Source organism: Ictalurus punctatus, chromosome 10, assembly GCF_001660625.3.
Source record: "Ictalurus punctatus breed USDA103 chromosome 10, Coco_2.0, whole genome shotgun sequence".
In the NCBI taxonomy this organism is placed as follows: domain Eukaryota; kingdom Metazoa; phylum Chordata; class Actinopteri; order Siluriformes; family Ictaluridae; genus Ictalurus; species Ictalurus punctatus.
The window spans coordinates 3,372,471-3,516,649 of record NC_030425.2 but is presented as its reverse complement, the minus strand read 5'-3'; the positions used below and the strand labels follow the sequence as shown (position 1 = coordinate 3,516,649).

General features: G+C 39.0%; 1 protein-coding gene across 2 annotated transcripts; it reads right to left on the bottom strand.

The window, feature by feature from the left end:
- Positions 1-59,613: 59,613 nt before the first annotated feature.
- Positions 59,614-117,615, bottom strand: LOC108270919 (complement factor H). Of its 2 annotated transcripts, XM_053683165.1 has the most exons (26): positions 117,464-117,615; positions 116,169-116,342; positions 115,905-116,078; positions 113,166-113,357; positions 107,673-107,864; positions 102,647-102,820; positions 102,382-102,555; positions 99,647-99,838; positions 95,391-95,564; positions 95,126-95,299; positions 93,300-93,473; positions 93,035-93,208; positions 91,473-91,667; positions 91,211-91,384; positions 90,945-91,118; positions 89,520-89,702; positions 87,487-87,651; positions 87,242-87,391; positions 86,830-86,976; positions 77,913-78,104; positions 75,783-75,974; positions 73,653-73,844; positions 71,564-71,755; positions 69,473-69,664; positions 67,466-67,657; positions 59,614-60,039 (listed from the first exon to the last, which is right to left on the bottom strand). In XM_053683165.1, coding segments are annotated over exons 1-26 (4,392 nt in total). In that variant the 5' UTR covers positions 117,546-117,615; the 3' UTR covers positions 59,614-60,037. The 2 variants fall into 2 exon arrangements, with proteins under 2 accessions (XP_053539140.1, XP_053539141.1); XM_053683166.1 differs by lacking the exon at positions 67,466-67,657.
- Positions 117,616-144,179: the final 26,564 nt, after the last annotated feature.

Here is a 144,179-nt window from a genome sequence, read left to right as displayed (position 1 = left end):
AATTACAACCTAATAGGTTAAAACCTAATGATAAAGTAATTCAATGGCTTGGGCATGGGTTGTATGCATAAATGTTTTTTTGTATGCACACATTGGAATGTGTAAAAAATTTACTGTTGGAATGCGTCTGCAGAAATTTTGCCGCGTATTATTAGACAAATCATCGACTCCAAATGATGGAAACATTCTCAAACTTTCATTATATCTCATGGAACAAGCCAACATTAAAGTGCAACTTTAGGTTTCTTAATGACTGACTGCACTCTGTTTTGTTACTGTAATGTAAACAAAACATGTTTAACATGGTTTAACTTGTCTAATTCATTCATTCTGAAAAAAAAAAAAAAGCTTTTGGAACAGATCACTACCTGGAGTTGTATATAACTGCCTTTTTCTGTAAGATAAGATAAATAATTTCAGGGGTAGGACTATGATCTCAGTGACTTTGAATGTGGCATGTTTGTATATGCCAGATAGGCTGGTTGGAGGAGTATTTCAGAATCTGCTGATCTCAATGTGTTTTTTTCTCGTAATAGTCTCTAGAGTTTACACATCGTCTGTTGAAGGTTGAGGAACAATGTATGGAGGACAGAAGTGATCAAATATAAATTAACAAATTAAAAATAATAAATTCACTCTCACAATGCAGTGTAGTTGGACTTTAAACTACATGTGTTTTGGAACCATCAGAAACCCTTTTCAAGGCAGAAATTTGAATGACATGGACTGCAGTCATCACTGTTATCTTGAGCATTTTCATCTATTAATAATGATTTCAGACAGTGACTACGTTTACATGGACAGCAGTAATCTAATTATTGACCTTAATCTGAGTAAGATAATAATGTGATTAAGGTGTTTACATGAGTGGCTTTTAGAATACTCATGTCATGTTCCCGTTTTACATGTTTTAGAACATAATTAGATTAACAGCCCGTGTTATTACGTTACCGCACAACGCCGTCCGACGTCCCTCCAGAATTTCACGTATCGACATACAGTTCGTCTTCGCTATGGTACCATATACAGTTTTGGGTGTTTTTATTTATCTTTTTTACAGACGCTTTAAGTGCAGTTAATTATTTGTCATGCTTTACGTGCTAATAGACAGCTGCTTGAAGCGGTGGGTGTGTCCCATAGTTACCGTCTATATAGTAGCCGAGATACATGTATTTTGCCCCACTACAGGCCTATAGTAGGAAAGTATGCGATTTGGGACACAGTCGAACTCCCTTGTTCGCCTTAAAACGTAAAACTGCCGTGTGTGAACGTGTCCTGTCGCAAAATGCAGTGAAAACTCCCACACGACGTTCATAATGTGATTAAGGTGTTTACATGTCACTACTACATGTCCATAATGCAACTAAAACAGGAGTACTCCACCTGTCTTAATTACATTATTGCTTACTTCGATTATGACCTTAATTAGATTAAGGTAAGTAAAAATTGCTGTTTACATGGTAGTTTCTTAATTAAAGTATGGTCTTAATCGGATTAAGAGTGGATTATTGTTGTCCATGTAAACGCAGCTAGTGTAAATGTTTTTTTTTTTGTTTTGTTTTTTTTAAATTGTGTCTTGTCTTGTACTTAGTATACTTCTTTAATGGCCTACTTCGTAAAAATACACACACAAAAAAATAGGTTGCAATCATTTATCATATTGTTTACGGTGATGGTTGACTAACTGACAATTATGGATCTTTGATGCAATGAGGGAAATATATCTTCAGATAGAAAACATTAACCCTGTGATTCCACCCCCCCCACTCCTCCACCACCCCCCAAATTAGGGGTGTTCAGTAGTAGTTTTCAGGTCTTTTTCCAGCATTCTGTGTAATCATTCACTGTGCAAGCTGGAGAAAATATCATTTTTACGTGTCCTCATCACACACAAAATAAAGTGTAGCTAGAAAGTTTGTGAACCCTTTACATTTTTTCTGTATTTCTATCAATTTCACCTGAAATGACAACAAATGACAAAAATATTATAGTTTTACATGTATTTATTGAGCAAAATTATCCAACATTGAAAATCTTTGTTCAGAGAAAGTTTGTTAAGCTTTGCTTTCAGTAACTGGTGTGACCCCTTTGAGTATCAATAACTTCAAATAAACATTTCCAGTAACAGGTGATCACTCCTGCACACTGGGTTGGAGGAATTTTGACCCATTCCTTTTTATATAACTGCTTCAACTTGATGTTGGTGGGCTTCCTTGAAATCTGTTCTTTTTTTTAGGTCCTTCCACATGATTTATATTGGGTTAAGGTTTGGACTTTTAACTTGGCCATTCCAAAATGCTAACTTTCTTCTCCTTTAAACATTTATTTATAGATTTACTTGTGTGTTGTCTTGCTGCATGACCCACTAACAGTTAAGATTTAGTTTACATACAGTTACCCTGACATTCTGCTGTAGAATTTGCGAGTACTATACAGAATTAATTCATCCATCAATAATTGCAAGCTGTCCTAGTCCCAAAGCAGCACAGCAGCCCCAAACCTTGATAATGCCACTTCCATGCTTCACAGCTGGGATGAGGTTCTGATGTTGGAATGCATGGTTTGGTTTTTGAGAAACATATTGCTTTTCATTTAAAACAAAAAGTTCTCTTTTGGATCCATCTGTCCACAAAACATTCTTCCAATATGCTCCTGGCTTATCCATGCTGTCTTGGGCAAACTCCAGATGGGCAGCGGTGTTCTTTTTTTTATTATTATTATTTGGAGAGTAGTGGCTTCCTTCTTACTATCTGCACACTGTTTTCACTTCCCATAATATTATTTGCCACACCCATGAACTGGTTTTTGCTGGCTAGCCATTCCTTGGGAGAGTAACAGTGGTGCTGAATTTCCTCCATTTTTATATCATCTGCCTCTCAGTGGATTAGTAGAGACCAAACTCTTAGCCTGGTGAGCACTGATAACTCTTTTTCTGAGGTTCTCAGGAAACTCCTTTTGACTGAGGCATGGCACACCAAATACAATCACATGTAGCAAATGTATTCTGTAGGAGTTTGTCAGTCTCTCACTATGTTTTGGAGAAATTTTGGCCCACTTCTCTTTACAGCATTGCTTCAGTTAATTGATGTTTGAGGGCATTCATTTATGCATAGCTCTCTTAAGATCCTGCCACAGCATCTCTTTGACTTGGCCATTCCATCACCTTCTTTACATTCAGATGTCAATTAGCTGGTGTGCTTGGGATCGTTGTCCTGTTGCATGACTCAATTTCAGCTCTGCTTAAGCTGCTGGACAGCTGCCTCACATTGTCTCAAGAATATTCTGGTATAAAATGTTGGTTCAATGACAACAATTTTCCCAGGGCCTGTGGCTGCAAAACAAGCCTAAGTCATCAACCCTCCTTCACCATGCTGACAGTTGGTGTGAGGTGTTTGTGGTGAAATTCTGTTTGGTTTTCACAAAAGATGACGCTGTGCATGATAACCAAACATCTCCACCTTTGGTCTGATCAGTCCACAGAATATTTTGTTCTAATGTTGTTCTAGAACTGTTGTAGAATTTTATTTTATTTTTCTCCCCAGATACAATTTTGCAAACCTAATTCATGCTGCCATTCATTTTGAAGAGAGCCCTACTTTTTTGGGGGGGTCTTTTTCTGATTTTGAGGTCATGAACATAAATATTTAATGTGCTTACAGGGGCTTGTATGCCACATGATTCACTCCTGGGAAGATTGGCAACTGTCTTGAAATCACTCCATATGAAAGCAATTATTATAACTGTACAATGGTGAATTTCAAATTGTTTGGATATTGACTTATAACCCTTCCAGGAAAGATGAGAAGCAACAATTGCTTCCGAGGTCATGGTTGGTGTCCTTTCCTCTTGGCAGTTTTTAGACATGCACTGGAGTGCCCGAGAACACCAAACTACCAAAATTTCTGCTTTTATAAAGGTAGTCACACTTCTTGATTAGTTAATCACCTGGTTGCTAATTTTTCTCTTAACACTTATGGAATTAGGAAGGGTGTACTTATTTTTCCCCAACTGGTTTCTGAATGTGGGCTTCATTTATGGGGGGAAAATGACTACATATTGAAATCTGGTGTTTTTTTGTTGTCACCTGAGGTTATTTGTTTGTTTATAGAAGTTGGTTAATTCCACGCAATTGTTATTTATGCCCTGATAAATAAAAACCTACAATTGAAGGAGGGTGTAAGGAACCAGGGTACAAGAGTCATAGGAAACAGCATACAATGAAGTCAAATTCAGGTTATAAAATAAAAATTACTTTACTAGAAATAGAAAATGCCCAGATACTCAGTCTCACTTTGAGTTACTCTTGTTTATGCACATTCCAGGAAATCTGTCTGGTTGGCTCAGGTGGTCCAAGGTAATAGACGTCATGCAGACGTGATTTGTAATCTGTGCAATGGTGCATCTCGGTGTGATTTTTTTCCGTTAGTCCCAAGGAAAAATTAAAATCTTGATTTGAAGTGCACAGAAGGGTCCTGACGCTTCATGCATTACTTTAGTGTTGCTGCAAATAGGGCCCACAAAGTGCACACAAAGACTAATGTTTTCTTTTTCACTAAGGTGTTTCTTCAGAGGGTGTCTCCTTTTTGTCTGTTCACTACGGTATAGGATGAGAGGGAGAGAGTCCGTCCCTTGGGGGCTTTTATACCAGGGGCTCTCAGTGGTGTTACATTTGCCTTTCTCCTTTCTTCCAATAAGAGTCAGGAAGTGGTGGTGCCTACTAGTGGTTAATGGCAGATTAGGAACTTGCACTGATGAGCCACATGAATTTATAGGCTAGGAAGAAATCAGCCCCAACCTAGCTTCTGTGTATTTTTCTTAGCATCATTGATGGTGCCGTTGTGCATGGTCTTCACAGATTAATTATCAATACACAATATGTATTTGACAAGGTATAAAGTTTATTCAGTTAGATAATTTGACAGGGGACTGAAAATTGGTAAGCAATTAATTTGTACTTTGTCACATAAGGTCACATGATTACATCTCCATATCTATTCCAATTCCCAACAACCTCAATCATTCTGGACATTCTAAAACATTGTTTTAAGAATACCTTATCTGATTTACTTGATACTTCCTTTATAGAAGTGACACTGAGATACTATGAATATTTTCTATGTGACAATGAAAATGCATCTACTTTAAAAGACATTAAACCAAACTAACAGTAGTAATTTAAAATGAACTCAAATTGGGGTTACAAACATACCCCTTCAGTTATAGTTTAGTAGTAACCTGATCTACTTTACATGCAAAATGGCAAATGCATTACTCCATCTCTGCACTGTTGACGGTAGGCCACGTTATTCACTGCTCGTTTTCCATACTGGCATGCAAAGGTAATGTGCTCTCCATGCGCTGTGTACATTTTTCTTTTTTGCCCATAATATTGCCTTATGTTGTTGGCATCCATATCTTCTATGGTCACAATGCAGGGTTCTGAAATAGAGTTCAATATGAAACTATATTATTATTTTTTAAATCAATACATCTGAACTATCATTACAATATGTATATGTTGCCTTGCATAAATATTCACACAACTTTTTCCTTATTTTGTTACAATCTGCAGCTCAATTGGACTTAATTGGGATTTGTGGCATGTATTGCACAATGTGTTGGAAACATTACGTTGAGATTCTGGTCCATGATTGCATCACATAATTGTTGTTCGTTTGTCAGCTGCACAGTCATGCTTTGAATTTCTTGTTCTACTACATGGCAAAGGTGTTCAAATCTAATTTTCATTGTTATGGAACCAGTTTTAGAGGATTTGTGTTTTGTGACAACGCACAACTCATGCTGGAAGTAGCCATAATTAGATGGCATAAAGGACTGCAACAATACTGGTCAAAAATGGTCAGCAACAATACTCATATAGGTTGTGGCATTCAAACCATGCTTGGTTTCCTGTGCCAGGAAAACATTCCTCACATTACGCTACCACCAGCAGCCTGAACTGTTAACACAAGGTAGCTTGGGTCCACAAATTTAAGCTGTTGATGCCCTATTCTGACATTACCATCTGCATGTCTCAGTAGAAATCAAGATTCAAGAGACCCACTGTGGCCCGTACGCTTCAAGGTTGATGTGTTGTGTTCTGGGATGCTGTTCTGCTCACCATGGTTCTAAAGTGTGTTTAAGTTACCATAGCCTTAGTGGTAATTCACCAGCTTTTTGCTGGACAAAGTGTTTAAAAAAAAAAAAAACACACAGATGCCTCTATGTTTTTTTTGTTAGTAACTGCAGCTGTTTGGTCCACAAACATCTAACTGTATTGTTAATGTTTTAAGTTTAACAAACAGATATGTCTGTGTTTTGACTGACAAAGCAAATGTATATACAGCATAATTCATTTAAAGGTGAGCACTGCTGTTGTTTAGTTCTAATGCCATGCACAGCTATATTGATTTGACATCACTCTGTAAACTGAGAAGGAACTTGTAGTTGAGAAACTACCTCAAGTTGACGAGTTGAAATTTTAAGATGAGTGGGCGTTTTCTATTGCTTTTACAAATTGGAGTTGCAATGCTGCGGTTCAAAAATACTGGCTGGAACAATCTGTGTAAGTGTCATTTGTAATACAGATGAATCTGATGACTTTTAGGTTGAATACTTTTTTGCAAGGCACTGTATATTCATTTTAAAATTGAAACACATTGTCTAAACAAAAAAAGAATTGCCTATTTATAAGCATAAACAAATATATGTTTAAAAAATAAAATTGATAGGGAAAGAGAATTCAGACATTAAAATAGACAATAGATATAGATATGGCAAAAATATTCTTGTGCAAATTGCACCTGGTATTAATATGAAAGATGTTGACATTGGTTTGAAAGATTTCATGGAAGTAGCAATCATGGTAAAGGTGAAGGAGCTTCCGTAAGTTCTCAGGGACGACATTATTAAACTATTTTACTTTATTTAGCTAGTTTAATGTTCTGGAATGTTCACGAGACTCGTCTTCAGGACCAAGGAGTTTGCACTTTCTGGTTTCTTTTCTTTTTTCTTTCAGTAACATGACATGCACTGTTTTTTTAATGTTCTCATTAACTTCAATAGAGGGGGGAAAAGCAGCTGGTGAGTGATAACAGAAACTCCCCTGTCAGGAAACTTTTACAAAGTGCCTACAATTAAGACTCCTTCAATAAATGTTAAATAAAGGTCTCCTAAAATAAAACTTCACCACATCAACAATTATGTGCTTGTTTTAGGACTAAGTTTAGATTATGTGGCGCTTTTCTCTGTGAACTCATAACATATCAGAATGAGTGTGTTAATGTAAACATTTCTCACAGTTGTAAATATTCAGATCCATACTGTTACAGAAAATTAATCAACACTTTCTGATTTAAGAACTCAATCGAGCAGCTGATTGTAATCAGCACACACTCTATGTTAACAGAATGCCATAGTACATGCTGTTTAAAATTCCAGCACTCCCAAATGTGAATCTCCTTCCTGTGTCCCCGGAGCCATAGCAACATCCCTGTCAGTACAATTGGTTCGATAGTATGCAGGTGGAAAATTCATGGAGCCACAACTAATCATCTCTTAAGTAAGCTGTACTTACTAAAACATTTCACAGATCCGTTCCATGTTCCTTGTGCACAGGTCTTGAAGGGCTGACCATATAGTGACCATATAGTGTAATACTGTTGGCAGCGGTATTCAACTCGTTCTCCATTTATATAGTAGGATTTTTGTAAAGTAGTTAAATCTGCAAATTCAATGTGTGGTGGAGGGCCACAGCCTGTTAACACAAACAAAAATATATATTAAGAACATTACATTTGAAGTATTTTTATTTAATGAATGTTTTTGCATTTGATATTTTGATATTTTGCGTTTGATATTTTGCATTTGATTAAGGGAGACAAAAAAAGCAGGATTTCACCTGAACATGTAGGGTATGGACTACTCCATGTTCCATCTTCTCTGCATGTAATCGATGATTGTCCTGTCATAGTCCAACCAGGGTTGGTACATTCGAAGTTCAAAGAATGTCTAGGTTTAAATGGTGGGGAAACTCCTGGAAATCCATAAACAATTTTTACATTTTGGAGTTCTCCTTCTTTGCAAGTAACCTCTGTGAAACAAGCAAGAGAAAGAAGTTAAAAGAAAATACAATCAGAAAATCATAGGGGCATTTAAATAAAAAAATAAAAAAGCACTTAATGGACCCCGTTTTGACTCGCAGCAATATTGCAGTCCAACCTCTGTTCACTGGGCACACTACCAAATTCTGATAGCATGTCCAGCAAACTTTTCTGATATTTAAGAAATATAACAAACACCCAATAAACTGAATTAAATGTGATAAAATATTAGATTGCTTCTTGATATGGGTAAAACTATCACTGGTAGGTTTTCATGTGAAATCCTTGTTTTATAAATTACAGATTTAGGCATTTGAGTGTTTTTATAAATGAGGGCCCTGTTTCAGAAGTTCAGTAAAGTTACAGTATGTGGCCAAAAGCATGTGGACACCTGACCATCACACCTATATGTGCCCATTCCAAAACCATAGGCATTAACACCGAGTTGCCCAGTCAGAGATCAGTGCTCAAGGCACTTGAGCTCTTCCATGTCAGCCTTGGCAAACCATGTCTTCCATGTCAACCTCGCTTTGTGCACAGGATATTAATCCGACAGCATACAAAGACATTCTACACAACTGTGTGCTTACAACTTTGTGGCAACAGTTTGGGGCTGGTCATAGCAGATGTTCTCAGAGTCTTCTCTAGAGCAATTCATTTTATAAAAATAATTCCAGGTCTTGTTTGCAAAAGCAGGTTTTGCATGTTACTTTGCATATTATATTATTGTGGGAGGACCTACGTTCTTCAAGAGGAATATTTAATATCTTGAACCAAGTCATTAGTGGAGGGAAATATTTTGACTGTACACATCATTTCACAGATAATTGTTAAAAATTTTAGATGTCTTAGATGAAAGCTTAATGTTAACCCTGTCAGATGCCTTGGTAACTTATTGTGATATAATAATACAGTCAGGTCCATAAATGAAAAGCAGTTGAAATGAAATAATGAACATGAGCTCAAAGTGCAGACTTTCAGCTTTAATTTGAGGGTATTTAAATCCAAATTAAATTAGGTCCCCTCATCTTTTGAAGAACTTGGCTTTTGTAACAAACTGGTAATTGGACAAACTAACAATCATCAATGTAACATTGTTTATTCTTTATCCCGTGCAGTCAACTACTGCCTGAAGTCTGGAACACATAGATATCACCACATGCTCAAGTATAATATAGCACTATACACTTCAGAATATAGCACATATTTCATCTTGCTGCTTTTGTCAGCGGTCACATCATCCCTAAATACAAGGGAACCAGCTCCACTGGAAACAATACAAACCCATGCCATAAGATGAGGTTCTATGCTTCAGTTCATGAGCAGTTCCTTCCCTTCTCCATACTTTTCTCGTCCGATAATTCTGGCACAAATCTTTGATCTTTGTCTGATCTGGCCATATGATGTTGTTCAGAAACTGTACAGGCTTTATTATTATTATTATTATTATTATTATTATTATTATTATTATTATTATTATTATTATTTATTTGTTTAGATAATTCTTTGCAAACTTTGAACTGGTCTTCCTGTTTTTTTTTTTAAAGCTGTAGTTTACATCTTCTGGTAAACCGTCTATTTTTTTGTTTCTTATTTTTTTTTACTAAAGTTTTCTCTTGATTGTTGCCTCCCTTCTGGAGTGTGTTATTATTCTGGCCAACTGTTTTGAAGGTTTTTTTTTCTCATCAATCATAGTTTTTTGTTGTTGTTGCTGTTGCCTTCTTGGCATATTGGTTTTCCTGAGCTCACCAGTGTGTACATTCTTTTCAAGAATGTGCCAAGTAGTTGATTTGGCCACACCTAATGTATTTGCAATCTCTTTGATAGGTTTGTTTTGATTTTTCAGCCTAACAATGGCTTGCTTTATGCCAATGACAACTCTTTAGACTTTACCAACTCTAGGCCTTTTATCTGCTTAATTGTAAGTGAGATAATGAGGGAATAGTACACACTTGCCTGTGGAACAAATGAGCAGCCACTTATCCAGTTAATTTTGGTCCCTTAAAATGAATTAACAAGTTCAAATTAAAGCTGAAAGATCTCATATTGATTATTTAATTTTATGTCCTATATGCTGTGATAGACATCTAAAATAATAATAATATAAATGTCCAAATATTTATGGACCTGACTGTTTATATTTTAAAATGGCTATTATTTGCTATGGTATCAATTATTTTTTTGCAATCTAAATGCAGTCACTGTTGTAGTGGATTGTTCCCGGTTGCTTGTGTGCCGGAGCGAGAAGCAGGCTCAGTAACCTGAAGCGCGACAGCACGCACTTCCGGGTTTCTGACATTTATTTCAGTTTGCTGTTTCATGTGTGTTTGTTTTGGTTGCTGTCCTGTCTCCGCCTCTGTATTGTTACTGGTAGTCATCACATTATGTCATCATTGTCATCAGCTGTTCTTGATTCCCTTTTTAATTAGTTTGCATATTTAAAACCTGTGTGTCTTTGTTATAGGCAATGTATTGTTTCTGTGTTTAGCTGTGGTTCCTGGATTTAGATCCTGTTCTTTGTTTCTCATTCTGCTCCTTGCCTAGCCTAGTTTATGTTGGTTGTAGGCTGCCCGACCCTACCTGTTTCTGGATATTGAGATTGCCTCACGTTTTGGATTTGTCTGCCTGACTCTCATTAAAAGCTTTAACTGCGATTGCATTCATCTCCAACCTTTTCACATGACATTGCTACATTGTAAAATAATTGCATGGTAAATTTGATAAGTTACTTGTGTAGAAAGGGGGGTCACTAGTGTGATTTTGTGGAAGCGCTGAAAAATGTAATAAAGTTATCCAAGTGGAGCATAAACACAAAAAATGGAGAAAAGCATAAACACCTAGCAGAAAAGAGTAACCACAAGTAGCAGAAAAGAGTACGACAAGACAATGATTCATATCTCTAGTACATAGAGTTTGATCTGGCTCATCGTATATAGGTTTGTGAAGAAGAAAAAGAAGAGAATTTTTTTAAATAGTATTTTTACCTTTGGACTGTAGTCTGGTTTGTCCAGCTGTGACATTTTCATGCAAAAAAGATTCTTCACTTTGGACCGTCTCATTTTTTCCTTCCCGATCAGTATTTAAGGCTTTCAAAAACAAATTTTAAATGAAAAACAAAAGTTATTTATATACACAAAAGTTAACAAAAAGAACCAACAGAAACACAGAGCAGTTGAGGGTTAAAGGCCTTGCTCAAGGGCCCAGCAATCACTGCTTGGCAGTGCTGGGATTTGAACTCACTACTTTCCAAGCAGTAGCCCAACATCTTAACCACTGAGCTACCACTACCATAGAAAACCACTTGAAAAAGTTATTTTTTTCCCGTAATTTAATTCAAACAGTGTACCTTTCATACAGTGGGGGAAATAAGTACTGAACGCATCAACATTTTTTTCAGTAAATATATTTCCAATGAGGTTAATCACATAAAATTTTCACCAGACATCAGTATTAACTCCAGAAATCTAACTCAAGAAATGTGGAGGTGGAAGCATCATGGTGTGGGGCTGTTTTTCATCGCATGGTACTGGTAGACTTCATATAATTAAAGGAACGATGAATGGAGCCCTTTACCGGGAGATTATTGAGAAGAATCTGCTGCCATCCACCAGAATGATGAAGATGAGACGTGGGTGGAGCTTCCAGCAGGACAACAATCCAAAGCATACAGTAAAGGTAACTCTCAATTGGTTTCAGAGAAAAAAGGTGTTAGAATGGCTCAGTCAATCAGCTGACTCGAATCCAATTGAAAAAGATTTAAAGACAATATGTTTAGAAGAATGCGCCAAAATCACACCTGAATACTGCGGTTGATTAATTTCTTCATACAGGAAGCATCTTGAAGCTGTCATTACAAACAAAGGCTTCTCCACTAAGTATGTAATACATTTCAGTTAGTGTGTTCAATACTTTTTTTCTCTTTCTTACACATGAATTCATTTATGGATTTTAATGTTTGTATTTCTTTATATGTGTGGGTTTCTTGAGTTAATACCAAAGTCTGGTGAAATTGTTTCACATTTCATGTGAATAGCCTCATTGGAAATATATTTACTGAAAAAAATGATGACGCATTCAATATTTATTTCCCCCACTGTATATTCTAGATTTGTTTTGTTTTTATCTTGATGATTACAGCTTAGAGCTCATGTAAATCAAAAATCCAGTATCTCAAAATATTAGAATAAAGAATTTATAATACAGAAATGTGGACCTGAGAAGACTCTAATCAGTTAATTAACTCTAAACACCTGCAAAGGTTTCCTGAGCCTTTAATCTCTCAGTCTCGTTCAGTACACACGCCCACAATCATTTGGAAGATGTAATTAAATGTGAAAAAGTAAAAGTAAATTTTGCATTTAATTTGGAAATCAAGGTCCCAGAGTCTGGAGGAAGAGCGGAGAGGCACAGAATCCAAGCTGCTTGAAGTCCAGTGTGAAGTTTCCACAGTCAGTGATGATTTGGGTTGCCATGTCATCTGCTGGTGTTGGTCCACTGTGTTTTCTCAAGTCGAGAGTCGATGCAGCGTCTACCAGGAGATTTTAGAGCACTTCATGCTTCTAGCTGCTGACAAGATTTATGGCCATGCTGATTTTCTTTTCCTGCAGGACTTGGCACCTGCACACAGTGCCAAAACTACTAGGAACTGGTTTACTGACCATGGTGTTACTGTGCTTGATTGGCCAGCCGACTCGCCTGACCAGAACCCCACTGAGAATCTATGAGAGACACCAGACCCAACAATATAGACGAGCTGAAGTCCGCTATCAGAGCAACGTGGGCTTCCAGAGCAGTGCCACAGGCTGATTGCCTACATGCCACGCTGCACTGATGCAGTAATTTGTGCAAAAGGATTAAAGCTCTTACCAAGTATCGAGTGCATAAATTAACATATTTTTCAGAAGGTCGACATTTCTGTATTATAAATTCTTTATTCTAATATTTTTTTTATTTCCATGAGCTGTAAGCCATAATCATCAAGATGAAAACAAAAAAAGGTATGAAATATTTCACTTTATATATATATATATATATATATATATATATATATATATATATATATATATATATATATATATATATGTTTATATTCATTTATTAAATTCAATGTACTATATTTTTCCGGAGAGCTGCAACAAAGTGGGATAGTCTGTGTTAGTGCGATAGTGCTTCACTGCTGTGTACCAGAACACCTAACATTTAAATAAATTATTTATTTTTCTGACAAAATATATAAATTCTTATTATATACTTTGTCAAGATATTTTTGAAGCTCACATTGTAATTTTAAAATTATTTTTAAATATGAGCACTTATTTATTTTTGCTTTTTGTGGACAGCTGCCACAATAACTATGTACATAAAAGGTCAATATCCTTTTGATTGACCCATCCAGAGGATCAGGAAATTCCAGTATGTGGCCCCATGTGATTTCCGAAAAGAGTTGTTTATTTAGCAAGGGATAAGCAGAGGTAGGTTACAGACATTTGGAAAATTTGTGCTGATTTTGAAGAGGAATACTCTTTGCTATGTTGGATGAATAAAATCTATGGCTACATTTTATTCTCTCTTTTACCAGTACATCAGTGATTCATTCATTAATCAGCATTGACAACACCAACATTAATCTCTACAAAAACAATATTTACAAAAATTTTCCTTATGGTAATGGCATAAATGTTCTCCAGCTATAGCTTAATGCATAAGAGACAGACACTCTTCCATTTGACAATTCAATTCATTGTGTAAATTTATTGTGCCATTTTTTGTAAATTACAGGGAAAAAAAAAATCATTAGACTTTTAACATACTGAGTACAAAGTTCACATAATTCAGCATTGCTTCCTTCTATAAAAACTGGGCCCTGCATATTAGTCTACTGCTGTGGCTCCTGTTGCCCTACTGATCTGCCTGATCCGTCCTGATGGTTTACTTCTGCACTTGTCACTCATTTTCTGATGTTCAGTTTTTGCTGTTCAATTCAATTCAATTATACTTTATTTTTTAAAGCAATTTTAAGAACATTGTCACAAAGCAGTTTCACTGAAATTGCGCTAGGCTTTTAGGGGCACCAGCAGCTTTAGTTTGGTGCATTACGAGAGCCAGAGCACCGAACATAGCAGGTAGTATTAGGGCCTTAGGCAAGCATAGGTTTTCAATGGTAGTGTTTCATGTATGAGCTAATGTCAGTAAGTGCCTTTGTCAGTCAGAGTTTACTAAGAGTAACATTGTAGAAGCGTGTAAATTAGCAAAGGCGATGTAGTAATATGCTCTGGCCTGATCCAAATGTGAAATGCTGATGTAGCTTACAGCAGATTATAGTTGCTGAACTGCTGGATTTCCAAGTGGTGCTCTGAAAACAATGTGGGATTTATGGATACAGTCAGGTCCATAATGTGGTAGGATCAGTGGTTAACCATCCTATTAGCCCTGTTTGGGGTATGGCTTTGGCAGACCAATGAGGTGGGGGCTACCCTATTTTATCGTAATTTTGTCGTTTTATAACGACCCTTATTTTGACAGGTGTATACATGTCCTGGTGATTCTGGGTTCCTTGCTCCCTGGCATTTCTGTTTCCATTCCTCTTTCCATTCAGGTACGTTGAGGTTTTGCTCATGGTGTAATGATGTGAACATCCCAAGGATAATATGCTTATGTACAGTTTTAGGGTGGAGCTGGTGGCATGTGTGTTGTGGCGAGTTGCTGGGGGAGGTCGCTTTCAGTAACAGCGACATTAGCAGGTGGTTGAATGATGGCTGGTATATAGAACCACAGAACCTGTTGTGAGTAACCATACAACTTTGCATCTGGTGTTAATTAGTTGTGCCTGCCTGAACAGGGGGCGTGAATATAATCCTCCCTGGTGGTCGATATATGAGACCACCACTGCGTTATTGGCGAAATATGGCCCGCCAATTCGCTCCAGAGACCGTGAGCTGGACAGCCATCTAAGACCACATCCCAGCCCGTGAGCTGTCATTACCGTCTTGCGATACCGAGACATCCCTAGAGTGTGACCCAAGGCTAAAAACCGGGGACACCTCCAAATTCTCAGAGCACGTAGGCATGACACTGATTACTCTCAGAGGTTTCATCCTCAGACGAAGCCCCCAACTTTTCAACCACCACTGAAACGGTCTCCTGTGCAATAGGCCAAACGGTATGACATTGGCTGCTGCTGCCATAAGCTCCAACAGTCTCTCATAGAGAGATAACATGACAGAGGCTGTTATGACCCAGATACCACTACTGACATACAAGTTTCACTGTATAGACTCTACAGTTAACAGAAAATCATGCCAGAATCTGTAAAGTGTGAAGTGGACAGGCTACAGTGAAGTGTGAAGCGGTTTATGGATATTGCTAAGAATTTTAAGGGATTTTGTTTTTGAAATAACAATTTAATAATTTAAAATATTTTTTGAAAATATACACTTATTTCAAAACTGATGACTGCAACACACTCTAAAAAGTTGGGACAGTTGATTATTTACCATTGTGTAACATCAACTTTTCTTTTAATAATATTTATTAAGTGTTTGGACACTGAAGACACCAGTTGGTTAAGTTTAGAAAGCAGAATTTACCCTCATTCATCCATTATATATTTCTTCAGCTGTTAAACTGTACGGGGCATTCATTGCCTTATTTCACACTTCATAATACTCCAAACATTCTCAATCAGAGACAGGTCAGGACTGCAGGCAGGCCATGCTCCTGTGCAATAGGCCCAATGGTATGACATTGGCTGCTGCTGCCATAAGCTCCAACAGTCTCTTGTAGAGACTGGAGGGGGTGCCAAGATCCAGCTTTATCTTGCTCAATGTTGATAGGATTGATTCTACGCATGTTGGGGATAAAAGCGCCCTCATCATACTAGAATCCTTATAACCCCTAGAAAAGTTGTCCACTGTATTGGAGAAAGCATACTTTTCTGAGGTTCAACCTGAACCCCAAGCTCTTCATGTGGGCAAGAACACCATCTCGATGTTAAACTTCCAGTACCCTGGATCATACTAGAATTAATCAGTCGTCCAGGTAGTTTAGTACACGGATGCCCTGGAGTCACAATGGAGCCAGAATGACATCTGTGCACTTTGTGAAGGTGCGAGGAGATAAAGCTAGACCGAAGGGAAGAACCCAATATTGGTATGCAAACCTCAGGAACTTCCTGTGACTAGGCGATATGTCTATTGTCACAAACCAGTCCTCAAACTGAATCTGTCGAACAATAAGTTCGGGCCTCAGCATCTTGAAACTGTATGTCCGAAGAGTACTGTTCAGATGACGCAGGTCTAAACTTGGCTGCATAATCCTCTATTTTTTTCAGACCAGGAAATAATGGCTGTAAAACTTCCCATTCTCAGATCAGGCCTAGTAGCAGGCCGCAACTATGGCCGCCCAGTTCCCCTGGCTGTCTGAAGGGGTTGGTGGGCTTCCATACTCACCTTCTTTGCTTCCCTCGCACTAGCGCTGAGAACTCAACACAACAGGGAAGGAACTGGCTGAATACTGCCATTTGTCAAGCTCACTCAGCAGGTCTGCTTGGTAGGCCTGCAACACTGCCATTGTCTGCAGTGACCCACAAGCAAGACCCACTACTGCATAGGTCTTGCCCACCAATGCCACGTTGGCCTTACATGGCTTGAATTGCGAAGCCACACCCCCAAATTACCTGCCATCGATGGAGAGATGGAAAGCCTCCTCCATCTTCAGCCTAGTATTGAATTTCATGAGAATTAATATCCCAAATTTTAATCCTCTACACTCTACTCTGTCATACAACTGATAGAGCCTGTAGAATCACTTCCTCTTACCTTCTCAGGGGGCAGAGTCTTCATGGCACTTGGCTAGAGAACCATTGAAGTCCTTTTCCTTACGCTGAAGGAGTTGGTAACAAAGGATTTTACTCTTGGAGTAAGATATACAAATTGTCCTTTATATGGACTTCGGTTTATTATAGAACAAAAGGATTACAATTATCTTAACTCTGACTATAAAGAAAATAAAATAAAGAACAACCAACGACTATGCAGAGTCTGATAATGGTTTTCTTTTAAGAAGAGACATAAAAAATACCCGTAGACCATGCAGGGTCAGATAGTTTTTCTTCCTTCACAAGAAGGAAGAAACGAGTAAGCCTTCACCTGAGGACTGACCATCTACACTTGCCTTTCCTCAGTTTATTTACATCTTTTGCTTGTGGTTTCGGGCGCTAGGGTCTAAGTATTTGCTCAAGACCGCAACGCTTTCTCAAAGGTCTCCGGATGCGGATACGAGCGCTAGCTCTGAAGCTGCATGTAGAAAACAGAAAGCATGCCCTTATTTGGGTTTTTAACAGAGAGACAAAGGTTGGGAGATTGTGGTTTTGAACGCTACCTTTAAACCTGTGTCTTTTAAAGCGCTAGCTGTAAAAACAGGATGTAAAAACTGGATATATGTTTTTACTGGGTTTTCCTCAGACTTAAGCGTTCTATCAATTTTTCCAATTCACCTATTCGTCTATTAAAAACAGAGGGTCTCGGTTGTTATGTACAATCTTGTGCTATTTTCCCATATCTCTGATTTAATTTCCTAGTGCCTTCAGTTCTCCTGTATTTAGCACGCGCTTTTAACATTTCAGCTTCAGCTCTCATTTGATTCAAGACACTCAGTATACTATCACATTCTTTCACTAAATGATCATTTTTCAATATCAGCTTTTAAGTTCTTTTTACATCCAACGTGTCGAGCTGTAAATCTCTCAGGTCTCGCTAGAGGTGCATAATGTCAGGAACAGCTTTCCTAATGGCCCCCGAACCAGAAGACTTTCCAGTCCGTTTTGCTCCCTGTTGCTGGGTACGTTGCTGGGTATCTGTGGACTGGCTTGTCCCCTTTCTTCTTCTTGGACCTCTTTTTCTCCTGACGCGATTGTGTTTCCCCGGGCTGTCAAGGTTGAGGTTCTTTTCATAGTTTTAATCATAACACAGTTTTGATCATTTCCACATAACATCACATAACATCACATAACATAATACATCAACTTGTATTTTACATTAAGCTGGAAATAACGGCAAAGATCCAAATCCTGAGATCCAAATCTCCTACAACACTGGGTAAATAGCCATGCCACTCATTCCCCACGATGGCCAAATAATCTGTCATCATCTAGCCTTAGTAATCACTTCAAGCAGCTCTTTATATGCTGCTCTCAGTTTTTAGCTCATCCTTCTGGCATGTCACCTGATTACGGCAGGCCTATAAATAGGCATGATGTTACACAAGCTTTAGATAATGGTCACGCGCGAGGGCGCTTCCCACAGCGTTCAGCTAATGCAATGTGAAATTCACATCCTTGTTCATCCTCATGATCTGTGCTAAGCGAACTTTCCCTGTTCTCCTCTACCCACTCACAGGCAAGCAGAATCTGTTTCATCACCACCAAGTCTTTTGTGCAAAAAGATAAGACATTTCAATAATAATGTAATTAGTCAAGTGCTGCTCAAACACTTTTATGAAACAGGAAAGGTAATTACATAAACCAACAATACATAAACATTCCCTGTACATGCATGGATTCTCTGTGTTGGGGTGACCTCCATGATGTCTGGCACAGATGGGGTGACCTCCATAACATTTAGCTTGGGTTGGATCATTTGTTTGATGACTGACGGTTGTACTTGACTGTGACAAAAAAAAAAGTGACAAAACAGTATAAAAAAAAATTCCAGTGTGCATTTTTAAAATGTATTACAAATGACCTGCATACTGGGAATGCACATATTGGATATCTCCAAAGTAGAGTTATCATCTCATACCTTGCCAGAGGAAATGCCTGTAGTAATTGATGGCACCACCACCTCCTGATTACAGGCATGTCAGACTGAAAAAAGATGACAATATAAAATAATTAAATTATTACATATGTAATTTGCCAATTTGTAGATTGTCTTATACCATAGGGCAAAAGAGAGAAGGGGAAACGAGCAATACACAAGAATAAAATAAACATTCATCAGATAATTAACCTCTAAGTGTGGTGCTAGGGAATATTAAACATTTGTTGAGCAATCTACATATTGGCAAATTACATATAGTGATTGAATTAAATTGAGTTTGTGAACTCCTTTGGAGGTTTGTTTTTCACATGTTTTAGACATACTTCATTATGTCTTCATCTACGCTACATGTTCACACACACACACACACACACACACACACACACACACACACACACACATACACACACACACACACACACACACACACACACACACACACAAAAAAAAAAAAAAAACTGAACTGCATAAGAAACTTATAATAATTCACACACACCTTCCTGAACTAGAATTCGAACATGATGTTTTACATGATTTTGTACTTCATACAAATGTTATGCACCAATTTACAGTAGGCACAGTGGTATTTCCTGCAGCACACTGTGCATCTCTCAATAGAGAGAAGAGAATCATGTCCTTTTTTTAGACTGATGCTTCTGTACAGGTTAAACACAAACACACAGCATTTACAACATCTATCATATATATATATATATATATATATATATATATATATATATATATATATATATATATATATATATATATATATATATATATATTTATCATAATAAACACACTGCCTACACTTGCTAAAAGTTGCTAGGGCTATTCAAGCACAATGTTTTTGTAAGAGATGGGATAAATTCTAGCTAGCTCATTTAATGCCAATAGTATGAATAGTAGTTATAATAGACAGTGTTAACATGCTAACATAGCATTAAAACTTAAAATGCTTCGCTGAACCACAAATTATGTATATTTAGATGCTCGTTTTTTTTTAAACACATATCTCAAAGTTCAGTTTATCTTTAAAGTTCAGCTTAACATACTGCCGTTATGCTGAGTTGTTCGTGACTGTCTGTCATCTTTCCAAGTGGTACTTCATGTGCTGCAGAGCCAAATGGGTGCAACTAGATGTCCAGCGGGAGCGGGGGAGGGGTGGAGGCTTGATGTCAAACTCCACCCATTTGGCTCTGCAATGAGCACCACTTGTTCCCTGAGAAGGGAACTCCGATGTTGCTTTTAGCATAACACCATGGGAGCACCTCTCGCGCGTGACTGGCATCTGAGGCTTGTGAAAAATCATGCCTATTTATAGGCCTGCCATGATCAGGTGACCTGGCAATTAAGCACGTCGTGTGATATAAGTATAGCACCTGTGAACTGTGCCATCAGCCTTATTATCTTCAGCGAAAGACCGCATGTTGGTTGTTTGTGTAAAGAAAAAAAAAGACGCTTCATTTCCTATCTTTTCTCAAAATCTCAGAACTTTTCTATCCCTTTAAAAAAAAGAGAAAAAAAAAAGTAATGAGCGAGAGAGAAAAATATGAGTGAGAGAATTGAGGAAGTGTGTTATGGCTTACTCCTGTTTCCACTTGGGAATAGTGCACACTTTCTGGGTGAAGTATCTAGGGATGTAGCATGTGATGGCAGCCTCAAGAGAACACACACACAGACAAATAATAGTAATAATTCCTTTCTGACTCTGAGGAGCCAGAAGGATGTGCTAAAAACTGAGAGCAGCATATAAAGTGATTGATGTGATTACTATAGCTGCATGAGCCTTTTTCTCCCTAAGCCGTATTTATAACCCCACGATGTTGGGTTATTTGGCCATTGTGGGGAATGAACGGCATGGCCGTTTAGCTATGCTGAAGGTGGAGGAGGTGCTTGCGAGCTACCTCTCTCCATCGACGGCAGGTAATTAGGGGGGCCAGCTTTGCCATCCAAGCCATCATGTAAGGCCACCGCGGCATTGTTGGGCAAGGCCTACGCTGTAGTAGTCTTGCTTGTGGGTCACTGCAGACAATGACAGTGTTGTAGACCTACCAAGCAGACGTGCTGAGTGAGCTCGACATATGGCGGCATTCAGCCAGTTCCTTCCCTGTTGTGTCGAGTTCACCCGGGCATCCACAAGTGGAAATCGCGGGCAGCACTAGTGTGAGGGAGACACAGAAGGTGAATATGGCAGCCCGCCAACCCCCGCAGACAGCCAGGCTGACAGCCAGACTGATTCGTCCATCCACGGCCCCTCAGGACCGCTCTTTCGATCGGGCCTAGTTGCTGCCTGCAACCGTGGCTGCCCAACCGGTCCTGAGGGGCCATGGAGGGACGAATCAGTTGTCAGCACAGACCAGAGCCCGACGTTAGCGCAGGAAGTAAGATCCCTCTTGGACAAAGGGACCATAGAACATGTACCCTGTTCCATGAGGGAGGGAGGTTTTTACAGCCGTTATTTCCTGGTCCGCAAAAAATAGAAGTATGTGGCCAATTTTAGATCTGCGTCATCTGAACTGTACTCTTCGGACCTACAGGTTCAAGATGCTGATGCCCAAACTTATCGTTCCAGAGATTCGGTTTGAGTACTGGTTTGTGATGATAGATCTAAAAGGTGCATATTTCCACATAGAAATATCGCTAGCTTTATCCTCTCACACCTTCACAAAGTTCATGGATGTCACTCCATTGTGACTCCAGGGCATCTGTGTACTAAACTACCTGGATGACTGGTTAATTCTAGCATGATCCAGGGAACTGGTGGGTCAACATCAAGATGTTGTTCTCGCCCACATGAAGAGCTTGGGGCTCAGGTTGAACCTCAGAAAAGTATGCTTTCCCCAGTGCAGTGGACACCTTTTCTAGGGGTTATAAGGATTCTACTATGATGAGGGTGTTTCTATCCCCAACATGCATAGGGTCAATCCTATCAACACTGAGCAAGATAAAGCTGGAACTTGGGAGACTATTGTAGCTTATGGGCCTATTGCACAGGAGACCGTTCAGTGGTGGCTGACAAGTTGGGGGTTTCGTCCAAGAATGAAACTTCTTAAAGTAGTCAGTGTCACGCGGTGATGCCTACGTGCTCTGAAAATGTGAGTGTCCCCGGTTTCTAGCCTTGGGTCACACTCTAGGGGTGTCTCCTTAGTGCAAGTTGGTAAAGACAGACACCTCCCTCACGGGCTGGAGCATGGTCTTAGACAGTTGTCCAGCTCACGGCCTCTGGAGCTGCCCTCATCTGGAGCGGTATATAAATTGTTTAGAAATGTGGGCCATATTTCTAGCACTGAAATTTCTTCTTCCTCAATTGAGAGGTCACCATGTGTTTACAGACAACACAGCAGTGGTCTCATATATTGACCACCAGGGAGCAGTCCGCGCCCCCTGTTCAGGCAGGCGCAACTAATTCTTCTCTGGGCAGAAGGAAAGTTTGTCAATGAGTGCAATGTACATTCTGGAAATATGGCAGACATACTGTTGAGGCAGAGGCTGAGGCCCAGGAAAGGTTGCTCCACCCACAAGTGGTGGAGTCCATATGGCGAGGTTTGGCCAAGCGGGACTGCATGTGTTCGCCTCCGAGGAGACAACACATGGCCCACTGTGGTTCGCCCTCACTCCTCTTGCACAATTAGGGCTGGACGCCATGGTGCTCATGTGGCTGAGGTCACAACTGTATGCTTTTCACCCACAAGAATTTATTGACACTGTAGCAATGAAGAATAACAAAAGGAAAAGACACAGCACAAAGCACAAAGAAAGGAAAACAAACAAAACTACACAAACAAACTAAATGAAGCTGATAGGCAGCACAACGGACACAAAGCTTGTAAACAAACAGCCTAAGCAAGCCACAAAACAAAACAGCCTGTAAGCAAAAAAAGAAAAAATGGCCATAAGAAAAACAGCAGCAGTGTCACATGTAGCGTCTTTGGCTAGGAATTTGTCTTAGAGAAGATTTGGATGTTCAACTCCCCATGCTTACCTTAACAAAAAGACCCGAGAGTTAAACATTTACCGAGCCCCAATGTGACAAAGGGGAGAGGTGTACTTACAATTGGGTTGAACAAACACCAGACACAAAATTTTACGGTTACTCACAACAGGTGCCGCAGCTCAGTATACCGGCTATCATTCAACCACCTGCTAACTCGGCACAGTGCGGGTTCCAATGGTGGTCCACAGTGGCCCTCCCAGTTCTCCACAAGGGGCTGCCACCCGTACATGACCAGCCCTCCATCAAACTATCCTGCACCGATGGTGTGCATGATACAAAATCAGGAACCCCAAGGACCCCAGAGACTGTGACCCCTTTGTCAACACCTGCCTGCCTACTCTGTGACAGAAAAGGGCCCTGAGAAACAGGAACCTGAGGAACTGGCCCCCAACATAGAAGTCTCTGGTGCCAACATCAGCAGATCAACATCCTCTGATGATACTTCTACTGAAGGCATCTCTTCCTCCAAAACAGGGGGATCTGTGGAGGCTGGAGGTCAGACAGTCCTTCTGGATCTGGTGCTTCAAGGCCGAGCGATGAATGCATCTAACCTCGCCCAAGTCATCCACTGGTGCAATGGTTTATACTATCCCACCCATCTTAGATGCCTACACAACCTGATACATCACTGTGCTCCACAGATCTTGAATTTTATGATGACCTCTAGCACCATACTCACATAAATAAACTAACTGGCCCTCCCCTAGGGGTGCATCACGGATGTGGACATCATGTTGTGCCTTAGAGTGACCAGCAGCAGCTTCCAGTCATTCCCATGCCCACTCAAAAGCAACCTCTAGCCTTGCCTGATGTTCCCTCACCCAATCGTGCACACTACCAATCCCCACCTCCTATACTCGACCCAAAAGAAAGTCCACCGGAAGTCATGGCTCCTGCCCGAACATTAAAAAATATGGAGTTTCACAAGTCACCTGATGAGAGGTAGTATTGTAGCAGAAAAGCACCTATGAGAGGCATAAGGCTCAATCCATCATTCTGGACACAGGTAGGGCATGTAGAAGGTTAGAAGTCTCGCACTACCCCTTACCATCTAGTGGATAATGGTCAGTGCGAGACTTTTCAATGTTATACAGTGCACAAGGCTGCTTGCTGTACAAGGGAGAACTCAAAGTTACAGCCCTAGTCTGCATGGATACGACCAAGGACACTGAACTTATAAAACTATTCCACCACCAAAATGTGGGCCACTGTTTCTGCCTGTTGGTCCAGTGTAGGCACAGCCAAGCCATACTTCATGAAGATGTCTGTCATAACTTGTTCATTCTCTAACCCTGAAAAAGTCGGTTCTAACACAGTGAAGTCTATTGCCAATATTTCATTTGGTTTAAAGGCCAACAGATGGCTCATGAAGATACTATGAAAAGGTTGGGTCTCTTTGGTGGCCTTGCACCATTCACACTCTCGAAACCATTGTGCCACATTGGATGTCAGGCCCGGCCATAACAAAGCTGCCGCACCAACTCAGAATTAATAATTAATAATAATTAATCCTGTAGATAACAATATAGCCATATCAGTTCAGCAGTTAGAATGTTTTCAAGTTCAAGTTCAAGTGACTTTATTGTCATTTCAACCATATTCAGTTGGTACAGTACACAGAGAAATGAAACAACGATCCTCTAGGACCATGGTGCTACATAAAACAACACACTAACCACATAACACAGAACTAAATTAGATCTACAAACATTCTATAAAAAGTGCACATGCAGACGTGTGCTCAAAACACAGGACAGTAGAATAACTATTAAAACAGGACAATAGGCACAGTAAGTGACAGTGTAGCATCGAGCAGTACACAGTTTTAGTGTGGAAGTGTCTGATATAACAGTTAGTGCAAAAGATAGCTGCCAAGGAATAACAATACAGGAAAAAAAGGAAAATATAACTTACTCATGATTCAGGTGGTGAAGATTCTCGTCTCGCAAGGAAAGCCTTAATTTTTAGAGAACCATGAAGAAAGCCAGTTATAAGGGTGGCTGGGTCAAACTGCCCCCCCCCCCCCCCCTATTTAACGATAAGACCAAGGTCCCTCCCGGTTGTTTAGTCGTCTTGCCTATGTCATTTTTTTTACCTAGGGAATTGAGAATCCTGGTTTCTGACTACCTAGGTAAATGAGAATCCTGGTTTTTGACCCCCTAGGTAAATGAGAATCCTGGTTTTTGACCACCTAGGTAACTAGAAACTCTGGGTTTTTGTTTCCTAGGTTGTTGGAAATGCCTGGGTTCTGATTTTATGTGTAAATTAAAACCCCTGGTTTCAATTCTATGGGTAAGTGAAATAGGCCTTTTCTGGAAACCTATGGGTTATCTAGTGTGTAAATACAGTATAAATACTGGAGCTTAAGCTCAGGGTAGGGGGATCACTTCTGAGAATTCTCATCGGTGTGGATCTTGTGTGGTGGAATGGAACAATAAAGCTGGACCCTTGCTTCTTCTCACTCACGGCTGGTGTATTTTTTCTATCTCAGAGGTAGATGTGAGTATTGGCTTCTAAGTTGAATTTTAAATGTTTTTGGGTAATAGGCTAAATTCGAGCCAACATTTGGCACCCCAGATGGGACTGGGCTAAGATCTATATGTCTGGAATCTCTCCCGTGGGACTTCGCTCTCTAAGCAACAGACAGGCCGTATAGGAAAAGGCATTGCAGACGCCTGTTATTTCAAAGCTCTGTTTTAGTGGTCTGTTGTTACGACTGAGAAGCCCCGGGGTGGGAAGAAAGACTAAGTGGGTCTCCAAAAGAACCTTGAGTGAGTGAGAAGAGGTAAGAGAAGTGTAGATTGTAGAAGATTGTACTTATTGTAATTGTATAAGGTTCATAAGACTGTGTAAGGATATGGTATATGTGTTGTGTGAGTGAAAGTCCTGCAATACCGCTGGAGGAAGGGAAAAAAGGTAGAAAAAAGAGTAGAGAAATAGAGAAATACTCCAGGGCTGGGATAGAAAGCAGGTGGAAAATGAGGCCTCAGACCCCAGATGCCGGCTACTAGACTAGACTAGCAGTCTAGTGGCGGCTGCATTGGTGGGGACCCCTAATACCGCTGGAAAAGGATTCGATAAAAGATAGATAGATTAGATTCCAGGGCTGGATAGAGAGGGGAATAAATCCTGGGCCCAGGTCCGGGTCGTGCAATACAGCATGCCCGGTGTATGAATGGAATATGTACTAACAAATGTGTGTGCTTAAAATATATGTGCTTAGAATATGAGTGTGGTGTGAGAGCATGTAAGTTAGTGCTCTGAACAAGAGCTCCATACATTTGACGCTTGATAAGATTTAGGGAAAAAGAAAAAAGGGAAAAAAAAAGGGAGAATAATAATAATTTTTTTTTGAAAAAGTTGTATTTAATTTATGTGACTGTAAGCTTCATACATACGGAGCTGGTGTGAAGGCGTTTTATATTCTGAGACCACAATGGTGTGTATGTAATAACTAAATATGTGTAAGAGAGTGTGTGACACAATGTGTATATGAGTGTGCCGACGTTGTTTATAGAAAGGGGTGAATGTGTGTGTTCCTATCTGTTCTTATCTGCGCAAGCAGGCCTGTCTTCTGTGTGGAAAGGAAAAAAGGAAAAGAAGAAAAATGTGTGTGTGTGTGCACTTCAGATTGAGCTGACTAATATAGAACAGTGTGAGATTTTTGTTTTTAAATTTGTTTTAATGTTTTGAATCTGATATGGACTTTCTGTGAGTCGGGTGTGACTGTGTGTATTATAACTTTATTGGTATCAATAACTGCTGTTTTAAAAACTGGAGGAGCATGCAAGAATTGTAAACAAAAAAAACAAAAAAACATTTATTTAAAAAAAAAAATATTTTAGGCATCTGTCAGACTGCCCATTGGGTGAATAAGAACTTCCAGACCAGTAATATATAACAAAATTGTTGAGAAATCAGGGACTCAGTCCATTGGGACCTTTTCATTTATATTCCATAAATTATGAAGGTGTTGTTCAGTTAAATGACAAATAATAATACAATTTAATTTTTGTTTAATTACCCAAAATTGGGTAATGTTGAATAGGTAAATATTATGTCTAAGAATATTGTAAACATGTAAGAATTGTCTGTTGTGTGAGGCTGTGTGAATTACCTAAAGTTAAACTTAAAACTTATAAGAGTAATTGAATCATTTAACTTAATTAATTAATCATCATAAGTAAATTGAATGTATGTACTCTGAGTGTATGTGAGTCCCTAGGGAGGCTGGCTGGGCCAAGTACGGACGGAAGGGAAAAGCGGGCATAAATCGGTACGAGATAAGCTAAGCAGGCGGGAACAACAGGACAAGGTAGGAGGAAAACATTTGGCTGTGAGGCATAACTTAGTGCATTTAGGGGGTGTGTACGACCGACTCTAAGGGCTGAGAGGTGTGAGACACGACCAGAGTTATGGCTGAATGTAAGAAAAAGATGAGCCCGATAGAGAGGGTGATAGGCGGCAGAGAGAACGAGCAGAGGCGGTGATACGGAAGAAAGAAGAAAGGGAAGCAAGCCTAGGAAAAAAGATAAAAGAAGCCATTCAGGAGGAATTGGCCGAGGCCCCGCCCTCATATAATCCTCAGTATCGCCCTCCAGTGAGACCTGTCGGAAGTGCCCCACCCGCCGGGCTCTACATGATGCAAGACCTGGAAGACAGAGAAGATGAATGGAAGGAAACTGAGGTGGACATACAGGGAATATTCACCGGATACCAAAGAATGAGGCATCGCATGCGGGAGGATGGAGAACGTATCAAAATGGAAGAAGGAGCTGCCGAATACGAGGATAGAACCCCGGTCGAGAGCGAAAGAAGCCCACGGCTGGACCTCCCACAGGTAGGCAACAAGGAGAGGGACAGGGAACTACAGGAGTATATGAAAAACTGGACCCGGACTCCGGGGTGGCCGGAGCACAGGGAGATTCCCCCCAGCACTAGCACCCCGAGGCCAGGGTCACGGCCGATGGTGCACAAGCAAAAAGACAAGGAACTGGAGGAAATACAGGAGCAGGAGGGTCATGGGACCAGGGGCAATCAAGAAGGTCGTCGGAGCGAGAGAGGGCACGAGGGTGGAAACGGAGCACGAGGGGCTCCACATACCAAAGGAGGAGGAAAAAGTGAGCCGAGAGACAATGTGGGGCGGGTGGTCCGTATAGAGGGGGATGTGGTGCTCTCCCCATATGCTGTCGAGGAGGATAAGGAATTGGAGGGCAGGATTCGACGGCTAGAGGACGGGATATCATACGGCGTGGGTAAAATGGATGAATTGAAAAATCTCGCAGGTCAAGCGTTCCAAATGGCGACTGCTGTGAAGAATAAGTATGCGCACAAGCCGCGTTTGGGAGAGTCAAAATCACAGAGGTCGAGAAGAGCACTGAACCAGTCAGCAGGAAAACATGTGAAAAGCCTGAGTAAGGCCTCAAAAGTCCTAATATATCACCAGCAGAAGAAGAAGCAAGTAAGTTCAGACATGGAACTGGACGAACAAGTGGGGACTGAGAGCGAGGGGACTGAAACAGACAACGAAGGAAAAGTTGAACAAGACGTCAGTGAGGAGGAGGACTTGGAGGATTTGAAGCTTAGAGGAGCTAGAACACTACGGAACAGGGAAAGCCTGAGGCCCCCAGTGAGATTCGAACCTGGTGTCACAGCGTGCTTGGCGCATGCCCGCTCCCAGTCGGAGCCCAGCCTTACTCAGATGATGCCCCTCATGGTTAAAGGAAAAGCCCTACATTATGCACCCTGGAGTTTCATGGACCTAACGGGCCTGATCCAACGATTACCCAACATGTGTGAAGGGGGGCAGAAATGGATTACACAGTTTGAGGAAAAAACATCAGGACAGCACCTGGCGATAGGCTATATCAAAGCCATTCTCTGCCAAACAGTGGGCAAGGGACGGGCTGAAGAAATTTTCGATGGGGCAGAACACAGGGATTTGATAGACGACCCCAAGGCTGATGCCATCCCGTTTGGCCTATACCGACAAGAAATATGGGATGCTGTGAGGAGTATGTTTCCGGCTAAGATGGACCCTGGGAAGCTTGAAAATATAAAACTGAAAGACGAAGAAAACGTGATAACCTTCATACAAAAGTTTCAAGATAAATGGAGGGATGAAACGGGTGCCAAATGGGACGATTCAGTGGCAAGTGTGGGACTGTTCAAACTGCTATTGAAGAAGGCTCTCCCTGGGGAGGTACAGAAGAAGTTAGAGGAAGTGGTGGGGCTCAACGCAATGGAATGGGCTTCATTTCTGGCACATGTGACCCATCACGTGGAGCAACACAGGAAGCTGAAAAAAGAAGCTAAAGATGCCACTGAAACCCTAATGAGCCAACTCTATAAAGCACAGCTCGGCGAACTGACCAGGACTAAACAGGAAGAGAAGGAACGGAGGAGGGAGCACATTAAACAAGCAGCAGTGATGGTGCCCCATCCACAAGCGTCAGCCCCAGCACAGGCTGACCCTATGCTGTTGGCCAATGGATACCAGGCCCACCCACAACAGCAAGTCCCACACATATCTACTATGCTGCACCCCGCCCAGATGGATTACATATATCATATGAGGGCCCCCATGCACCCGGGAATGCCACCTGCCTGGGGGAGGGGACGAGGATACGGACGGGGTCGAGTTTTGCCAAGACCAGATATGGCAACTGAAGGGTGTTGGGGATGCGGTGATCCTAGCCACTTCAGGAGAAATTGTCCACGTGTCCCACGACCAACTTGGGGAGATCACGTGGATAGGGCTGAAAGAAGAGGTCAGGTGCTTGGACCGAGAGCGCCGGAGAGCTATGGAATGCCACCTCGGTGTCAACCGCTACCCCCAGTACCCCAAGGTGGCCCCATGTATGGCCCCTATGGGGAGCCGGGACCCAGCCAGAGGTGAGGAGGCCGAGAGAAGCCCGGGGGGGAGCTCATGCAGTCCGTCACCACACTGCATCCAGAACAAGAGCCAACTGTTACAGTGACGATCGGAAACACCTTGCAAGCACCTTTTATGATCGACACTGGAGCTACATATTCAAGTATAGGGAAAGAAGGTTCACAGCTCCCCCTCACCTGTAAGGCTATTCAAACTATGGGCTTCTCAGGAAAAATACAGACCTTACGATTCACCGAGCCTCAAGAACTATCTCTGGATGGTGTGACAATACAAGCACCCCTGTTATATTCGCCAGGAGCGCCTGTTAACTTACTGGGACGTGATGCCCTGTGTAAGTTGGGAGCTCAGATACAGTGCGAAGCGACTGGGATTTGGGTGACGTTCCCCAAATCAATATCCACACAATTCCTACTGTTGCACGAGCCACCTAGCACCGCCCGTAATGTGAGGATGGTATACTGGCTAGAGATGTCCGATCCAGCTAACTCGGAACTCTGGCACAGATACGCAGAATGGAAACCATGGTTACAGTACATGCGGCCCGATTGCACCGAAGTGGAGGCCCCTTTATATTGCACTATTAAAAATGATGACGGTGGACGAGACCAGGAATATGCTCAGCTTTGGGAGGACATGGAACAGGGACAAGTAATGGACATTAAAACCATGGAAATAATAAGCGGCCCACAGGGAGTGGCGGCTATTATAAAGCTCCCAGATAGAATCGCTAACTGGTATCAGCTGGAAGGGACAGCGCCCCATGTCACACTCATGGTCACCAAAGGCCTGGAATGGGAAGAGGTAGAGCCAATGATAGGGCAGGCAAAAGAAGTACAAGAGTGGAAGCCAACTACCAATCCATCCTTGCACAAGTCGCCTGATGGAAAGTTTGTGCGAATCTCAGTAACAGCAATTGATACCGCCGTGGCCACTAGTGTCTGCATATGCACGAACACGGACCGGAGTGGTTTACAAATGGCAGTTAAGGCAGCAAAAGATCAGGACAATGAGGAAATACTGAAAACTATTCCAGAACAGCTATGGACAAAACATCCGACCGACGTAGGGTTGGTTAAATCCGCCGACCTAGCTCAGATTAAGGTAAAAGAGAATGCAAGGTTGCCCTACCAGAAACAGTATCCGTTGTCAGTGCAAGCTAGAGAAGGCATACAGCCCACAATACACGGATTGGTAGAGGCCGGAGTTCTAATCTCCACGCGAAGTCAGTGCAATACCCCCATTTTTCCAGTTAGAAAACCTGACTCAGAGAAGTGGAGGCTAGTACATGATTTGCGTGCTATTAACCAAATTGTGATACCGGAAACACCAGTAGTGCCAGACCCACACACCCTATTGTCGAACATTCCAGAAGGGACCAAATGGTATACTGTCATAGATTTATGCTCAGCATTTTTTAGCGCGCCACTGCACCCAGACTCACAGCATTTGTTTGCTTTCACATACGAAGGGCAGCAGTACACATACACTAGACTTCCGCAGGGATACTGTGAGAGCCCATCCATATTTAATCAGGTACTGGCTCAAGACCTCTCAGCCCTGGAGTGCCGTAGCACCATCTTGCAATATGTCGACGACCTTTTGATTTGTAGTGCGTCTAAAGAGCAATGCCAGCACGACTCTCTAAAGGTTCTAAGAATGTTGGCCGAAAATGGCCACAAAGTAAGTAAAGAAAAGTTGCAATTTTGTAGACAAAAGGTGGAATACCTAGGTCGTGTGTTAGAGGGAGAAAGCCGTACTATAGCGCCAAAGCATGTAGAGGCCATACGCAAGGCCCCACAGCCAACCACCGTGCGACAGATGTTGGCATTTCTAGGAATGGCAGGGTTCAGTCGCTAATGGATATGTGAGTTCGCGCTAAGGGTCCAACCATTACGGGATATGATTAAGGCAGCAGACCAATCACAGCCAAATGCCCCCCTCGTCTGGACTCCTGAAGCTCTAGCTGCACTCGCAGATATTAAAATGGCCTTAATGACCGCTCCTGCATCGGCTAACCCAGATTATAGCAAACCTTTTCACCTCTATGTATCCGAAAGAAAGGGGTACGCATCGGCCGTCCTAACTCAGCAGCAACAAGGGATGGGAAAACAGGCCATCTCGTATTACAGCACGGCTCTCGATAACGTGGAAAAAGGGATGCCCCCCTGTTATCGGTCTTTGGCAGCGGCCGCATTTGCATATCAGAAAGCGTCCTCAATCACCATGGGGCACCCAGTTACATTATATACGACCCATGCTCTGCATGCTCTCCTAACGAGTCAGACCTTTGTGATAACGAACTCCCGTCGAACAGGATATGACTCCATTCTGTCAGCCCCGGAGCTCACCATAGAACGGTGCACCACGGTGAATCCGGCCGATAAACTGGTAACCCCGATAGATGGTGTACCCCATGAGTGCGTAGCGGTATCAGAGATATTTTTGAAAGCGCGTTCAGATTTGGAGAACTGCCCTATTGATAATGCTAAGCATACGTATTTTGTGGACGGCTCCTGTTATCGTACTGATACGGGCAATAAGGCTGGGTTGGCAGTAGTAGAAGCACGACGAAACCCGGCGACGTTTGAGGTAGTGATGAGTGTTCCGCTCCCCCAACCCTGCTCGGCCCAGCTAGCTGAACTACGGGCGTTGACAGCTGCATGTAATTTGGGTCGTAATGAGAGTTGCAATATATGTACGGACTCAGCCTATGCTCATGGAGTCTGCCATGTGTTTGGACCAATCTGGGCTCAAAGGGGATTCCAGCGGGCAGATGGGACCGCCGTGACCCACGGGGAAGCGATTTCAGATTTACTATATGCTATGACATTGCCCGCAAAATTAGCTGTAGTGAAATGCAGGGCACATAGGACCGATGACTCCTTTATCACTAAAGGGAACTCACTGGCGGATGAGGCAGCTAAGAAAGCTGCCGTAGGGCCGGGGCAGATGATGGCCCTAACTCAGCCTGGGGAAAGTCCGATGCGGCATCCGCAGGTAGACAATGTGGCCCACTTGGTGGAGCTGCAGAACACCGCAGGTGTGGCTGAAGTATCGGCGTGGATAAAACGGGGGGCGAGAAAAGAGGATCATGCCCATAGAACCGAAACTATCCGAAAAATCCGTCAGGAATGGTGGTCCCCATTTCTGGCCAGTATGGTGGACTATGCGTTGAATAGATGTGAAGTGTGTATCAAGAACAATGTGCGAAAGAACTTCACTGCTCCTTTAGGACATATTCCCCCGCCGACGGGGCCATTCCGGCATATAATGATGGATTATGTAGACATGGGAGCAGACAACCGGAAAGAAGGGAAGCGTTACATTCTAGTAATAGTAGACCGCTTCAGCAGGTGGGTGGAGGCAGCTGCAACTTCCAAGGAAGATGCGAGGACCGCGGCTAAATTTTTATGTCGCGAAGTCATTCCCCGGTTCGGTATTCCAGATTTTCTGAGTTCGGACAACGGTACCCACTTTGTGAATAACATCATTGACAATGTGGCATCTGCCTTGGGGATAGATCATAAGCTAGGCTGTGTGTATCATCCTCAATCCCAGGGCATGGTAGAACGAGTGAACGGTACCCTAGTTAATAAACTGGCAAAAATATGCGAGAGCTCTCGCCTGAACTGGGTACAGGCCTTACCACTGGCCTTGATGAAGATGCGTTCTCAGACCAATCGTATGACGCACTTGACTCCTCATGAAATGCTTACTGGGCGCCCAATGCCTATGGCATTCACCTGAGGTCCATACACAGGGCCGTCTTTGGCACAATTGGAGGACGAAATGCAGGATTATGTGCGAACCCTCACCAAAATCCATAGACATTTGTATTCACAGGTTCGTGAGGCAGTCCATGGAGAGAGCGAGGTACAGGAGGACGTGCGCCTAGTGGCACCGGGGGACCAGGTATACATTCGTGTTTTCAAGAGAAAGAGCCCCCTTGCGGGACGTCGGGAAGGACCATTCACCGTGGTCGCTGCAACCCCCACGGCTGTGAAAGTAGAGGGGAGGAATTACTGGTATCACTTGAACCACTGCAGCAGCGCCGAACCAGGTAAGGGACCTCTACTGCAAGACACTACCGACGAACAACCATCGACCTCAAGACTAGTCAGTACAAGGAAGCCCATTGGGGCAGTGGTGTTCACTGATAGTGACAGTGATTCGGGTGCATCCCTGAGCCCTGCCTACGGCACTCGAGCCCAGAATAAGCGGCGAGCTGTGGAAAAACTTGATAGACTGTCTCAGTCTGATGCCAGTAGCCTCACCGTTCTCACGCCCCGAGTAGAAGTGACGGGTGTAGTTATCTGCCCACAGGAAGTTGTAACCCCAGCAACGGAGGATTTTCTGTCTATGTTTGCCACTCTCTGTCAGGACCTTGACGACCCCGCTTTGCCTCTGAGCCTAATCAACTCAGATACGCTACAGTCTCTAGCAGCACAGTTGAACTTACCCGAGCTTACTCCTGAACGTCAGTCTCCGCATGAATCCTTGCGCACTCCCCTACCCCCGGTTCCGGAGGGGACCGGTGGAACAAGCTCCACAGAATAGTAGCACATATGTGGGTAAACTGATTTTTACAGCAGGGCTAATAGCACTCTTTTTCTTTTTCTACGACCCAATGTTTAAAAGGAATGCCCTGGATTCCTATCATACATTACGCCCACTAGCGGCTGCTACTTCCCGCACAGCCCTCTATCCTCGTATTAGGCGTGTTCGATCCTGGACGGCCCCTGGCTCAACTATAGGTTCCCGTAGCTCGATGTACGCGTTAGCTCTCCTTAGACTCGCCCATGAAGAGTCCCTGATTGGGAGGAGTCCCTGATTGGGAGAAGTCCCTATTTGGCCTCATTCACTTTCTCCCCAGCTCGGTCTGTGGAGATTCGCGTAGGACATCTTAGAATTACTGGTAGGGCACGGACGAGTAGGTGCTCCTTCGAGCTGCCCACGATTGGCCCCCTGTGGCTACCGTTCCTTTGCTCGGCTACGGCATGTTCTTACCATGATAGTACAGGGTCACCCTTCGCATCCCGGGCTCTCCACCCCCTCCTCATTGCCCCGATGTCAACTCCGATCGCACATAAATTAATGAAATTACAATATTATTCAATCTCTACCGCTAACACCTCGCTCACGGAGGAGCAGAGTAACATGTATATGGCATGGATGGTCCACACTGCTCGATCTGTGACGGATCGCTCGTGTCTCGTATGTCATGATCGTAGCCTCAACCCCCATTTTATGCTGCCTATGGGGAACCTCACAGAATGCCTCACCAACCCCTATTCTGTTGATTTTTTGTGTCCTACTGTGTGCCTCCTTGGGGCCCTTTCTGCTGATTTTGGCCCATCGTGGATGCACAATGCAAGCTCCTCATGCCTGTTTCACCCTGTAACCACCCAAGTGTCGACTTTTGTCCGCGTCCAACCGTCTCTGCCCTCGTTCTTTCCCATCTGCCTCTGCTCCTCTGTTGGCGTATATCCTGTGGGAAATGTGTCTGCCCGATGTAATGTCTCCCTGTTCGCTAATGATTTGCAAATTGAAACCCCCTCTGTTTGTGATTCACCCCCATGCACCCCCAACGTGGTAATTCCCCTACCTGATCTTAGTGGTGGTACTGTTCCCCTTGCGGATGTGTTCTGGTTTTGCGGGGGCCAACGTGTATGCCAGACCTTGCCTGCGGAGTGGCAGGGATGCTGCGCCCCGGTTAGGTTGGATGGTAAGACCCGTGTTTTTTTGGTGGCTGACCGACCGTCATCCGGCCGGTCCCGTTCACGCCGCGACGTGGCCCTATGGACTCAGTATGTCCGTGACGCTGATGCAGCGAACTATTCTGACTGGGCTGCTGATGAGACCATCCATCTTGACTTTGGGGGTACCCCCGTTGGCGTTCCTGCTCGCTACAGAGCCATGGAGGCCGTTGGCAGTGGTGTAGCGTCTATTTTGCTCCCGGCCGTGCAGATCAACCGCAACGTGGCATGGATTAATTACATGTGGTACAATGAGCAACGCTTCATTAACTACTCGCTGAGTGCTCTCGGACTGGTCCGTGATCAGCTCCATGCCACTTCCCTCATGGCTGCTCAGAACCGTTTTGTCCTGGACCAGATGCGGGCCCCGGAGGAAGGTGTCTGTACAATGATTGGTCCCGAGTGCTGTGCTGCAATCCCTTTGCACACTGGTTCTGAGGGAGCCCTCTCCAAGGTCCTGGGCCAACTACAAGCCCTCCAGACGGAGCAAGCGGCTAACTCCGGCTTTGGGTCTAGTCTCCGCCTCCCGCCGTGGCTCTCCTGGTTTCTTTCTGGAGATTGGACTGCTGCCCTGACCCGCTTGGGAGCGTCCCTGTTCGTCCTCCTTCTCCTTATGGCTCTGGTGGCCTGCTGTGTGATCCCCTGCGCACGGCGGATGGTGATGTCCTCAGCCTCCTTTTCTGGCCCATATGTTGTTAAGGGTGAGGCGTTACCGCCTCAACGGGGGGTGTTGAATGAGCAGCGACAGCAGCGACAGACAGGGGTCAATGAGCAGTGACAGCAGCAACACCAGCGTCTACGAGAACATGAGACGGGACATGAGCCAGGACTGATGGGAAAGGGGGCGCAAGGACCTGTTTGTACAAGGTAGTGGCAAGGTAATGGGCCTATCCGAGACAAACGGGACCTATTGGTGTTTTCTATATGTTCATTTGTGTTGCAGATCTACTGAACCCTGAGGGGTGAGAAGAAGATGTGATGATCCATACCCTGGGTGTAAGTGCTAGCCTAACCTCTCCCCAAAGGGTGGTTCTCTACAGTACGTAAAGTGCTTGAGCCGAAGACAACTGGAATACAGAGGGATACTGCCGATAGAGACTGTTATGCCGAGTGTTATAAAATGCTGTGATATGTGACATGACATGTAATGTGATGGGCAAAAAAGTGTGACGCAATCAGGCACAGAAAAGTATAATGGTGCTGCTGAGCACATAGTGCTGGCAGGGTGGGAATTTTTCCTCGTAAGAGGTTTTTTCGCCCACCCCTGACTGCGAAAGACTGGGGTTTGGTTTTTGAGGGGAAGCAAGAATCTGCAGGTCCCGACAAATACAAAACTGTGGGCTGACAGGCCTAGTTGAGAAAGATAGGGACGTGTAGATCAAGTAGTTAGTTACTGTAGTGTACTCATACGTACGGCAGTAGTAGTAGTAATAAATGATTAGGGGAACTCAGTTAATCACACTTATAATCGATGTAGGCAAACAAACGTATAATCAAGGTAGTTAAATTCGAAATGAGATATATATATATATATATATATATATATATATATATATATATATATATATATATATATATATATATATATATATATACATAGTTAAAAGGAGAAGTAAGTTAAGGGTTAAGAGTTATGGCTAGGTACATCTACACATGTCCGGCGCAAAGTGGATGTAGGGGGGTCCTAAGGCCCATTCTCCAGCTGCCAATCTACTATGAGACCCCGGGGCGCACAACACTAGCACGTCTCCCACCAGGTCTACAAAACCTCCTCAGCTCCTGTTCGGATCAGTGTTGCGTAGAAGTGGTTAATGTAAGGGACCCATTGGATTACGGGGACAACGGGCGCAGGGATTATGGCCTTGTTAGAGTAATCCTCCGACAGCTAGCGGGGGACGGCCATGGGGTGCGGCAGAACCAGTTCCTCCACAGATACCCGCTTAATTAAGGTAGTGTATGAGGCTTCACAGCCTCAGAGGGGGAAATGTTGTGGATAAAAAATGTCATAAAATAAACATAAGGGAGAAGAAGGAAAAACGGGCACCTAGACACATAGAAGCGGCATTAGGCGGACATTGACAGATTGGAATTACGAGCAATTTAAGAGCAGTAATAGTCAAAAAAAAGTCAAAAAGAAGTGTACGAGCTGAGGAGTGCTAAAAAAAAAAACACACACACACACACACACACACACACACTCGTACAGTCAAGGGCGGGCAAGTAGACACAACATACATACACACACATGAATAACTTTAATAAAATCTTATAGTAATAGAGAAACTCTATTAAAAACAGAATAGTAGGATATGCAGGACAGTAGAACTGTAATGATATTAAGAAGTTGGAAGTACAGTAAACCGCTTTTCAAGTAGTATAAATATATATAAACTAAGAAATATAGTGCAAATATGAAAATAAATTATAAACGAGAAACCCCTGGTTTCAATTCTATGGGTAAGTGAAATAGGCCTTTTCTGGAAACCTATGGGTTATCTAGTGTGTAAATACAGTATAAATACTGGAGCTTAAGCTCAGGGTAGGGGGATCACTTCTGAGAATTCTCATCGGTGTGGATCTCGTGTGGTGGAATGGAACAATAAAGCTGGACCCTTGCTTCTTCTCACTCACGGCTGGTGTATTTTTTCTATCTCAGAGGTAGATGTGAGTATTGGCTTCTAAGTTGAATTTTAAATGTTTTTGGGTAATAGGCTAAATTCGAGCCAACATTTCTCTGATGTCCATGTGCTTTAAAAAGACGGGCTACAAGACAAAAATAGCACCAATTTGTATCTGGAGAGACCGCTGCATGCTACTGCCAAGCCGCCATCTTGGATCAAAGAAGTTTTACACCCTTCAAAATCATCAAGTGTTGGAGACTGGAAAAAAACAGGTGATTTTTTTCTGATCTTCAACTGCCCAGTTTAGGTGCATATGATGGCCTCAGATTCTTGTTCTTGGCTGGCAGGAGTGGAACCTGATGTCGTCTTCTGCTGTTGTAGTCCATCCACCTCAAGATTTGAGGTTTTGTGCATGCTGAGATGCTGCTCACCACAGTGATTATATGAGTTACTATATCTTTCCTGACAGCTCGAACCAATCTGGCCAATCTGACTTCTCTCATCAATAAGACATTTTCACCCATAGAACTGTAGCTCAATGTTTTTTGTTTTTCTACACCATTCTCTGTAGACTCTAGAGACTCTCATGTGTGAAAAATCCCACTGAAGCTCTTGATATCTGCATGAATTTATGCATTGTGCTGTTGCCACACAATTGGCTGATTGGACAACTGCATAAATGTGCAGGTTTACAGGAGTTCCTGTTAAAGTGGATGGTAAGTGTATAGATACAGTACAGTTCCCTCTAAAAGTATTGGAATGACAAGGCCAATTTTTTTTGCCATGCACTGAACACATTTATTTTTTAAATGAAAGGATGAATATGAGAAGATTGTTAAACACCTTGTCTGTTAAACACCTTAGAATATGGCACCTTTTGTTTAAACTCACTCATTTTTAAGTGATCTTGTTGAGTTAAGTTTCTTGTTGCCCAGATGTGCCCTGTTAGATTGATTATTTGGCAGCAGGCACTGAGGTTTCAGTGAGCACAGTATGGCGCATAATAAATGCAGAAGGTTTACAGTTGTCACATTCGTATTTAATGGAGTTAAGGACGGATGCAAATTCAGATATGAGTTTTTATTAGAGATATGCAGACAAATCCAAAACAGTAATACAAATCGTGGTCTATTAACAGGCAAAAGGTCAGGTGATATATAAACAGGCATGAACTGGGCGAGGCTAGAATCGAAAACGTGAAACGAGAAACAAGGTCAATAACATGAAACATGAAACGAGAACCGGGAAACGAGAAATGAGATACAACCGCTTGGTAATGAGGTAAACTCAATACTGCGTGAAGTGCACAGAGACATGAGGGGTTTAAATGACAAACGTAATCATGGGTAAACATGGATAGCTGAAAAAAAATATTGACACACACTCGGGAAACAACCAATGACAAAACAGGGATGGAGACAGAACATAACCATAATCGAAAAGTATGTGTTCGCTACGTTCGCATCTGGCTTGTGCATGCGCATGTGCTTTGGTTTTCCGAGCATACTGCAATACTGCAGCGCTGTCTCAAGGGGAAATCATGACAACAGTGCCAGTTTACAATGCCAGAACTCCAAGACATACACCACTACTGACCCAGAAGCACAAGAAAAGTCAGCTCAAAATCATATAAATAATCCACAGAAGTTTTGGGATTCTGTTCTGTGGAGCGATGATACAAAACTGTAACTTTTTAACACGATGGATCAGCGGTAAGTCTGGAGGAAGAAGAATGAAGAAAGAACACTCGGTCCATAGTCAAGCATGGTGGTGGCTCGGTGATGCTCTGGGGCTGCTTTGCATCCTCTGGCACTGGAAACCTTAAGCGTGTGGAAGGCAAGATGGATTCATTGAAGTATCAGGAAATCCTAGGAGAAAACGTCATGCCGTCTGTGAGGAAGCTGAAGCTTGGACATCCCTGGACCTTCCAACAGGACAATGAACCCAAGCATACCTCAAATTCCACCAAGGCTTGGTTGCAGAAGAAATCCTGGAAGATTCTACAGGGCCATCACAGTAACCTGAATTAAACCACACAGAAATCACGCTCCCATCCTCCAGGGTTCTGATCACAGACACCTGCACTCAATCACACACACACACACACACACACACACAGTATTTAGGTCATGCTGAAAACAATGTTTAATCACGAAGTAAACACTGAGCAGTCTCATCTCTGTCGTTCACCAAGCCGTTGTCATTGTTTTGGATTTTCCTGGTTCTCGGATTTACTGCCTTGTGTTTTGACCACGATTCCCTGCCCTGCCTAGTATTGTCTGTTTGCCCGCTTGCCTGACCTCTGCCTGTTTTACAAGTTTGCCTTCAGCCTGATCCTCGCCTTCCAGCATCTGTACCGCCTGCGCTTGCTTCCGTCTCAGGTATCGTACCATTCAGTGCGTTTACATGGACAACAATAATCCACTATTAACCCGATTAAGACAATACTCTGATTAAGAAACTACCATGGAAAACAGCAATTTTTAATTACCTTAATCTGATTAAGGTCATACTCGAAGTAAACAAATCGAATTAAGACATGTGGAGTACTCCTGTTTTAGTTGCATTATCAACGTGTATTACAGACATGTAAACACCTTAATCACATTATTAACGTCGTGTGAGAGTTTTCACCACATTTTGCGACAGGACACGTATACACATGGCAGCGCTTAACCGTTTTACTGCAAAAAAGAGAGCAAGGCTGTGTCCCAAACCGCATACTTACCTTCTATAGGCCTGTAGTAGGAGAAATACATGTATGTCGGCTACTATATATTAGGTAAGTACATGGTTTGGGAGGCAGCCCATGGCTTCAAGCAGTCGTCTATTAGTGCATATAGAATGACAAATAATTAACTGCACTGGAAGCGTTCGAAAAAATTAAAAATAAAAACACCCAAAGCTGTACACGGTACCATAACGAAGACAAACTGTATGTTAATACATGAAATTCTGGAGGGATGTCGGACGGCGTGGCGTGGTGACATAATGACGTGTGCCGTTAATCTAATTATGATCTATGACATGTAAAACGGGTAGATGAAAGGAGTATTCTAAAAGTGACTCATGTAAACACCTTAATCACATTATTATCTTACTCAGAGTAAGGTCAATAATTAGATTACTGCTGTCCATGTAAACGTAGTCAATGTGAGTTAAAATACAATTACTAACCTTTATAAATGCATCATTGATGGCTTTAAGTAAATTGAAAGCATAGGATGTAGTTTCCATAATGCAAATGTTAAGATGAAGATATGCTTATTACACAAATAGAACATGTCCAGATGGCACAAACCACCAACAAAATACACAAAAAATACAAATGGCACATAATGAATTAACAAATTGGAAAACTCTTAGCTACAAATGTACAATTTCACAAATAAAAAACCTTTACTGAAATCAACACCAGAGCCATGTTAGCACTGTCACATATGTAATATAGGCATGCATATAGGTGCTGTTTCCACCTCCTATAAAATGGATGTGGGATTGGATTTTACGAGGCAAAAACAACTACTTACAATAAATATGAAATTACAAAATGTAAAGTAGTATATGCAAAACATGAACAAAAGTGCAAAAAACCTGAAAAAAAAAAAAAAAAGATTCTGAGTCTACTGTGCATCATTGAGTGTGGCTGTCCTTGACATCATTTCAGCTCAATGAAACAAAGATGGTCCACTATAGTACACATGAACACATCACAAGACCTGCTACAGTGAGGGAAAAAAGTATTTGATCCCCTGCTGATTTTGTACGTTTGCCCACTGACAAAGAAATAATCAGTCTATAATTTTAATGGTAGGTTTATTTGAACAGTGAGAGACAGAATAACAACAAGAAAATGTGTTTTTCTGGATTTTTTTTTTCGTTGTTATTCTGTCTCTCACTGTTCAAATAAATCTACCATTAAAATTATAGAATGATCATTTCTTTGTCAGTGGGCAAACGTACAAAATCATCAGGGGATCAAATACTTTTCTCCCTCACTGTATTTGTAAATAGTCTTGCCCACTGGCACAGACATGCTGAGCTTATGGCTTCATCACTCCCAAAATCCACAATTCTAGACCTTGTGGCTACCATTCTTTCATTGAAGGCCAGGTTCTGGTGAGGCTGGTAGTATACCCTGCATGTCAATAAGAGTTGCTTCCTGATGGGCTTCACATAAAAGAGCCAATCGTAGCCAGTTGTGCCTTTTAGCCGGTCACTCTGCTCATCATCTTTTTGACGTTGCTCTTGTACAGGATCCAGAATACTGCCTCAAATCTGTAGAACACCAGGAAAAGTTTGTGAATGAAAATTATGTAGCTTATTCTTTCTCCACAAATCTCAAACTCTTGATGGCTTTATTAGGCCACAGTAAATGACAAGACCCAGGAATTTGCATATCTTCAGGCTTGTTACAGGACTCCATGGTGTCTACGTACCCTTCTGCTTTTACTCTGCATACAGGTTTGTGTTATTGCAGAGACTGGGCCTTTACCAAAAAATAACTAGAACAGCTCTAGAGAAGTGTGCTGCTGGTGGCTATCAAGCTGTACCCCAGGACTGTGGGCAGGAGAAAAGTGATATTGTACAGTAGGCACATCATCGTTGTTAATATTGTACCACCTGTCCTATTTAGGTTGTGTTGTAGGTGCAGGAGCACTGGCTAATGGCTCAAATGAGTGACCCCTCTTCACTGACTTCTCTGGGGGGTAGATGGAGCTGTCGGTTTTGCAGTGAAAACCTTCTTCTTCTCTGCAACAATAAATAATCATGAATACAAAGTACAATAAGTATCCCAAATCACCTGTAGTAAATGCTAAATTGGCTTTTATATTTATATAGCAATAATAATTCTATATTTCTATTAGCTATCAAAGACCCCATGCTGGTGTATTTGCTGTTGTTTATTAGTACAGAAAAATGCAGTGCTATGCTACATGTGAAAAAAAAAATACTGCCAAATATATAAAGAAAAAAATAGTGCCATTCTACATGTAAAAATTAATTCACATTCTAACTGCAAAAAAGATATTTCCACACTATAAGCAAAAATTTAAAATAGAAAGCAACATAATTTACTTACTTTTGAAGGACTGTGTCCTCCAAAAAACTCCAATTCCTTACCAGAGTTATGGGCAGGCCGGAAACGCCTGGTCATGCGTAATGAAATCTTGCTCTATAGATGCCCAATAATTCCCCATTGACTCCATAAATGTGGTGAACTCTGACCTGTGTAATTGTATCACGTGAAGCCGTGTGGCCAACAGATGACCGCTATGTCACCTTTTTAATAAAAATATATAGAAATGTTTAAAAATGGAAGCACTAATTTTAGCGGTATCGAGCTATCCTGTACTTAACAACACAGCTTTGTATGACGTCGCGAGACGTAAGGGAGATTAGGACAGATGCAAATTCAGTTAACAGTTTTATTAAAGGAGACAAAGGCAGATAAATCCAAAGGGGTCAGGCGATCGGCAAATAGGCATAAATGGCGGCAAAGCAGGAATCAAGATCGGGTTCACAGAAAACAAGGACAAGACACAAAACAAGAAACATGAACTATGACTGTGAACCAGCGTGGACTAAATGAACTATTCTAATGTGAAACTAACTATATGACTATATCTAACAAGGAACATAACTTAACTAATCTAAGGCATCTTATCTAATACTCTGCGCTGTGTACCTGGAGGCGCGCAGTATATAAGCAAACATAGTCGATGTTAAGTACAGACGGCTGACACCAATCTAGACACACGCTCGAACATCAGCCAATGACAGAACAGGGAGGAGACAGAACAGAAACATAACAAATGCACGTGTCCATGGTAAACAATGTCACGGTTGTCAACATTTGAAGAGTGGGCGCTTGTGCATCTTGCTCGTGCACACGCGTCCTTATGCTCTCCAGCGTGCTGCCTAAAGGTAAAACATTACATGTGCAGCGTGCTAAAACAATATGGTGTCAGCCCAGTTAGGAAAGGTTAAAACCCCTTGATAGAAAGCAAACTGGGAGTCCTCATCAACTAACAGCAAAATCACGACTTCTTGCCAACCAAGAGCTTCAGAAGTTCTTGCCGTTTGAATTCACAAGGAGATCACACATGCCAAGTAACGACCGGTTCCTACAAAGCTTCCCAACTCCAGTCTAAAAAGCAACCAGACTGCTGATGAATCCAGATCGCCAGGATACCTCACCCAAATAGACAACTCAAATGCAAGCACAGTATCTCCAGATTCTCACTGAACTGGTACATTTAATACAAAATTTAAATCTCTTCTAAATGAAGTGAAGGTTAAATTTATAATTTGATGGTTTGTTCAGGCCATGGTCTGTGAAATAGCATACAGCGCTAGAAACTTGGAATTTCATATACTCTGTTTAAAACCATTTTCACCCTTGTTCGTGTGTGTGTGTGTTTATGTGTTCGATAAGTTTCTGTGTAGTAGAATAGTTTATTAAAGTCTCATCTGTTTTAAAGACATGTCTTGTGTCTGGTTTACAGTTTACTGTCTTGAACTGCTGATCTTGTTACTATGCTTTTAATATAGTGTTTTCACTATATTTAAGATATTATTGCCAGTGGCCATGTAGGTAATATCTAATGCATAATTAATAAATAAAGTAGTTTCAACTTATCATTGGATGAATAGGTGTTCCTAAATATCTCTCCTACATATAATGGTGGATAATTAGTTAACTCAATCTAAAATAGCTAATTTCCCTACAACTAAATGTAAAGAAGGGTCAGGTTTTAAATAGCATGGTCAGCTTTTACCAACCATCCTACTAGTTTCAGAAGCGTGGCTTGTCTCACTTTGGCACTCACAAAGTTCCTTCTATTAGTTTAACATGTATTTCCCTTTGCATGCCTTTGAGCCACCTCATTACTCTCAACTTTAATAACTTTGAACTCAGTGCCCACGATAGAGGAAATGCCTGCTTCTCTGTTAAATACAGAACTGGGAAAGTGCTAAGTGCACATCATGTAATGCAATCCAATAGGTTGTGCCGGATAGATCTTGGTAACAAAGATGAGGTGGTTGTTCATACTGTAGAAACAGACAAAACCAACCTGCCCCTGGGCAGTAAGGAATCACGCAGTTCCTACACTGAGTAGAATAATGCATGCTCTTCATTATGACGATGCCCATGTTCAGATGGTTCTTATGCTAATGTAAAATTTGCACAAGAAGTTAGCTCTTCTGTTGACAACCTAGCTATGGAGAGATTTTTATATTATTTATTAATTAATAATAATAATTCACTCGTAACCCCCTACAAAGCTGACCCGTTTTGACTATGAGCTTCATTGGAGAAAGTTACACTTTCCACATCTGCAGCAGCATTGTGAGAGGAACAAAATGCAAGAGGATCTGCTGATGCATGAATTCATGACAAGACTGGCAGAGAATATTAACAAGCAATTTTTTCCTAAGACAACCATTCCTTGTTTTGGCAGTTAGCCAGTGGCTGAAAGGGTAGTTCCATTCTTCATATGAGGGAAATAATCAGCTAGAGATCTTGGAAATGTCTAAATCAAATTTGCTCAGAGAGCAACATAAGGAAATTACAGCAAGTAACTTTTGGATAAAAGTGGTTTCACAAGCTAAATTCACTCCCTCCTCACCATGAGGTGGCTGTGGCTCAGTTGGTAGAGCGGGTTGTCCACTAACCGTAGAGTTGGCGGTTCGATTCCCGGCCCGCGTGACTCCACATGCCAAAGTGTCCTTAGACAAGATGAACACCAAGTTGCTCCTGATGGCAAGTTAGCACCTTGCATGGCAGCTCTGCTACCATTCAGGGTGTGTATGAATGGGTAAATGAGATGCAGTGTAAAGCACTTTGGATAAAAGCACTATACAAGTGTGCCATTTACCACTATGTTCTCCTCCACCTACATACAGTCTGTGAGTCATCATTTTCTTTAATAATCTTTATCAAGAACAAAGAAACAGACTCTCAATTGCATATCTTGATTACTGCCTCAGGATTGCCACAACAGAATACAGTCCCAATGTCAGAGGTCACTTAGGGTGTACTCACACCAACTGATCTGCACCGTGCCCGAGCACATTTGACCCCCGAAGTCCAGTTTGTTTGACTAGTGTGATTGCTCCGTACCATACCCACTTGAAGAGATGGGCCTGGGCATGGTTCAGTTGGATTCAGGCACGGTACGCATTTAGTATGATCGCTAACCATGGCCGAAGATGGAACTCAAAACATGATGTCAATGACTCAACTCTTCCATTCGAGAATATTTTGGGTTTATAACAGATCTGGTTCTCACTTCATTGATGAATGGGAATTGTAATCGGTGAGTAAAGCTGCAAATTCCTCCCTCAATGTCAGCTGCATGATTAAGTGAAAATTCCTGCACTGATTAAGTGATAAATCAATTAGGCAATTAAGCATGTGAGAGGGCCGTGTGTTACCACACCCAGGCGACCCCAAATAAGCCACAAAGTAAGTAATATTACAATGATGGACTCCATTGTGCTGTGCGAGAGGTTTTTTGTTCCTGTTTTCTTCAAAACAAAAATTTATATCATAATGATGTAACTGTGCTCTGTGCACTATGAGTGCAGGCCCGTGGGGGAGTGGAGAGGGGGGTTAATTGTGCTTGGGCATGGCACTTGTCAACCATGCCTAGTGTGAGTATGCCCTTAGTTATGCTCTCATAGCTTAGTTATGCTGTGATAGCTAGTCTTACTTGCATTCTGTGCACATTGGGCCTCATTTATCAATCTTTTAGTTAAATGGTGTGTAAATGCTTGCGTAAACCAAACTGAAGTAAAAAGAAATTCCAGATTTACAATAATTTCACTAAACGCTAATATTCTGCATATTCACACTGTCATGTAATGGGATTTTAGATGGATGCAAATGCAGTTAAAGGTTTTTTTTAAATAGATGGGCAGACATACCCAAATTGTAAGGCAAAACCATAGTCAAAAAACAAGCGAGGGGTCAGTCAATCGGCAAACGGGCATAAGCTAGGCTAAAACAAGGCTTGGCATCACACTGGTGACAAAACACAGAAACTCTCAGTAGTTCGCATCGAACAAACACACATAAGGTGTTTAAATAATGAACAAAATCAAAGGTAAAACATAAACAGCTGTGAATAATGATGAAATATGAGGGAGACAACGAATAACATAATAAGGGCATAGACAGGACAGACACCAAAACAAAACACTTGTGTCAAAAGTAAACAAGGCCAATGTCAATGAAAACCCGGAAGTGCGTGCTGTCGCACTTTGGGCAGTTCATGCATACTAAATGCTCTGGCACTCAGTGTCCCCTCCCCAAGCACCAAAAAAACTGGAACATGTCTTGGAGGGCCGTTTCGTTGGCCTCTGACTGGAATATGTCTCGGTGGGCCCTCTCGTCGGCCTCTGACTGGAACATGTCTTGGTGGGCTGTCTCGTCGGCGTCTGACTGGAACATGTCTTGGTGGGCCGTCTCGTCAGCCTCTAACTGGAACATGGCTTGGTAGGCAGTGCCATCAGCCTCTGGCAGGAACATGGCATGGGAGGCCGTGCCATCGACCTCAGACAGGAACATGGCTTGGGAGGCTTGCTCATAGTATATGGTGAATGGTGGTACAGGTTTATTTGACAGGCTGCCCCCCAAAAAATTTCTAGGTCAGTTTTGAATTCTGGACTCTCAAATACCATAAGAAATGGTCAGACAAACTGAGTTATGTTATTATGTCCACTGGATCCCATGGCCACTAGAAATTCCGCCCACTGGCAGGCCAGGTCAAAAAGCCAGGACAGGATGAACCCCAGCCACTGCTTCTTGTCAGACATGTGATCCTCCAGGCTGGTAAAATATAACTGGCAGTCGACAAGAGAATATACTCGATAACCAAAAAAAATATATCATGCCCACAGTTAAATATGGTGGTGGCTATTTAATGTTTTGGGGTGTTTTTCAGCCAGAGGACCAGGACATTTTGTTAGGATACATGGCATTATAAACTCTATCAAATATCAACAGATATTAAATGAAAACCTGACTGCCTCTGCCATAAAGCTTAAAATGGGCCATTGTTGGAACTTCCAGCAGGACAATGATTCAAAACATACAACAAAATCAAGACAAAAATAGTTTACTGACCACAATCTCAAGGTCCTGCTATGTCCATCCCACCCCCCTGACTTGAATCCCATAGAAAACCTGTGGGGTGAACTGAAGAGGAGAGACCACCATCGTGGGCCATGAAATTTGAAGAATCTGGAGAGATTCTGTATGGAGGAATGGTCTCAGATCCCTTGCCATGTATTCTAATTGGCCTTGTCATTCCAATAGTTTCAGAAGGGACTGTATACTATCTAGGCAAACATAGAACGTAAATGGCATCAAACCAAATTGGTAATATTTCAAACAGCATGGAAGGAAAGCCTACTGAACTATAGAAAATCTCTTAGCGATGCTAGAAAAGTCTATCTCTCCAGCTTAATAGGAGATAACAAAAAAATTCTAAATTTCTATTCAACACAGTAGCAAAATTAACTAGGAATAAAACCAATACAGAAAGAAGCACTCAATCATTACATAGCAGTGAAGATTTCATGAAATTTTTCATTGGTAAGATTGAAAGTATTAGATGTGAAATTCGGGCTATTAAATTGAAACCAGACAGTATTACAACTAACCCTATAGATGATAATATAGCAATATCAGATCAATGTTTAGAATGTTTAACACTTCTTAGAGAGACTGAACTAGCTTCATTAATCTCTTCAGTGAAATCATCAGCTTGCATACTAGACCCTGTACCTACATGTTTCTTTAAACAGATTTGTCCTGGAGTTATAGAACCACTTTTAAATATAATCAATTCTTCGATTAGCACTGGCTATGTACCTAAATCACTTAAATTAGCAGTTATTAAACCCCTGATTAAAAAACCTGACCTTGACCCCTCTCAACTGTCCAGCTATAGACCTATATCAAATCTCCCCTTCATCTCCAAGATCTTAGAAAAGGTAGTACCACAACAGCTATGCTCATACTTGCATAGGAATAACATTCATGAAATGTATCAGTCAGGATTTAGACCTCATCATAGCACAGAAAAAGCATTAGTTAAAGTAGTAGATGACCTACAACTGGCCTCTGATCAGGGTTGTGTCTCGTTGCTTGTGTTACTTGACCATAGTGCAGCTTTTGATACTATAGATCATACTATTCTCCTTGATAGGTTAGAAAATGTTGTTGGCATTATGGGAACAGTCCTCTCCTGGCTCAGGTCCTATTTGACCGATCGTTATCAGTTCGTAGATGTAAATGGAGACTTCTCCACGCATACCGAGGTTAAATTTGGAGTTCCACAAGGTTCTGTTTTAGGCCCACTACTTTTTACTTTATATATGCTACCTCTAGATCAAATTATTCATAAACATGGAATTAGCTTCCACTGTTATGCTGATGATACACAGTTGTATGTTTCAGCGAAACTAGAGGACAGACAGCAGCTTAGTAAAGTTGAGGATTGAGTAAAGGACATTAGACATTGGATGCTAACTAACTTCCTTTTACTTAAAACTGATAAGACAGAAGTACCTGTACTAGGACCGTACGTAAGCTTTCTGATCACATAGTTACTCTGGATGGTCTATCTGTTTCATCATGTGTAGCAGTAAAAGACCTTGGTGTGATTATTGACTCCAGCCTATCATTTGATGCTCATGTAGATAATATTACTAGGATAGCCTTCTTTCATCTCAGAAATATTTCGAAGATAAGAAATATATTGTCACTACATGATGCAGAAATATTAGTTCATGCATTCGTCACCTCTAGATTAGATTACTGTAATGCCTTACTGTCTGGATGTTCCAGTAGGAGCATAAACAAACTCCAGTTAGTACAGAATGCAGCTGCTAGAGTCCTAACTAGAACCAGAAGATACGACCATATCACTACAATCTTATCAACACTGCATTGGCTCCCAGTGAAATCTCACATTGATTATAAAATACTATTATTAACCTATAAAGCACTAAATGGTCTCGCACCACAGTATCTAAGCGACCTTTTGGTTTTCTATGATCCGCCATGCCTACTTAGATCAAAAGATGCAGGCTATTTGAAGGTACCTCGAATAGCGAAGGCTACAGCGGGGGGAAGAGCTTTCTCTTATAGAGCCCTACAGTTATGGAACAGTCTTCCAATTAGTGTTCGGGACTCAGACACAGTCTCAGTGTTTAAGTCTAGGCTTAAAACATATTTGTTTACTCAAGCCTACCCTGACTAGACTTTCTGTTATGCTAAGCACAGTCCTAATAATCTTTTCTCTCCCTCTCTCCTTCTGTCGAGCCACACACGATTTTATGGAGATACTAGAGGTCCTGATCCTCTCTGCTCTTCGGACCTGCCTGATCCGTTTCGGATGTCCTACCTCTGGATGGAACTCTCATCTACTCCAATTACAGATTGCACGGAATACGGCTGCTTCTAAGGTCATACAGACTTCATATAAATCCATAATGAACTTTTTCACACTATCTGTTGTTACCCAGATGAGGATGGGTTCCCTTCTGAGTCTGGTTCCTCTCAAGGTTTCTTCCTCTTAACATCTTAGGGAGTTTTTCCTTGCCACCGTTGCCACTCAGTGGCTTGCTCAGTTGGGATAAATTCGCACCTTTAATATCTATATACCGTGTTGATATTTCTGTAAAGCTGCTTTGAGACAATGTCTATTGTAAAAAGTGCTATACAAATAAACAAATTAAAATTGAATTGAATATCCCAATGTTTTCTGCGGATTTTGCATATATGCTGTATTTGTAAATAATCACTTTCCTGTATCTCTTTCCCCCTTTTATCTTTTGATATATTTTATGTTTGTGTTGCACAGCTGTAGAGTCTTTCACATAGATCAACCACTGATCTTGACAGATGAAGGTTATAGATAAATAATGTTGTGTGTGTTCTTTCACATAGATGTCACGGTCTCCCCTTTAGGCAGTGCACTTGCGCTTGTGCACGAGTAAGGTGCGTGAGTGCTCAGCGAGCGCCCGCTCTCCGAATGTTGACAACTGTGACACTGTTTACTGTGGACATGTGCGTTTGTTTGTTTCTGTTCTGTCTCCTCCCTGTTCTGTCATTGGTTGTTGTTCGAGGGTGTGTCTTCAGCGTTTTCAGCTGTCAGCACTTAGCACTAATTATGTTTGATATATATACCGCGTGCCTCCCAGTACATGGCGCGGAGTATTCGATATAATATAGTATAATAGTAGATAGTTCATGTTACATACCTTGATAGATTTAGTTAGTTTACCATGATAGATTAGTTCATTTAGACCACGCTGGTGTTTCCGCTCCCAGTTCCCTGTCATAGCTTATATTTCCTGTTTTGTGTTTTTACCTTGTTTTCTGTGACCGAGACTTCGATTCCTGCTTTGCCCCGTTTATGCCTGTTTGCCGATCACCCGACCCACTGCCTGTTTTTGACTACGCATCTGTTTCAAGATTTGGATTTATCTGCCTGTCTCCTTTAAATAAAAATGTCTTTACCTGCACCTGCTTCCGTATTCTACACCCTTAGGTCTCGCAATGTGACAATAGATCAGTCAAAGCAACATTTGATATTGACAGATGAAGATTATAGATAAATAATGTTACGTGTGTTCTTTCACATAGATCAGTATATTCATGTGCATTCCACACATACATACATGCAAATGTCCTGTCTATAAAAGGCTAACACTCCTGAGAGTTTAGAAACCCGGAAAAGGAGCGAATGAACTTCCAATTTCTCCTTCAAAACTTTCAGATGCCATGGATTTCTCAGCAGGTAAGAAGATGGATTTTAAACAATTAAAATAGTTCATTAGAAATTGAAATAGAATGTTTATGCAATTATCCAATTTGATATTAACCTATACAATAATTATCATATGAAATATTCAGAACCTTTCTGATTACAACAGAGGTGATCCTTCTACTTATCCGGTCATTTATGTAATCTGGTACAAGACTATATCTAAAATTTAATCTTCAATAAACTTATATTACAGAGCAAGACCGAACTAAGCTCATTTGATTCTAGAGTCTAGGATAAGGTATCAAACGAATGCAAGCCTACTAGGTAATTAAAATTGTCTGTTAAATCCGTGTAGTGAGATAGATAGATAGATAGATAGATAGATAGATAGATAGATAGATAGATAGATAGATAATATATTTGTCCTCAAAGAGGAAAATTTGTAACTGGTAAAAGATAAAAGGTAACTGTTAAGTTACTAAAAGTATATTTTATTTGCTTTACTGTTTTTAGACAACAGTATTGTGATTATTTCTGATGACGAGTTTCCTGAGACATCCGCCTTTTGAATCTGAGCTCAACAACACGTAAGTCATAACATAAAATTATGAATGTTTCATACTATAAAGTCTTTCATATGCATTTATATTTTTGTTTGGTTCATATTCAGAAGCATGACTATCAGTGGTGATGATGATAGTACAAATGCTTCAGGTGAGATATGATGTATATTTTACCTTCTATTTTTCCCCACCGCAAAAAGCTCTCTCACATGTTCTGTGACTTATTGATACGAGTGATTTCAAAAATGGTGGTGCTATAGAAGAACAAGAGGAATTAAACTCGACCACAAATTAGAGGAGATCGTCACAGCATGGTATGAATTCTTCCAAGTAAAGACTGCTTTATTGGAAAACTTTGGACAGCTTGATGATACATTTGAATCTGATTGAGGTACGGAATTTGTCCCTTTAATGTACAACACACTTGAATCCTTGAATAGATGCATCACAGTGAACATAAAGATGATTAGAACATTGTATGATAGATATGGTGCAGAAACGACCGAAATGCAATTCGGATACAGAGACTAAAAAAATTAGAACCGAAAATACTCCATTATCCTATGATTTCTATTATGATGGAAACCAGAGTTCTTCAAATAGTCTGTTACATTATGATCCGTATACAACCCTGAACCCATATTTAGCTGATGTGATCAACCGGCTGAATGAAAGTTTAATTCCGTTTCATGACATCACCGGCAGATGGCGCTGCGGCCACGACATGCACGGACAGCTGGAGAGCGTGTGCACGTGCTTGAAGTGCGCTTGGACAATAGGACTTTGTTTACAACGGACATGTGCTCTTGTTTTGGTTTCTGTTCTGTCCCCTCCCTGTTCAGTTATTGGTGGAGGTGCGAGGGTGTGTTTTCAAGTGTTACCAGCTGTCAGCAGTTAAGGTAATTGTGACTGGTTATTTAAAACCCTCGCGTTGCTGCACATGTCGCGCGGTATTAGAGAGAGACCGATAGGTGTAATGGTGCCACACTGTAAAGTTTCCATGCCCTGTCTAGTTTCTTATTCTTTGTTTCATGTCATAGTTAAATGAGAGTTTCATGTCATAGTTAAACGATAGTGTCATGTCATGGTTAAACAAGAGTTTCATGCCATAGTTAAACGAGTATTAGAGGTAATGAGGTTAGGTGTGTAACGCGCTACGTGGTCATGTTTCTATGCCCTGCTTTGATTTCATGTATCATGCCTCAGTTCTAGTTAATGTGTATCTGTGTAAATGTGCTAAACGGTAGCAGTTCCAGGATTTGTTCTGGCTTCGTGCCATAGCCTTAGTTAAATGGTTTTCATGTATAGTTTCTTGTTTCATGCCATAGCTAAATGCTAGATGAGTACAGGTGTAAAACGGGTTGATGGAATATTGTGCTGCGCTGTGTAGTTTCATAGTCGTGTTCTAAGTTTTGTGTTTCATGCCTCAAATCTTGTTTCTGTTTTGACCCCGATTTCCCATTTCCTGTACTAGTCACTTTAGTGTGTAAATAAAGACTTTACTCCTGGGCTTACTTCCTGTTTGAGTCTCGTATCGTAACATCCATCACACCAGGTTGAGTCCAAATTACAATGTATCAAACACACTGGTGACGCCATACGACATATTTTTCGAATTAAATCAGTGTCTGTTAGAGTTACAAAATAAGCTAAACTAACAAAGACAATCTATGCAGATAAATCCTCTAATAAATAGTTTACTAGATGCAGTGAATTAACTCAATGAAAATATGGCATTATCTCCCAATCACAAAATCGTCTCAACTCCTGAACTCGCTCAGGAACATAGACCGTTATCTTCTCCTAATATGTTACACTTAATCAAAGTCTTATGAGGTTAAATGACAGTCTGGTTAACTCAATCGAACCCCCTGCCAATATTCCACAAAATTTGGGAAATGATAATGAGTACAACCCTCTAATGGAAAACATATATCTGATATCCAAGATTCGCAAATGGAAAACGTACCATCGCCTAATATCCAAGATTCTCAAATGGAAAACATACCATTGACTAATATCCAAGATTCTCAAAGGGAAAACATACCGTCGAGCAAGATGGTAATGGGTTAGATACCGTCGAGCAAGGTGGTGATGGGTTAGATCCTAATATCCAAGTTGAGCAAGATGGTAATGGGTTAGATCCTAATATTAGAATAATTAATTGTGACCGATTCAACAACACTGAGATCTTACTGGGTTAGGTGTTTCACTAGCCCAGGTGAGTGGTTGGAGGCAGCAGGGTGTTGAGCAATCTGACTGCCTCAGGGCAAACTGTTGCCGAGTCTGTTGATGGGGGCACGGATGCTCTTGTACCTTCTGCCAGATGGCAGGAGGGTGAAAAGTCCACGAGAGGGGATGTCCGCTATACTGGTGGGTTTGCGGATGCAGCAGTTGCTGAAGGAGAACCCAGTGATCTTTTTAGCTGTTCTCATAATTCACTGTAGGGTTTTGTGGTCGGAGGCTGTGCAGCAGTTCCTGTACCACACGGTGAGACAGTTGTTCAGGACGCTCTCTATCGTCCCTCTGTAGAAGGAGGTGAGGATAAGAGGGGGAAGGTTGGCTTGCTTCAGCCTCCGCAGAAAGTGGAGATACTGCCGGGCCTTCTTGATTAGGCAGGTGATGTTGAGAGTGCACGAAAGGCCCCGTCACGTGTACACCAAGAAAATTGGAGCTTTTGACTCTCTCCACAGTTGTTCCATTTATGTGCAGTGATGAGTGGTCCACTCACTTCAGGTTCTCCTGAAGTCGACAATCTCTTTAGTCTTATCAAGATTAAGAAATAGATTGTTGTCTCTACACCATTCTGCGAGCTGGTTCACCTCCTCCCTGTACGCTGACTTTTCATTGTTACTGACGAGGCCCACAGCTGTGGCGTCTATAAGTGATTAGAACTGAACTTTGCAGTTGAGTAAATGATGATTCAATGAGTCATTCACCACACACAAAAAGACGCTTACTTTTCGCACATACTGGCATAACAATGCCATCACAATTTACAGAAAGGTCCAGTAAATGAATCTATTTTGAGAATTAATTCACTGCTGATGGTAAGCAATATCTCTGATTACGATACTATCCTCTCTGATCTCCTCCTTATAAAAAAAACATGTTCTTGGATTTGACATTATTAAATAATTAATAATTTGGAAATCAAGGACACAGAGTCTGGAGAAAGAGTGGGGAGGCACAGAATCCAACTTGCTTGAAGTCCAGTGTGAAGTTTCCACAGTCAGTGATGATTTGGGGTGCCATGTCATCTGCTGGTGTTGGTCCCCTGTGTTTTCTCAAGTCGAGAGTCAATGCAACATCTACCAGAAGATTTTAGAGCACTTCATGCTTGCATCTGCTCTGACAAGCCTTATGTAGATGCTGATTTTCTTTTCCAGCAGGGTTTGGCACCGGCCTACAATGGCAAAACTACTATAGTAACTGGTTTGCTGACCATGTTATTACCCCATAGAGAATCTATGAGAGACACCAGACACAACAATACAGACAAGCTGAAGGCCGCTATCAAAGCAACCTGGGCCTTTTGTGTAACTATGCTATCAGAAAATGCTAGATATGATGACTGAATGTGGCTGTTGTACCAGAATTGTGGACATAAGGGTTCAACATGGAGATGCGTTGATCGCACATGTTTATTTACACTCCTACAGCATTCAGCAATTTCTTTCTTAAACAGCCTGGATATCGTTCTGAAACTGAACAAATACATATAGGTCACTGTAAACAACATTACGACAAAATGACAATGTGTGCAACAAAGAAAAAACAAAGAATTCAAAACGACCCCAATGCTGAGCCTGGTAATCATCATGCTAGCATGACACCTGAGGGTACAGAAGCCAGCACAAATACTGACAAAAATTAAGAAAGCAACAGTGAGTGCAATCACAGGCATGACAGAAAACTTTTTAGTCCTATTTATTGGAATCCTCTCAGCCATACAGGAGTTAAAACAAGAAGTTAAGGAATTTTCTAACAGACTGTCTACTGTGGAACAACGCATCAGCGGACCAGGAGTCCGTACTGCAAAATACCGTATACACTCTTCAGCAACAGGTGAAACTTCTTGTGGTCAGTGACTTCTAATTATTTATTTTTTAATTCAGTGGATTTCGTTATTATAATTTGCTGAATATTTTGAGTCTGATATAAGTTGATTGTTTGTGGTTATTTCAATTGTTGTTATAGGCTGCTGTTCAATTTTAATATGTTCAACCATTTGTTTGTGGGAGCATATGATGGCAGAGAACATGCTCACATTATGCTGCTCCTAGCAGTAGGATTGGTGATAAAAAATGTTGAATCTTTAGTTTTTGGGTTAGTATAGGTAAAGCACTGGGCAGTTCAGGGTGCCAGTGATAAGAGAAGCATCCAACGTATAGTTTACTATTTTTCAGTCACAGGCCCAATTGCATTTTGTTGTAAAAATGCTAAGGGACGCACTTGTAATAATAAGCAGCTCTTAATTTATGCATCAATACTGTAATGGGCTCCAATTCAGAATTAAAAATAACCTTGTGGAATGTGAGAATTTGAGGAAATTAACTAAGATTAAGCAAGTAATGACCAGAATTAAAGTACCGAATTAGAATTAAACTCTACACTCACTTTATGTTTCTGCATAACCTCTGTGAAATGAATGGTGATGAGTGCAGAGAAGGGTTTCCAGTACATTAAACCAGCCTGATGGGGCACTGTCATCCACTGTAGAGGCTGAGGGTCTAGACGCACATACAGGTCTGATGAAGTTTTTGAATACATTGTAGTAAACTACAGTAGTACTAATTACAGAGAAGTAAATTATTTTTAAGTGAAAAATAACCTTTAGTAATGGGCTTTTTTATGCTGTATACACCTGTTGTACATTAAAAGGAAATTAAAAGGCACTCAATATCAAATACAAATAGGCAAAGACCTTATGTGAAAAATTTAGACAGTCTTCAGTCAAGTGGTGGGGCATTGTGGCTATTTCTAAATGACTGAGTAAACTGTCCAAGAACAGACAGAAACCCATTCTGAAAGTCCGTCTGGAGCCACCTGCTTTCTTCTGCTTCCGACTCCAGGAATGCCTCATGTCTCTTTCCTTGGCCTGGCTCTCGAGTAGCAGATGCATGAACTGATCATGCTGCTCTTGTCCGCGCTGCAGGATGGCCCGGTTAGCATCATCCATGTCACTCAGCCCATCAAGGAAGTCTGCAGGGCCGGACTGGGGCATAGTTTCAGGCTGGAAGTCTCATACTCATCTAGGCCACCCCAATCACACCCCACAACAAAATTTTAAACCACTGACAACTGTATTTTTTTTTTTTTCCTAAATTCAATTGATCACACACAGTGTGGCTATCCTATAAAAACATAAACAAGCAACCTAGGTGTAGTGAAGCAGTCATAATTTATATCAGCATAGGTGGGCATGCAAAGCATATAACAAGCACCAGAAGTGCAAAGCTGCCAATAAATCTATACTTTTCACTCACAAAAGTACATTAAATGCAGAAGAAAGGTACACAAAAGACACTTTTTTTGTGCCATTTTTCATGTACCTGTTACTTCTTTACGAGGTCTACTATGAACAGAACTGTCTCCATATTGTTGGAAAACGACAACTTTTTAACCTCACTGTCGATTGTGAGCACAGAATCTAAAATTATAACTAAAAAACGGAAAACAGAAAACAGAACTAAAATTCCTTTTAGTTAAAATTAAAGCATCATTTTAGAGCAATGTGTTTTTTGTTTTTAATTAAATACTCAGATATATTAAAAATACTTAAAATACCTGAGATTTAACCATACTATATTTCATACAAAAATATTAAAGCATAATTTGATTTACCTTATTTTAGCTGTCATCTCATGTTGACCCTGATGTGTGACCACTGCAACAAAGCTAGTGCCAGGTTGACTCTCATAACCTTATTGTGAAAAATAGTTTTTTTCCCCCCCGACCTCATCATTTTATAAATTGCCTAAATATCTGTTAGCACAATACTAACTACATCATGACAATATCTATTTAGAAAAATCCTAATATTGAACATGATGTTGCCTTTTATGAAAGTGGAAAAGTGTTTTTTATTTATTTATTTATTTAAAAAAAAAAATTTTTGTTGCTGCTGTTGTTTGCCCTAGCTGTATTTGTAATTTAAAAAATTAAAACAACAACATGAAGGGCTCCCTAAATGTACTGTACGTTGGATATTTGTCTGCTAAATTTCTTAGTATTATAACTATACAGTAGATAATGCTGTCCTTTATCATATTTTGAGTGGCATAATAGTAATAGTGCTAACGTTTGCTAATAGTGAAACTGTGGTTAATACTTGATTAGCTAAGTTAGCAAACACAACGCTACGGTATTTAAAGATGAGGCTGACCTGCACTTGAAGCCCTGAACAGGTCAGTAATTTTGCTAGATTTCGCCTTTTCTTTTTAGAGGGTTTTCTTGTTGAGTGCGCTTTCCTCTCTGCTCCACCTGGCCACTTCCTCTCCATGCTCACTCTGTGCATTGATGACTGTTCGAAACCTTTCACTGGAGCTGAGGAGAATGGTAGCCTTGCAAGTCAAGACTAACATTATTCATGATTTATTATTGAATGCTGAATTCGGAAAGGATCACTTGAGCACATCAGACATGCGATAGTATAAAATAATAACTTTAATAATAACTCAAATTAAATAAATCAATCAGTAAATATTTTTTAATAAATAAAGAAATAACAAAAACAGCAGGGCACCAAATCAGTCAACAGGCCACCGGGATTTCTCACGGTCTTAGCCTGGAAATCTGCATCTCTTTTCCTCTTCCCTACATTGAAAAAGTTTGCAGAAACACATGACAATAAATACAAAAGTCCTGAAACAGTAGAAATCATCAAATAATGATTGACATTGTTTCCACTAAAAAACCTACCATTTTATCCATATAACATCTAAGGTTTGAATAGCAATGTGTACAATTTTGGTATTAACTTCTCACTAAGGGCACAAAACTCTGAATATGGCCCTTTATATGTAAGATGGGCCACAATAGTTTCTAGAAAAAGAATGATATACACAAAAAATAATTATAAATGTTTTTATTAACTTGCTGAATTATCTATGAAAAGACAATATAAAATTGTCCTGTAAAAATCACGATTAAAGAAGAACCTTCTAGTACTCCTCATCAATTCTCCATATGATTTGAAAATGTAGATTAATCTTTAGTAACTAGTTATAATTGTTGTTCTGGCTGTATGGGTCCATTATTATTTTTCTCAAATAAAACTACATACATCATTTTAGCAGTTACATGAAAATCTGTTAGAATTTTAATTAATGAAAGCAGGTGTAATATTCTATCAAGACACTTCTGCTATATATGTTTTTGATATGTTCCTGATTGACACCTTGATATTATAGATTGACCATGTTTTGTGTACATTGCTTTGTCTCCAGGCAACGGTTGTTGATTGAGAACTGTTCTGTCCTCCGATGTTTTCACGTTTCTGAAATAAAATCCAACAGGGTAGATGTTCAGTTTGTTGTTCTGTCAAATCAACAGGAAACTATTTAAATCCTAATAAATGTAAGTAGTGATATAATTAAAGAACAAGCTTTGATTTCTGTGAGAAAAAAAAAAAGTTTTTATATATTGTGTTTACTGGTAATCTTGTGAAATTAGATTGCTGATAGCTATATAATATAACTAATAGCTATAGTATAACTAAATGCATTGGTTCCATACTTACTAATGCACTTGACATTTCCTACCCATCTCCCTTGCAAACAGAGTGTATGATTGGTCACAGATATGCATAAGAATATAATTGTGCCTGCATTGATTGATACATTCATGGGAAAAAGTAAGTACTTCCTCCTTCAATTCTATGTTTTTATTCATCAGGGCCTAAATAACAGTTGTGTGGTCCTCATTAACTTCTATAACAAACAAATAACCTCAGGTGACAAGAAAATAAAAGCACAACAGATTTCAATATGCAGTCATTTTCGACCCAAAAAAGTAAACCAACATTCAGAAACCAGGTGGGGAAAATGGTGTCACAAATTCAGTCCAAGGTCAGACTCTTTAATGTTCAGAGATGTAAAGAAAAAACCAAGTGCTACAGCATGTACAGACCTACAGGCCTCTGTAAGCACATTAAATGTTTATGACAGCACAATAATAAATAGACTAAACAAGTATGACATTCATGGAAGGGTGACTAGAAAAATGCCACTTCTCTCCAAAAAGAATATGGCAGCACAACTTAGGTTAGCAAAATTGCATCTGAACCAACCACAAAAGTTTTGGAACAATATCCTTTGGACCAATGAGACCAAGGTGGAGATGTTTGGTCATCATGCACAGCACCATGTTTGGCCCAAAAAAAATGAAACAAGCCAAACAGGATTTTGCAGAGATTACTTTTTGTGATTGCTGTGGTCAAAAACGCTTGATTTTACTGCGTCTTTTTTAAAAATTTGCGAAGCAAGTTTTTTTTTTTTTTTTTCAGGAAACTACATGAATTTGTTGGTAAATGAGACCTTTTATCTGTACTCATGTGCGATGTGCGAGGCTGAATGCATGTTGTGATGATGCCACACAACGCATCTTGGCCATAGTTAATTCTATTTAATTCTTTTCAAGGCACAGAGAGCCTAAAATAAACCCACACATGAAAGTACTGCTCACGTTTAGCGATAAACGCTCAAGGCCAACACTCTCAAATGTCTGCTGAAATCTAAATAGCTTGATGGTGGTCATGCTATGAATGAATGAATGAATGAAATGAAATAATGAAACAATTAATTAATTAATGAGTGTTCAGTCGAATACCCTTTACAAGTATTTTCCCCAGTGGGCAATATTTTTCACGTCACTTAGAACACTAAAGAAAACCTATATAAACATTTTTTTCTGATAAGTGCTCAGTACCAACCCTATCCAATATCAGCTGAAAATTGACTGGCCAGTGAAAGCCATGTAATCAAGACATCATTACAAATCCTTTAACCTTTAAAGATACAGTCAGCTAAATTTACCTCGATCAGACTATGAATATTATTACACCCACTGCTGAAAGCCACTCCCCAACCATAGCAGATGTTCTCTCAGAGTCTTCTCTAGAACAATTCATTTTATAAAAATACACCAAGAATTCCAGGTCTTGTTTGCAAAAGCAGGTTTTGTATGTTACTTTGCATATTATATTATTGTGGGAGGACCTACGTTCTTCAAGAGGAATATTTAATATCTTGAACCAAGTCATTAGTGGAGGGAAATATTTTGACTGTACACATCATTTCACAGATAATTGTTAAAAATTTTAGATGGCTTAGATGAAAGCTTAATGTTAAAGCTGTCAGATGCCTTGGTAACTTATTGTGATATAATAATACAGTCAGGTCCATAAATGAAAAGCAGTTGAAATGAAATAATGAACATGAGCTCAAAGTGCAGACTTTCAGCTTTAATTTGAGGGTATTTAAATCCAAATTAAATTAGGTCCCCTCATCTTTTGAAGAAATTGGCATTTGTAACAAACTGGTAATTGGACAAACTAACAATCATAAATGTAACATTGTTTATTCTTTATCCCGTGCAGTCAACTACTGCCTGAAGTCTGGAACACATAGATATCACCACATTCTCAAGTATAATATAGCACTATACACTTCACAATATAGCACATATTTCATCTTGCTGCTTTTGTCAGCGGTCACATCATCCCTAAATACAAGGGAACCAGCTCCAATGGCAACAATACACACCCATGCCATAAGATGAGGTGCTATGCTTCAGTTCATGAGCAGTTCCTTCCCTTCTCCATACTTTTCTCATCCGATAATTCTGGCACAAGTTGATCTTTGTCTGATCTGGCCATATGATGTTGTTCAGAAACTGTACAGGTTTTTTTTTGTTTGTTTGTTTATTTTTTGTTTGTTTTTAGATAATTCTTTGCAAACTTTGAACTGGTCTTCCTGTTTTTTTTTTTTTTTCTAGATGTACTTTACATCTTCTGGTAAACCGTCTATTTTTATTTACTAAAGTCTTCTCTTGATTGTTGCCTCCCTCCTGGAGTGTGTTATTAATCTGGACAACTGTTTTGAAGGAGTTTTTTTTTTGTCATCAATCATTGGTTTTTTGGTTTTCCTGAGCTCACCAGTGTATTCTTTCTTTTTAAAAATGTACCAAGTAGTTGATTTGGCCACACCTAATGTATTTGCAATCTCTTTGATAGGTTTGTTTTGATTTTTCAGCCTAACAATGGCTTGCTTTATTGCCAATGACAACTCTTTAGACTTTATCAACTCTTTTCTTTTTATCTGCTTAATTGTAAGTGAGATATTGAGGGACTAGTACACACTTGCATGTGGAACAGATGAGCAGCCACTTGTCCAGTTAATTTTGGTCCCTTAAAATGTATTAGCAAGTTCAAATTAAAGCTGAAAGGGCTCATATTGATTATTTAATTTTATGTCCTATATGCTGTGATAGACATCTAAAATAATAATATCAATGTCCAAATATTTATGGACCGGACTGTTTATATTTTAAAATGGCTATTATCTGCTATGGTATCAATTATTTTTTTGCAATCTAAATGCAGTCACTGTTGTAGTGGATTGTTCCCGGTTGCTTGTGTGCCGGAGCGAGCAGCAGGCTCAGTAATCTGAAGCGCGACAGCACGCACTTCCGGGTTTTTGTCATATATTTCAGTTTGCTGTTTCATGTGTGTTTGTTTTGGTTGCTGTCCTGTCTCCGCCTCTGTATTGTTACTGGTAGTCATCACATTATGTCATCATTGTCATCAGCTGTTTTTGATTCCCTTTTTAATTATTTTGCATATTTAAAACCTGTGTGTCTTTGTTCTAGGCAATGTATTGTTTCTGTGTTTAGCTGTGGTTCCTGGATTTAGATCCTGTTCTTTGTTTCTCATTCTGCTCCTTGCCTAGCCTAGTTTTTGTTGGTTGTAGGCTGACGACCCTACCTGTTTCTGGATTTTGAGATTGCCTCACATTTTGGATTTGTCTGCCTGACTCTCATTAAAAGCTTTAACTGCGATTGCATCCATCGCCACCCTGTTCACATCACATTGCTACATGGTGACATAATTGCATGGTAAATGTGATAAGTTACTGTGTAGAAAGGGGGGTCACCAGTGTGATTTTGTGGAAGTGCTGAAAAATGTAATAAAGTTATCCAAGTGGAACATAAACTCAATAAAGAGAGAAAAGCATAAACACCTTTGATACAATTCTATAACTGACTGATGTTCTGACTACGCCACCAGCAGAACATTCTGGTTCATATCTCTTTCCTGAGTAGCAGAAAAGAGTACTACAAGACAATGATTCATATTGCTAGTACATAGAGTTTCATCTGCCTCATTATATTTAGGTTTGTGAAGAAGAAAAAGAAGGAGAATTTTTGTTTTATCTTTTCATAATAAATTTGGTAGAAGCATTTTTAAATTTGGACTGTAGTCTGGTTTGTCCAGCTGTGACATTTTCATGCAAAAAAAAGATTCTTCATTTCGGGCCGTCTCATTTTTCTCTTCCAGATCAGTATTTAAAGCTTTCAAAAACAAATTTTAAATGAAAAACAAAAGTTAGTTATATAGACAAAAGTTAACAAAAAGAACTAACAGAATTACAATTTCATCTTTATCCCTTTTATACAACAAACTCTCAGTTGGTTTCAGAGAAAAAAGGGGTTAGAATGGCCCAGTCAATCACCTGACTTGAATCCAATTGAAAAAGATTTAAAGACAATATGTTTAGAAGAGTGCGCCAAAATCACACCTGAATACTGCGGTCGATTAATTTCTTCATACAGGAAGCATCTTGAAGCTGTCATTATAGACAAAGACTTCTCCACTAAGTATTAAATACATTTCAGTTAGTGTGTTCAATACTTTTTTTCTCTTTCTTACACATGACTTCATTTATGGACTTTAATGTTTGTATTTCTTTATACGTGTGGATTTCTTGAGTTAATACCAAGGTCTGGTGAAATTGTTTCACATTTCATGTGAATAGCCTCATTGGAAATATATTTACTGAAAAAATTATGACGCATTCAATACTTATTTCCCCCACTGTATATTCTAGATTCATTACACATAAAGTGAAATATTTCAAGCCTTTTTTTTGTCGTTGTTTTAATCTTGATGATTAAGGCTTAGAGCTCATGGAAATCAAGAATCCAGTATCTCATAATATGCGAATAAAGAATTTATAATACAGAAATGTGGACCTGAGACGAGCTCTAATCAGATAATTAACTCAAAACACCTGCAAAGGTTTCCTGAGCCTTTAATCTCCCAGTCTGGTTCACTACACAGAACCACAATCATTTCGAAGATGAAAGTAAAAGTTGCATTTCATTTGGAAATCAAGGTTCCAGAGTCTGGAGGAAGAGTGGAGAGGAACAAAATCCAAGCTGCTTGAAGTCCAGTGTGAAGTTTCCACAGTCAATGATGATTTGAGGTGACATGTCATCTGCTGATGTTGGTCCACTGTGTTTTCTCAAGTCGAGAGTCGATGCAGCGTCTACCAGGAGATTTTAGATCACTTCATGCTTCTAGCTGCTGACAAGATTTATGGCCATGCTGATTTTCTTTTCCTGCAGGGCTTGGCACCTGCACACAGTGCCAAAACTACTAGTGACTGGTTTGCTGACCATGGTGTTACTGTGATTGATTGGCCAGCCGACTCGCCTGACCAGAACCCCATAGAGAATCTATGAGAGATATCAGACACAACAATACAGACGAGCTGAAGTCCGCTATCAAAGCAACCTGGGCTTCCACAGCAGTGCCACAGGTTGATTGCCTCCATACCACGCCGCATTGATGCAGTAATTCATGCAAAAGGATTAAAGCCCTGACTGAGTATCAGGTGCATAAATTAACATACTTTTCAGAAGGTCGATATTTCTGTATTATAAATTCTTTATTCATTTTTTTTTCTTCCATGAGCTGTAAGCCATAATCATCAAGATTAAAACAAAAAAGGCATGACATATTTCATTTTATGTGTAAGGAAACTTTAATTTATGAAAGTTCCACTTTTTGAATTAAATTATGGAAAAAAAATTTACTTTATAGAAAAAAAGAACTGTATGTGCTTAACCGAGAGATGTTTATTGAGTACAAGTCTGAGTCAAATCCCAAATCCTTAATCTTAATGGAATATGAATGTACAAAATATGTATATTTTGTATTGGTTCTGTTTAAATACAATTGCCTTTATTAGATTACAATATAAAACAGTTATTTTCTACTATTTAAAATGGGCTGTTTTTGAAATTGTATTTTTTGTTTGCTTTTTGTCTTACAAGCTGAAGTCTACTACATTATTAAACAATAGTTTAAACAGAAAATGGACAGAAACACTACAGCATATAAATCTCTGCAACAGTCTCAAATTACTGAGTAGTGGTGAGTTCCAGTAGTCATGTTCCTGTAGTTTACTATAATAATTTTAATTGTAGAATCAGTTCTATCATGACAAACATGCAAATGCAAAACACTGTCTTGTGAAGAGAGAACAATAATATTTCCAACTTTTAGTTTGTGTAGCCAGAAAGTCAGTTGAAGGTACAAAAGCAAATCACCTGTGTATAGTTCATGCCTCTGATGTTACCTGATTTAACTTCTGTAATAGTGTCTGAAAATTGCCTCGACCGCGCATATATCATCTAAGAGAATCATTATAACAACGTTGAAACTCCTAACATATATTTGTGCATCTCATTATATTTATTTGTGAATCTGTTTACTTTTTGTGAATCTTGCTACATTTATTTGTGGATTGTAATCTATTAATTTGGAAATATGAAACAATACTGCAGCCCCTCCCCATCCTCCCGCTATTCACTTACTCGTTTTAACAGAGACAGCTCTGGTCCACTCCTCAGACCCCTTTAGTGACTTTTTTCTTTCAAAAAAGCACCTAGTGACAAATCTAGTGACTTTTTTTTGGCAACCTTAGCTACTTTCCATAGAAGAGAGTGGCCAGTACTGCCCCACGAGCAAGAGGTCCTGCTTCCCCACTGCAGACACACCTCTCTCTGCAGCTGCTCTGTTCAGTGAGGGGCAGAGAGGAACAGCACATTCATTCACTTCTAACTTTCTCTCTGAGTGATCATTTTTTTCACCATTATTTTCCACTTTACTCACTTTTGTGAGAATGTGCACAGTAAAATAAAATCGCTGAAAAGTGAATGCAAAAAAGTAAAGTGTCCCAAGCCGGCCTCCTGTCTCCTTGTTCCCAGCCCAACCCACGAAAGTATCACAGACTTCTTCACACAAGTCTCAGTGCTTCTAGGATCAGTTAAATATAATTTTTCTTTCTTACTGCCATTCCTTGGTGCCTTTTATAATTAATTATTTACCTTAAGGTTGAACCTATCACTGACTCAAATAACTCATGTTGCTTACTACTTCCTGTGCAACAGCAAATAATGCACTTACTTAATTACAACCTGTAGATGACAGGTACAACAGGAGAAGCAATAAAAATATTTAGCTGTAAATATTTAGCAGCTCATTTTAAGCAGTGTTAGAGGTACATTTACTGAACTGTGTTCAATACAACAGGTGTGTGAGACAGATTTTTAAATATCACCCCTACATTAGGTCCAAATCTGTCCAGAAACAAACAACAGTTGCATACCTGGTGTGGGCTTTCAAAGACAATAATTGAAAATCCATGAACCTGTACATCACCCAGTTATCACAGCTGACCTACAAGTTTTACTGTATAGTCTCTAGACTTAACAGAAAATCATGCCAGAATCTGTAAAGTGTGAAGTGGACAGGCTACAGTGAAGTGTGAAGCGGTTTATGGATATTGCTAAGAATTTTAAGGGATTTATTTTGTTTTTGTTTGTTTGTTTTTAAACAAGGATGGTTTGCTACTCACATTTTATGCATTGTGGGTAATTCCATTTTCCTGAAGAACACACGGCTTTGCTCCCATTCTGAAATTGGAAGCCTTCTTTACATCTGTATTGTACACTGCCACCTTCCTCATAGTACGCCTTCAGATTTGGGTCATTCCGAAACGCATCATTTATTTCTCGCTCAGGATCTCGGCATCTAAGGTTTATACCCACTATAATAAAAACAAAAATCACCAACAAGGTTACATCTCTAGTCAGCAAAATATCAATGGCAAAAAAATTATTAGTTAATCATTTAATGAAGTAATTAATTAATTAACACACACCATGGCATTATAATCTGACATGAGTTTGTCAAATATCCTACTAGCAGAAATGCAAGTTTAATCAAATGATTAACACAAATGTGTACCTGCTCTTTAAAAGGATGAACCTTAAAAATCACTTTGTTTAAAAAAAAAAAGGACATATTGAGTCATTATGGAAAATCATATTGAAATTAAATAGATTATGTTTTCTAATAGTATCACAAAATGATATACCTATATTATTATTATTATTATTATTATTATTATTATTATTATTATTATTATTCATTTAATTAATCTACTAGTGCTTATTATTAAGGTAGTAAATTCATTCTTTCATTAATTCATTCCTTACTTATTTAAAATGTTACATTTCTTACATTAATACATATATAAACAAGTAAAATTTTGTGAATGAATGAGACATAATCTATTTGATTTCAGTAAGAGTATCCATAATAACTGAATACGTGTTGTTTTATTTACTAAAGGGATTTCTAATGTTCCTCCTTTAATTAGCAGGTGAACATTTATGTTAATCATTTGATTAAACTTTAGCATTTCTGCTAAATTGAGGGATTCATACACAACTATTACAAAAGGTGCAAACATTCACTGATGCTGAAGAAAGCAACATGATACATTAAGAGCCAGAGGGTGTAAATTTTGAACTGGATAATCGGTGTAAAGTGTTGTTACTTCATCTTCTGGGAAACATATAAATATCTTATATAGTTTATGAAGGGCAGTACTAAATTGAAAAAAAAAAAAATTAGAGCTTTAAAGAAAATAATAACAAATTACACCAATCATCCTGTTTTAAAGCTGTCTTGAGCATCAGTGAATGTTTGCACCTTTTGTACATCCCTAATTCCAAAAAAGCTGGGACAGTATGGAAAATGCAAAAAACACACAAACAAAAAAAAGAGTCTTTTGAAAATTCAATTCACTCTGTAACTATATTGAAAACACAATATTAACACATTATTTGATGTTTTACTTTGTGGATTTTATATACTTTTAACAATATACACTCATTTCAAATCTCATGACTGCAACACACTCTAAAAAGTTGGGACAGTCGACTGTTTACCATTGTGTAATATCACCATTTCTTTAAATAACATTTATTAGGTGTTTGGACACTGAAGACACCAGTTAGTTAAGTTTAACAAGCAGAATTTTCCCCCATTCATCCATTATGTATTTCTTCAGCTGCGCAACTGTACGGGCATTCATTGCCTTATTTCGCACTTCATAGTCTGCCAAACATTCTCAATCAGAGAAAGAGCAGGACTGTAGGCAGGCCATGCTAGCACCCAAGCTTTCTGCTTACATACTCATGTGCTTGTAATCGGGGCAGAATGTGTTTTGGCATTGTCCTATTCCGGATCGCAGCATATGTTGCTCCATAATGTGTGCATATCTTTCTGCATTAATGGTGCCCTCACAGATATGCACCCAAGTTTCCCATGCCAGTGGCACTGACTCACCCCCATAACATGACAGAGGCTGTTATGACCCAGTTACCACTGCTGACCTACAAGTTTCACTGTATAGTCTCTAGACTTAACAGAAAATCTTGCCAGAATCTGTAAAGTGTGAAGTGGACAGGCTACAGTGAAGTGTGAAGCAGTTTATGGGATATTGCTAAGAATTTTAAGGGATTTATTTTGTTTTTGTTTGTTTGTTTTTAAACAAGGATGGTTTGCTACTCACATTTTATGCATTGTGGGTAATTCCATTTTCCTGCAGAACACACGGCTTTGCTCCCATTCTGAAAGTGGAAGCCTTCTTTACATCTGTATTGTACACCGCCACCTTCCTCATAGTACGCCTTCAGATTTGGGTCATTCCGAATCGCATCATTTATTTCTCGCTCAGGATCTCGGCATCTAAGGTTTATACCCACTATAATAAACACAAAAATCACCAACAAGGTTACATCTACAGTCAGCAAAATATCAATGGCAAAAAAAATTATTATTTAATCATTTAATGAAGTAATTAATTAATTGAAACACACCATGTAATTATAATCTAACATAAGTTTGTCAAATATCCTATTAGCAGAAATGCAAGTTTAATCAAATGATTAACACAAATGTGTACCTGCTCTTTAAAAGGATGAACCTTAAAAATCACTTTATTTAAAAAAAAAAAGTACATATTGAGTCATTATGGAAAATCATATTGAAATTAAATAGATTATTTCTAATAGTATCACAAAAGAATTTTTGAAAATTACTGCTTGCACCTATATTATTATTATTATTATTATTATTATTATTATTATTATTATTATTATTGTTGTTGTTGTTGTTGTTGTTGTTGTTGTTGTTGTTGTTGTTATTACTATTATTATTATTATCCATTTAGTTATTCTACTAGCACTTATTATTAAGTTAGTACATTCATTCTTTCATTAATTCGTTTCGTACTTATTTAAACTGTTATATTTATTGTGAGGGTTATTAAACAAATAAAATTTTGTGAACGACTGAGACATAATCTATTTCATTTCAATAAGGCTGAGTATCCATAATAACTGAATACATGTTGTTTTATTTACTAAAGGGATTTCTAATGTTCCTCCTTTAATTAGCAGGTGAACATTTATGTTAATCATTTGATTAAACTTTAGCATTTTTGCTAAATTGAGGGATTCATACACAACTATTACAAAAGGTGCAAACATTCACTGATGCTGAAGAAAGCAACATGATACATTAAGAGCCAGAGGGTGTAAACTTTTAAACTGTATAATCGGTGTAAAGTGTTGTTACTTCATCTTCTAGGAAACATGTAAATATCTTATATAGTTTATGAAGGGCAGTATTAAATTGAAAAAAAAAATAGAGCTTTAAAGAAAATAATAACAAATTATACCAATCATCCTGTTTTAAAGCTGTCTTGAGTGTCTTGAGCATCAGTGAATGTTTGCACCTTTTGTACATCCCTAATTCCAAAAAAGCTGGGACAGTATGGAAAATGCAAGAAACAAACAAACAAAAAAAAGAGTCGTTTGAAGATTCAATTCACTCTGTACTATATTGAAAACACATTATTAACACATTATTTGATGTTTTACTTTGTGGATTTTATATATTTTTAACAATATACACTTATTTCAAATCTGATGACTGCAACACACTCTAAAAAGTTGGGACAGTCGACTGTTTACCATTGTGTAACATCACCTTTTCTTTTAATAATATTTATTAAGTGTTTGGACACTGAAGACACCAGTTGGTTAAGTTTAACAAGCAGAATTTTCCCCCATTCATCCATTATGTATTTCTTCAGCTGCGCAACTGTACGGGCATTCATTGCCTTATTTCGCACTTCATAGTCTGCCAAACATTCTCAATCAGAGAAAGAGCAGGACTGTAGGCAGGCCATGCTAGCACCCAAGCTTTCTGCTTACATACCCATGTGCTTGTAATCGGGGCAGAATGTGTTTTGGCATTGTCCTATTCCAGATGGCAGCATATGTTGCTCCATAATGTGTGCATATCTTTCTGCATTAATGGTGCCCTCACAGATATGCACCCAAGTTTCCCATGCCAGTGGCACTGACTCACCCCCATAACATGACAGAGGCTGTTATGACCCAGTTACCACTGCTGACCTACAAGTTTCACTGTATAGTCTCTAGACTTAACAGAAAATCTTGCCAGAATCTGTAAAGTGTGAAGTGGACAGGCTACAGTGAAGTGTGAAGCAGTTTATGGGATATTGCTAAGAATTTTAAGGGATTTATTTTGTTTTTGTTTGTTTGTTTTTAAACAAGGATGGTTTGCTACTCACATTTTATGCATTGTGGGTAATTCCATTTTCCTGCAGAACACACGGCTTTGCTCCCATTCTGAAAGTAGAGGCCTTCTTTACACTTGTATTGTACACCGCCACCTTCCTCATAGTACGCCTTCAGATTTGGGTCATTCCGAATCGCATCATTTATTTCTCGCTCAGGATCTCGGCATCTAAGGTTTATACTGACTATAATAAACACAAAAATCACCAACAAGGTTACATCTACAGTCAGCAAAATATCAATGGCAAAAAAAATTATTATTTAATCATTTAATGAAGTAATTAATTAATTGAAACACACCATGTAATTATAATCTAACATAAGTTTGTCAAATATCCTATTAGCAGAAATGCAAGTTTAATCAAATGATTAACACAAATGTGTACCTGCTCTTTAAAAGGATGAACCTTAAAAATCACTTTATTTAAAAAAAAAAAGTACATATTGAGTCATTATGGAAAATCATATTGAAATTAAATAGATTATTTCTAATAGTATCACAAAAGAATTTTTGAAAATTACTGCTTGCACCTATATTATTATTATTATTATTATTATTATTATTATTATTATTATTATTATTATTATTGTTGTTGTTGTTGTTGTTGTTGTTGTTGTTGTTATTACTATTATTATTATTATCCATTTAGTTATTCTACTAGCACTTATTATTAAGTTAGTACATTCATTCTTTCATTAATTCGTTTCGTACTTATTTAAACTGTTATATTTATTGTGAGGGTAATTAAACAAATAAAATTTTGTGAACGACTGAGACATAATCTATTTCATTTCAATAAGGCTGAGTATCCATAATAACTGAATACATGTTGTTTTATTTACTAAAGGGATTTCTAATGTTCCTCCTTTAATTAGCAGGTGAACATTTATGTTAATCATTTGATTAAACTTTAGCATTTTTGCTAAATTGAGGGATTCATACACAACTATTACAAAAGGTGCAAACATTCACTGATGCTGAAGAAAGCAACATGATACATTAAGAGCCAGAGGGTGTAAACTTTTAAACTGGATAATCGGTGTAAAGTGTTGTTACTTCATCTTCTAGGAAACATGTAAATATCTTATATAGTTTATGAAGGGCAGTATTAAATTGAAAAAAAAAAATAGAGCTTTAAAGAAAATAATAACAAATTATACCAATCATCCTGTTTTAAAGCTGTCTTGAGTGTCTTGAGCATCAGTGAATGTTTGCACCTTTTGTACATCCCTAATTCCAAAAAAGCTGGGACAGTATGGAAAATGCAAGAAACAAACAAACAAAAAAAAGAGTCGTTTGAAGATTCAATTCACTCTGTACTATATTGAAAACACATTATTAACACATTATTTGATGTTTTACTTTGTGGATTTTATATATTTTTAACAATATACACTTATTTCAAATCTGATGACTGCAACACACTCTAAAAAGTTGGGACAGTCGACTGTTTACCATTGTGTAACATCACCTTTTCTTTTAATAATATTTATTAAGTGTTTGGACACTGAAGACACCAGTTGGTTAAGTTTAACAAGCAGAATTTTCCCCCATTCATCCATTATGTATTTCTTCAGCTGCGCAACTGTACGGGCATTCATTGCCTTATTTCGCACTTCATAGTCTGCCAAACATTCTCAATCAGAGAAAGAGCAGGACTGTAGGCAGGCCATGCTAGCACCCAAGCTTTCTGCTTACATACCCATGTGCTTGTAATCGGGGCAGAATGTGTTTTGGCATTGTCCTATTCCGGATCGCAGCATATGTTGCTCCATAATGTGTGCATATCTTTCTGCATTAATGGTGCCCTCACAGATATGCACCCAAGTTTCCCATGCCAGTGGCACTGACTCACCCCCATAACATGACAGAGGCTGTTATGACCCAGTTACCACTGCTGACCTACAAGTTTCACTGTATAGTCTCTAGACTTAACAGAAAATCTTGCCAGAATCTGTAAAGTGTGAAGTGGACAGGCTACAGTGAAGTGTGAAGCAGTTTATGGGATATTGCTAAGAATTTTAAGGGATTTATATTGTTTTTGTTTGTTTGTTTTTAAACAAGGATGGTTTGCTACTCACATTTTATGCATTGTGGGTAATTCCATTTTCCTGCAGAACACACGGCTTTGCTCCCATTCTGAAAGTGGAAGCCTTCTTTACACTTGTATTGTACACCGCCACCTTCCTCATAGTACGCCTTCAGATTTGGGTCATTCCGAATCGCATCATTTATTTCTCGCTCAGGATCTCGGCATCTAAGGTTTATACCCACTATAATAAACACAAAAATCACCAACAAGGTTACATCTACAGTCAGCAAAATATCAATGGCAAAAAAAATTATTATTTAATCATTTAATGAAGTAATTAATTAATTGAAACACACCATGTAATTATAATCTATCATGAGTTTGTCAAATATCCTATTAGCAGAAATGCAAGTTTAATCAAATGATTAACACAAATGTGTACCTGCTCTTTAAAAGGATGAACCTTAAAAATCACTTTATTTAAAAAAAAAAAGTACATATTGAGTCATTATGGAAAATCATATTGAAATTAAATAGATTATTTCTAATAGTATCACAAAAGAATTTTTGAAAATCACTGCTTGCACCTATATTATTATTATTATTATTATTATTATTATTGTTGTTGTTGTTGTTGTTATTGTTATTACTATTATTATTATTACTCATTTAGTTATTCTACCAGTACTTATTATTTAGTTAGTACATTCATTCTTTCATTAATTCGTTTCGTACTTATTTAAACTGTTATATTTATTGTGAGGGTAATTAAACAAATAAAATTTTGTGAACGACTGAGACATAATCTATTTCATTTCAATAAGGCTGAGTATCCATAATAACTGAATACATGTTGTTTTATTTACTAAAGGGATTTCTAATATTCCTCCTTTATTTAGCAGGTGAACATTTATGTTAAACATTTGATTAAACTTTAGCATTTTTGCTAAATTGAGGGATTCATACACAACTATTGTGTATGAATTACAAAAGGTGCAAACATTCACTGATGCTGAAGAAAGCAACATGATACATTAAGAGCCAACTATTACAACTATTACAAAAGGTGCAAACATTCACTGATGCTGAAGAAAGCAACATGATACATTAAGAGCCAGAGGGTGTAAACTTTTAAACTGGATAATCGGTGTAAAGTGTTGTTACTTCATCTTCTAGGAAACATGTAAATATCTTATATAGTTTATGAAGGGCAGTATTAAATTGAAAAAAAAAATAGAGCTTTAAAGAAAATAATAACAAATTATACCAATCATCCTGTTTTAAAGCTGTCTTGAGCATCAGTGAATGTTTGCACCTTTTGTACATCCCTAATTCCAAAAAAGCTGGGACAGTATGGAAAATGCAAGAAACAAACAAACAAAAAAAAGAGTCGTTTGAAGATTCAATTCACTCTGTACTATATTGAAAACACATTATTAACACATTATTTGATGTTTTACTTTGTGGATTTTATATATTTTTAACAATATACACTTATTTCAAATCTGATGACTGCAACACACTCTAAAAAGTTGGGACAGTCGACTGTTTACCATTGTGTAACATCACCTTTTCTTTTAATAATATTTATTAAGTGTTTGGACACTGAAGACACCAGTTGGTTAAGTTTAACAAGCAGAATTTTCCCCCATTCATCCATTATGTATTTCTTCAGCTGCGCAACTGTACGGGCATTCATTGCCTTATTTCGCACTTCATAGTCTGCCAAACATTCTCAATCAGAGAAAGAGCAGGACTGTAGGCAGGCCATGCTAGCACCCAAGCTTTCTGCTTACATACCCATGTGCTTGTAATCGGGGCAGAATGTGTTTTGGCATTGTCCTATTCCGGATCGCAGCATATGTTGCTCCATAATGTGTGCATATCTTTCTGCATTAATGGTGCCCTCACAGATATGCACCCAAGTTTCCCATGCCAGTGGCACTGACTCACCCCCATAACATGACAGAGGCTGTTATGACCCAGTTACCACTGCTGACCTACAAGTTTCACTGTATAGTCTCTAGACTTAACAGAAAATCTTGCCAGAATCTGTAAAGTGTGAAGTGGACAGGCTACAGTGAAGTGTGAAGCAGTTTATGGGATATTGCTAAGAATTTTAAGGGATTTATTTTGTTTTTGTTTGTTTGTTTTTAAACAAGGATGGTTTGCTACTCACATTTTATGCATTGTGGGTAATTCCATTTTCCTGCAGAACACACGGCTTTGCTCCCATTCTGAAAGTGGAAGCCTTCTTTACACTTGTATTGTACACCGCCACCTTCCTCATAGTACGCCTTCAGATTTGGGTCATTCCGAATCGCATCATTTATTTCTCGCTCAGGATCTCGGCATCTAAGGTTTATACCCACTATAATAAACACAAAAATCACCAACAAGGTTACATCTACAGTCAGCAAAATATCAATGGCAAAAAAAATTATTATTTAATCATTTAATGAAGTAATTAATTAATTGAAACACACCATGTAATTATAATCTATCATGAGTTTGTCAAATATCCTATTAGCAGAAATGCAAGTTTAATCAAATGATTAACACAAATGTGTACCTGCTCTTTAAAAGGATGAACCTTAAAAATCACTTTATTTAAAAAAAAAAAGTACATATTGAGTCATTATGGAAAATCATATTGAAATTAAATAGATTATTTCTAATAGTATCACAAAAGAATTTTTGAAAATCACTGCTTGCACCTATATTATTATTATTATTATTATTATTATTATTGTTGTTGTTGTTGTTGTTATTGTTATTACTATTATTATTATTACTCATTTAGTTATTCTACCAGTACTTATTATTTAGTTAGTACATTCATTCTTTCATTAATTCGTTTCGTACTTATTTAAACTGTTATATTTATTGTGAGGGTAATTAAACAAATAAAATTTTGTGAACGACTGAGACATAATCTATTTCATTTCAATAAGGCTGAGTATCCATAATAACTGAATACATGTTGTTTTATTTACTAAAGGGATTTCTAATATTCCTCCTTTATTTAGCAGGTGAACATTTATGTTAAACATTTGATTAAACTTTAGCATTTTTGCTAAATTGAGGGATTCATACACAACTATTGTGTATGAATTACAAAAGGTGCAAACATTCACTGATGCTGAAGAAAGCAACATGATACATTAAGAGCCAACTATTACAACTATTACAAAAGGTGCAAACATTCACTGATGCTGAAGAAAGCAACATGATACATTAAGAGCCAGAGGGTGTAAACTTTTAAACTGGATAATCGGTGTAAAGTGTTGTTACTTCATCTTCTAGGAAACATGTAAATATCTTATATAGTTTATGAAGGGCAGTATTAAATTGAAAAAAAAAATAGAGCTTTAAAGAAAATAATAACAAATTATACCAATCATCCTGTTTTAAAGCTGTCTTGAGCATCAGTGAATGTTTGCACCTTTTGTACATCCCTAATTCCAAAAAAGCTGGGACAGTATGGAAAATGCAAGAAACAAACAAACAAAAAAAAGAGTCGTTTGAAGATTCAATTCACTCTGTACTATATTGAAAACACATTATTAACACATTATTTGATGTTTTACTTTGTGGATTTTATATATTTTTAACAATATACACTTATTTCAAATCTGATGACTGCAACACACTCTAAAAAGTTGGGACAGTCGACTGTTTACCATTGTGTAACATCACCTTTTCTTTTAATAATATTTATTAAGTGTTTGGACACTGAAGACACCAGTTGGTTAAGTTTAACAAGCAGAATTTTCCCCCATTCATCCATTATGTATTTCTTCAGCTGCGCAACTGTACGGGCATTCATTGCCTTATTTCGCACTTCATAGTCTGCCAAACATTCTCAATCAGAGAAAGAGCAGGACTGTAGGCAGGCCATGCTAGCACCCAAGCTTTCTGCTTACATACCCATGTGCTTGTAATCGGGGCAGAATGTGTTTTGGCATTGTCCTATTCCGGATCGCAGCATATGTTGCTCCATAATGTGTGCATATCTTTCTGCATTAATGGTGCCCTCACAGATATGCACCCAAGTTTCCCATGCCAGTGGCACTGACTCACCCCCATAACATGACAGAGGCTGTTATGACCCAGTTACCACTGCTGACCTACAAGTTTCACTGTATAGTCTCTAGACTTAACAGAAAATCTTGCCAGAATCTGTAAAGTGTGAAGTGGACAGGCTACAGTGAAGTGTGAAGCAGTTTATGGGATATTGCTAAGAATTTTAAGGGATTTATTTTGTTTTTGTTTGTTTGTTTTTAAACAAGGATGGTTTGCTACTCACATTTTATGCATTGTGGGTAATTCCATTTTCCTGCAGAACACACGGCTTTGCTCCCATTCTGAAAGTGGAAGCCTTCTTTACACTTGTATTGTACACCGCCACCTTCCTCATAGTACGCCTTCAGATTTGGGTCATTCCGAATCGCATCATTTATTTCTCGCTCAGGATCTCGGCATCTAAGGTTTATACCCACTATAATAAACACAAAAATCACCAACAAGGTTACATCTACAGTCAGCAAAATATCAATGGCAAAAAAAATTATTATTTAATCATTTAATGAAGTAATTAATTAATTGAAACACACCATGTAATTATAATCTATCATGAGTTTGTCAAATATCCTATTAGCAGAAATGCAAGTTTAATCAAATGATTAACACAAATGTGTACCTGCTCTTTAAAAGGATGAACCTTAAAAATCACTTTATTTAAAAAAAAAAAGTACATATTGAGTCATTATGGAAAATCATATTGAAATTAAATAGATTATTTCTAATAGTATCACAAAAGAATTTTTGAAAATCACTGCTTGCACCTATATTATTATTATTATTATTATTATTATTATTGTTGTTGTTGTTGTTGTTATTGTTATTACTATTATTATTATTACTCATTTAGTTATTCTACCAGTACTTATTATTTAGTTAGTACATTCATTCTTTCATTAATTCGTTTCGTACTTATTTAAACTGTTATATTTATTGTGAGGGTAATTAAACAAATAAAATTTTGTGAACGACTGAGACATAATCTATTTCATTTCAATAAGGCTGAGTATCCATAATAACTGAATACATGTTGTTTTATTTACTAAAGGGATTTCTAATATTCCTCCTTTATTTAGCAGGTGAACATTTATGTTAAACATTTGATTAAACTTTAGCATTTTTGCTAAATTGAGGGATTCATACACAACTATTGTGTATGAATTACAAAAGGTGCAAACATTCACTGATGCTGAAGAAAGCAACATGATACATTAAGAGCCAACTATTACAACTATTACAAAAGGTGCAAACATTCACTGATGCTGAAGAAAGCAACATGATACATTAAGAGCCAGAGGGTGTAAACTTTTAAACTGGATAATCGGTGTAAAGTGTTGTTACTTCATCTTCTAGGAAACATGTAAATATCTTATATAGTTTATGAAGGGCAGTATTAAATTGAAAAAAAAAATAGAGCTTTAAAGAAAATAATAACAAATTATACCAATCATCCTGTTTTAAAGCTGTCTTGAGCATCAGTGAATGTTTGCACCTTTTGTACATCCCTAATTCCAAAAAAGCTGGGACAGTATGAAAAATGCAAGAAACAAACAAACAAACAAAAAAAGAGTCGTTTGAAGATTCAATTCACTCTGTACTATATTGAAAACACATTATTAACACATTATTTGATGTTTTACTTTGTGGATTTTATATATTTTTAACAATATACACTTATTTCAAATCTGATGACTGCAACACACTCTAAAAAGTTGGGACAGTCGACTTTTTACCATTGTGTAACATCACCTTTTCTTTTAATAATATTTATTAAGTGTTTGGACACTGAAGACACCAGTTGGTTAAGTTTAACAAGCAGAATTTTCCCCCATTCATCCATTATGTATTTCTTCAGCTGCGCAACTGGCGAGCCCCGACCCATCCATGCTCTTGAAGGAGTAGACCTGTTTTGGAGGCTCCTTATATACTATGATTAGACGATTGCCTCACCTGTTTCACATCACCTTCTTATTTCTACTTGTCAAATCGCTATTAGTCCTAAACTGCTCCTGTCCCAACTTTTTTGGAATATGTTACATGCATCAATTTCAAACTAAACATTTATCTTGAAAAACCTTTGCAGTTGATTAGGTAAAACATCAAATACCTTGTCTTCATAAAAAATTTTTTTTGAAATGCAAGTAAAATACATTTACACATCACTCCTCTTTGTTTTTATTAGCATTTTTGATGCTGTCCCAACTTTTTTGAAATTAGGGTTGTAATAGTTTTGTATGAATCCCTCAATTGTCTTCATTGTGAAAAGATGGATCTCAACATCATATAGACATTGTTGTAAAGGGGTCAAATGTGCAGAAGATGCTGGAAAAGCAAAGAATGTGCAGGACCTGGAGGATTTTCTGAAGAAGAGAAAGCTGTTTAACCGCTCAGGACAAACAAGGGACTCATGAACAGCTATTACAAAATCTAATAGTTGTTGATCATCCAGGTAACAACACACAGTATTAAGAATGTAATTGGACAACTGGTTATTCAGCTGTTCCATGGCCAGGTGTGTTATTCCCTCATTATTTTGCTTACAATTAAGGAGATAAAATCTCTACAGTTGATTTCATGTGTGACATTTGCATTTGGAATCTGTTGCTTTTAACTGAAGTCTAAAGAGCTGTCAGTGCAAACAAGCCATCATTAGGATAAACAATCAAAACAAAACCATTAGAGAGAAAGACCCAAAAGGAAGTATGCACTGGTGAGCTCGGGAACACCACAAGCCTGGAGAGACCATGAAAACAACAGTGGAGGATGACAGAAGAGTTCCTTCCATGGTGAAAATCCTTAAAAACAGGAAGTCCAGATTAGAGTATGCCAAAAACATCTTTAAAAAAAAGTTCTGGAACAACATGCCATGGACAGATGAGACAAGGATCAACTTGAACCATAATTATGGGAAGAGAAGAGTGTTAAGAAGAGATGGCTCTGAAGCATACCACCTCATCTTGCAGTGTGGGTGTGTATGGCTGCCAGTGAAACTGGTTCCCTTTAACTTATGAATGATGTGACGCTGACAAAAGCCGCAGGAAAAATTCTGTGTATAGGACAATATTATATGTTCACATTCAGCAAACGCTTCAAAACCAATTGGGGTGGCACATCACAGTGCAGAAGGACAACGTCTTGAAGCAAACTTTTTTAAGGCAAAGTGTGGAATGTTCTGCAATGGCTAAGTCAATCACCTGGCCTGTATCCAACTGAGCATGTATTTCACTTGCAGAAGGTAAAACTCAAAGCAAAAATGCCCCTAGAGCAAGCAGGAGCTGAAGATCATTGCCGTAAAGGCCTGCTAGAGCATTACTAGGATAGAAATACAGAGTTTAGTGATGTCTATGGGATCCAGACTTCATTGACTGCAAAGGATTTGCAACCAAAGTTTAAAATGACCATTTAATTTATGATTATGTTAGTTCAGCCATGACAACATTAGGAGTAAAATTGTGAGCTTTTATGGATGGGGATGGAGTGTGTATAGGTTTGGTCTGACAGAATAGATCTGCAATGCTGCTGACGCTGTAGTATGAACACTCCCCACTTCTCCTTGTTGCTTCTATTTATTCTAGTTTCATTATAACAATTTAGTTTTATTAGAACATTGCCAGATTTTCTAGTGATGATTCCATGCCTCTTTGTTTAAATGAAGTTTCTGGAGTAAAATCTCCGTTTGCTTGATACTTTTGATTCATGTCTTTTTTTTTAACTTCGATTTTTGAATTGCTACTGCTCCAGTACACTCAAAGTCCTAATAAATTCAATGAATGTCTTTATCTAATGTCAAAATAAATTACTGTTAATGTCAAAAACTATTTTTTTGTTGTGGTCAGTGGACAAGGCTTCATGTCTGTTAACTAGCTAAACTTTCTTGTTCTGCTCCATTGCACAATGATAAAATAACCATTGAAATTTCCCAGAGATGTCATAATGAGTGTGGTTATTATTCAAACTAGCCTATCATAGCAAGATTTACCAAATCATCAGTTTCAAATAATGACCTTGATTAGTTCACTAACAACAACAACAACAACAACAACAACAACAACAACAACAATAATAATAATAATAATAATAATAATAATAATAATAATAATAATAATAATAATAATAATAATATCTTTCTGGGGTGGCCAGAGCGGTGGCCATGCTTCATGCTAGGGTGGCACTGGCCACCCCAGCTATGCCCCTGCTACTCAGTTAAAGTTAAAAGAGTATAGCTGGGTTGTGCTAACATTGCGAGACTAGTTGGATAATGTACACAAGGTTCGAAATTGTGACCATTCTGGTCACATATGCTCCCGAAATTTCATCTGTGCGCCCTTAAAATATATTTGGGAGCATTTGTGCAGGTGCAAATAATTGTTGTGATGCGACCTGGTTTCATTTCTCTACAAAATGTTCGCTAATTACTGCACAATACGTGCCTGCTGTGAGCTGATGCAGTGACCGGTCCACCATTATATCCAACGTTACATAACCAATTAAACTTTATCTTTACATTCTTCACTTTAATGCAGATTTTAGATTGGTTAATATTAGCCGTCAATCACTCCCTTTCACTGCGCTCCGTTGTCACGTGGCAGGGAGCTAACTATGGGATTGATTGTCCATCAGAATTATTGCAGTCACACATTAAAAAATAATAAGCGTGAATCAAAAATGTAAAAACACATTAATATATAAAAATATATTGTACAAAACTGAAAAATAAATGTAAAGTTATCAGAATAGCAAAGAACGTGGTCACGGATTTAAAAATTATAAGTGTGAATCAAAAATTTTAAAACACATTTACAATTATATTGCACAAAACTGAAACATGAATTCAAAGTTTTCTGAATCGCACATAAAATCATGTTTCCTTGGTTATGTTACTGTGTTTTTTGTGCTCTCTAGCATGTTCTGCTCATGTTGTCCTTTTCTGAATGCTTATGTTGTTTTTCCCTTCACGCTTTTTTCCACATTCTCCGCTTGCTTTTCCAAATATTGCAATTTGAGTTTCATGTAAATCAGGGCGGGCTTTAGCGTCACCATTGGTCGACTACAGCTCCTCCTCTAGCCAATTAATCAAAGAGGGAAGTTGACGTCACTCCACTGCGACTCATGGCTGTTGTGTTCATAGACAACAACAGACTCTGCGTTGGCTGCTGGATCGTAGGTCAACGTCGGCGCAAAAGTAATAAATCTCAGCTTATATTATATTTTATATTATAAACTAAATTGCAAATAATCAAGTTTTTCATCTTTACTGCCATTTTTCTGCAAACCGACTTTTATGACAAGCTCCTCGTTTCAGCTGAGCGACTGACATATTGTGAATCTTACTGTAGTTAGCTGGCTGGCTAACTTTTTTGACCTGGAGACAAGAATAGCTAAAAGATGGGGTTGAAGACAGAAAAAGCCATTTCCACAGTGAAAAAAAACTTTTCATGTACATTAAAGTATATTCCATTAGGGACGTCTTAGCATTTATTAACCAAGAACAATAAGGAAATCTATGCTTGACAAGCGTTTATGTCGATGAATAATTTTCCAAGTCTAACTATCGAGCTTCTAAGTAACTGAAGACAGAACTTTTTTTTTGTACTTCACGTAGATCATAAACCGTTGAAATTGTTTGAGAAATGTAAACATTATTGTGCTTTTTATCCAGAAAAACCGCAGTCTTGCCCTGATCAATATGGCGGACGCGTTGACCTATTGCAGCACCGGGCAAGTGCTATGTTGTCTATGAACACAACAGCCATGAGTCGCAGTGGAGTGACGTCAACTCTTTAATTGTTTGAATAGTGGAGGAGCTGTAGTGGACCAATGGTGACGCTAAAGCCCACCCTAATTTACATGTAACTCGAACTGCAATATTTGGAAAAGCAAGCGGAGAATGTGGAAACAAGCGCAAAGGGAAAAACAACATAAGCGTTCAAGAAAAAAAGAAAAGAAAAATGTGCAGAAAATGTTAGAGTAATATAACCAAGGAAATATGATTTTGTGTGCGATTCAGAAAACTGTGGATTCATCTTTCAGTTTTGTGCAATATAATTGTAAATGTGCTTAAAATTTTTTGATTCACAATTATTATTTTTAAATCTGTGATACTTTTGACGGGAAATTAATCCCATAACTAACTAGTGCGCAAAATTTAAAGAGCTGAAGCGAGAAGATGAAAAGTTATTGTGGCAAATGTTATTGAAGCTTGCACGGCCATTATTGTAGCTCGCACGCATGTCATTGGAGCTTGCGTGCACGAACATCAATAACATGCATGCGAGCTCCAGTACCGCGTGTGAGAGCTTCAATAACATTACAACCTTACAATTAGAGGGACAGTGGTGGCTTGGCAGTTAAGGCGCTGGGTTACTGATCAAGCCCCAGCACTGCCTAGCTGCCACTGTAGGGCCCTTGAGCAAGGCCCTTAACCCTCTCTGCTCCAGGGGTGCCATATCATGGCTGACCCTGTGCTCTTCCCCCAGCTTCCTGACATGTTGGGGTATGCGAAGAAAAGTGTGTGATCAATAAAGACTCATTATCATTAACTGTGAGAGGAAAATAGATTTTCACAGGCGGAAAGGGGAGAACAATCTCTATGCTCTACTCGAGCTAACTTTTTCTGTTTGTCAACAATGGGCGGGCCCAACTGGCTTGACTGCAACCTCAAATGTCATTTTCTAACTAATATTTCCGGAAATCAGTTCTGATTGGCTGCCTGCCAGTATGGCGAAACATTAGTGAAGTTACCTGTTCTTTCATGAGAGTCACGACTACATCCACGGACTCTCTTCACATGAGTCATTTATTTTTTCTTTTGTTGATAGTCGTTTGGCATAGATTTGCTTCCATACAGAGGTTGCAGGTAACAGTACGTTTGCCACCGAATCCATACATTTTAAGCGTGAGTTGTGGTGTTGTTTTAAAATTACAAAACTATCTATCTATCTATCATCTATCTATCTATCTATCTTGGCTTCAGAGCAGCACATTTCACAGAACCTGCCCACTAGATCAGCCAAATTGTCATTAGTTCTCATCCTTCTCGACCTTTCAGCAGTGTTTGACACAGTCCACCACGAAACTCTCTTGTCCATCCTCATTAGTGCAATTAGCATAGCAATGGTTTACTCCCTACCTGAAGGGTCAGTCATATCAGATAACGGAGGGGATCCACATCTTCTCCACATAGACTATTCACTGGTATCCTTCAAGGCTCAGTAGTTGGTCCTCTTCTGTTCTTCATTGGTGCAGTCATATAATCACATGGGTTTTCATACCACTGCTATGCAGATGACCCTCAAGTCATCCTCTGATTTCCTCTCTAGGACACTCATGTTTCTGCTCATGTCTTTCAGACATCTCATCAGCATCATGGATGGCAGCTAATCATTTGAAATTTAATACCACAAAAACTGAACTTTTGTTCATCCCTGTGTCAGATTCTTGTGCTCTCACTGGACAACTCTCAGATCTCACCTTCTATCACTGCATGCAACCTTGGGGTCACCATGGACAATCAACTGGCCTTTATCTCTCACATTACTAATCTGACATGCTAATGCAGATTTTTCCTTTACAACATCAGAAGGATTCGTCCATGTCTATCCACACAGGCCACTCAGGTGCTTGTTCAGTCCCTTGTCATATCAAGACTGGACTACTGCAACTCACTCCTGGAAGGTCTGCCTCTGTGTGCCATTTGCCCTCTGAATCCAGAATTCAACTGAATCAATTGTTTTCAACCTTCCTAAGTTCTCTTACACCACACCATTGCTACGATCCCTGCACTGGCTTCCTGTAGCTGTCTGCAACAGATTTAAAACACTTATGCTTGCCTAGGAAACCAAAAACAGGCCGGCACGCACCAAACTTAAAGCGCGTATATGACCCCACACTGCACCATGCTCAGTCCAATCTCTCAGGGTACACGGAAGGCATGCATCAAGACTCTGGAAAGAATGAACTCGATGAAAAAGAGAATTTCATTTAGTCTATTGCCAGCGATCACCTGTAGCTTAGAACAAAGTCATGGGCTGTTATGCAGATAACTCCGAGGTCTGGCAAATGTTTGAGGTGAGAAGAAGAAAGGGGACAGAAAGCCACTGAAGAGGATATTGTATTTTATAAAAGACTAAATCATATGGTCAGCATGTGATTTTCACACGAAGGTATCCAGGTATTAAAACGTTGTCCCTGGCATTAAGGAGCAGTGAAACAGAATTCAGGGTTGATCCCTTTTTTCACGAAACATGGTAAACGCCTCTGTGTGCACATAACCATTTTGTTTCTTGTTTAAATAACTTTCTAAGATTCTAAGCTGCTTTGATTTTTTCCCTGCATATTTGTTTTATTCATTAGTAGTTTCCCAAATATGAACTAAAATATTTGTATAGGCAATTTATTTTTGAACAATAAAAGATGTTTTTACATGTACTCAGCTGTTCTGCAGAACTTTCCATGTTGCTACTGACTGCCACAAGCACAACCACTTGTGTACATCCCTGTATAGAGTGCTACCACTCTATTAGGAACACCATGCTTATACTTTTGATTTTAAAACAGTCTCAATTCTTCATTGCATGGATTCCACAAGGTGTTAGAGACATTTCTTTTAGGGCTCCTGGTAGATGCTGAAATTAATATGACTGCACATTTGTCAGCTACACATTCATGCTACAACATCTACCACATCCCAAAGGTGCTCTATTGGATTCACATCAGGTGACCAGGGTGGCCAATGAAGTACACTGAACTCATTATCATGCTGGAAGTTTTCTAGAATAGATAAATGGTGAACATAAAGGGATATCTGTGGTCATCAACATTTAGTTGATGCTGTGTTAGTATTAAGCGACCCAATGTGTGCCAAGAAAACATTCCCCACATGGTATGGGTATGTCCAATTCTTCCCATTACAATGGCAGTGGTTTCTTCCTCAAACAGAAAATTCTCAACACATTTATGTTTTACAGTAATGTACAGTAATCTCAGTACAGACAGGCAGAAAGTGACACTATACAGACATTTAAAGAATGAAAAGAGGATAATAAAATATAAACGAGAAAAAAAGGTATTGTTAATTATGTTGTTATTTAGGGAAATCAGAGCAATTGTTATGTATAGCACATACCAGGTTCATATCTACTTACAATTGCATGATGGTAGTTCTTTCCACTGTGAGCTGTTGCAGGATATTAACCGTTTCCCAGTTATTGTGTAATTATTTCGACATATGTATTCCACTTGATGCTGACTGTGTGAAGTAATAACTGCATTTTCAACACTGGGAGGAATACCTATTTAACATGAAAAGAATCAGCATGTGAGTTGTTATTAAACTAAAGTTTTTTTTCTTTCACTATTTTACAATGAATTGAAAGTATAGTATGAGTATAATTCTTGTTTATACAATTTCCTGACTAATCATAATCAAGGTGGGATTAATAAGAGATTATATCTGGAATTCTCTACTGACTGTTAAAATATTCTAGTAGATTTTGCCACAGTAGAAATAAGACTTCCAGTCAACTAAATTGGTGGTCCTAAACAAAAATGTCTTACATTGACAGTCTTGCCACGTTCCACTGATACATTTAAAACAACATGGTTTTGATTCACATTCAAACTCTACTGTTTCCTCATTCTTATACCCTTTCTTTTCTTGAATTTTCTTTGCATGAACATTGGGTATTTGTCCACACTGATCATTAGCTGTAAAGAAGAGACAAAAAACATGATACAGGTAAAACAGCATTTCGTCTCACATTAACACTATACTGTGTCCTCTGAAAAATAAAATCACTTACGTATACACAGTGGTGCATAACTCTGTGGGCCTTCAGTGCAGATTACCACTCCCCACCATTTCTCATCAAATGCTTTATTGTTTGCGTGACATGAGTAAGAAAATCCTCCGGGCAATTTATATGTGAACCCATTTTGCACAGAGGTTTTTGCACAAGTTGTTTTTTCTGTAATAATAATAATTATAATAATCATCATCATCATCATCATCATCTTCTTCTTCTTCATAAGCACAACTATAAATACAATGTGTAACATTTGATCTCTTTCTCTCCCTCCTTGTTCCCCCATGTAAATGGTTATAATTGTTATTTATTTGCGTATCCCGTTTACTGCTTCAATGATGATTATTTGCATGATAGCACTCTATTCATTTGTTAAATTCACACATTTATTTGTACAAGTCTTTAAATATAGAGTGAATGTCAGGTGGATTTTTTAATGTGATAACCTGTGCAGTGTATAGTGAAAATGTATTCTGTAAATCAGTTTAAGCGTTTAATGGGTATTTAATGCTGCAACAATTAGTTGGCCTATTCATGGATTTTTACAATCAATGCATTGTTTACTCAACCAACAACAGTTATAATGTAGCCCAAAACTACTGTAGAATTCAGTACACCACTGAAACTGCTACAGGACAGCAGCAGATCTGCTTCTTTTGTTAACTATCACCAAACAGCACTGTGTGAAAGACTGATTGTTTTTGTTTGTTTGTTTTTTATGGTTACAAGAAACAAACTGACTGATTTCACTTGCAACATAAAGGTTGCTTGCTTGCATGAGATAGAAAAAATACAAGCCAAGGAAATGTTCAACTGAAAACAGGGAATATATTATTACTAAATATTGGTCATATTGGGTGCGTGCTATTTTCTTTGCTCCATGATCTTCATTTCTAATCAAATATTAGGTCCTGTAGCATATCACATACACACACACACACACACACACACACACACACACACACACACACACACACACACACACACACACACACACACACACACACACACACACACACACACACAAACAGGATTAAAAAACAAGTGCCAATCCACCTACCAGCATATTTCTGGCTGGTAGGATGAGAAAAATGCAGTGAATGTGTTATTTTTACACAACATACTTTATGGATATGTAGTTTAAACCAGTGGCTTTCAAAGTGGCGGCCGCCAGGGGGCTCCCGTGGGGGCTGAACAATTTGATGTGAAAAATAAATGCATGATTTGTTATATATATGCATTACTATAACATGTTAGTTGTACCAATACATATTAAAATCACATTTGCTATACCTAACTTTCTAATTGCTAAACAGACAAAACATCAACGTAAAAAAGAGGGATATATTCAGAAGTCTGTATTTTTAATGTGTTTTAAAGACATCTTGCAACAGGGGGACCTCGGTCAAATGTTAATGCCATTTGGGGGGCCTTGCCCTGGAAAAGTTTGGGAACCCCTGGTTTAAACAGTTCCTGTTAGTTCCAGCAGCTATAAAGTAATTCCCTCACCATCCTTTCTATTTTTCTCTATAATATGACAAAGATGCGGCTTGTCATGTTATTAATAAACCACCGTGCACCTGTATTCGGAAGACTTTTCCTTGGCAGAAACCCTAAAGGAACAACATTACCTTTGACTCTTACAATGTGCCGACACTGAAAACTCCTTCCATAAACATTAAATCCAGTCTTTGTACAGAAAGTTTTACTCTTTATTAAATTTTATATATATATATATATATATATATATATATATATATATATATATATATATATATATATATATATTATTAAGAATAGACTATGTGGAGTATAGTAAGCAGTTAGAGAAAAAGTAATGTTTTAAATGAGCCCATTTATATAAACCTGTAATTTGTAATAATTGCTCATAGCATCAATGCCAATTCCAAAAAAGTTGGGACAGTATGGTAAATGCAAAAAAGAATAAACAGAAAGAGTTATTTGAAAATTCAATTCACCCTGTATTATATTCTAGTTGACTAACTAGCTGACATTGATTTGTACATTACCTTTACACTTCGGTATTTTGTCACTCCATTGTCCATCATCTTTGCAGTGTATTTCTTCTGGTCCCTCTAACATCTTGTTAGGAGATGCACACTTAAAGTGGATAAAATCACCATATCTTGCTTCTTCAGTGTTGTCTGTTGTAATCACATCGCCTAAATTGCTAATAATAGGGCATTTCACCACTGAGGGGAAGAAAAAAATCATCTTAGTTAATGACACTTTAGAGGCCAATTCCTGTGCAGTTGCACAACTTTTTCTAATGTTTTTTTATGAATGTCATAATTGTTACAGATTTTTGCTGGTTGGAACGTCATACTGTAATGTCACAATCATTTTGTATAGAATCACTGACCAGTCCTGCCCTCTTTCCCCAATCTCAGATGCTCTTGACTCGAGTGTCTGCGTGTGTTGGTGGGTGTAAGTTGCTTGAGGAAGATTTTGACCTAGAAAGACTAAGCAGCTAATAAACAAAGTAAATCCATTCTTGTTACAGAAAGCTTCACCTTATTAATGATCATATGTTTTGTTCTTGGTTAAATTTAATTTATATATTATTAAGAATAGACTATGTGGAGTATTTGCCATGAAATTTTGGACTGTGTAAAAATCATCAAGTCCCTGTAAATATCAGTTATAGAAACAGAAATGTATTGAACATGCCCATTTACATAAACCTGTCATGTGTAATAATTGTTTATAGCAAGTTTAGCTATTTTGCTATGTAAAATTGCTATGGCTTTCCAATTTCTGCTCAATTTCACTGCAGCACTCTGACAGCATTTTAGGCTCTTATTTTGTCTTCAGATATTTTCTGGAATGAGGGTCTAACTGCAAATTATTTAAGCAATACGCTTAACATCGGCACAGCCATAGGCACGCGCTGAAATTCAGTATAACCGCATGAGTGCAAGTGTGATATTGCGATATTGTGTTTATACAACAGTTCTAAAAACAATAAATTAATACAGCGTAAGTGACATTTCGATCACAATATGGCCAAATATTCTGTTGTTCCGCTAGCGGAAATAGATCCCAAAGAATCCACACTCACTTTGTAGCACATCGGCTAGTTGGCTAACTAGTTCACATTGATTTGCACATTCCTGCTTAAGGTGCTTCTGATAAAATTGGCATCCTTCATCCTTTTCATCTTTGTCTGACAAGCTTTCATATTTTAAGTCAAAAGTTATATTCATGAAAAATATGGTTTGACATGTCTGCTGATGATGTCACTAAAATTACTGTAGTAACTGTTCCAAACTAGGAAGTGGAATTTTATGTTGTAAACACAGACAAGCATAGTGCTAGAAATAGTGAAACGTCCCAATGAATTTGTAGTAAATATAAGCACTCTTTGAATGCCACTCAACCATCAAATGAGTGGACAGAAACTAACTGTTGTATAATAATAAATTGATACTTACATGTGCATTGCCGCATGTTTTCCCATTCCCCATTTTGGTTACAGGTGACAAAAAATATTCCAGGTTCATATCCTTGATTACACTTGAGCGCTATTTTTACATTTTTATTATAAGTATACTTTTGTATTCTCAGCACTTCTCCATGTGCAATCTCTGGTTTTTGACAAGTAATTTCTGAAATACAGGCAAACAAAAATAAAATTATTTTATACTTACCCACCCATTATAAACAAGTTAATAAACTTTTTTTGTAAATGTATACATACCAATACATTGTGGTTCTGGCTCCCAGCCGTTCTCTGTACATGTAATACTTGCAGCTCTATGTTTATAACCATATTCACATCTATACCGTGTGTTCTCCCCTAATTTATAAATGTGCTTGTTGTAGGGCGGATTATTTAACAGATGTTCACCTCTGGGATATTCACAGGTGATTTCTGCAAAAAAATATTTGTTTTCATTACTGTATCCTATAACTATGGTGTCAACAATATTTTAGCAGTCTTCATTTCTTGGTATTTTTACCCTCACACACTGGCCTCAATTCCCATTTCCCATCCTCTTTGCATTTAATATTTCGTGACACTTGCTTTGTTCCAAAAATCCAGTATTTTTTTGAGCATATAATCTCCACATATTCCCCAGCCAGAAATATATTTTTCCCTATTGGCTTTGTGCTGACAACACCAGTTGTGGGTGATCCAAGTAGACAAGTAATCACTGTTGATGCCAAAATGAGATCAAACAGAGAGCAGTTTAGAGATCTCCAAAACAGCCATTAATTTTTTTTAGGGTACACTGTATAAAGTATTTGCATATATTCATTTAACACCATCAAGAAATCAAACACTGGGGTACCACCTTCACATTCTGGTTTTATACTCCGGCCGTATTTTGTGCACCTAGGATTTCCAGGTCTGGGATTGTACCCTTGTTCACAACTATATTGTAGTATATTGTTTTCTTTGTACTCCTTATCAGGGTTAGTAAATCCATGTGGTATTTCAGGTGGCAGGCATTTGTTTTGTGCAAGAAGCAAATTCACAATTTTTGTTGCACAATATTGTGAGATTTGCTAATCATTTGTTGCTTGAGGAAGATTTTGACCTAGAAAGACTAAGCAGCTAATAAACAAAGTAAATCCATTCTTGTTACAGAAAGCTTCACCTTATTAATGATCATATGTTTTATTCCTTGTTAAATTCATTTCATATATTATTAAGAGTAGACTATGTGGAGTATCTGCCATGAAATTTGGGCTGTGTAAAAATCATGAAGTCCCTGTAAATATCAGTTATAGAAACAGAAATGTATTGAACGTGCCCATTTACATAAACCTGTCATGTGTAATAATTGTTTATAGCAAGTTTAGCTATTTTGCTATGTAAAATTGCTATGGCTTTCCAATTTCTGCTCAGTTTCACTGCAGCACTCTGACAGCATTTTAGGCTCTTATTTTGTCTTCAGATATTTTCTGGAATGAGGGTCTAATTGCAAATTATTTAAGCAATACGCTTAACATCAGCACAGCCATAGGCACGCGCTGAAATTCAGTATAACCGCATGAGTGCAAGTGTGATATTGCGATATTGCTTTTATACAACAGAAATAAAAACAAGAAATTAATACAGCATAAGTGACATTTCGATCACAATATGGCCAAATATTCTGTTGTTCCGCTAGCGGAAATAGATCCCAAAGAATCCACACTCACTTTGTAACACATCGGCTAGTTGGCTAACTAGTTCACATTGATTTGCACATTCCCGCTTAAGGTGCTTCTGATAAAATTGGCATCCTTCGTCCTTTTCATCTTTGTCTGACAAGCTTTCATATTTTAAGTCAAAAGTTATATTCATGAAAAATATGGTTTGACATGTCTGCTGATGATGTCACTAAAATTACTGTAGTAACTGTTCCAAACTAGGAAGTGGAATTTTATGTTGTGAACACAGACAAGCATAGTGCTAGAAATAGTGAAACGTCCCAGTGCATTTGTAGTAAATATAAGCACTCTTTGAATGCCGCTCAACCATCAAAGGAGTGTACAGAAACTAACTGTTGTATAATAATAAATCGATACTTACATGTGCATTGCCGCATGTTTTCCCATTCCCCATTTTGGTTACAGGTGACAAAAAATATTCCAGGTTCATATCCTTGATTACACTTGAGCGCTATTTTTACATTTTTATTATAAGTATTCTTTTGTATCCCCAGCACTTCTCCATGTGCAATCTCTGGTTTTTGACAAGTAATTTCTGAAATACAGGCAAAAAAAATAAATATATTTTATACTTACCCACCTATTATAAACAAGTTAATAAACTTTTTTTGTAAATGTATACATACCAATACATTGTGGTTCTGGCTCCCAGCTGTTCTCTGTACATGTAATACTTTCAGCTGTACGTTGATAACCATATTCACATCTATACCATGTGTTCTCCCCTAATTTATAAATCCGCTTGAAGTTGGGCGGATTATTTAACAGATGTTCACCTCTGGGATATTCACAGGTAGTATCTGCAAAAAATATTTGTTTTCATTACTGTATCCTATAACTATGGTGCCAACAATATTTTAGCAGTCTTCATTTCTTTGTATTTTTACCCTCACACACTGGCCTGAATTCCTATTTCCCACCCTCTTGGCATTTAATATTTCGTGACACTAGCTAGTGTTCCAAAAATCCAGTATTTTTTTGAGCATATAATCTCCACATATTCTCCAGCCAGAAATATATATTTCCCTATTGGCTTTGTGCTGACAACACCAGTTGTGGGTGACCCAAGTAGACATGTAATTACTGTTGGTGCCAAAATGAGATCAAACAGAGAGCAGTTTAGAGATCTCCAAAACAGCCATAATTTTTTTTTTTAGGGTACACTGTATAAAGTATTTGCATATATTCATTTAACACCATCAAGAAATCAAACACTGGGGTACCACCTTCACATTCTGGTTTTATACTCCGGCCGTATTTTGTGCACCTAGGATTTCCAGGTCTGGGATTGTACCCTTGTTCACAACTATATTGTAGTATATTGTTTTCTTTGTACTCCTTATCAGGGTTAGTAAATCCATGTGGTATTTCAGGTGGCAGGCATTTGTTTTGTGCAAGAAGCAAATTCACAATTTTTGTTGCACAATATTGTGAGATTTGCTAATCATTTGTTGCTTGAGGAAGATTTTGACCTAGAAAGACTAAGCAGCTAATAAACAAAGTAAATCCATTCTTGTTACAGAAAGCTTCACCTTATTAATGATCATATGTTTTATTCCTTGTTAAATTCATTTCATATATTATTAAGAGTAGACTATGTGGAGTATCTGCCATGAAATTTGGGCTGTGTAAAAATCATGAAGTCCCTGTAAATATCAGTTATAGAAACAGAAATGTATTGAACGTGCCCATTTACATAAACCTGTCATGTGTAATAATTGTTTATAGCAAGTTTAGCTATTTTGCTATGTAAAATTGCTATGGCTTTCCAATTTCTGCTCAGTTTCACTGCAGCACTCTGACAGCATTTTAGGCTCTTATTTTGTCTTCAGATATTTTCTGGAATGAGGGTCTAATTGCAAATTATTTAAGCAATACGCTTAACATCAGCACAGCCATAGGCACGCGCTGAAATTCAGTATAACCGCATGAGTGCAAGTGTGATATTGCGATATTGCTTTTATACAACAGAAATAAAAACAAGAAATTAATACAGCATAAGTGACATTTCGATCACAATATGGCCAAATATTCTGTTGTTCCGCTAGCGGAAATAGATCCCAAAGAATCCACACTCACTTTGTAACACATCGGCTAGTTGGCTAACTAGTTCACATTGATTTGCACATTCCCGCTTAAGGTGCTTCTGATAAAATTGGCATCCTTCGTCCTTTTCATCTTTGTCTGACAAGCTTTCATATTTTAAATCAAAAGTTATATTCATGAAAAATATGGTTTGACATGTCTGCTGATGATGTCACTAAAATTACTGTAGTAACTGTTCCAAACTAGGAAGTGGAATTTTATGTTGTGAACACAGACAAGCATAGTGCTAGAAATAGTGAAACGTCCCAGTGCATTTGTAGTAAATATAAGCACTCTTTGAATGCCGCTCAACCATCAAAGGAGTGTACAGAAACTAACTGTTGTATAATAATAAATCGATACTTACATGTGCATTGCCGCATGTTTTCCCATTCCCCATTTTGGTTACAGGTGACAAAAAATATTCCAGGTTCATATCCTTGATTACACTTGAGCGCTATTTTTACATTTTTATTATAAGTATTCTTTTGTATCCCCAGCACTTCTCCATGTGCAATCTCTGGTTTTTGACAAGTAATTTCTGAAATACAGGCAAAAAAAATAAATATATTTTATACTTACCCACCTATTATAAACAAGTTAATAAACTTTTTTTGTAAATGTATACATACCAATACATTGTGGTTCTGGCTCCCAGCTGTTCTCTGTACATGTAATACTTTCAGCTGTACGTTGATAACCATATTCACATCTATACCATGTGTTCTCCCCTAATTTATAAATCCGCTTGAAGTTGGGCGGATTATTTAACAGATGTTCACCTCTGGGATATTCACAGGTAGTATCTGCAAAAAATATTTGTTTTCATTACTGTATCCTATAACTATGGTGCCAACAATATTTTAGCAGTCTTCATTTCTTTGTATTTTTACCCTCACACACTGGCCTGAATTCCTATTTCCCACCCTCTTGGCATTTAATATTTCGTGACACTAGCTAGTGTTCCAAAAATCCAGTATTTTTTTGAGCATATAATCTCCACATATTCTCCAGCCAGAAATATATATTTCCCTATTGGCTTTGTGCTGACAACACCAGTTGTGGGTGACCCAAGTAGACATGTAATTACTGTTGGTGCCAAAATGAGATCAAACAGAGAGCAGTTTAGAGATCTCCAAAACAGCCATAATTTTTTTTTTTAGGGTACACTGTATAAAGTATTTGCATATATTCATTTAACACCATCAAGAAATCAAACACTGGGGTACCACCTTCACATTCTGGTTTTATACTCCAGCCGTATTTTGTGCACCTAGGATTTCCAGGTGTGGGATTGTACCCTTGTTCACAACAATATTGTAGTATATTGTTTTCTTTGTACTCCTTATCAGCGTTTGTAAATCCATGTGGTATTTCAGGTGGCAGGCATTTGATTTGTGCAAGAAGCAAATTCACAATTTTTGTTGCACAATATTGTGAGATTTGCAAATCATTTGTTGCTTGAGGAAGATTTTGACCTAGAAAGATTAAGCAGCTAATAAACAAGGTAAATCCAGTCTTGCTACAGAAAGCTTCACCTTATTAATGATCATATGTTTTGCTCCTTGTTAAATTTAATTGATATATTATTAAGAATAGACTATGTGGACTATCTGCCATGAAATTTGGGCTGTGTAAAAATCATGAAGTCCTTGTAAATATCAGTTATAGAAACAGAAATGTATTGAATGCGCCTATTTATATAAACCTGTCATGTATAATAATTGTTCATAGCAAGTTTAGCTATTTTGCTATGTAACATTACTATGGCTTTCCAATTTCTGCTCAGTTTCACTGCAGCACTCTGACACTATTTTAGGGTCTTATTTTGTCTTCAGATGTTTTCTTTAAAATGAATTTTAATGTCAATAACTGTTATGTCAAAAGTAAATACATAATACATTTTTCTCATTTATATTCACATTACCTTGATTTTCAGCGAGCATAAAGGAAGATATCCCAAAAGCAAAAAAGAAGATTTTGACAGCCACTTGCATATTAGACCCCATCCCTAACACATTTGCAGAAGAGGGATTACTATGTTCTCCTTTTTGACAATGGATCAGTAATAGTCCTCTGTTAATCATTTATTAGAGCTGACACTGCTCTTTCTACACATTTGGAGTAGTGTTCCATAAAAGAAAAAATGTGGAATCATTTGATTTTAATAAGTATTTTGTTATTCTCAGCTTAAGTGTATGATTATAAAATGTGTCTCTTTAAGAAGTGATATTGAACATTTCATGTCCTTGTGTGCAAGGCAGATATGTTGAGAATAAAGGGCAAGTTGCAAAATAAAGGTGAAATAAAAAAAAATGTTTTCGGTCACAAAATGTTTAATATGTCCAAAGATGCCCTTATTAGACAAATATTGTAAATTAGCTGCTGTTATCTAAATGTAATAAGAAAGCCAATATATGAAGACAACAAGGGATGGTCTTTCAATTTGCAGCCAAAAATTATCAATCCACATTCTGTGAAAGATAGTATACTACAGAAATACTGTAGCTAAGAAAAATAGTTTCTTATTGTAAATACATTAAAAAAAGCAAATATAATATATATGTATATATTCATTTATTATTCAATGTACTTTTTTTCTGGAGAGCTGCAACAAAGAGGGATAGTTTCACTGCTGTGTACCAGAACACCTAACATTTAAATGAATTATTTTTCTGACAAAATATATAAATTCTTATTATATACTTTGCCAAGATATTTTTGAAGCTCACATTGTAATTTTAAAATTCTTTTTAAATATGAGCACTTATTTATTTTTGCTTTTTGTGGACAGCTGCCACAAAAACTATGACACAAAAGGTCAATATCCTTTTGATTGACCCATCCAGAGGATCAGGAAATTCCAGTATGTGGCCCCATGTGATTTCCGAAAAGAGTTGTTTATTTAGCAAGGGATAAGCAGAGATAGGTTACAGACATTTGGAAAATTTGTGCTGATTTTGAAGAGGAATACTCTTTGCTATGTTGGATAAATAAAATCTATGGCTACATTTTATTCTCTCTTTTACCAGTACATCAGTGACTCATTCATTAGCATTGACAACACCAACATTAATCTCTACAAAAAATTTCCTTATGGTAATGGCATAAATGTTCTCCAGCTATAGCTTAATGCATAAGAGACAGACACTCTTCCATTTGACACTTCAATTCATTGTGTAAATTTATTGTGCCATTTTTTGTAAATTACAGGGGGAAAAAAATCGTTAGACTTTTAACATACTGAGTACAAAGTTCACATAATTCAGCATTGCTTCCTTCTATAAAAACTGGGCCCTGCATATTAGTCTACTGCTGTGGCTCCTGTTGTACTACTGATCTGCCTGATCCGTCCTGATGGTTTACTTCTGCACTTGTCACTCATCTTCTGATGTTCAGTTTCTGATCTTCAATTCAATTCAATTATACTTTATTTTTTAAAGCAATTTTAAGAACATTGTCACAAGCAGTTTAACTGAAATTGCGCTAGGCTTTTAGGGGCACCAGCAGCTTTAGTTAGGTGCATTACGGGAGCCAGAGCACCGAACATAGCAGGTAGTATTATGGCCTTAGGCAAGCATAGGTTTTCAAGGGTAGTGTTTCACGTATGAGCTAATGTCAGTAAGTGCCTTTGTCGGTCAGAGTTTACTAAGAGTAACATTGTAGAGGCGTGTAAATTAGCAAAGGCGATGTAGTAATATGCTCTGTCCTGATCCCAATGCGACATGCTGATGTAGCTTACAGCAGATTATAGTTGCTGAACTGCTGGATTTCCAGGTGGTGCTCTGAAAACAATGTGGGATTTATGGATACAGTCAGATCCATAATGTGGTAGGATAAGTGGTTAACCATCCTATTAGCCCTGTTTGGGGTATGGCTTTGGCAGACCAATGAGGTGGGAGCTACCCTATTTTATAACGACCCTTATTTTGACAGGTGTATACATGTCCTGGTGATTCTGGGTTCCTCGCTCCCTGGCATTTCTGTTTCCATTCCTCTTTCCATTCAGGTACGTTGAGGTTTTGCTCATGGTGTAATGATGTGAACATCTCAAGGATGATATGCTTATGTACAGTTTTAGGGTGGAGCTGGTGGCATGTGTGTTGTGGCGAGCTGCTGGGGGAGGTCGCTTTCAGTAACAGCAACATTAGCAGGTGGTTGAATGATGGCTGGTATGTAGAGCCACAGAAGCTGTTGTGAGTAACCATACAACTTTGCATCTGGTGTTTGTTCAACCCAGTTGTAAGTACGCCTCTCCCCTTTTTCACATTGTGGAGCTGTAGATGTAGTTTAACTCATGAGTCTTTTTGTTAAGGTAAACGTGGGGAGTTGGACATCCAAATCTTCTCTAAGACAAATCCTTAGCTGAAGATGTTACTTGCTACATGACACTGCTGATGTTTGCTTATGGACATTTTTTTTTTTCGCAAGGCTGCCCTTGCGGGAGGAGTGAAGGTGAACCACAGGGGGCATCTCGATGTTAAACTGCCAGTTCCCTGGATCATGCTAGAATTAATCATTCGTCCAGGTAGTTTAGTAAACGGATGCCCTGGAGTCACAATGGAGCCAGAATGACATCCATGCACTCTGTGAAGTGTAACATCACCTTTTCTTTTAATAATATTTATTAAGCGTTTGGACACTGAGTGAAGACACCAGTTGGTTAAGTTTAGCCAGCAGAATTTTCCCCATTCATCCATTGTGCATTTCTTCAGCTGCACAACTGTATGGGGCCTTTGTTGCCTTATATTGCGCTTCATAATCCGCCAAACATTCTCAGTCAGAGACAGGTCAGGACTGCAGGCAGGCCATGCTAGCATGCTTAAGAATTTTAAGGGATTTTTGTTTTTGTTTCTTTGTTTTTAAACAAGTATGGTTTGCTACTCACATTTTATGCATTGTGGGTACTTCCATTTTCCTGCAGAACACACGGCTTTGCTCCCATGCTGAAAGTAGAAGCCTTCTTTACACTTGTATTGTACACCGCCACCTTCCTCATAGTACGCCTTCAGATTTGTGTCATTCCGAATTGCATCATTTATTTCTCGCTCAGGATATCGGCATCTAAGGTTTATACCCACTATAATAAACACAAAAATCACCAACAAGGTTACATCTACAGTCAGCAAAATATCAATGGAAATAAATTAATTAATTAATAATTTAATGAAGTAATTAATTAATTAAAACACACCATGTAATTATAATCTGAGTTTGTCAAATATCCTACTAGCAGAAATGCAAGTTTAATCAAATGATTAACACAAATGTGTACCTGCTCTTTAAAAGGATGAATCTTAAAAATCACTTTGTTTTAAAAAAAAAAAGTACATATTGAGTCATTATGGAAAATCATATTGAATTTAAATAGATTATGTTTTCTAATAATATCACAAAATGATATACCTATATTATTATTATCATCATCATCATCATCATCATCATCATCATTATTATTATTATTATTATTATTATTATTATTATTCATTTAATTAATCTACTAGTGCTTATTATTAAGTTAGTAAATTCATTCTTTAATTAATTAATTCCTTACTTATTTAAAATGTTACATTTCTTACATTAATACATATTTAAACAAGTAAAATTTTGTGAATGAATGATACACAATCTATTTGATTTCAGTAAGAGTATCCATAATAACTGAATACATGTTGTTTTATTTACTAAAGGGATTTCTAATGTTCCTCCTTTAATTAGCAGGTGAACATTTATGTTAATCATTTGATTAAACTTTAGCATTTCTGCTAAATTGAGGGATTCATACACAACTATTACAAAAGGTGCAAACATTCACTGATGCTGAAGAAAGCAACACGATACATTAAGAGCCAGAGGGTGTAAACTTTTGAACTGGATAATCGGTGTAAAGTGTTATTATTTCATCTTCTGGGAAACATATAAATATCTTATATAGTTTATGAAGGGCAGTATTAAATTGAAAAAAAAAATAGACCTTTAAAGAAAATAATAACAAATTACACCAATCATCCTGTTCAATGCTGTCTTGAGCATCAGTGAATGTTTGCACCTTTTGTACATCCCTATTTCCAAAAAAGCTAGGACAGTATGGACAATGCAAAAAACACACAAACAAAAAGAGTCGTGTGAAGATTCAGTTCACTCTGTACTATATTGAAAACACATTATTAACACATTATTTGATGTTTTACTTTGTGAATTTAAAATATTTTTTGAAAATATACACTTATTTCAAATCTGATGACTGCAACACACTCTAAAAAGTTGGGGCACTTGATTATTTACCATTGTGTAACATCACCTTTTCTTTTAATAAGATTTATTAAGCGTTTGGACACTGAAGACACCAGTTGGTTAAGTTTAGAAAGCAGAATTTACCCGCATTCATCCATTATGCATTTCTTCAGCTGCGCAACTGTACGGGGCATTCATTGCTTTTTTAAGACAGAGATGTCTGAGGGATCGGAGATCACGTGCATTCAGAAGTGATTTTCGGCCTTGCCGTTTACGCACCAACATTTGACCAGATGCCTCTCTAAGATATTCTTTTTTATACCCAATCATGTTACTGACCTGCTGCCAATTAACCTAATTAGTTGCAAAATGTTCCACCAGCTGTTTCTATTTACTAACACTTACTTTTCCAGAGTTTTGTTACCCCGTCCCAACTTTTTGAGACGTGTTGCGGCCATGACCTTAATTTTTTCTTAAAATGGTACATTTCCTCAGCTTAAACATTTGATATGTTTCCTGTGTTCTATTGTGAATAACATATGGATTTATGAGTTTTGCAAATCATTGCATTCTGATTTTATTTACATTTATTTACATTTTACACAGCATCCCAACTTTTTTGTAATTGGGGTTGTACACCAGTTCTAAAAACAAAAAATTAATGGTAAATGGTCTTTACTTATATAGTGCTTTTATCCAAAGCACTTTACACTGTGTCTCATTCACCCATTCACACAGCAATGGTAGCAGAGCTGCCATGCAAGCTGTTAGCTTGCCATCGGGAGCAACTTGGGGTTCAGTGTCTTGCCCAAGGACACTTATGTATGTGGAGTCATGTGGGCCGGGAATGCAACCACCAATCCCACAATTAGTGGACAACCCGCTCTACCACCTGAGCCACAGCCACCCTATTAAATTAATATAGATTAAGTGACATTTCGGACAGAATATGGCCAAATGTTCTGTTTGTTTTTTGCTCCGCTAGCGGAAATAGATCCCAAAGAAGCCACACTCCCTTTGTAGCACATCGGCTAGTTGGCTAACTAGTTCACATTGATTTGCACATTCCCGCTTAAGGTGCTTCTGATAAAATTGGCATCCTTCGTCCTTTTCATCTTTGTCTGACAAGCTTTCATATTTTAAGTCAAAAGTTATATTCATGAAAAATATGGTTTGACATGTCTGCTGATGATGTCACTAAAATTACTGTAGTAACTGTTCCAAACTAGGAAGTGGAATTTTATGTTGTGAACACAGACAAGCATAGTGCTAGAAATAGTGAAACGTCCCAATGAATTTGTAGTAAATATAAGCACTCTTTGAATGCCGCTCAACCATCAAAGGAGTGTACAGAAACTAACTGTTGTATAATAATAAATCGATACTTACATGTGCATTGCCGCATGTTGTCCCATTCCCCATTTTGGTTACAGGTGACAAAAAATATTCCAGGTTCATATCCTTGATTACACTTGAGCGCTATTTTTACATTTTTATTATAAGTATTCTTTTGTATCCCCAGCACTTCTCCATGTGCAATCTCTGGTTTTTGACAAGTAATTTCTGAAATACAGGCAAAAAAATATATATATTTTATACTTACCCACCTATTATAAACAAGTTAATAAACTTTTTTTTGTAAATGTATACATACCAATACATTGTGGTTCTGGCTCCCAGCTGTTCTCTGTACATGTAATACTTGCAGCTGTACGTTGATAACCATATTCACATCTATACCATGTGTTCTCCCCTAATTTATAAATCCGCTTGAAGTTGGGCGGATTATTTAACAGATGTTCACCTCTGGGATATTCACAGGTAGTATCTGCAAAAAATATTTGTTTTCATTACTGTATCCTATAACTATGGTGCCAACAATATTTTAGCAGTCTTCATTTCTTTGTATTTTTACCCTCAAACACTGGCCTGAATTCCTATTTCCCACCCTCTTGGCATTTAATATTTCGTGACACTAGCTTTGTTCCAAAAATCCAGTATTTTTTTGAGCATATAATCTCCACATATTCTCCAGCCAGAAATATATATTTCCCTATTGGCTTTGTGCTGACAACACCAGTTGTGGGTGACCCAAGTAGACAAGTAATTACTGTTGGTGCCAAAATGAGATCAAACAGAGAGCAGTTTAGAGATCTCCAAAACAGCCATAATTTTTTTTTTTAGGGTACACTGTATAAAGTATTTGCATATATTCATTTAACACCATCAAGAAATCAAACACTGGGGTACCACCTTCACATTCTGGTTTTATACTCCAGCCGTATTTTGTGCACCTAGGATTTCCAGGTGTGGGATTGTACCCTTGTTCACAACAATATTGTAGTATATTGTTTTCTTTGTACTCCTTATCAGCGTTTGTAAATCCATGTGGTATTTCAGGTGGCAGGCATTTGATTTGTGCAAGAAGCAAATTCACAATTTTTGTTGCACAATATTGTGAGATTTGCAAATCATTTGTTGCTTGAGGAAGATTTTGACCTAGAAAGATTAAGCAGCTAATAAACAAGGTAAATCCAGTCTTGCTACAGAAAGCTTCACCTTATTAATGATCATATGTTTTGCTCCTTGTTAAATTTAATTGATATATTATTAAGAATAGACTATGTGGACTATCTGCCATGAAATTTGGGCTGTGTAAAAATCATGAAGTCCTTGTAAATATCAGTTATAGAAACAGAAATGTATTGAATGCGCCTATTTATATAAACCTGTCATGTATAATAATTGTTCATAGCAAGTTTAGCTATTTTGCTATGTAACATTACTATGGCTTTCCAATTTCTGCTCAGTTTCACTGCAGCACTCTGACACTATTTTAGGGTCTTATTTTGTCTTCAGATGTTTTCTTTAAAATGAATTTTAATGTCAATAACTGTTATGTCAAAAGTAAATACATAATACATTTTTCTCATTTATATTCACATTACCTTGATTTTCAGCGAGCATAAAGGAAGATATCCCAAAAGCAAAAAAGAAGATTTTGACAGCCACTTGCATATTAGACCCCATCCCTAACACATTTGCAGAAGAGGGATTACTATGTTCTCCTTTTTGACAATGGATCAGTAATAGTCCTCTGTTAATCATTTATTAGAGCTGACACTGCTCTTTCTACACATTTGGAGTAGTGTTCCATAAAAGAAAAAATGTGGAATCATTTGATTTTAATAAGTATTTTGTTATTCTCAGCTTAAGTGTATGATTATAAAATGTGTCTCTTTAAGAAGTGATATTGAACATTTCATGTCCTTGTGTGCAAGGCAGATATGTTGAGAATAAAGGGCAAGTTGCAAAATAAAGGTGAAATAAAAAAAAATGTTTTCGGTCACAAAATGTTTAATATGTCCAAAGATGCCCTTATTAGACAAATATTGTAAATTAGCTGCTGTTATCTAAATGTAATAAGAAAGCCAATATATGAAGACAACAAGGGATGGTCTTTCAATTTGCAGCCAAAAATTATCAATCCACATTCTGTGAAAGATAGTATACTACAGAAATACTGTAGCTAAGAAAAATAGTTTCTTATTGTAAATACATTAAAAAAAGCAAATATAATATATATGTATATATTCATTTATTATTCAATGTACTTTTTTTCTGGAGAGCTGCAACAAAGAGGGATAGTTTCACTGCTGTGTACCAGAACACCTAACATTTAAATGAATTATTTTTCTGACAAAATATATAAATTCTTATTATATACTTTGCCAAGATATTTTTGAAGCTCACATTGTAATTTTAAAATTATTTTTAAATATGAGCACTTATTTATTTTTGCTTTTTGTGGACAGCTGCCACAATAACTATGACACAAAAGGTCAATATCCTTTTGATTGACCCATCCAGAGGATCAGGAAATTCCAGTATGTGGCCCCATGTGATTTCCGAAAAGAGTTGTTTATTTAGCAAGGGATAAGCAGAGGTAGGTTACAGACAGTTGGAAAATTTGTGCTGATTTTGAAGAGGAATACTCTTTGCTATGTTGGATAAATAAAATCTATGGCTACATTTTATTCTCTCTTTTACCAGTACATCAGTGACTCATTCATTAGCATTGACAACACCAACATTAATCTCTACAAAAAATTTCCTTATGGTAATGGCATAAATGTTCTCCAGCTATAGCTTAATGCATAAGAGACAGACACTCTTCCATTTGACACTTCAATTCATTGTGTAAATTTATTGTGCCATTTTTTGTAAATTACAGGGGGAAAAAAATCGTTAGACTTTTAACATACTGAGTACAAAGTTCACATAATTCAGCATTGCTTCCTTCTATAAAAACTGGGCCCTGCATATTAGTCTACTGCTGTGGCTCCTGTTGCCCTACTGATCTGCCTGATCCGTCCTGATGGTTTACTTCTGCACTTGTCACTCATCTTCTGATGTTCAGTTTCTGATCTTCAATTCAATTCAATTATACTTTATTTTTTAAAGCAATTTTAAGAACATTGTCACAAGCAGTTTAACTGAAATTGCGCTAGGCTTTTAGGGGCACCAGCAGCTTTAGTTAGGTGCATTACGGGAGCCAGAGCACCGAACATAGCAGGTAGTATTATGGCCTTAGGCAAGCATAGGTTTTCAAGGGTAGTGTTTCACATATGAGCTAATGTCAGTAAGTGCCTTTGTCGGTCAGAGTTTACTAAGAGTAACATTGTAGAGGCGTGTAAATTAGCAAAGGCGATGTAGTAATATGCTCTGGCCTGATCCCAATGCGACATGCTGATGTAGCTTACAGCAGATTATAGTTGCTGAACTGCTGGATTTCCAGGTGGTGCTCCGAAAACAATGTGGGATTTATGGATACAGTCAGATCCATAATGTGGTAGGATAAGTGGTTAACCATCCTATTAGCCCTGTTTGGGGTATGGCTTTGGCAGACCAATGAGGTGGGAGCTACCCTATTTTATAACGACCCTTATTTTGACAGGTGTATACATGTCCTGGTGATTCTGGGTTCCTCGCTCCCTGGCATTTCTGTTTCCATTCCTCTTTCCATTCAGGTACGTTGAGGTTTTGCTCATGGTGTAATGATGTGAACATCTCAAGGATGATATGCTTATGTACAGTTTTAGGGTGGAGCTGGTGGCATGTGTGTTGTGGCGAGCTGCTGGGGGAGGTCGCTTTCAGTAACAGCAACATTAGCAGGTGGTTGAATGATGGCTGGTATGTAGAGCCACAGAAGCTGTTGTGAGTAACCATACAACTTTGCATCTGGTGTTTGTTCAACCCAGTTGTAAGTACGCCTCTCCCCTTTTTCACATTGTGGAGCTGTAGATGTAGTTTAACTCATGAGTCTTTTTGTTAAGGTAAACGTGGGGAGTTGGACATCCAAATCTTCTCTAAGACAAATCCTTAGCTGAAGATGTTACTTGCTACATGACACTGCTGATGTTTGCTTATGGACATTTTTTTTTTTCGCAAGGCTGCCCTTGCGGGAGGAGTGAAGGTGAACCACAGGGGGCAGTGTGTTGTGCAGTGTGTCTGAGGTGAACACATCCACTTCTGCTTGCCCAAACCTCCGCCATATGGACTCCACCACTTGTGGATGGAGCCATCAATCCCTGGGCCTCAGCCAGGATGTACCCAGAATGTACATTGCTCTCACTGACCAAAACTTTCCCTCTGCTCAGAGAAGAATTAGTTGTGCCTGCCTGATCAGGGGGCGTGAATATAATCCTCCCTGGTGGTCGATATATGAGACCACCACTGCGTTATTGGCGAAATATGGCCCGCCAATTCGCTCCAGAGGCCGTGAGCTGGAAAGCCATCTAAGACCACGCCCCAGCCCGTGAGCGAGGTGTCTGTCATTACCGTCTTGCAATACCGAGACATCCCTAGAGTGTGACCCAAGGCTAAAAACCGGGGACACCTCCAAATTCTCAGAGCACGTAGGCATGACACTGATTACTCTCAGAGGTTTCATCCTCAGACGAAGCCCCCAACTTTTAAACCACCACTGAAACGGTCTCCTGTGCAATAGGCCAAACGGTATGACGTTGGCTGCTGCTGCCATAAGCTCCAACAGTCTCTCGTAGAGACTGGAGGGGATGCCAAGATCCAGGTTTATCTTGCTCAATGTTGATAGGATTGACCCTACGCATGTTGGGGATAAAAATGCCCTCATCGTAGTAGAATCCTTTTAACCCCTAGAAAAGTTGTCCACTGCATTGGAGAAAGCATACTTTTCTGAGGTTCAACCTGAACCCCAAGCTCTTCATTTGGGCAAGAACAACATCTCGATGTTAAACTGCCAGTTCCCTGGATCATGCTAGAATTAATCATTCGTCCAGGTAGTTTAGTAAACGGATGCCCTGGAGTCACAATGGAGCCAGAATGACATCCATGCACTCTGTGAAGTGTAACATCACCTTTTCTTTTAATAACATTTATTAAGCGTTTGGACACTGAGTGAAGACACCAGTTGGTTAAGTTTAGCCAGCAGAATTTTCCCCATTCATCCATTGTGCATTTCTTCAGCTGCACAACTGTATGGGGCCTTTGTTGCCTTATATTGCGCTTCATAATCCGCCAAACATTCTCAATCAGAGACAGGTCAGGACTGCAGGCAGGCCATGCTAGCATGCTTAAGAATTTTAAGGGATTTTTGTTTTTGTTTCTTTGTTTTTAAACAAGTATGGTTTGCTACTCACATTTTATGCATTGTGGGTACTTCCATTTTCCTGCAGAACACACGGCTTTGCTCCCATGCTGAAAGTAGAAGCCTTCTTTACACTTGTATTGTACACCGCCACCTTCCTCATAGTACGCCTTCAGATTTGTGTCATTCCGAATTGCATCATTTATTTCTCGCTCAGGATATCGGCATCTAAGGTTTATACCCACTATAATAAACACAAAAATCACCAACAAGGTTACATCTACAGTCAGCAAAATATCAATGGAAATAAATAAATAAATTAATAATTTAATGAAGTAATTAATTAATTAAAACACACCATGTAATTATAATCTGAGTTTGTCAAATATCCTACTAGCAGAAATGCAAGTTTAATCAAATGATTAACACAAATGTGTACCTGCTCTTTAAAAGGATGAACCTTAAAAATCACTTTGTTTTAAAAAAAAAAAGTACATATTGAGTCATTATGGAAAATCATATTGAATTTAAATAGATTATGTTTTCTAATAATATCACAAAATGATATACCTATATTATTATTATCATCATCAACATCATCATCATCATCATTATTATTATTATTATTATTATTATTATTATTATTATTATTATTATTATTATTATTATTATTATTATTCATTTAATTAATCTACTAGTGCTTATTATTAAGTTAGTAAATTCATTCTTTAATTAATTAATTCCTTACTTATTTAAAATGTTACATTTCTTACATTAATACATATTTAAACAAGTAAAATTTTGTGAATGAATGAGACACAATCTATTTGATTTCAGTAAGAGTATCCATAATAACTGAATACATGTTGTTTTATTTACTAAAGGGATTTCTAATGTTCCTCCTTTAATTAGCAGGTGAACATTTATGTTAATCATTTGATTAAACTTTAGCATTTCTGCTAAATTGAGGGATTCATACACAACTATTACAAAAGGTGCAAACATTCACTGATGCTGAAGAAAGCAACACGATACATTAAGAGCCAGAGGGTGTAAACTTTTGAACTGGATAATCGGTGTAAAGTGTTATTATTTCATCTTCTGGGAAACATATAAATATCTTATATAGTTTATGAAGGGCAGTATTAAATTGAAAAAAAAAATAGACCTTTAAAGAAAATAATAACAAATTACACCAATCATCCTGTTCAAAGCTGTCTTGAGCATCAGTGAATGCACCTTTTGTACATCCCTATTTCCAAAAAAGCTAGGACAGTATGGACAATGCAAAAAACACACAAACAAAAAGAGTCGTGTGAAGATTCAGTTCACTCTGTACTATATTGAAAACACATTATTAACACATTATTTGATGTTTTACTTTGTGAATTTAAAATATTTTTTGAAAATATACACTTATTTCAAATCTGATGACTGCAACACACTCTAAAAAGTTGGGGCACTTGATTATTTACCATTGTGTAACATCACCTTTTCTTTTAATAAGATTTATTAAGCGTTTGGACACTGAAGACACCAGTTGGTTAAGTTTAGAAAGCAGAATTTACCCGCATTCATCCATTATGCATTTCTTCAGCTGCGCAACTGTACGGGGCATTCATTGCTTTTTCAAGACAGAGATGTCTGAGGGATCGGAGATCACGTGCATTCAGAAGTGATTTTCGGCCTTGCCGTTTACGCACCAACATTTGACCAGATGCCTCTCTAAGATATTCTTTTTTATACCCAATCATGTTACTGACCTGCTGCCAATTAACCTAATTAGTTGCAAAATGTTCCACCAGCTGTTTCTATTTACTAACACTTACTTTTCCAGAGTTTTGTTACCCCGTCCCAACTTTTTGAGACGTGTTGCGGCCATGACCTTAATTTTTTCTTAAAATGGTACATTTCCTCAGCTTAAACATTTGATATGTTTCCTGTGTTCTATTGTGAATAACATATGGATTTATGAGTTTTGCAAATCATTGCATTCTGATTTTATTTACATTTATTTACATTTTACACAGCATCCCAACTTTTTTGTAATTGGGGTTGTACACCAGTTCTAAAAACAAAAAATTAATGGTAAATGGTCTTTACTTATATAGTGCTTTTATCCAAAGCACTTTACACTGTGTCTCATTCACCCATTCACACAGCAATGGTAGCAGAGCTAAAATAAAGGTGAAATAAAAAAAATGTTTTCGGTCACAAAATGTTTAATATGTCCAAAGATGCCCTTATTAGACAAATATTGTAAATTAGCTGCTGTTATCTAAATGTAATAAGAAAGCCAATATATGAAGACAACAAGGGATGGTCTTTCAATTTGCAGCCAAAAATTATCAATCCACATTCTGTGAAAGATAGTATACTACAGAAATACTGTAGCTAAGAAAAATAGTTTCTTATTGTAAATACATAAAAAAAAGCAAATATAATATATATGTATATATTCATTTATTATTCAATGTACTTTTTTTCTGGAGAGCTGCAACTAAGAGGGATAGTTTCACTGCTGTGTACCAGAACACCTAACATTTAAATGAATTATTTTTCTGACAAAATATATAAATTCTTATTATATACTTTGCCAAGATATTTTTGAAGCTCACATTGTAATTTTAAAATTATTTTTAAATATGAGCACTTATTTATTTTTGCTTTTTGTGGACAGCTGCCACAATAACTATGACACAAAAGGTCAATATCCTTTTGATTGACCCATCCAGAGGATCAGGAAATTCCAGTATGTGGCCCCATGTGATTTCCGAAAAGAGTTGTTTATTTAGCAAGGGATAAGCAGAGGTAGGTTACAGACAGTTGGAAAATTTGTGCTGATTTTGAAGAGGAATACTCTTTGCTATGTTGGATAAATAAAATCTATGGCTACATTTTATTCTCTCTTTTACCAGTACATCAGTGACTCATTCATTAGCATTGACAACACCAACATTAATCTCTACAAAAAATTTCCTTATGGTAATGGCATAAATGTTCTCCAGCTATAGCTTAATGCATAAGAGACAGACACTCTTCCATTTGACACTTCAATTCATTGTGTAAATTTATTGTGCCATTTTTTGTAAATTACAGGGGGAAAAAAATCGTTAGACTTTTAACATACTGAGTACAAAGTTCACATAATTCAGCATTGCTTCCTTCTATAAAAACTGGGCCCTGCATATTAGTCTACTGCTGTGGCTCCTGTTGCCCTACTGATCTGCCTGATCCGTCCTGATGGTTTACTTCTGCACTTGTCACTCATCTTCTGATGTTCAGTTTCTGATCTTCAATTCAATTCAATTATACTTTATTTTTTAAAGCAATTTTAAGAACATTGTCACAAGCAGTTTAACTGAAATTGCGCTAGGCTTTTAGGGGCACCAGCAGCTTTAGTTAGGTGCATTACGGGAGCCAGAGCACCGAACATAGCAGGTAGTATTATGGCCTTAGGCAAGCATAGGTTTTCAAGGGTAGTGTTTCACGTATGAGCTAATGTCAGTAAGTGCCTTTGTCGGTCAGAGTTTACTAAGAGTAACATTGTAGAGGCGTGTAAATTAGCAAAGGCGATGTAGTAATATGCTCTGGCCTGATCCCAATGCGACATGCTGATGTAGCTTACAGCAGATTATAGTTGCTGAACTGCTGGATTTCCAGGTGGTGCTCCGAAAACAATGTGGGATTTATGGATACAGTCAGATCCATAATGTGGTAGGATAAGTGGTTAACCATCCTATTAGCCCTGTTTGGGGTATGGCTTTGGCAGACCAATGAGGTGGGAGCTACCCTATTTTATAACGACCCTTATTTTGACAGGTGTATACATGTCCTGGTGATTCTGGGTTCCTCGCTCCCTGGCATTTCTGTTTCCATTCCTCTTTCCATTCAGGTACGTTGAGGTTTTGCTCATGGTGTAATGATGTGAACATCTCAAGGATGATATGCTTATGTACAGTTTTAGGGTGGAGCTGGTGGCATGTGTGTTGTGGCGAGCTGCTGGGGGAGGTCGCTTTCAGTAACAGCAACATTAGCAGGTGGTTGAATGATGGCTGGTATGTAGAGCCACAGAAGCTGTTGTGAGTAACCATACAACTTTGCATCTGGTGTTTGTTCAACCCAGTTGTAAGTACGCCTCTCCCCTTTTTCACATTGTGGAGCTGTAGATGTAGTTTAACTCATGAGTCTTTTTGTTAAGGTAAACGTGGGGAGTTGGACATCCAAATCTTCTCTAAGACAAATCCTTAGCTGAAGATGTTACTTGCTACATGACACTGCTGATGTTTGCTTATGGACATTTTTTTTTTTCGCAAGGCTGCCCTTGCGGGAGGAGTGAAGGTGAACCACAGGGGGCAGTGTGTTGTGCAGTGTGTCTGAGGTGAACACATCCACTTCCGCTTGCCCAAACCTCCGCCATATGGACTCCACCACTTGTGGATGGAGCCATCAATCCCTGGGCCTCAGCCAGGATGTACCCAGAATGTACATTGCTCTCACTGACCAAAACTTTCCCTCTGCTCAGAGAAGAATTAGTTGTGCCTGCCTGATCAGGGGGCGTGAATATAATCCTCCCTGGTGGTCGATATATGAGACCACCACTGCGTTATTGGCGAAATATGGCCCGCCAATTCGCTCCAGAGGCCGTGAGCTGGAAAGCCATCTAAGACCACGCCCCAGCCCGTGAGCGAGGTGTCTGTCATTACCGTCTTGCAATACCGAGACATCCCTAGAGTGTGACCCAAGGCTAAAAACCGGGGACACCTCCAAATTCTCAGAGCACGTAGGCATGACACTGATTACTCTCAGAGGTTTCATCCTCAGACGAAGCCCCCAACTTTTAAACCACCACTGAAACGGTCTCCTGTGCAATAGGCCAAACGGTATGACGTTGGCTGCTGCTGCCATAAGCTCCAACAGTCTCTCGTAGAGACTGGAGGGGATGCCAAGATCCAGGTTTATCTTGCTCAATGTTGATAGGATTGACCCTACGCACGTTGGGGATAAAAATGCCCTCATCGTAGTAGAATCCTTTTAACCCCTAGAAAAGTTGTCCACTGCATTGGAGAAAGCATACTTTTCTGAGGTTCAACCTGAACCCCAAGCTCTTCATTTGGGCAAGAACAACATCTCGATGTTAAACTGCCAGTTCCCTGGATCATGCTAGAATTAATCATTCGTCCAGGTAGTTTAGTAAACGGATGCCCTGGAGTCACAATGGAGCCAGAATGACATCCATGCACTCTGTGAAGTGTAACATCACCTTTTCTTTTAATAACATTTATTAAGCGTTTGGACACTGAGTGAAGACACCAGTTGGTTAAGTTTAGCCAGCAGAATTTTCCCCATTCATCCATTGTGCATTTCTTCAGCTGCACAACTGTATGGGGCCTTTGTTGCCTTATATTGCGCTTCATAATCCGCCAAACATTCTCAATCAGAGACAGGTCAGGACTGCAGGCAGGCCATGCTAGCATGCTTAAGAATTTTAAGGGATTTTTGTTTTTGTTTCTTTGTTTTTAAACAAGTATGGTTTGCTACTCACATTTTATGCATTGTGGGTACTTCCATTTTCCTGCAGAACACACGGCTTTGCTCCCATGCTGAAAGTAGAAGCCTTCTTTACACTTGTATTGTACACCGCCACCTTCCTCATAGTACGCCTTCAGATTTGTGTCATTCCGAATTGCATCATTTATTTCTCGCTCAGGATATCGGCATCTAAGGTTTATACCCACTATAATAAACACAAAAATCACCAACAAGGTTACATCTACAGTCAGCAAAATATCAATGGAAATAAATAAATAAATTAATAATTTAATGAAGTAATTAATTAATTAAAACACACCATGTAATTATAATCTGAGTTTGTCAAATATCCTACTAGCAGAAATGCAAGTTTAATCAAATGATTAACACAAATGTGTACCTGCTCTTTAAAAGGATGAACCTTAAAAATCACTTTGTTTTAAAAAAAAAAAGTACATATTGAGTCATTATGGAAAATCATATTGAATTTAAATAGATTATGTTTTCTAATAATATCACAAAATGATATACCTATATTATTATTATCATCATCAACATCATCATCATCATCATTATTATTATTATTATTATTATTATTATTATTATTATTATTATTATTCATTTAATTAATCTACTAGTGCTTATTATTAAGTTAGTAAATTCATTCTTTAATTAATTAATTCCTTACTTATTTAAAATGTTACATTTCTTACATTAATACATATTTAAACAAGTAAAATTTTGTGAATGAATGAGACACAATCTATTTGATTTCAGTAAGAGTATCCATAATAACTGAATACATGTTGTTTTATTTACTAAAGGGATTTCTAATGTTCCTCCTTTAATTAGCAGGTGAACATTTATGTTAATCATTTGATTAAACTTTAGCATTTCTGCTAAATTGAGGGATTCATACACAACTATTACAAAAGGTGCAAACATTCACTGATGCTGAAGAAAGCAACACGATACATTAAGAGCCAGAGGGTGTAAACTTTTGACCTGGATAATCGGTGTAAAGTGTTATTATTTCATCTTCTGGGAAACATATAAATATCTTATATAGTTTATGAAGGGCAGTATTAAATTGAAAAAAAAAATAGACCTTTAAAGAAAATAATAACAAATTACACCAATCATCCTGTTCAAAGCTGTCTTGAGCATCAGTGAATGTTTGCACCTTTTGTACATCCCTATTTCCAAAAAAGCTGGGACAGTATGGACAATGCAAAAAACACACAAACAAAAAGAGTCGTGTGAAGATTCAGTTCACTCTGTACTATATTGAAAACACATTATTAACACATTATTTGATGTTTTACTTTGTGAATTTAAAATATTTTTTGAAAATATACACTTATTTCAAATCTGATGACTGCAACACACTCTAAAAAGTTGGGGCACTTGATTATTTACCATTGTGTAACATCACCTTTTCTTTTAATAAGATTTATTAAGCGTTTGGACACTGAAGACACCAGTTGGTTAAGTTTAGAAAGCAGAATTTACCCGCATTCATCCATTATGCATTTCTTCAGCTGCGCAACTGTACGGGGCATTCATTGCTTTTTTAAGACAGAGATGTCTGAGGGATCGGCGATCACGTACATTCAGAAGTGATTTTCGGCCTTGCCGTTTACGCACCAACATTTGACCAGATGCCTCTCTAAGATATTCTTTTTTATACCCAATCATGTTACTGACCTGCTGCCAATTAACCTAATTAGTTGCAAAATGTTCCACCAGCTGTTTCTATTTACTAACACTTACTTTTCCAGAGTTTTGTTACCCCGTCCCAACTTTTTGAGACGTGTTGCGGCCATGACCTTAATTTTTTCTTAAAATGGTACATTTCCTCAGCTTAAACATTTGATATGTTTCCTGTGTTCTATTGTGAATAACATATGGATTTATGAGTTTTGCAAATCATTGCATTCTGATTTTATTTACATTTATTTACATTTTACACAGCATCCCAACTTTTTTGTAATTGGGGTTGTACACCAGTTCTAAAAACAAAAAATTAATGGTAAATGGTCTTTACTTATATAGTGCTTTTATCCAAAGCACTTTACACTGTGTCTCATTCACCCATTCACACAGCAATGGTAGCAGAGCTGCCATGCAAGCTGTTAGCTTGCCATCGGGAGCAACTTGGGGTTCAGTGTCCAAGGACACTTATGTATGTGCAGTCATGTGGGCCGGGAATGCAACCGCCAATCCCACAATTAGTGGACAACCCGCTCTACCACCTGAGCCACAGCCACCCTATTAAATTAATATAGATTAAGTGACATTTCGGACAGAATATGGCCAAATGTTCTGTTTGTTTTTTGCTCCACTAGCGGAAATAGATCCCAAAGAAGCCACACTCACTTTGTAGCACATCGGCTAGTTGGCTAACTAGTTCACATTGATTTGCACATTCCCGCTTAAGGTGCTTCTGATAAAATTGGCATCCTTCGTCCTTTTCATCTTTGTCTGACAAGCTTTCATATTTTAAGTCAAAAGTTATATTCATGAAAAATATGGTTTGACATGTCTGCTGATGATGTCACTAAAATTACTGTAGTAACTGTTCCAAACTAGGAAGTGGAATTTTATGTTGTGAACACAGACAAGCATAGTGCTAGAAATAGTGAAACGTCCCAATGAATTTGTAGTAAATATAAGCACTCTTTGAATGCTGCTCAACCATCAAAGGAGTGTACAGAAACTAACTGTTGTATAATAATAAATCCATACTTACATGTGCATTGCCGCATGTTGTCCCATTCCCCATTTTGTTTACAGGTGACAAAAAATATTCCAGGTTCATATCCTTGATTACACTTGAGCGCTATTTTTACATTTTTATTATAAGTATTCTTTTGTATCCCCAGCACTTCTCCATGTGCAATCTCTGGTTTTTGACAAGTAATTTCTGAAATACAGGCAAAAAAATAAATATATTTTATACTTACCCACCTATTATAAACAAGTTAATAAACTTTTTTTGTAAATGTATACATACCAATACATTGTGGTTCTGGCTCCCAGCTGTTCTCTGTACATGTAATACTTGCAGCTGTACGTTGATAACCATATTCACATCTATACCATGTGTTCTCCCCTAATTTATAAATCCGCTTGAAGTTGGGCGGATTATTTAACAGATGTTCACCTCTGGGATATTCACAGGTAGTATCTGCAAAAAATATTTGTTTTCATTACTGTATCCTATAACTATGGTGCCAACAATATTTTAGCAGTCTTCATTTCTTTGTATTTTTACCCTCACACACTGGCCTGAATTCCTATTTCCCACCCTCTTGGCATTTAATATTTCGTGACACTTGCTTTGTTCCAAAAATCCAGTATTTTTTTGAGCATATAATCTCCACATATTCTCCAGCCAGAAATATATATTTCCCTATTGGCTTTGTGCTGACAACACCAGTTGTGGGTGACCCAAGTAGACAAGTAATTACTGTTGGTGCCAAAATGAGATCAAACAGAGAGCAGTTTAGAGATCTCCAAAACAGCCATAAATTTTTTTTTTAGGGTACACTGTATAAAGTATTTGCATATATTCATTTAACACCATCAAGAAATCAAACACTGGGGTACCACCTTCACATTCTGGTTTTATACTCCAGCCGTATTTTGTGCACCTAGGATTTCCAGGTGTGGGATTGTACCCTTGTTCACAACAATATTGTAGTATATTGTTTTCTTTGTACTCCTTATCAGCGTTTGTAAATCCATGTGGTATTTCAGGTGGCAGGCATTTGATTTGTGCAAGAAGCAAATTCACAATTTTTGTTGCACAATATTGTGAGATTTGCAAATCATTTGTTGCTTGAGGAAGATTTTGACCTAGAAAGATTAAGCAGCTAATAAACAAGGTAAATCCAGTCTTGCTACAGAAAGCTTCACCTTATTAATGATCATATGTTTTGCTCCTTGTTAAATTTAATTGATATATCATTAAGAATAGACTATGTGGACTATCTGCCATGAAATTTGGGCTGTGTAAAAATCATGAAGTCCTTGTAAATATCAGTTATAGAAACAGAAATGTATTGAATGCACCTTTTTATATAAACCTGTAATTTGTAATAATTGTTCAGAGCAAATTTAGCTATTTTGCTATATAACATTACTATGGCTTTCCATATTTCTGCTCAGTTTCACTGCAGCACTCTGACACCATTTTAGGGTCTTATTTTGTCTTCAGATATTTTCTTTAAAATGAAGTTTAATGTCAATAACTGTTATGTCAAAAGTAAATACATAGTATATTTTTAGAATTTATAGGCACCTTACCTTGATTTTCAGCGAGTATAAAAGAAGATAGCCAAAAAGCAAAAAAGAAGATTTTGACAGCCACTTGCATATTATACCCCATCCTTAACAGATTTGCAGCATAGGGATTACTATGTTCTCCTTTTTGACAATGGATCAGTAATAGTCATCTGTTAATCATTTATCAGAGCTGACACTGCTCTTTCTACACATTTGGAGTAGTGTTCCATAAAAAAGGGTAATAAATAAACAGAAAAGAAAAAAAAAAGTGGAATCATTTGATTTTAATAAGTATTTGTTATTCTCAGCTTAAGTGTATGATTATAAAATATGTCTGTTTAAGAAGTGATATTGAACATTTCATGTCCTTGTGTGCAAGGCAGATATGTTGAGAATAAAGGGCAAGTTGCAAAATAAAGGTGAAATAAAAAAAAATGTTTTCGGTCACAAAATGTTTAATAAGTCCAAAGATGCCCTTATTAGACAAATATTGTAAATTAGCTGCTGTTATCTAAATGTAATAAGAAAGCCAATATATGAAGACAACAAGGGTTGGTCTTTCAATTTGCAGCCAAAAATTATCAATCCACATTCTGTGAAAGATAGTATACTACAGAAATATTGTAGCTAAGAAAAATAGTTTCTTATTGTAAATACATAAAAAAAAATAGAAAATATTATACATATGTACATATTCATTTATTATTCAATGTACTTTTTTTCTGGAGAGCTGCAACAAAGAGGGATAGTTTCACTGCTGTGTACCAGAACACCTAACATTTAAATGAATTATTTTTCTGACAAAATATATAAATTCTTATTATATACTTTGCCAAGATATTTTTGAAGCTCACATTGTAATTTTAAAATTATTTTTAAATATGAGCACTTATTTATTTTTGCTTTTTGTGGACAGCTGCCACAATAACTATGTACATAAAAGGTCAATATCCTTTTGATTGACCCATCCAGAGGATCAGGAAATTCCAGTATGTGGCCCCATGTGATTTCCGAAAAGAGTTGTTTATTTAGCAAGGGATAAGCAGAGGTAGGTTACAGACAGTTGGAAAATTTGTGCTGATTTTGAAGAGGAATACTCTTTGCTATGTTGGATGAATAAAATCTATGGCTACATTTTATTCTCTCTTTTACCAGTACATCAGTGATTCATTCATTAATCAGCATTGACAACACCAACATTAATCTCTACAAAAACAATATTTACAAAAATTTTCCTTATGGTAATGGCATAAATGTTCTCCAGCTATAGCTTAATGCATAAGAGACAGACACTCTTCCATTTGACAATTCAATTCATTGTGTAAATTTATTGTGCCATTTTTTGTAAATTACAGGGGGGAAAAAATCGTTAGACTTTTAACATACTGAGTACAAAGTTCACATAATTCAGCATTGCTTCCTTCTATAAAAACTGGGCCCTGCATATTAGTCTACTGCTGTTGCTCCTGTTGCCCTACTGATCTGCCTGATCCATCCTGATGGTTTACTTCTGCACTTGTCACTCATTTTCTGATGTTCAGTTTCTGCTGTTCAATTCAATTCAATTATACTTTATTTTTTAAAGCAATTTTAAGAACATTATCACAAGCAGTTTAACTGAAATTGCGCTAGGCTTTTAGGGGCACCAGCAGCTTTAGTTAGGTGCATTACAGGAGCCAGAGCACCAAACATAGCAGGTAGTATTATGGCCTTAGGCAAGCATAGGTTTTCAAGGGTAGTGTTTCACATATGAGCTAATGTCAGTAAGTGCCTTTGTCAGTCAGAGTTTACTAAGAGTAACATTGTAGAGGCGTGTAAATTAGCAAAGGCGATGTAGTAATATGCTCTGGCCTGATCCAAATGCGACATGCTGATGTAGTTTACAGCAGATTATAGTTGCTGAACTGCTGGATTTCCAGGTGGTGCTCCGAAAACAATGTGGGATTTATAGATACAGTCAGATCCATAATGTGGTAGGATAAGTGATTAACCATCCTATTAGCCCTGTTTGGGGTATGGCTTTGGCAGACCAATGAGGTGGGAGCTACCCTATTTTATCACGACCCTTATTTTGACAGGTGTATACATGTCCAGGTGATTCTGGGTTCCTCGCTCCCTGGCATTTCTGTTTCCATTCCTCTTTCCATTCAGGTACGTTGAGGTTTTGCTCATGGTGTAATGATGTGAACATCTCAAGGATAATATGCTTATGTACAGTTTTAGGGTGGAGCTGGTGGCATGTGTGTTGTGGCGAGTTGCTGGGGGAGGTCGCTTTCAGTAACAGCAACATTAACAGGTGGTTGAATGATGGCTGGTATGTAGAGCCACAGAACCTGTTGTGAGTAACCATACAACTTTGCATCTGGTGTTTGTTCAACCCAGTTCTAAGTATGCCTCTCCCCTTTTTCACATTGTGGAGCTGTAGATGTAGTTTAACTCATGAGTCTTTTTGTTAAGGTAAACGTGGGGAGTTGAACATCCAAATCTTCTCTAAGACAAATCCTTAGCTGAAGATGGTACTTGCTACATGACACCGCTGATGGTTTGCTTATGGACATTTTTTTTTCGCAAGGCTGCCCTTGCGGGAGGAGTGAGGGTGAACTACAGGAGGCAGTGTGTTGTGCAGTGTGTCTGAGGTGAACACATCCACTTCCGCTTGCCCAAACCTCCGCCATATGGACTCCACCACCTGTGGATGGAGCCATCAATCCCTGGGCCTCAGCCAGGATGTACCCAGAATGTACGTTGCTCTCACTGACCAAAACTTTCCCTCTGCTCAGAGAAGAATTAGTTGTGCCTGCCTGAATAGGGGGCGTGAATATAATCCTCCCTGGTGGTCGATATATGAGACCACCACTGCCTTATTGGCGAAATATGGCCCACATTTCTAACCAATTCGCTCCAGAGACCGTGAGCTGGACAGCCATCTAAGACCACGCCCCAGCCCGTGAGCGAGGTGTCTGTCATTACCATCTTGCGATACCGAGACATCCCCAGGGATTTCTAATGTTTCTTCTTTAATTAGAAGGTGAACATTTATGTTAATCATTTGATTAAACTTTAGCATTTCTGCTAAATTGAGGGATTCATACACAACTATTGAAAACACTACTATATTGAAAACACATTGTTAACACATTATTTGATGTTTTACTTTGTGAATTTAAAATATTTTTTGAAAATATACACTTATTTCAAATCTAATGACTGCAACACACTCTAAAAAGTTGGGACAGTCGATTATTTACCATTGTATAACATCACCTTTTCTTTTAATAACATTTATTAAGTGTTTGGACACTGAAGACACCAGTTGGTTAAGTTTAGAAAGCAGAATTTACCCCCATTCATCCATTATGCATTTCTTCAGCTGTGCAACTTTACAGGGCATTCATTGCCTTATTTCACACTTCATAATACTCCAAACATTCTCAATCAGAGACAGGTCAGGACTGCAGGCAGGCCATGCTCCTGTGCAATAGGCCCAATGGTATGACGTTGGCTGCTGCTGCCATAAGCTCCAACAGTCTCTTGTAGAGACTGGAGGGGATGCCAAGATCCAGCTTTATCTTGCTCAATGTTGATAGGATTGACTCTACGCATGTTGGGGATAAAAACGCCCTCATCATATTAGAATCCTTATAACCCCTAGAAAAGTTGTCCACTGCGTTGGAGAAAGCATACTTTTTTTAGGTTCAACCTGAGCCCCAAGCTCTTCATGTGGGCAAGAACACCATCTCGATGTTAAACTTCCAGTACCCTGGATCGTGCTAGAATTAATCAGTCGTCCAGGTAGTTTAGTACACGGATGCCCTGGAGTCATAATGGAGCCAGAATGACATCTGTGCTCTTTGTGAAGGTGCGAGGAGATAAAGCTAGACCGAAGGGAAGAACCCAATATTTGTATGCAAACCTCAGGAACTTGCTGTGACTAGGCGATATGTCTATTGTCACAAACCAGTCCTCAAACTGAATCTGTGGAACAATAAGTTCGGGCCTCAGCATCTTGAACCTATATGTCCGTAGAGTACTGTTCAGATGACGCAGATCTAAACTTGGCTGCATAATCCTCTATTTTTTGAAGACCAGGAAATAACGGCTGTAAAACTTCCCATTCTCAGATCAGGCCTAGTAGCAGGCCGCGACTGTGGCCGCCCAGTTCCCCTGGCTGTCTGAAGGGGTTGGTGGGCTTCCGTACTCGCCTTCTGTGCTTCCCTCGCACTAGCGCTGAGAACTCAACACAACAGGGAAGGAACTGGCTGAATTCTGCCGTATGTCAAGCTCACTCAGCAGGTCTGCTTGGTAGGCCTGCAACACTGCCATTGTCTGCAGTGACCACAAGCAAGACCCACTACTGCATAGGTCTTGCCCACCAATGCCACGTTGGCCTTACATGGCTTGGATTGCAAAGCCACCCCCCCCAATTACCTGCCATTGATGGAGAGATGGAAAGCCTCCTCCATCTTCAGCCTAGTATTGAATTTCATGAGAATTAATATCCTAAATTTTAATCCTCTACACTCTACTCTGTCATACAACTGATAGAGCCTGTAGAATCACTTCCTCTTACCTTCTCAGGGGGTGGAGTCTTCATGCCGCTGGGCTAGAGAACCATTGAAGTCCTTTTCCTTACGCTGAAGGAGTTGGTAACAAAGGATTTTACTCTTGGAGTAAGATATACAAATCGTCCTTTATATGGACTTCGGTTTATTATAGAACAAAAGGATTACAATTATCTTAACTCTGAATATAAAGAAAATAAAATAAAGAACAACCAACGACTATGCAGAGTCTGATAATGGTTTTCTTTTAAGAAGAGACATAAAAAATACCCGTAGACCATGCAGGGTCAGATAGTTTTTCTTCCTTCACAAGAAGGAAGAAACGAGTAAGCCTTCACCTGAGGACTGGCCATCTACACTTGCCTTTCCTCAGTTTATTTACATCTTTTGCTTGTGGTTTCGGGCGCTAGGGTCTAAGTATTTGCTCAAGACCGCAACGCTTTCTCAAAGGTCTCCGGATGTGGATACGAGCGCTAGCTCTGAAGCTGCATGTAGAAAACAGAAAGCATGCCCTTATTTGAGTTTTTAACAGAGAGACATAGGTTGGGAGATTGTGGTTTTGAACGCTACCCTTAAAGCTGTGTCTTTTAAAGCGCTAGCTGTAAAAACAGGATGTAAAAACTGGATGTATGTTTTTACTGGGTTTTCCTCAGACTTAAGCGTTCTATCAATTTTTCCAATTCACCTATTTGTCTATTACAAGCAGAGGGTCTTGGTTCTTAAGTACAATCTTGTGCTATTTTCCCATATCTCTGATTTAATTTCCTAATGCCTTCAGTTCTCCTGTATTTAGCACGCGCTTTTAACATTTCAGCTTCAGCTCTCATTTGATTCAAGACACTCAGTATACTATCACATTCTTTCACTAAACGATCATTTTTCAATATCAGCTTTTCAGTTCTCTTTACATCCGACGTGTTGAGCTGTAAATCTCTCAGGTCTCGCTAGAGGTGTATAATGTCAGGAACAGCTTTCCTAATGGCCCCCGAACCAGAAGACTTTCCAGTCCGTTTTGCTCCCTGTTGCTGGGTACGTTGCTGGGTACCTGGGGACTGGCTTGTTCCCTTCTTCTTCTTGGACCTCTTTTTCTCCTGACGCGATTGTGTTTCCCCGGGCTGAAAGGTTGAGGTTCTTTTCATAGTTTTAATCATAACACAGTTTTAATCATTTCCACATAACATCACATAACATCACATAACATAATACATCAACTTGTATTTTACATTAAGCTGGAAATAGCAGCAGAGCTGAAGCTACATATTCCTGAGATCCAAATCTCCTACAACACTGGCTAAATAGCCATGCCACTCATTCCCCACGATGGCCAAATAATCTGTCATTATCTAGCCTTAGTAATCACTTCAAGCAGCTCTTTATATGCTGCTCTCAGTTTTTAACTCATCCTTCTGGCATGTCACCTGATTAAGGCAGGCCTATAAATAGGCATGATGTTACACAAGCTTTAGATAACGGTCACGCACGAGGGCGCTTCCCACAGCGTTCAGCTAATGAAATGTGAAATTCCCACACTTGTTCATCCTCATGATCTGTGCTAAGCGAACTTTCCCTGTTCTCCTCCACCCACTCACAGGCAAGCAGAATCTGTTTCATCACCACCAAGTCTTTTGTGCAAAAATATAAGACATTTCAATAATAAATGTAATTAGTCAAGTGTTGCTCAAACACTTTTATGAAACAGGAAAGGTAGTTACATAAACCAACCATACATAAACATTCCCTGTACATACATGGATTCTCTGTGTTGGGGTGACCTCCATGATGTCTGGCACAGATGGGGTGACCTCCATAACGTTTAGCTTGGATCATTAGTTGGATCATTTGTTTGGTGACTGACGGTTGTACTTGATTTTGTGACAAAAAAAAGTGACAAAACAGTATAAAAAAATATTCCAGTGTGCATTTTCAAATGTATTACAAATGACCTGCATACAGGGAATGCACATATTGGATATCTCCAAAGTAGAGTTATCATCTCATACCTTGCCAGAGGAAATGCCTGTAGTAATTGATGGCACCACCACCTCCTGATTACAGGCATGTCAGACTGAAAAAAGATGGCAATATAAAATAATTCAATTATTATATATGTAATTTGTCAATTTGTAGATTGTCTTATACCATAGGGCAAAAGAGAGAAGGGGAAACGAGCAATACACAAGAATAAAATAAACATTCATCAGATAATTAACCTCTAAGTGTGGTGCTAGGGAATATTAAACATTTGTTGAGCAATCTACATATTGGCAAACTACATATAGTGATTGAATTAAATTGAGTTTGTGAACCCCTTTGGAGGTTTGTTTTTCACATGTTTTAGACATACTTAATTATGTCTTCATTTACGCTACATGTTCACACACACACACACACACACACACACACACACACACACACACACACACACACACACACACACACACACAAAATAACTGAACTGCATAAGAAACTTATAATAATGCACACACACCTTCCTGAACTAGAATTCAAACATGATTTTTTACATGATTTTGTACTTCATGCAAATGGTTACACACCAATTTACAGTGGGCACAGTGGTATTTCCTGCAGCACACTGTGCATCTCTCAATAGAGAGAAGGGGATCATGTCCTTTTTTAAGACTGATGTTTCTGTACAGGTTAAACACAAACACACAGCATTTACAACATCTATCATATATATATATATATATATATATATATATATATATATATATATATATATATATATATATATATATATATATATATATATTTATCATAATAAACACACTGCCTACACTTGCTAAAAGTTGCCAGTTGCTAGGGCTATTCAAGCACAATGTTTTTGTAGGAGATGGGATAAATTCTATCTAGCTCATTTAATGCCAATAGTATGAATCAGTTATAATAGACAGTGTTAACATGCTAACATAACATTAAAACTTAAAATGCTTTGCTGAACCACAAATTATGTATATTTAGATGCTTGTTTGTTTGTTTTTTAACACATATCTCAAAGTTCAGTTTATCTTTAAAGTTCAGCTTAACATACTGCCATTATGCTGAGTTGTTTGTGACTGTCTGTCATCTTTCCAAGTGGTGCTTCATGTGCTGCAGAGCCAAATGGGTGGAGCTAGATGTCCAGCGGAGGGGAAGCTAGACGTCAAACTCAACCCATTTGGCTCTGCAATGAGCTCCACTTGTTCCCTGTCACGGTTTGGATGGTTGAGCCAGAAGCAGATGTAGATGTAGATGTAGATGTAGATAAAGACATTTATTAAACCAAACGTACTATGAAACAAAGACACTATGAAAACTTGACTAAACACACTGTGGCAAGACACAAACATCGAGACATGAACAACGGGAGTCTAAGACAACGAAAGACAACCTAATGGTGCAGACAAGGACTATTTATACCCATGAGTGCTCATTAACCAAAACATGAATCAGGTGCAGGTGGTCATGTGACAACTAGTGCAGTGCAGTGGCTGATGGGAAGTGGAGTCCAGAGTTTCTTGATACGTGACATTCCCTGAGAAGGGAACTCCGACATTGCTTTTAGCATAACACCATGGGAGCGCCTCTCACGCGCATCTGGCATCTGAAGCTTGTGAAAAATCATGCCTATTTATAGGCCTGCCATGATCAGGTGACATGGCAATTAAGCACGTCGTGTGATATAAGTATAGCACCTGTGAACTGCGCCATCAGCCTTATTATCTTCAGCGAAAGACCGCATGATGGTTGTTTGTTTAAAGAAAAAAAAAGACGCTTCATTTCCTATCTTTTCTCAAAATCTCAGAACTTTTCTATCCCTTTAAAAAAAGAGAAGAAAAAAAAAGTAATGAGCGAGAGAGAAAAATATGAGTGAGAGAATTCAGGAAGTGTGTTATGGCTTGCTCCTGTTTCCACATGGGAATAGTGCACACTTTCTGGGTGAAGTATCTAGGGATGTAGCATGCGATGGCAGCCTCAAGAGAACACACACACACAGACAAATAATAGTAATAATTCCTTTCTGTCTCTGAGGAGCCAGAAGGATGTGCTAAAAACTGAGAGCAGCATATAAAGTGATTGATGTGATTACTAAGGCTGGATGAGCCTTTTTCTCCCTAAGCCAAATTTATAACCCCACGATGTTGGATTATTTGGCCATTGTGGGGAATGAACAGCATGGCTGTTTAGCTATGCTGAAGGTGGAGGAGGCGCTTGCGAGCTATCTCTCTCCATCGACGGCAGGTAATTAGGGGGGCCAGCTTTGCCATCCAAGCCATCATGTAAGGCCACCGTGGCATTTGTGGGCAAGGCCTATGCTGTAGTAGTCTTGCTTGTGGGTCACTGCAGACAATGACAGTGTTGTAGGCCTACCAAGCAGACCTGCTGAGTGAACTCGACATATGGCGGCATTCAGCCAGTTCCTTCCCTGTTGTGTCGAGTTCACCCGGGCATCCACAGGTGGAACCCGGGCCAGCACTAGTGTGAGGGAGACACAGAAGGTGAATATGGAAGCCCGCCAACCCCCGCAGACAGCCAGGCTGACAGCCAGACTGATTCATCCCTCCACAGCCCCTCAGGACCGCTCTTTCGATTGGGCCTAGTAGCTGCCCGCAACTGTGGCTGCCATACCGGTCCTGAGGGGCCATGGAGGGACGAATCAGTTGTCAGCACAGACCAGAGCCCGACGTTAGCGCAGGAAGTAAGATCCCTCTTGGACAAAGGGACCATAGAACATGTACCCTGTTCCATGAGGGAGGGAGGTTTTTACAGCCGTTATTTCCTGGTCCACAAAAAATAGAAGTATGTGGCCAAATTTAGATCTGCCTCATCTGAACTGTACTCTTTGGACATACAGGTTCAAGATGCTGATGCCCAAACTTATCATTCCAGAGATTCAGTTTGAGGACTGATTTGTGATGATAGATCTAAAAGGTGCATATTTCCACATAGAAATATCGCTAGCTTTATCCTCTCACATGTTGGCTCAAATTTAGCCTATTACCCAAAAACATTTAAAACTCAACTTAGAAGCCAATACTCACATCTACCTCTGAGCCCAGTTGGAGATAGAAAAAATACACCAGCCGTGAGTGAGAAGAAGCAAGGGTCCAGCTTTATTGTTCCATTCCACCACACGAGATCCACACCGATGAGAATTCTCAAAAGTGATCCCAATACCCTGAGCTTAAGCTCCAGTATTTATACTGTATTTACACACTAAATAACCCATATGTTTCAAAAAGACTATGATCTCACTACCAATAGGGTTAAAAAAAGAGCTCATTTACCTTACTCTTATGTTCCAGAAAAGGGCGATTTCACTTACACATAGAATTGAAACCAGGGGTTTTAATTTACACATAAAATCAGAACCCAGGCATTTCCAATAACCCAGAAAATAAAAACCCAGAGTTTCTAGTTACTCAGAGGATCAGAAACCAGAATTTTTCAGTTACCTAGGGCGTCAGAAACCAGACTTCTCAGTTACCTTAGGGGGTCAGAAACCAGAATTCTCATTTACCTAGGGAAATAAGATGACGTAGACAAGACGACTAAACAACCAGGAGGGACCTTGGTCTTATCGTTATCTCGAGGGGGGGCAGTTTGACCCACCCTTATAACTGGCTCTCTTCATGGTTCTCTAAAAATTAAGGCTTTCCTTGCGAGACGAGAATCTTCACCATCTGAATCATGAGTAAGTTATATTTTTCCTGTATTTCTAGTTTATAATTTATTTTCATATTTACACTATATTTCTTATTTTATATATATTTATACTACTTGAAAAGCGGTTTACTGTACTTCCAACTTCTTAATATCATTCTTCACAAAGTGCATGGCTCCATTGTGACTCCAAGGCATCTGTGTACTAAACTACATGGATGACTGGTTAATTCTAGCATGATTCAGGGAACTGGTTGGTCAACATCAAGATGTTGTTCTTGCCCACATGAAGAGCTTGGGGCTCAGGTTGAACCTCAGAAAAGTATGCTTTCCCCAGTGCAGTGGACACCTTTTCTAGGGGTTATAAGGATTCTACTACGATGAGGGCGTTTCTATCACCAACATGCATAGGGTCAATCCTATCAACACTGAGCAAGATAAAGCTGGATCTTGGGAGAATATTGTAGCTTATGGGCCTATTGCCGTTCACCACCGTTCAGTGGTGGCTGACAAAGTTGGGGGTTTCGTCCAAGGACGGAACTTCTTAAAGTAGTCAGTGTCACGCGGTGATGCCTACGTGCTCTGAGAGTGTGAGTGTCCCCGGTTTCTAGCCTGGGGTCACACTCTAGGGGTGTCTCCTTAGTGCAAGTTGGTAAAGACAGACATCTCCCTCACGGGCTGGAGCGCGGTCTTAGACAGTTGTCCAGCTCATGGCCTCTGGAGCGGCCCTCATCTGGAGCGGCATATAAATTGTTTAGAAATGTGGGCCATATTTCTAGCACTGAAATTTCTTCTTCCTCAATTGAGAGGTCACCATGTGTTTACAGACAACACAGCAGTGGTCTCATATATTGACCACCAGGGAGGATTATGTCCCCGCCCCCTGTTCAGACAGGCGCAACTAATTCTTCTCTGGGCAGAAGGAAAGTTTGTCAGTGAGTGCAATGTACATTCTGGAAATATGGGGGCAGACATCCTGTTGAGGCAGAGGCTGAGGCCCAGGAAATGGTGGCTCCACCCACAAGTGGTGGAGTCCATATGGCGAGGTTTGGCCAAGCGGGACTGCATGTGTTCGCCTCCGAGGAGAAAACACATGGCCCACTGTGGTTTGCCCTCACCCCTCCTGCACAATTAGGGCTGGACGCCATGGTGCTCATGTGGCTGAGGTCACAACTGTATGCTTTTCACCCACAAGAATTAATTGACACTGTAGCAATGAAAAATAACAAAAGGAAAAGACACAGCACAAAGCACAAAGAAAGGGAAACAAACAAAACTACACAAACAAACTAAATGAAGCTGATATGCAGCACAACAGACACAAAACTTGTAAACAAACAGCACAAGCAAGCCACAAAACAAAACAGCAAAGACAAAGCCTGTAAGCAAAACAGCAGAAACAACTGACCATAAGCAAAACAGCTAGAAAAAACAGCAGCAGTGTCACATGTAGCGTCTTTGGCTAGGAATTTGTCTTAGGGAAGATTTGGATGTTCAACTCCCCATGCTTACCTTAACAAAAAGACCCGAGAGTTAAACTACATTTACCGAGCCCCAATGTGATAAAGGGGAGAGGTGTACTTACAATTGGGTTGAACAAACACCAGACACAAAGTTTTACGGTTACTCACAACAGGAACCGCAGCTCAGTATACCGGCTATCATTCAACCACCTGCTAACTCGCCACAGTGCGGGTTCGAATGGTGGTCCACAGTGGCCCTCCCAGTTCTCCACAAGGGGCTGCCATCCGTACATGACCAGCCCTCCATCAAACTATCCTGCACCGATGGTGTGCATGATACAAAATCAGGAACCCCAAGGACCCCAGAGACTGTGACCCATTTTTCAACACCTGCCTGCCTACTCTGTGACGGAAAAGGGCCCTGAGAAACAGGAACCTGAGGAACTGGCCCCCAACATACCGGAGAAGTCTCTGGTGCCAACATCAGCAGATCAACATCCTCTGATGATACTTCTACTGAAGGCATCTCTTCCCCCAAAACAGGGGGATCTGTGGAGGCTGGAGCCAGACAATCCTTCTGGATCTGGTGCTTCAAGGCCGAGCGATGAATGCATCTATCCTTGCCCAAGTCATCCACTGGTGCAATGGTTTATACTATCCCACCCATCTTAGATGCCTACACAACCTGATACATCACTGTGCTCCACAGGTCTTGAATTTTATGATGACCTCTAGCACCATACTCACATAAATAAACTAACTGGCCCTCCCCTAGGGGTGCATCACGGATGTGGACATCATGTTGTGCCTTAGAGTGACCAGCAGCAGCCTCCAGTCATTCCCATGCCCACTCAAAAGCAACCTCTAGCCTTGCCTGATGTTCCCTCACCCAATCGTGCACACTACCAATCCCCACTTCCTATACTCGACCCAAAGGAAAGTCCACCGGAAGTCATGGCTCCTGCCTGAACATTAAAAAATATGGAGATTCGCAAGTTGCCTGATGAGAGGTAGTATTGTAGCAGAAAAGCACCTATGAGAGGCATAAGGCCCAATCCATCATTCTGGACATAGGTAGGGCACGTAGAAGGTTAGAAGTCTCGCACTACCCCTTACCATATAGTGGATAATGGTCAGTGCGAGACTTTTCAATGTTATACAGTGCACAAGGCTTCTTGTTGTACAAGGGAGAACTCAAAGTTACGGCCCTAGTCTGCATGGATACGACCAGGGACACTGAACTTATAAAACTATTCCACCACCAAAATGTGGGCCACTGTTTCTGCCTGTTGGTCCAGTGTAGGCACAGCCAAGCCATGATTCATGAAGATGTCTGTCATAACTTGTTCATTCTCTAACCCTGAAAAAGTCGGTTCTAACACAGTGAAGTCTATTGCCAATATTTCATTTGGTTTAAAGGCCAACAGATGGCCCATGAAGGTACTATGAAAAGGTTGGGTCTCTTTGGTGGCCTTGCACCATTCACACTCTCGAAACCATTGTGCCACACTGGATGTCAGGCCCGGCCATAACAAAGCTGCCGCACCAACTCAGTAATAATAATTAATAATAATTAGTCCTGTAGATAACAATATAGCCATATCAGTTCAGCAGTTAGAATGTTTTCAAGTTCAAGTGACTTTATTGTCATTTCAACCATATACAGTTGGTACAGTACACAGAGAAATGAAACAACGATCCTCTAGGACCATGGTGCTACATAAAACAACACACTAACCACATAACACAGAACTAAATTAGATCTACAAACATTCTATAAAAAGTGCACGTGCAGACGTGTGCTCAAAACACAGGACAGTAGAATAACTATTAAAACAGGACAATAGGCACAGTAAGTGACAGTGTAGCATCGAGCAGTACACAGTTTTAGTGTGGAAGTGTCTGATATAACAGGTAGTGCAAAAGATAGCTGCCAAGGAATAACAATATAATTTTAAAATGTTATCAATGTAAACATAACATGCTATGATTGAGTAATCCACAAATTAGCTTATACCAAATATGGACATAGTAGTTATTGTGGTAGCAGTCAGGTAAAGTGTATATAGTGACCATAAATTAAGTAGCAGCAAAAAATGCAACAGTGTCAATGCAGGAATGAGCAAATATTTCAATGGGAATGGGATAGTGTTCAGTTCAGTGTGAGTGTGAGTGTGCACGCGTGTGTGTGTATCAGTCCAGTCTCTGAGTATTGAGGAGTCTAATGGCTTGGGGGAAGAAGCTGTTACACAGTCTAGTTGTGAGGGCCCGAATACTTCAGTACCTTTTTCCACATGGCAGGAGGGAGAAGAGTGTGTGTGAGGGGTCTGTGGGGTCATCCACAATGCTGGTGGCTTTGCGGCTGCAGCGTGTGGTGTAAATGTCTCTGATGGGTGGGAGAGTGACCCCGATGATCTTCTCAGCTGTCTTCACTATCTGCTGTGGGATCTTGCGATCCAATGAGATCCAATTTCCGAACCAGACAGTGATGCAACTGCTCAGGATGCTCTCAATAGTTCCTCTGTGGAATGTCGGGGGGATGGGAGGTGGGAGATGGGCTTTCTTCAGCCTTTGTAGAAAGTAGAGACACTACTGGGCTTTCTTGGCCATGGAGCTGGTGTTGAGGGACCAGGTGAGGTACTCCGTCAGGTAAACACCAAGGAATTTGATGCTCTTGATGATCTCCATGGAGGACCCATCACTGTTCAGCAGAGAGTGGTCACTCCGTGCTTTCCTGAAGTCAACAACCATCTCTTTTGTTTTGTCCACATTGCGAGACAGGTTGTTGGCTCTGCACCAGTGCGTTAGCTGCTGCACCTACTCTCTGTATGCTGACTCGTTGTTCTTGCTGATGAGACCCACCACGGTCGTGTGATCAGCGAACTTGATGTTCTTGGAGCCGTGCATCGTTGCACAGTCGTGAGTCAGCAGAGTGAATAGCAGTGGACTGAGCACACAGCCCTGGGGGCGCCAGTGCTCAGCGTGGTGGTGCTGGAGATGTTGTTCCTGATCTGGACTGACTGAGGTCCTCCAGTCAAGAAGTCCACGATCCAGTTGCAGATGGTGTTCAGGGCCAGTAGGTTCAGCTTTCCAATCAGGTGCTGAGGAATGATTGTGTTGAATACTGAACTGAAGTCTATGAACAGCATTTGAATGTAGGTGTCCTTCTTGTCCAGGTGGGTGAGGGCCAGATGTAGGGTTGTGGCGATGGCATCATCTGTTGAGCTGTTGGTGCGATACGCGAACTGCAGCAGGTCCAGTGAGGTCCAGTGGGGCTGCAGGGTCTTCATGTGCCTTATGATGAGCCTCTAGATGCACTTCATGATGATGGATGTGAGTGCAATGGGACGGTAGTCATTGAGGCAGGAAACAGGAGACTTCTTCAGCATGGGGACAATGGTGGTAGCCTTGAACCATGTTGGAACGATGGCGCTGCTCAGGGAGATGTTGAAGATGTCAGTGAAAACATCTGCTAGCTGCTCTGCACATCCTCTGAGCACTCTGCCAGGAATGTTGTCTGGTCCAGCAGCCTTCTGTGGGTTGACTCTGCATAGAGTTTTCCTTACATCAGCTGTGGTTAGACACAGGACCTGGTCGTTGGGCAGAGGGGTAGTCTTCCTCGCTGCCACGTCATTCTGTGCCTCAAACCGAGCATAGAAGTTGTTCAGCACATCTGGAAGGGAGTCATCCGGGTGTGTGTTCTGCAGTTCTCTAATAGCCCCATACAGTTCACAGAGCGCCTCCTTTCCATTAGTGCTGGGGGGAATATATACTCTGATTATCAGAACAGTGGTGAATTCCCGTGGTAAATAAAATGGTCTGCACTTAACAGTCACAAACTCCACCAGCGATGAGCAGTAACTACAAACTAGCACCGAGTTCTTGCACCATTCCGTATTGATGTAAATACACAAGCCACCACCGCAAGCCTTACCGCGAGCCCGTCTAGCTGAATGGCAGCATCTGGAACTCGGTCACTGAGCCTTGACTCAGTGAAAACAAAGACGCAGCAGTCACTAAACTCACGCTGCGTTGACTGCTGGAGTCGGATGTAATCCAGTTTATTGTCCAGGGAGCAGACGTTGGAGAGCAGGATGGACGGGAATGCTGACCACACTTCTGCTTCCTCGCACACCGCTTTTGACGTCCCTTCCCCTGGCCACCGGCATCTCGTGACACTGAGGACTGGAGGCCTGGTCTCCGCAGCAAGCCGAGATCGTGTAGCTTCTCCACCGGATCATCATGCATGTTGGTTGTTGCATGATTTCTGTATTTCTGCAGCGTCTGGCGATGGTAAACATGAACACTGGTTTCTCTGATGTCCATGTGCTTTAAAAAGACGGGCTACAAGACAAAAATAGCACCAATCTGTATCTGGAGAGACCGCTGCATGCTACTGCCACGCCGCCATCTTGGATCAAAGAGGTTTTACACCCTTCAAAATCATCAGGTGTTGAGACTGGAAAAAAACAGGTGATTTTTTTCTGATCTTCAACTGCCCAGTTTAGGTGCATATGATGGCCTCAGATTCTTGTTCTTGGCTGGCAGGAGTGGAACCTGATGTCGTCTTCTGCTGTTGTAGTCCATTCACCTCAAGATTTGAGGTTTTGTGCATGCTGAGATGCTGCTCACCACAGTGATTATATGAGTTACTATATCTTTCCTGACAGCTCGAACCAATCTGGCCAATCTGACTTCTCTCATCAATAAGACATTTTCACCCATAGAACTGTAGCTCAATTTTTTTTGTTTTTCTACACCATTCTCTGTAAACTCTAGAGACTCTCATGTGTGAAAAGCCCACTGAAGCTCTTGATATCTGCATGAATTTATACATTGTGCTGTTGCCACACAATTGGCTGATTGGACAACTGCATAAATGTGCAGGTTTACAGGAGTTCCTGTTAAAGTGGATGGTAAGTGTATAGATACAGTACAGTTCCCTCTAAAAGTATTGGAATGACAAAGCCAATTTTTTTTTGCCATGCACTGAACACATTTGTTTTTTAAATGAAAGGATGAATATGAGAAGATTGTTAAACACCTTGTCTGTTAAACACCTTAGAATATGGCCACTTTTGTTTAAACCCACTCATTTTTAAGTGATCTTGTTGAGTTAAGTTTCTTGTTGCCCAGATGTGCCCTGTTAGATTGATTATTTGGCAACAGACACTGAGGTTTCAGTGAGCACAGTATGGCGCATAATAAATGCAGAAGGTTTACAGTTGTCACATTCGTATTTAATGGAGTTAAGGACGGATGCAAATTCAGATATGAGTTTTTATTAAAGGAGATATGCAGACAAATCCAAAACAGTAATCCAAATCGTGGTCTATTAACAGGCAAAAGGTCAGGTGATATACAAACAGGCATGAACTGGGCGAGGCTAGAATCGAAAATGTGAAACAAGGTCAATAACATGAAACATGAAACGAGAACCTGGAAACAAGAAATGAGATACAACCGCTTGGTAATGAGGTAAACTCAGTACTGCGTGAAGTGCACAGAGACATGAGGGGTTTAATTGACAAACGTAATCATGGGTAAACAAGGATAGCTGAAAAAAATATTGACACACACTCGGGAAACAACCAATGACAAAACAGGGATGGAGACAGAACATAACCATAACCGAAAAGTATGTGTTCGCTGCGTACGCATCTGGCTTGTGCATGTGCATGTGCTTTGGTTTTCCGAGCATACTGCAATACTGCAGCGCTGTCTCAAGGGGAAATCATGACAACAGTGCCAGTTTACAATGCCAGAACTCCAAGACATACACCACTACTGACCCAGAAGCACAAGAAAAGTCAGCTCAAAATCATATAAATAATCCACAGAAGTTTTGGGATTCTGTTCTGTGGAGCGATGAAACAAAGCTGTAACTTTTCAGCACGATGGATCAGTGGTAAGTCTGGAGGAAGAAGAATGAAGAAAGAACACTCTGTCCATAGTCAAGCATGGTGGTGGCTCGGTGATGCTCTGGGGCTGCTTTGCATCCTCTGGCACTGGAAACCTTAAGCGTGTGGAAGGCAAGATGGATTCATTGAAGTATCAGGAAATCCTAGGAGAAAACGTCATGCCATCTGTGAGGAAGCTGAAGCTTGGACATCCTTGAACCTTCCAACAGAACAATGAACCCAAGCATACCCCAAATTCCACCAAGGCTTGGTTGCAGAAGAAATCCTGAAAGATTCTACAGGGCCATCACAGTAACCTGAATTGAACCACACAGAAATCACGCTCCCATCCTCCAGGGTTCTGATCACGGACACCTGCACTCAATCACACACACACACAGTATTTAGGTCATGCTGAAAACAATGTTTAATCATGAAGTAAACACTGAGCAGTCTCATCTCTGTCGTTCACCAAGCCTGTCTCTCACTGTTCAAATAAATCTACCATTAAAATTATAGAATGGTCATTTCTTTGTCAGTGGGCAAACGTACAAAATCAGCAGGGGATCAAATACTTTTTTCCCCTCACTGTATTTGTACATAGTCTTACTGTACTTCTTCCTTTGAAGGCAGTACACAGTGTTTCCTGCCAGCTGAGGCTTTGTCTCTCTTGGCAGAGGTTGAGGTGTTTACAATTATCACTGGATAGCATGGCCTCTTCTCTGCCACCTGTGACATGTCACTGACAGCTGCAGCCCCCACTGGCATAGACATGCTGAACTTATGGCGTCATCACTCCCAAAATCCACAATTCTAGACCTTGTGGCTACCATTCTTTCATTGAAAGCCAGGTTCTGGTGAGGCTGGTAGTATACCCTGCATGTCAATAAGAGTTTCACATAAAAGAGCCAATCGTAGCCAGTTGTGCCTTTTAGCCGGTCACTCTGCTCATCATCTTTGACGTTGCTCTTGTACAGGATCCAGAATACTGCCTCAAATCTGTAGAACACCAGGAAAAGTTTGTGAATGGAAAATTATGTAGCTTATCCTTTCTCCACAAATCTCAAACTCTTGATGGCTTTATTAGGCCACAGTAAATGACAAGACCCAGGAATTTGCATATCTTCAGGCTAGTTACAGGACTCCATGGTGTCTACGTACCCTTCTGCTTTTACTCTGCATACAGGTTTGTGTTGTTGCAGAGACTGGGCCTTTACCAAAAAATAACTAGAACAGCTCTAGAGAAGTGTGCTGCTGGTGGCTATCAAGCTGTACCCCAGGACTGTGGGCAGGAGAAAAGTGATATTGTACAGTAGGCACATCATCGTTGTTGATATTGTACCACCTGCCCTGTTTAGGTTATGTTGTAGGTGCAGGAGCACTGGCTAATGGCTCAAATGAGTGACATGAGTGACCCCTCTTCTCTGACTTCTCTGGGGGGTAGATGGAGCTGTCAGTTTTGCAGTGGAAACCTCCATGTGGGTGTTGGCAGAGAAGGCTTCAGAGGAAGTGTGAGGAGGATAATGTTCTTCTTCTCTGAGCATTTTCTTCTTCTCTGCAACAATAAATAATCATGAATACAAAGTACAATAAGTATCCCAAATCACCTGTAGTAAATGCTAAATTGGCTTTTATATTTATATAATAATAATAATTCTATATTTCTATTAACTATCAAAGACCCCATGCTGGTGTATTTGCTGTTGTTTATTAGTACAGAAAAATGCAGTGCCATGCTACATGTGAAAAAAAAATTACTGCCAAATATATAAAGAAAAAAATAGTGCCATTCTACATGTAAAAATTAATTCACATTCTAACTGCAAAAAAGATATTTCCACACTATTAGCAAATATTTAAAATAGAAAGCAACATAATTTACTTAATTTTGAAGGACTGTGTCCACTCCATGCTGGAATGCTCCTCAGCCTTCCTCCAAAAAACTCCAATTCCTTGCCAGAGTCATGGGCAGACCGGAAACGCATGGTCATGCGTAATGAAATCTTGCTCTATAGATGCCCAATAATTCCCCATTGACTCCATAAATGTGGTGAACTCTGACCTGTGTAATTGTATCACGTGAAGCCGTGTGGCCAACAGATGACCGCTATGTCACCTTTTTAATAAAAATATATAGAAATGTTTAAAAATTGAAGCACTAATTTTAGCGGTATCGAGCTATCCTGTACTTTACAACACAGCTTTGTATGACGTCGCGAGATGTAAGGGAGATTAGGACAGACGCAAATGCAGTTAACAGTTTTATTAAAGGAGACAAAGGCAGATAAATCCAAATCATAATCCAAACGTAGTAAGACAGGCAAGGGGTGAGGCGATCGGCAAACAGGCATAAACAGGGCAAAGCAGGAATCAAGGTCGGGTTCACAGAAAACAGGGACAAGACACAAAACAAGAAACATGAACTATGACTGTGAACCAGCGTGGACTAAATGAACTATTCTAACGTGAAACTAACTATGTAACTATATCTAACAAGGAACATAACTTAACTAATCTAAGGTATCTTATCTAATACTCTGCGCCATGTACCTGGAGGCGCGCAGTATATAAGCAAACATAGTCAACGTTAAGTGCAGACGAATGACACCAATCTAGACACACGCTCGAACATCAGCCAATGACAAAACAGGGAGGAGACAGAACAGAAACATAACAAATGCACGTGTCCATGGTAAGCAATGTCACGGTTGTCAACAATGGAAGAGTGGGTGCTTGCGCATCTTGCTCGTGCACGCGCGCCCTTATGCTCTCCAGCGTGCTGCCTAAAAGGGAAACCATGACAATTTGAAAGATTATAAAAACATCTTAAAAAGAGAGGTTTTGACGGATGATGTCATATCCTGTTCCCACCCATATTCACAATGGCGGCCGACAAAAATACGCATGCTTATCCTAGTGTGAGTGCCCATCATGACACTGCACACACAGAAAACCAATCTTATAAAAGACAGGCGGTGATAAAATAATGAATTTGTTTATACTGATCGAAAATGTCAGATAAGTCGATTTCCATTCTGCTGGCGGAACAGAAAGCCAGTGTACTGGTTAAAATAGTTTATTTGTAAATGCTACTACTGAACAATAATGGTTTTAATAAAATAATGAAAAAACATATGAATTCAACAAATCATATTAATGAACTGAAATTATCTGTTCCTGAGGTCATTGACATGATCACTCCATGGAATGAGGTGTGGAGAAGCTCTCCTCATTTACTGATAGATATCCTGCTGCAATCAGCAGTACCATCAAAGAGACAATCTCCCAGATGAAAATTGACGAAGAACTTTTGCCAATAGCCAGCAGAGAAATTCTCCCTCATTCAAGCCAACTGGGAGTGTTGGCATGGCATCTCCGGGCCCTCAGGCAGCACTGCATTAAAAACAGGCATGATTCTGTAATGGAAATCACTGCATGGGCTCCGAAACACCTTCAGAACTCATTAAATGTGAACACAGTCCGCCGTACCATCCATAAATTATAGTTAAAGCTCCATCATGCAAAGAAGAAACCATATGTGAACATGAAATGCTGCCATCTTCTTTGGGCCAAAGGTAATTTAAAATTGACTGAGGCAAAGTGGAAAACTGTCGTGTGGTCAGACGAATCGAAATTTGATATTCTTTTTGGAAACCATGGACACCGTGTCCTATAAACTAAAGAGGACTAAAGAGGAGAGGGACATCCGGCTTTTTATCAGCGCTCAGTTCAAAAGCCTGCATCTCTGATGGTGTGGGAGTGCATTAGTGCCTATGGAATGGGCAGCTTGCACATCTGGAAAGGCACCACTGATGTTGAAAGGTTTAAATGTTTTAGAGCAGCATATGCTTCCATACAGATTCCATCTCATCGTTACTTCTGAGAGACTCTGCCTCTCTAAGATACTCTTTTTATACCCAGTCATGTTACTGACCCGTTGCCAATTAACCTAATTAGTTGCAAAATGTTCCTCCAGTTGTTTATTTTTAATAACTCTTACTTTTCTTGCACTGACCCAACTTTTTTCAGACATATCAAATTCAAAATTACCTTATTTTATGCTATCAAATTCAAAATTACCTTATTTTATGCTATCAAATTCAAAATTACATTATCATTGCTTAAAATAATACATTTACTCAGTTTAAACATTTGACATGTTTTCTCTGTTCTATTGTGAATAACATATGGGTTTATGAGATTTGCAAATCATTGTATTCTATTTTTATTTATATTTATTTACATTTTACACAGCGTCCCAGCTGTTTTGGAAATGGGGCTGTATATTAACAATTGCAGTCACTTATTTTCTTCTATGTTTTATTCTGAACTTGTCATGCTTATAGCCACAAGGTTGCCACTATTTGTTTGATTATTTAGCATTTAGAATGATGGTTTATTATTATGATTATATATATTGTATATTACAGGGTGTATGGTGGCTTAGTGGTTAGCACGTTTGCGTCACACTGTCTGGGTTGGGGTTCGATTCCCGCGGCTCTGGGTGCGCGGAGTTTGTGTGTTCTCCCTGTGCTGCGGGGGTTTCTTCCGGGTACTCCGGTTTCCTCCCCCAGTCCAAAGACATGCATGGTAGGCTGAGTGGCATGTCTAAAGTGTCTGTAGTGTATGAATGGGTGTGTGATTGTGTGCCCTGTGATGGACTGGCACCCTGTCCAGGGTGTACCGTGCCTGATGCTCCCTGGGATAGGCTCTATGTTCCCCTGTGACCCTGAAAAGGAGTAAGCAGTTGAAGATGGATGGATATTGTATATTATGATTATTGTGATTGACTATTAGAAGTGTATTTAACAACAGCCAATATATGTCTTCTTTGGTATGTGTGTGTTCATTGACTAATTTTCCTGAAAGATGTTCGGGAATAATGTTTTATGTAAATGTATTATCAGTTGGGACTGAAAGTTTTATCCACACTCCATAAAAGGTGTGAAATTATCTGACCACAAAGATAATGGATTGGGTAAAGTTATGCGCAGAGTATGTAGCCACACCCCACCCTAACTTCATGCTCATTGGAGCAAAACAATATGGTGTCAGCCCAGTTAGGAAAGGTTAAAACCCCTTGATAGAAAGCAAACTAGGAGTCCTCATCAACTAACAGCAAAATCACGACTTCTTGCCAACCAAGAGCTTCAGAAGTTCTTGCCCTTCGAATTCACAAGGAGATCACACATGCCAAGTAACGACCGGTTCCTGCAAAGCTTCCCAACTCCAGTCTAAAAAGCAACCAGACTGCTGATGAATCCAGATCGCCAAGATACCTCACCCAAATAGACAACTCAAATGCAAGCACAGTAGCTCCAGATTCTCACTGAACTGGTACATTTAATACAAAATTTAAATCTCTTCTAAATGAAGCGAAGGTTAAATTTATAATTTCATGGTTCGTTCAGGCCATGGTCTGTGAAATAGCATACAGTGCTAGAAACTTGGAATTTCATATACTCTGTTTAAAACCATTTTCACCCTTGTTCATGTGTGTGTGTTTATGTGTTCGATTAGTTTCTGTGTAGTAGAATAGTTTATTAAAGTCTCATCTGTTTTAAAGACATTTCTTGTGTCTGGTTTACAGTTTACTGTCTTGAACTGCTGATCTTGTTACTATGCTTTTAATATAGTGTTTTCACTATATTTAAGATATTATTGCCAGTGGCCATGTAGGTAATATCTAATACATAATTAATAAATTAAGCAGTTTCAACTTATCACTGGATGAATAGATGTTCCTAAATATTAAATTTAGATTTTACAAAATTTCCCCTTGTGAGCTGACCTGCTAGTCTCTCCTACATATAATGGTGGATAATTAGGTAACTCAATCTAAAATAGCTAATTTCCCTACAACTAAAAGTAAAGAAGGGTCAGGTTTTAAATAGCATGGTCAGCTTTTACCAACCATCCTACTAGTTTCAGAAGCGTGGCTTGTCTCACTGTGGCACTCACAAAGTTCCTTCTATTAGTTTAACATATATTTCCCTTTGCACGCCTTTGAGCCACCTCATTGCTCTCAACTTTAATAACTTTGAACTCAGTGCCCACAATAGAGGAAATGCCTGCTTCTCTGTTAAATACAGAACTGGGAAAGTGCTAAGTGCACATCATGTAATGCAACATAGGGTGTGCCGGATAGATCTTGGTAACAAAGATGAGGTGGTTGTTCATACTGTAGAAACAGACAAAACCAACCTGCCCCTGGGCAGTAAGGAATCACGCAGTTCCTACACTGAGTAGAATCATGCATGCTCTTCATTATGACGATGCCCATGTTCAGATGGTTCTTATGCTAATGTAAAATTTGCACAAGAAGTTAGCTCTTCTGTTGACAACCTAGCTATGGAGAGAATTTGATACTATTTATTAATTAATAGTAATAATTCACTCGTAACCCCCCACAAAGCTAACCCTTTTTTACTATGATCTTCATTGGAGAAAGTTACACTTTCCACATCTGCAGCAACATTGCGAGAGAAACAAAATGCAAGAGGATCTGCTGATGCATGAATTCATGACAAGACTGGCAGAGAATATTAACAAGCAATTTTTTCCTAAGACAACCATTCCTGGTTTTGGCAGTTAGCCAGTGGCTGAAAGGGTAGTTCCATTCTTCATATGAGGGAAATAATCAGCTGGAGATCTTGGAAATGTCAAAATCAAATTTGCTCAGAGAGCAACATAAGGAAATTACAGCAAGTAACTTTTGGATAAAAGTGGTTTCACAAGCTAAATTCACTCCCTCCTCACCATGGGGTGGCTGTGGCTCAGTTGGTAGAGCAGGTTGTCCACTAACCGTAGAGTTGGCGGTTTGATTCCTGGCCCGCATGACTCCACATGCCAAAGCGTCCTTGTACAAGATGCTGAACGCCAAGTTGCTCCCGATGGCAAGTTAGCACCTTGCATGGCAGTTCTGCTACCATTCAGTGTGTGTGTGAATGGGTAAATGAGATGCAGTGTAAAGTGCTTTTGATAAAAGCACTATACAAGTGTGCCATTTACCACTATGTTCTCCTCCACCTACATACAGTATGTGAGTCATCATTTTCTTTAATAAACTTTATCAAGAACAAAGAAACAGACTCTCAATTGCATATCTTGATTACTGCCTCAGGATTGCCACAATAGAATACAGTCCCAATATCAGAGGTCACTTAGGGTGTACTCCCACCAACTGATCTGCACCATGCCCGAGCACATTTGACCCCCAAAGTCCAGTTTGTTTGACTAGTGTGATTGCTCCGTACCATACCCACTTGAAGAGATGGGCCTGGGCATGGTTCAGTTGGATTCAGGCACGGTATGCATTTAGTGTGATCGCTAACCATGGCCAAAGATGGAACTCGAAACATGATGTCAATGACTCAACTCTTCCATTCAAGAATATTTTGGGTTTATAACAGATCTGGTTCTCACTTTATTGATGAACGGGAATTGTAATCGGTGAGTAAAGCTGCAAATTCCTCCCTCAATGTCAGCTGCATGATTAAGTGAAAATTCCTACACTGCTTAAGTGATAAATCAATTAGGCAATTAGGCATGTGAGAGGGCCGTGTGTTACCACACCCAAACGACCCCAAATAAGCCACAAAGTAATATTACAATGATGGACTCCATTGTGCTGTGTGAGAGGTTTTTTGTTCCTGTTTTCTTCAAAACAAAAATTTATATCATAATGATGTAACTGTGCTCTGTGCACTATGAGTGCAGGCCCGTGGGGGAGTGGAGAGGGGGGATAATTGTGCTTGGGCATGGGACATGGCAACCGCGCCTAGTGTGAGTATGCCCTTAGTTATGCTCTCATAGCTTAGTTATGCTGTGATAGCTAGTCTTACTTGCATTCTGTGCACATTGGGCCTCATTTATCAATCTTTTAGTTAAATGGTGTGTAAATGCTTGCGTAAACCAAACTGAAGTAAAAAAGAAATTCCAGATTTACAAAAATTTCACTAAACGCTAATATTCTGCATATTCGCACTGTCATGTAATGGGATTTTAGATGGATGCAAATGCAGTTAAAGGTTTTTTTTAAATAGATGGGCAGACATACCCAAATTGTAAGGCAAAACCATAGTCAAAAAACAAGCGAGGGGTCAGTCAATCGGCAAACGGGCATAAGCTAGGCTAAAACAAGGCTTGGCATCACACTGGTGACAAAACACAGAAACTCTCAGTAGTTCGCATCGAACAAACACACATAAGGTGTTTAAATAATGAACAAAATCAAAGGTAAAACATAAACAGCTGTGAATAATGATGAAATATGAGGGAGACAACGAATAACATAATAAGGGCATAGACAGGACAGACACCAAAACAAAACACTTGTGTCAAAAGTAAACAAGGCCAATGTCAATGAAAACCCGGAAGTGCGTGCTGTCGCACTTTGGGCAGTTCATGCATACTAAATGCTCTGGCACTCAGTGTCCCCTCCCAAAGCACCAAAAAAACTGGAACATGTCTTGGAGGGCCGTTTCATTGGCCTCTGACTGGAATATGTCTCGGTGGGCCCTCTCGTCGGCCTCTGACTGGAACATGTCTTGGTGGGCTGTCTCGTCAGCCTCTAACTGGAACATGGCTTGGTAGGCAGTGCCATCAGCCTCTGGCAGGAACATGGCATGGGAGGCCGTGCCATCGACCTCAGACAGGAACATGGCTTGGGAGGCTTGCTCATAGTATATGGTGAATGGTGGTACAGGTTTATTTGACAGGCTGCCCCCCAAAAAATTTCTAGGTCAGTTTTGAATTCTGCACTCGCAAATACCATAAGAAATGGTCAGACAAACTGAGTTATGTTATTATGTCCACTGGATCCCATGGCCACTAGAAATTCCGCCCACTGGCAGGCCAGGTCAAAAAGCCAGGACAGGATGAACCCCAGCCACTGCTTCTTGTCAGACATGTGATCCTCCAGGCTGGTAAAATATAACTGGCAGTCGACAAGAGAATATACTCGATAACCAAAAAAATATATCATGCCCACAGTTAAATATGGTGGTGGCTATTTAATGTTTTGGGGTGTTTTTCAGCCAGAGGACCAGGACATTTTGTTAGGATACATGGCATTATAAACTCTATCAAATATCAACAGATATTAAATGAAAACCTGACTGCCTCTGCCAGAAAGCTTAAAATGGGC

Coding starts and splice junctions, on each gene's coding strand:
- LOC108270919 (XM_053683165.1), bottom strand. CDS start 117,545: ATGGGGTATAATATGCAAGTGGCTGTCAAAATCTTCTTTTTTGCTTTT. Junction 91,668..93,034: donor AAACATGCGGCAATGCACAT/GTAAGTATCGAT, acceptor TGGCATCAACAG/TGATTACTTGTCTACTTGGA. Junction 91,119..91,210: donor GCCAGAACCACAATGTATTG/GTATGTATACAT, acceptor CCTGTATTTCAG/AAATTACTTGTCAAAAACCA.